The 114,907-nt window shown below is 28.0% G+C and overlaps 7 protein-coding genes across 9 annotated transcripts; 3 read left to right on the top strand and 4 right to left on the bottom strand.

Annotated features, from left to right (window-relative positions):
- The first annotated feature begins 15,404 nt into the window (after positions 1–15,404).
- LOC111035884 (fatty acyl-CoA reductase wat-like) lies at positions 15,405–22,555 on the top strand. The gene is made up of 8 exons (XM_022317701.1): positions 15,405–16,041; positions 17,909–18,157; positions 19,978–20,126; positions 20,205–20,314; positions 20,398–20,599; positions 21,016–21,258; positions 21,342–21,599; positions 22,181–22,555. The coding sequence occupies exons 1-8, from the start codon at positions 15,685–15,687 to the stop codon at positions 22,269–22,271; spliced, it is 1,659 nt and encodes a 552-aa protein (XP_022173393.1). The 5' UTR covers positions 15,405–15,684; the 3' UTR covers positions 22,272–22,555.
- A 6,516-nt stretch (positions 22,556–29,071) lies between these two features.
- Positions 29,072–30,939, bottom strand: LOC111035896. Its single transcript, XM_022317717.1, has 2 exons — positions 30,646–30,939; positions 29,072–29,321 (listed from the first exon to the last, which is right to left on the bottom strand). The coding sequence occupies exons 1-2, from the start codon at positions 30,920–30,922 to the stop codon at positions 29,176–29,178; spliced, it is 423 nt and encodes a 140-aa protein (XP_022173409.1). The 5' UTR covers positions 30,923–30,939; the 3' UTR covers positions 29,072–29,175.
- A 6,147-nt stretch (positions 30,940–37,086) lies between these two features.
- On the top strand, positions 37,087–42,327 carry LOC111035888. Its single transcript, XM_022317705.1, has 6 exons — positions 37,087–37,262; positions 37,334–37,416; positions 40,345–40,477; positions 41,227–41,413; positions 41,849–42,035; positions 42,114–42,327. The coding sequence occupies exons 1-6, from the start codon at positions 37,260–37,262 to the stop codon at positions 42,265–42,267; spliced, it is 747 nt and encodes a 248-aa protein (XP_022173397.1). The 5' UTR covers positions 37,087–37,259; the 3' UTR covers positions 42,268–42,327.
- A 14,464-nt stretch (positions 42,328–56,791) lies between these two features.
- Positions 56,792–58,773, top strand: LOC111035894. 3 transcript variants are annotated; one of them, XM_022317714.1, is made up of 5 exons: positions 56,792–57,265; positions 57,378–57,498; positions 57,591–57,671; positions 57,989–58,075; positions 58,131–58,773. In XM_022317714.1, the coding sequence occupies exons 2-5, from the start codon at positions 57,378–57,380 to the stop codon at positions 58,133–58,135; spliced, it is 294 nt and encodes a 97-aa protein (XP_022173406.1). In that variant the 5' UTR covers positions 56,792–57,265; the 3' UTR covers positions 58,136–58,773. The 3 variants fall into 3 exon arrangements, with proteins under 3 accessions (XP_022173406.1, XP_022173405.1, XP_022173404.1); XM_022317713.1 differs by having other exon boundaries at positions 58,149–58,773; XM_022317712.1 differs by having other exon boundaries at positions 57,989–58,773.
- A 24,030-nt stretch (positions 58,774–82,803) lies between these two features.
- LOC111035886 lies at positions 82,804–87,576 on the bottom strand. Its single transcript, XM_022317703.1, has 7 exons — positions 86,941–87,576; positions 86,185–86,557; positions 85,028–85,129; positions 84,173–84,310; positions 83,758–83,841; positions 83,545–83,701; positions 82,804–83,429 (listed from the first exon to the last, which is right to left on the bottom strand). The coding sequence occupies exons 1-7, from the start codon at positions 87,574–87,576 to the stop codon at positions 83,297–83,299; spliced, it is 1,623 nt and encodes a 540-aa protein (XP_022173395.1). The 3' UTR covers positions 82,804–83,296.
- Positions 87,577–94,474: 6,898 nt separating this feature from the next.
- Positions 94,475–104,068, bottom strand: LOC111035892 (synaptic vesicle glycoprotein 2B-like). The gene is made up of 11 exons (XM_022317711.1): positions 103,487–104,068; positions 103,319–103,387; positions 101,572–101,733; positions 101,352–101,514; positions 99,630–99,748; positions 97,672–97,907; positions 97,422–97,570; positions 97,063–97,328; positions 96,706–96,865; positions 96,515–96,642; positions 94,475–94,741 (listed from the first exon to the last, which is right to left on the bottom strand). Exons 1-11 carry the CDS (start codon positions 103,506–103,508, stop codon positions 94,686–94,688), a joined length of 1,530 nt encoding a protein of 509 aa, XP_022173403.1. The 5' UTR covers positions 103,509–104,068; the 3' UTR covers positions 94,475–94,685.
- A 1,054-nt stretch (positions 104,069–105,122) lies between these two features.
- Positions 105,123–114,861, bottom strand: LOC111035887 (synaptic vesicle glycoprotein 2B-like). Its single transcript, XM_022317704.1, has 12 exons — positions 114,500–114,861; positions 114,316–114,384; positions 112,020–112,085; positions 110,033–110,194; positions 109,805–109,967; positions 108,758–108,876; positions 108,321–108,556; positions 108,061–108,209; positions 107,691–107,956; positions 107,433–107,592; positions 107,237–107,364; positions 105,123–105,523 (listed from the first exon to the last, which is right to left on the bottom strand). The coding sequence occupies exons 1-12, from the start codon at positions 114,522–114,524 to the stop codon at positions 105,468–105,470; spliced, it is 1,599 nt and encodes a 532-aa protein (XP_022173396.1). The 5' UTR covers positions 114,525–114,861; the 3' UTR covers positions 105,123–105,467.
- Between the last annotated feature and the right edge of the window lie 46 nt (positions 114,862–114,907).

Below are 114,907 nucleotides of genomic sequence, written 5' to 3' on the forward strand. Positions count from 1 at the left end.
AATTTAATATCCCCGTTAGTTCTTCCCACTGTTGCTTGGCTATGGCTTGAGTGAAAGTCGAGGAATGTTTGCCTTTAGCCAACTCCTCGTGGCTTTTCAAAAAATCAACCATAGCCGATTTTTGGTCATTAGTGACAGATTTTGATTTATTTCTTTTTTCGACCGACATTTAAAAAAAGTTATTTCGAATCGATGACGAAAAAAAGAAAACGGTAAAACAGTTTTATTAAAACGCGGAAAATATGTAATAAAACAACGCAAATAGTTTTCTCTTCCATGATAAAAACAACAATTTGCGATGTTGCCGCTGTTCATCGTGTGAAAATCATTCCCATACGGATCGCGGATTCGTATACGAATATAAATATTTTGTGAATAGTATTTTTCGTTCGTATACGGAAACGAATCGTGTGAATCGTTCGTATACGGATCTTTTTCGTATGAGTTTCTGAATAGCCCCCCTGACCTTTTTGTATTAATACATTAATTATACAATACAATTACGGGAGTTTTTTTTACAATATTGAGTATAGTTTAATAAAATATATATTTTTTTAATAGTTTAATGGCACTCTCGAGGGAAAAAAAAAGTTATTTTTGGCACGTAGAGTTAAAATAATTTGCCACCCCTGTGGCATAGTGTGTACTGCGTAAAATCGTTGAAAACCGTCGTCAGCGCACCAATAATTTATTGTCATTTCTGTAAATACCACACTTGGAACATAACGTAAACAAGTTGACAAGAATCAGTCGTAAATAAAAACCAAATGCTTTTTATTTTTTTTCCCAATAATACATCTATATTGGTTAGAAAAAAACAAATCTTTGGCACGGGCAACAACGGGCAGGACTGCTAGTGTAATATATAACTGGCCGTTACGGCTTATAATAACAAAGTAGATGTAGATTATAGGCGTAAGGAAACAATGAAAAATTTGCGAAAAAATTGGAAAACAATTATAATAAGATATTTTTTCTTACTATTGGAGTAAATTTCCAAAAATGGGTTGATATCCTGAAGTAAATGTGTTAACTCTTTTGAGTTGTTTAAAATGTTATTGCTACGGTGCAGCAATTGTGATAATAATTTAACATTTTTACCATCAACTGCATTACCGTTAACCTGTATTTGTAATTTAAATATTTAAATATTTTATTACCGTTAATATATTTTTAGTTTTAATATTAAAAAAATGATATTGACTATAATGGCTCAAGTTTTCCAACTTTACCAACTGTGTGATACGAACAATGCCCCATGTTCCCCCAGCTTAATAGTACTGAAGTATTGTCGACCCGGGAGAGTTTGGGAGTGTTTACAATCGTCTTTGAAGAGTAGTCGCTGGTATGCCATGTGCGTTAAATTTGAATTCAATAATATGATAAATCATTTTATATAAAAACGATTGAAAAATTTATGTAATTTATTATTTACTGTCAGTAATATGATAAGTTGAATTATTTTTTGAGAATAACATTGCATTTTAAAATGTAATTGTGTGTACAATATTTAATAATATAGGTACGTTAGACGTTTCAAGGTACTCATGAATAGTATTTTTAAATTGCAACAAAATAACTTAAACGGATATTCTACGTTTAAATATCTAATTTTTTCAAAATTTGAAATTAAAACTATAACCAAATTTAAAACCAAGAATTATTACTGCTCTGTAAGTAAACGACAGAGAAAAAAAAACACAAATCGTAAAAATAATATATTCATCGCTTCGCTCCCCGGAATCTAAAGGGTACGAGACGTCCTTGGCAATATTGTTTTTTTTTTTTTAAATTTGTTACTGTATGCAATTTAGCGACCTATAGAAGACGCCTCATTAAAAAAAAAAATAATAATACCATTTGGTTTTTATTTACTACTGATTCTTGTCAACTTGTTTACGTTATGTTCCTGTGGTATATACTGATGCAACAAATCTTGGTGGGGTGATGTCGTATCAACGGTGCTACAGTATGCATTGCAAGTATAAATGTAAAAATATATTTATATATGCATACCTGTTGGTTGTTAATAGATTTAATTAGTCATTAGTCAGACTTCGCGTAGGGTGAATGACACGATGAATCGAAGGGACACAAATAATGAAGTATTGCAATTGAGAACTTAACTCGTCGTATGTCGTGTGGTGATGTATTTTCTCTCCGTGTTATAATTATTTTAATTATCACTAGGTTCTATAATAATACAAATGTGTTCAATTATTAAAATTTTTAAATTATAATACCACTGAGAAAAAATACAAACTAAGTAGGTATCTATGTGCGTAAAAAAGTAACTTAACACGTTTGTTCAACAGTACCTAGTGATTTTTTATATAATCCATTATTGATATGTTGTAATTAACTGAAACATTTTCATGGGCCCTAAATATTTGCAAGTTTTACGCATCTTCATTCCTCCGTAAGTTCGGCACTACCCTATAAATCAAATAATGAATAATATCATATCATATTAATATTAATTTAATTAATTTATATTTATTTTTTTGAAATCAAAAACAAAAACAGTAATAATATTATACTATATTACTATATATTACTATTTATCATAAAATGACATAGTAACATCAAATTTTTATTTTATATAAATTTACATTATTCGTAATTTTTCAATTAATGTAATCTTAACATTCAAATCCACAAAAAAAAAAGGTTAAGAAAACCGATACCAAGAACGTTTATTTACAATGCAGTCTTTAGTGTGATACACTTGGATCATTAGCTTTCTATAATTATTATTGTTATTGTGGAGTTGACAAGATAACACGTTCCACAATTTATGGCTAAAATAGAAGACGTAGGTTATAATTATCTATCGGTATCTACTTAAATAACAAATTATAAATGGATCAAGGAAATAATAGTTGGGATGAAACTAATAATGATGTTTGTGACAAATTACGATGTTGTACATTTCATGGCCATTTATTGTGGCGCAGTTATACCGAGATTTGGTCCTACCATAATATAACCTAACCGAATGCGAACCACGGAAACTCTGTCCCCACAACACCATATTGTCGTATTATATATCTACTATTAATACAGCAGTATAGGTATAATTGATAATAGTACTCCTGTCGACTTTATGGACGTTATCGATGTATCGTACACCACCGTCAATATGTGTGGGGCATGCAACATAACCTATCTGAAGCTAAAAGCTCTTATATTCTAAAATATAAAATAAACTGCAGGTATATTCTATCTGATACTTACCTGCCGACAAATTGCAATTGATAAAATGTTTTATTTTTGGAAAAATTTGGGTCGAAATAGTTTTGAAAAAAAACCCGCGGATTCATTTTTAAGAGGTTCAGATGATTGGGGGATCTCAGCCCCGATATTCTCCCTAATTATATCACACAGGCCTTTATAAATCAAGTAAACATTTACCTAACACATCGATTTGTGTACATTTACTTAATTTATACAAATTTTTCAATGTATATTATTCAATAAAATCTTTTTATAAAACCTCTGTAATAAAAAAAAAAAAAATATATAATTAAAAATTGATTGGTTATTACTTATTATGTACGGTCCTTAATGACATGAACTATCATATACAGTTAAAAATATTCTATAATAATTAATATTGGTAAAATATTTTGAATAAAAAGTATGAACTGATCATATAATATAGACTAAATCATATAGCATTTTGGGCAGTTATGTTACTTTTCACACCTTGGGGATCATGCTGGAGCAGTTGTACCATTATTTTGAAGATATGTATAAAAAACAATAGCTTACTAAATAGTTTTAGTTATTTTACAGGATATTAAATGGTCATAAAATTAATTTACTAGTAATGAACTTACAACGTTTTGTTTACCTACTAATTTTATTTTACTTATTGTAAGTAAGTAATAGTTGTTTTGTAGAATATTTGTGCTTTAAATTTCCTTAATCTTATACTTTTTATATACTATTTAGGTAGCACTAAGAAATTTAGTTTAAAGTAAGTAGTTAATACTTAATAAAATTGTATATAAAAATAAATGTAAGCATCCTACATGCTAATAACCTTGTTTTTATAGCGAATTGATCAATAATAAATAAAAATTGTACGGTGAAAGTTTAAACATTCTTAGTATAATATCGGTTGTTGGTATTAAGCATAGGACATTTATGATTTAATACTGTTTTTTTAGTAACACTATAACGTAGATACATACTATCTAACCAATTTTACTAAAATTCAACTGAAATAAATGTATGGTACCATTAAATTGTTTTTCCAATCCAAGTAATATCTAGTATTATTACATTGTATTAGCAGGTTGTAAAAAAAGTGAACATTAAAATGCTTAGTAAGTTATTTAAGATAATTAAGCCAAAACCATTCAACGTATATTATATTCGTTTTAATACGATAATAATAGTTTTATAATTAAGTATAAAGTATCATGATTTTTGTATAATAGAGCATTTAATTTATTTTTGTTAATATAACTTCATTATTTTACATAATTTTTCAAATTTTCGACAAAACATTTAAAAACAAACAAATGTCCACAAATGAATTAATACGGTGCGCGGTGTCAAAACATTAAAATATATTTATGCTTGGGAAAAAATTAAAACTCTTTGATATTGATGATGCTACTCTCTGTTTCCGATGCTAATTTCTTCATATACTACTTAAATATTTACCTAAGCATACATAGTTTTAATAAAGGTCAGAGATAGACCTCCATATAGCCCACGGCCTGGTAAACATTAACGGCAACACTAGATCAAGCCATTACAGTCCATGGTGTACACATTTATACAGTTATACAATACATACACTAATCCAAAAAAGTCAATTTAATATATTTTCTATTTGTATTACTTGTTTACTGACAATATAACAGAGCAAAGTAATATGTATTCCTGGTAAACAAAATATGTAGTTACAATATTATATTTGCGTTGGTTATGGAATCGTAAACACGTTTCAAAATCATATATTATTACTCAATATAATAACCCTCTGTGCCAACGGAGTACCTAGGTGAAATTATGAGATAGGTTTGTAGGTAGGTAAGTATAGGTTCTTATTTCTGAATGAGGCAATGGTATAATGATATTATGACTTTTGAATTCTTGGTTTAGGCCAAATTTGAAATTCCTAACCATACACTGTTTAAAACTATAGCATTTTATTACGGTTGATGATATAATCTTATAGTCAACGAGATACTTAAATGAATTAAATATACTTGAAAATACACATTCTTAGATTCTGAGCTGAGCGAGGAAAGTATTGGTTGAACAACGATAGTGAATGATGTTTCAAGGTTTCATACATATATTTATATTTTTTGTTTATATCTATATTGTCTCAATTTTGTACACACACATTGCTTGGATATTTTACATTGTTAGTGATTTCTTGATTATTAATTTAATGTAGTTAGGTTATTGGGAAAAATCAGTGGGAAATCGAGAATATTTGCTCATTTATTTTATAAAAAATTGAATCAAAGTCTACATTGTAGACCGATAACTACCCCAAAATATACTCAAAAATAATGGGGTGGGCAGACCTACTTTAAAGTTAAAAGAAAACTCGCTCTACAGAGGATCTAACAATAACATTTTTTAATCTAAATTTAAGATTTATAAATTTATTAAATATGTATCACCCAAACTGGACAGTTATAAACGTAATAGGTATCTACCTGACTATAACTATAATATACTACAAAGGTTGGGGACGTGGGGAAAATGTGGGGACGCTAAGGTTTGCATATTATAGCTACATTGTTTACTCTTTTGTGATATTTTTCTGTGACTAAAATATAAGATTGTAATAATGTATAGGTTATAATATTATCAAGAGCCAATTTCAGTAAAATTATTTTTGAACCCTTAAGGTATTAAACAGTAAAAGTCAATTTTACCACATTTTGACCCATATGTGAAGCGAAACGGTGTACAATTGAAAATTACAACAAATGATAAAAATAAAATCGAAAAATTCCTTTATTATGCGTATGTATAAAATAGGTATAGTAGGTATAACAAGTCTTAACATTATCTTGCATATAACATTATATTGTTACTTAAACGAAAAATGGTTGTACTAATATAAATTGAAAAAGTATAAATTATGAAAAAAATGTAAACAGAAAATCTCTATCTTCTTCGCCAATACCAGCACATAAACTATGAGCGCAGTTCAGTCAAGTCATGCATTGTGTCCACACATCAATCTATTTTGATTAAAATGCGTTGAAATATAAACAATTTTCGTCATCATCATTTTCAGTGTTTTGACTTTATTGGAAAAACTGTTTTGTCACCTAATCGCGTTGTTACTTAGGCACTTTTAGATGGATTTCAATATAGGTGTTCCAATATTAAAGCAAAAACTCATATAAATGCCTGAGAGATCTTTGTACTATATATCAACTTACACATTAAATGACATAAATGGGTAAGTACATCAATATTTAAGAATCAACCTCACCTATAAGCCGCCTTATATTATGATATAGTACATTGAAGTGAGCATTCACCACAGTCAATAAACTCAAATATATAGGTACTCAATACAACCGGCAATGCTATTGTGTATAAAAAATTAACATCCTGTATGTTCGAAGAGCCATTAACTACAATACTGAGTCAGTTAATAATTACAACTTTTTTGTTTCAACCGAAAATTCAATTTCGTTTTTTCGACGCCGCAAAGACAAGAAAAATAACCACGTTAGCTAGGATAACCTGCATAATATGTATTTACCCATCATTTTGTTTCCTGTAAATCGTGAAGATCCTGTATATCCTGCCATCTGCATTCATTTAAGTGTTAATGCATTAACTTTTTTGGATTTAAAATGTTTTGGGAAAGTTAAGTATTCAAATATATAACTATATTATGTACAAATAAGTTACTTATTAACATAATTAAGTGTTGCAGACGTTTTATATAACTTTTACATATTATGCAGACTGGTAGAATATTACGCATCAATACTTTTTGGCAGTTGGCCATTTCTAGCCCAAAAATCCCGAGGTTGTAGCTCCTACATTTTAAAAAACTGAGCGAGCGAAGAGTGTATTGATTTTACAATAATCTATTTTATGTTTTTGTCAGTCATCGCCTTCTGAAGAGGTAAAAATGTTGTAATATTCACTCAGATGGTATCTAGTAGCAAATTAGACCTGGTTGGTATTTATAATGGCTTTAAATTTAAAAAATCTCATTACTTTTCTAAAAAACCAAAAATCTAAAGTAAGAGATAAATGGGATTCCAAACCAACTTCAACAATATTTTATTTTTTTTTGTGATTGAAAAATTAATAATTGTAAAGAATTGAATATTTCACACGATATTATGTACTGAATTAGTTCCCACTCCTCCCCCCTTTTTCGGATCAAGAAGCTTATTTAAATTTTTGAATTGACTTACCTTGAAATTTCAATGTATACTTATTAGTTATTACTATTCTTTATATACTCCAAAGTATCTCTTTACCTGATATGTGCTCCTCGCGAGTTTGTAAATAATCTTATGTACTTTTAGAGTGAATTTGTCGACGAATATTGTAAGTATTTTTACGTATATCATTGCATGTTTATATATTATTTTGAATTCGACTAAATCAATTTTATTTATTGTAACTCTAAAACGAATAGCAGTAGGAACTTAAAATTTTCACCGATTGTTTATTTTATCATTTTTTATTCTCCATAATTTGATGTATGTATTTTAATTCTTTTTGAGCTATCTATAGGCTTAAGAATTCAATTTGTATTAGTTTTTTTTAAATTATTCTCGATGAAAAAAAGTTTTGGCTACGAGGTAACATCTATAATTTTATAAAATCATATTCATCGAGTAGGACACAATTAGTTAAAATGAACAATTCTTATAGTAATCTACTACTAAAAATTACACAGTATGGTGTTCTTTAGGAAATAGTTATTGTTGGACCTATATTATTTATTATACATAATATATTAGAGGTTTATTAAAATTTTCAGTAAATTCAAAAGTATTAGTTACGCCGATGACAATGCTGTATTATTATCCAATAAATTATAAAAGTATAGATCCTTTGTATGAAACCTTTAATATTATTATGAAAAGAATGGTTTGACAACAACTTATTTGGGTTAAATATTAATAAGTCAAAATATATTTATTTTAATATGACTCAACATTTTTTATTCACGTCACAAACTATGTTTTCATTCTTCACACTATATGGGTATTTTTGAAAATTGTATAATTTTTGAACTTAGTAAGCATTATTAAATATTTAAGCTTAACAATTGATAGTAATTAAGATGGAATGATCTAATTAATAATTTAACTAAGGCTGTGCAACATTTCTTTGTATGTATTTAATGAAATGAGATTTATTCGTATACTATATTTGTTTTATTAAATTGCTTATTTTCTATACAATTTGCATTTGGGGACAGGCATATGATTCACCTATCGATCGTCTTAAGGTTAGCTTAAATAGATTAATTACATTGTCATTCCTTAAGCCTGTGTATTAAAGCAATAACTTAGCATATTTTGAATTTACTGTATCGTCCATAAATAAATTATATTTTATTATCACTCTACTTAGTTTATTCAAATTTAGACATAACATCGCCAAGGTAAATCACTCACCTATACTACATGCTATAAAGAAAATGTTAATGTTATATTTATCTAACAATTTAAAAAGCAAATTGGATTCAAATTTTGTGTATCTATTGCAATTCAAATATGTAGACACTCAAAATTTATATCCATGATTATTTTAGTTTGAATATGTCTAAGTCATTTATAAAAAAAAGTTGACTTTTTTGAAATTCAAGTATTGCACATTTATTCACTTGATTAAAAAAAATATTTTTCTTGTATTTTATTTTTTAGTGTAAACTTTAAATTGATTTATGTACAGTTGGTTAAAACTTTGACTGTAATGAACTCAAACAAGCATTATGCTTAAAGAGGAGTTTGCATATTTTACTGTAATTTATTACATTTATTATCATTAATAATGAATAATGATGTATGTGTTTTGATTTCCTTTAATTTGTACTTTACTTTTATATAATAGTTGAGCTGTATTAGTTGTCACTTAAAGCTATCAATGAAAAAACAAAATAATAATTATGTATATTGACTGTTTTCGCAAAAAATAAAATATATTATTATTATTGCTTTTATTATTATTATTATTAATTAAAAATGTATAAAATGTTCATTTTTATAGGTTAGGATTAAAAATTTAAAACAATGTTTTCGAAAGTATTTCATACTGTAACCAACAAATATTAACAATCATAGGTTTTTTAGATATTTCAATTTCAAATTTAGACGAAATTAGATGTTTAAACGGAGAATAATGACTTCAAATATTTTTTTGTAATTTAAAAATATTATTATATTATTATAAGTTATAATAAATTTGACTATGAGTCCTATAGGACTAGCATATATGTTTATTATTTAGAATTGTTTTTCATATATAATGATTTTATATTTTATTTTTTTTTTTCGTTGGGGGACGCTGCGGCAACATAGACCATTGGGTGTGGGCTGGTACGGTAGGGATTTTTTTGCATATTTTTGGTAGGTTAGTATGTTGGTAGGGTTGAAACATGTGTTTGTGTATGTGTGGCAAGGATATTATGTTGCTAAGAATCCGGGCGGTCACCCATCCGGGAGCTAGCAACGCCGGTCTGTACGTACACTTAGAGCGTTTCCGAAGATTGAGCGTTGGGCCTCACCAAGCCACTCATTTAATTGATTTTATATTATTGAATTCAAATTTAACATATCCATTACAGTATCATCACATATCCACTTCATGGTGAGATAGTTGTGATTAGTGGACTAGTTAACTAGTCCACTAGTAGATCACGACACCGTTACGCTTTAAACGTCTGCCAGGGTCGCCCGAGATTGTTCAGGAGGAAAGGTTTTGGATGAGAGGGTTTCGGTGATTTGCAAGTTTGAAGTGGAAACGTTTGTATTGAGTCTTGGCGATGTTTTTTATTGATGGAATGAGGAGGTCCCTCCTCATGTGAGGATGTGCCTCACATGACACTCAATGTACACCAAAGCAGTGCCCACTGCCCGCCTTTTTTTAGTTATTTTTAATAAATAACAATAAATTATTTTTGCTGGATCAAAAAGCTTGAAAATTGAACATAAGGTTCCTCATAGTAGTTAAAAAATATTAAAGATACATATGTACAATTTTTTTATAAGCATTTAAAATTCGAATTTTGACAAAATTCATAAAAATTTGCAAATTTCACTCACGTAAAAAAAAATTAAAAATGTTTATTTTCAATAGCTACGGATCGAAAATTTAAAGGAAGGTTCATTGTAAGTAATTTAAAAAAAAAATCTAAAAATCTAAAAAATATAGGTATACTTAAACATTTTTTTATATCAACATTTTAATTTAAAATTTGGACGAAATTACATGATTACAACATAAAGAATAACGATTTTAGTTATTATGTGTTGTAGTTTAAAAATATTATTCGTGATTACTTGAAACTTTTAGTTTTAAGTATTATTATATTATTTTATACATTCAATGTCATTTTCAAATGAAATGTTATCCTAAAAAATTAATTCAACCTACTTTATTACAAATAGAATTGTGATTTAATTTCTTTGTTTTTGGACAATATACATTATTGTGACCCACGCAATTATAGATATTATACCATAATACTAAATACTGTTTAAAATGTAGTTTTTTGTTGTTATTATAATTATCAGCAATGTTCGAACTGTGAGAAGTGGGGGGGGGGGGGCTAGTGTGGAGTTCCTCTTCTTCTTAAAAAAAAAATGTACCTATGCGTATCAATTCTAATTGAAGGAGACTGTGCAAAAACAAGGCAAATCATTTTTCATCAAAAATCCTGTTTAGATAATAATTGATGAAGAAATTACGATTTTATCTTTGCAAGAACGACGCAGATCCAACAACCTGTATAGGGAATCTAACGTACTTGAAGCTGTCTGGTTTTTTTATTATCTAGTTTTTCACCAGATATCAAGATCCGAAATAATATTATAAAACACAAATAGGTCCAAAAATTAAAATTAAAATTGTTAATTTTTATTTTTTAAAAATTTTTGAAAAATGAAATTGTCTGGTTTTTGTCTGGCTCCTTCAAATATATATCGTAATTACCATTTAATAATACGTTTAAATATTCAGGTGAGCACTTTTTTCTTAACAATTTTTTAATCCAATTTTTTTCCCAACTCAAACACTAGTTATTCGTTATTTTATTTTGCATAACTAACGATAAAATAAAAATAAATTATTACTGCACCCGAACGGAATTTGTCGAGAACAGTGACAAGTGACAACTCAATAACAACAATAACTCATGGTTCATACAGCAATGTTAAAATGCCAAAATAATTTTAAAACAAGAATATATATATATTGATTAATACTTTTTATTTCCTGTAGGTGGAATAGAAATAAGTCATGAGAATGTCACTTTACAATATTCAATTTCATACATGGTATTTAAAAGTTTAGGTAGTTTATTTTTCTGAAAATGAAAAAATATATACGATGTATTATAATATATTTATAGTTATATTATCGTAATTGAAAACTGATCAGCTTAAAAAAAACCCGTTTTAAACATCCTGAATATAAAAAAAAAAATTATTTTCAGTCATTTCAACGTTTCAAGGAAACAATTTTTATTAGAAAAAATTATAAGCATAGAAATTTCAATTTACGTAAAAAAATGTGGCCATTAAATAAGTTCTTACATCGTGTTAGTATGGCGTTCAAAGCATTTTTTTTAAATTTAAGATTTGGATACAGAATATATAATATGTAATAAAATAGAAAAAAATAGAGAAGGTAAGGGGTTAGGGAGGTGTTAGGCTTGAAATATAAATAAAAGAAAGATTTATTTCCGGAACTACCTTAGTGCTGTATTAGGTATTAATAATAAAAGCTATTTGTGATTCATACGGTGATTTCTATTTTACTAATCCATAATATTTGATCATAATACATGGGTACTGGAAATATTCGTCTCGTCATTTATTAATATTATAAAGGATATTATTTATATATTACAAATAATACACGAATGACGAATACATTATACATTTATACATCTATAAAAAATTGTTAATATAAAACGCTTACAGAACTGTGTATATTTATATTTTAATAATATTTATTGACTGGTAATATGCACTCGTCTCGCTTCTTTCGTATTTTCGGCACAGGATAGTCCTGTGTATAATTTATTATTGTAAATTCAAAAACTGCAGAGGTAGGTAATTCATTGCGTTTTAAAATAAATTCTCGAAAGAGGTTCAGCGACGTTCACGTGAATACGTTTTGTGATGGTTGGGAGGGCGAGGAAAAAATGTAACCTGTATGTATGCGACATAGTAGTTTCAAGGTATTTATATTATTACCAAAGAAAGAAAAAGGGTCATTACAGTGAACGAAAAAGTAATTTTAAGTGAGGCTCAAGTCCACCAATTCCACTAGGTATCAAATATTATACAAGTTTAAAACCACTACAACTGAAGTGGTAGCTCTGTCATGACATTGTGGCAGCAACATGAGGACTATTATGTATAGTCTCATTACACTGTTTATTTGGTCTCAAAACACTATCGTTTTCAACTAACATCATGAACCCGGTTTAACAAGACGATATGGTGAGATCTGTGACTAGATTTAATGACCATAATATCTTGTGTGATATACAATAATTATTAAATAATATAGAGTAGGTAGGTATAGTTGTACTGTATACAAATATAAAAGTGCATATACTTCCGCTACGCGTGTGTTTACACTGCAAGGCTAGGATTTATATGCATATTGATATGTTTTTTTTTGCAACTTCTGAAATGCTTTTATCAGTAACTTCCAAGATTCAGCTCATATGTGGAGGCAAATGGCTGGTGATGTTTGTTTTTCCATCATATTTTTACATTATATCTATTGAATAAAGTGCATATTAATGCATATTATTGCAATATTTCAACTACAAAAACATGGACATTTCATGTTTTATGGTATATTATATTTTGTTACAAACATTTTATCGCTATACAAAAATATCCAACAAATCAAAAAAATGGGAAAGAAAAATATTTAGGACTATAATCTGTGTTTATAAATTAATATTTTAAATTGCAATAATCTGAAAATGTCCAAAATCTAACTCCTGGGGAAGTAACAACATTTAGTTGCCCGAAAATTACGTCGTATGTCAAATGATGATAATTGATTTATGTAATATGCATTAAATTATAGCGTTTACAATTTGTAAACAATATTTTTGTAGATTTTAGAACTTAAAAAAAAAATTTGTTTATATTACAAGTGTTTATTTAATTATATTTTTTTGGTATATATTGGCATATTTTTGCATATTTTTAATAAACGTAAATAATGCAGATTTCATCATTTTTTTTTCTATTTAAATCTTAATCCTAATTAAATACAATATCACCAGTATGTGAAATACGTTCTACCTATGATGAAATAACAAATCTTTTTTATGAATATGAACAGTAATATTACTGCTATTAATTTTTTTTAAATACATAACATTATTCCACGTGTAACTGAATCTCTTCCTTTTCGGAATTTAACATTTCCATATTTTTTTTGTATATATTTGAATTTGTTTGATAATTTGCAGTTCGTATTTTATTTGTGTCCGTAAAAGTTATTCAATTTTTTTGTATCACGAGGGGATGGGTGCAGAAATGTTTTCCGGGCACCACTGTTGTACATGTCCTTGAAAAGGTCGGTAAACTATGAGTGAATGTTTTCAAAAATGTATTGTAAATTGTATATTGTGTACTCAAACTTGTAGTTTGATGTCTTTGTCCTCGAGTACACATCTTAAGTTGATGTTGTTGATCACATACCTATTTGATTTTAATTCAAATTGTCATAGGTTTTTGTAACTTTCTTGCAAAACTATTGGAAAGTTCTTAAAATAGTTTAATTAAGGCACTGGTTCAAGTTTGGAGCATTCTGTGTTCAAAACTCATTTTTACTTAATTTTGTTTTCACACTCTAAATTAAATAATAAATTTAGCACCACATATCCACATAAATAGTTACAAAGAAATCTACTTTGCAATTTGGCACTCCTTTACAACAATTTGATTTGTAGTAGGTATATCTAATTAAATAAATTATATTTTTGAAATTTATAGGATTTAACAAAGAAAATTTAAAAAATTTAGAATCCGTATTTTTGTCGAAGTTCTTCCAATGAGAAGATTTATGCATTTTTTCTCTCTATTCTTATCACATTGGCTTAATGTTCATTCCACGAATAGATTGTGTATTAAAAGAAAATATTTGTATGCATAATATTCATTCACAGTTAAAACACTTTTATTTTTTAAATTATTCTTACAGCATCAACTGCGTAGTTATTAGCCGAGGTACATTGTTAACATTATAATTACATTGTATATTTATACACTGCACTGTAGATGCTGAGAATCGTATTCCGAAAACAACGATCTATAATTTGATTTTAATTTAACACATCTGTTACAGCAGAGTGATTTTTTTCATTTTGAACTTAATGATTTTTATAATTTGTTTGATATTCTTTTCTTAAAATTATATTGACAGCCAATCATTATAGGTACTTATTTAAATAAATTTGTTTTTTGTATGAGGTATTTTTCATCCAAAAACAAATTTGAAGTGTATTTAGGGACTAAAATTACGAATTAGGATTTTGTAATATAATTCAAAACAACACATAAGTAACATTTAAGTCTATTGTTTGCATAATTGTCTGCATAATTGTAGAGCTATCATAGAATTCCTACTAGCAACTAATAATAATAAAAAAGAAGTTCATCTTTTTCAGTATTTGTCTCAATTATACAAACTAGAAAATTATAATTATAAATATATAGGTTAATATTTCATTTTATTTATTTTATTATATTTTCCAAAAATAATTTTTATTTATTTATACAAATTATTAATATGTATATAAGTATATTATTTTTAAAATGAAGAAAGAAAGAAAAATATATTGTTTATTTTCCATAAATTAATCTAAGTAGGCACTTTTAACAATACTAATTATAATAGGTACTTAAGTTTTAATTTAGTAAATTGAGATATAAAAATAATTATGAAAAATTGATAAGCGATAATAAGACACCCGCCAACCACTGTGTATCATAATGGTCGGTTTTGCATTTGTGATCTCGAAAAAAAATCCAAATTCATACTTAACATTACCTTGACCGAGTAAGCCAGTTGTACAGAATGTGAGGATTAGGAAGTCGTTCCACGGCCAACGATCTCCAATAGGAACATTTGGCGCTGAACTCAAGGACAAAAATAAATAATATGAGGACGAGCACGACAGAATTGTTTTCAGACGTTACTCGTAGTCCAAAGTATGCACAAGTGCTCAGTCCTTTACGGCTGTGTAGTGTGATATCTTTTTTTTCAAATCATAAGTAAATCGTAGTTGAGTTTTTTTATATAATAATTTTTTACTCAAATTTCGTTTACTTAAAATTTTTAGTGAATCGTTTTAGAACCATTTATTAACATATTGTTAGAGTTGGATGAAAACGTGAAATCACTTAATTATCGTAATATTTAAAATAATCCCAAAGTTTTTTATACCCATACAGAAAAATGGCTTTAGATCTACATCGAAAAAATGAATTCAAGAAATCCAAAAAATCTTATGACGAAATTATAAAGGACATTGTGTCCGACGATTTTCCGTTGAATCCGTTGGAATTGGTAGGTGAACTGAGTTTTGATGATCCTGCTACCTTAAAAGAAACTGACAAGCTGCCAAGATCAGATGTGCAGGAGTTCTACAGAGATGCCTCTATTTTCATCACTGGTGGCACTGGATTTATGGGAAAGATGTTGATCGAAAAACTCAGTAGATCCTGCCCACATCTCAAGCATATCTACTTGTTGATTAGGAATAAGAAGGGCAAGGATGTTAATGAACGTATTGATGCCATATTTGAAGATAGGGTAAGACCATTTTGTTACTAACGTTTTTAATTAAAAATATCTTTTTGATCTAACTGAGCATTTATAGAAGTTTATTTTTCATTTTTTTAAATTATAAAACGCCAAATATTTAAACACAATAATATACGAATGTCAAAAGTCACTAAATAATTCTAATTATATCTATATTTAAAAATGTTTAAATGTCGTTGTCAACAATTAGATTAATTAATAATAATATTACTATTACAAATAATTATACTGGGTAGATGTTAAAAATAATTAATTCGAAATTGGATACCTTAAAAATATATTTTGCTTTTCTTCTAAATATTTTAAACAAATATAATTATATTATATTATATTATCTTAGTGTTCTAATTTATAATAATTTAACGAACTTTTTAAACTTAAAACTCATGCTTAATAATTTACCATGTATCACTTAAAATAAAACATTAAACGATCATCGGAAATAAATTGTCGAAACATCTATTGCATTTTAATCACCATGGGTACATATTAATTATTTTAGTAAGTGTTTTATTGAATAACTAGCATGTAGTGTTTGATATTAATAATCAGTCTAATTTGCATACGCAAATGTAGTTATGTCTACTTCATTAAGAGAAACGGTTAATGAATTTATAACAAATATTTTTTGACAAGTTACAAAAAAAAAAAATTAAATTAGCATTAATTTGTTATAGCATTGTTTTTAAATAAGAAATTGTATCTCATCAAATGGAATTAGGTACTTAATTATGTTAGACTGAATTAAAAAAATCATTTTTATTTTTTACAAATGCATTTTATACACATTCGTTTTCAAGTTTATTTTGTTGAAAAAGTGTATTTTCAACATGTGTACAGTTTAAGTGTTTAAATATAAGTTTAAGGGAATTAAAGATATTACTTTTAAATAGGTATAGTACTAATGTCATTTAAAAATCGAACAATTTACACTATTTAGGATATTAAACATTTATTCGAACTAGTTTTTGTTGAAACATAAAATTGTTCTTTCCGTCAATAACAGTGACAGACTTGTTTTATTTTACTACCTTCCTCAATAATTCTGATAATAAAGAACTTATGGAATCAAATTAAAATTAGGTGCTTTATTTCAAGGCTGACTTCTTAACGTCTTTGTGATGTCTTTGTTGGTTAGTAAAAACCAACTTTATTTGTGCTAAAACACACACATTTTTTGTTAGGTATCAAATGTTGTGCTATTTAGTGTCTATTGTGAAAAATAGCAATTATAGACAATTCATATCCTATATAAATTTTCGGAGAATTTTAAATTGTTATTTTGAAAAAATCAAACAACATTTCAAAATGGCTAAGAACTATTTAAACATTTCATTTTTTTTCGAAATACACAGACACACTCTATAATATTAACATACCATAATATTATTTATGGATACATCAGTTGTAATAAAATACGTGACTCAAAGAAGTGAGTACTTACAATGCATATAGATTTTTTTCTAAATGGGGTCACTGATACTTCGTTATTATTGGGCACACACATATATGTCACGGTGGTTTGCACTTTTAATTTTATCTTTTCATGTAGAAACAACAAAATTAATGATTAATAATTCATCGGATGACCCTTATTGTTTCGTTAATATATTATATTAAATATTATAAAATATATTATTGCACTTTAATGATTACAAGAAATGTCATCACAACATGTTACATACTATTATTATAAAGAATCACTTTGAGCAGTGCAAAGTGTATTCATATAATACTATTATTAATAGACACTTAATAAATTGTTTCGTTTTTTATTTTACATATGAAAACAAATTCTAGTAGCCCGTGTCGTGTGTTATATTTTAAAGCAGTATTATTTTTCATTATATTTTAGTTGTTTATGCGATTGAAGCACGAGAGGCCAAAGTTCTATCACAAGATTTCTGCGATCGCCGGCGATGCATCTTTGCCAGGATTAGGCATATCTCCTCGTGATAGACAAACATTGGCTGATAATGTGAATATTGTATTCCATGCGGCAGCCACAATCAGGTTCGACGAACACATACGCACCGCAATCAACATCAATGTCCTCGGTACAAGGGAAATCATCAACCTGGCTAAAGAAATGACTAATCTTAAGGTAACAATAATGTTTACACCCGTCACATAGTAATTAAAAACTTACTAGACTATTATTATTTATGCGCTCAAAGGGGTCAATATCATTAAAATACAATGGTATTATCAGTTTGAGTAACGTAATGATAAAATAAAAAAACTAAAGCAAAAAATATTTTACAATGACGCGGCCGTTACGTGTTATTGGAACGTGCAGGTGACGCACAGATCGGTTTTGGCTGTTGATATCCTCGGCACATGATTTATTCATTTTTTCGCCATGTATTTAGTTATTTTGTATGTTTTACTAATCTTACAATTTTGGATACCTTCAAATGCCAATTTTCATATCGTGCAATTTTACATCATATAATTAATATTAAATGTCAGTATAGATCGCTGCCGTGTTCAAACGATTGCGTTTAACGATAACTGCAAACGACGATAAGTGAACAAGTTGTTTATAATTAAATAGCTCATAAAAAATATGTACATTGTAGTGAGAACGTATATCCGAGTAGGTGTCAGCCGGGATACAATAATTTTTTATTTGGGAAAAAAATGTTATTATATAGGGGGGGGGGACTCCCAAAATACCCGTATCCGTGGATGAATTAGTATAAGACATAATATAATATTATAATTTACGAACAATTTATTTCGAGCCTCCAAGGTACTCAACCTCGTAAACGAGCTCAAGTCTTAAAAATACCCTCAATACACCCAAAACTACTTTCCTGCAACTACGTAGCTATGACGATTATATAACTAATTGAAAAACATTTCAGTAGACTCTATTTATATGTACCATAATACAATATAATATATATTGTACCATATTATATGAAATCTGCAGCACACCCAAAATAATTAAGTACATATTTTGATTGTATCTAATGTAACGAGTTTTTACCGTACTAGGGTATTTACGTTAAAATTAAGTATTAAATAATTAATCAGAAAATACATTATCGATTATGATATTCCTTTTTATACTTAAACTCACGTGCATGCAAAAAAATGTAACTTGTTCTTATGGTCAACTTCAAAATCTAGTTCTACAGTCGTGTTTTGCATCGAAGGCCGTGGTGTGGCACTGAATAGCAAGTTGTACTATATCGTAGGCAGTTTTTACCTCTCGGAAAAATATGATACATGAGTGAGACTGGTTTTAGTTCCTGCTCTATGAATTTACGATACTGGAATTTTATTTAAACTGGTAATGTTTATCAAGACCTGTACCAGGTACCTGTTGTGCAACCTAGCTATTGACTTCTGTGTATATTTATTGAAAAAAAAAGCAAATCGAGACAACGACACTTGTCAAAAATATTATATGGTTGTACGTGGGTATAAATATCATAACAACAAAGAGTGAAAAAGTGTGTATTAATATTTTAAAATTTAAATGTGCAAATACATTATTGTAGTTTGATAAATAACATGTTCATTGAATCTGATTATTGTTTTGTCTACATTTATTCTGTTCATGCTTCGAGATCTCAATTTAACCTAACCTTACTAGGTACCTATGCGGTTATTACCTATGCGTCTCTATTTTCTCGAATATTTATTTTGTACACATTAAAAAAAAATATATTTTCAAAATCCACTATTATTCCATACAGGTACCTATTTACCTGTAAACGATTTCAGAACATGAAGTATAGCAATATTCTAATATATATTTTAAAAACAAGGTATAATATTGTAATTTACTGATATATGTGTAATGTATTTATCCCAATAGTATAACGTTTTAACTGTTAAACTATTTATTTTAACGTATATTAAAATATACAATCAATCTAATTGTTGTGAATGTAATAAATGTGTTTGTAGGCTTGTATGTACGTGTCGACTGCATATGCTAATTGTGTACATAGTAAAATCGAAGAAAAGTTTTACGATGCGCCGTATAATTACAATGGAGTGATATCCTTGGTAACTTCGGCCAACGACGATAAAAAGTTAGAAGATATCACACCCAGGCAAGTGAAATATTATTTCTATACAATATTAAATCGTTCAACATGAATCCATTTTAACAAAAATGTCTACGCTTTTAGCTTAACCGCTGGTTGGCCAAACACGTACACGTTCACGAAAGCTTTGGCCGAGGATTTGGCCAAACACGAGGCTGTCGGGCTACCACTCGGCATTTTCAGGCCATCAGTCGGTTAGTAGTGTATAATTAGTACCAAGTTGATCTTTTTTTTTTTCACAATTTTGTACTTTAAACATTATTACTCATTATTGCAGTTATTTCGACATATAATGAACCTGTTCGTGGTTGGATCGATAACGTTTATGGTCCCATTGGTATGATTGTGGGAGTCGGTGCCGGAGTGCTTCACACACATCACTGTGATGTTACCAAGGTCGTCGACTTAGTTCCAGTAGACTTGGTTGTTAATGCATTGATATGCTCGGCTTATAAAGTCAGCAAAACTACACCAACAATGTAAGTTCCCAATAAATATCATACTCTGAAGGATGCTGTTAGAATTTAGCATTGACTGACAACCAAACCTTAACTAGTTATAATCTTTATTTACTTCTATAGTATTAAATATTTTATTTATTATACTTGTGAAAAAAATTGAAATCGTCTACAACCAAAACCCGTTAAAAAATTATTTTCCTAGTAGCCATAAAGCATTACATAAAAAAAGATTTTTCTGTTAGAGCTGTAGACATTTGCAATAAAATGCAATGAAAATAATAGGATTGTAAACCGATTGAGTTTCGAGCTTTTTGAAAATCTATGATTTTTTTATTTATGTGAGAAGGCCAAATAAATATTTATATTATTTTGTGAATTAAATCTGTTTGTTTATTAATATATTTGTTTCGATTTTATTTGTTTTTTTTTTTTAGTGAATCAAAACCACCTATTTTTAATTATGTCAGTTCTAAACAGAATCCAATTAGCTTAGAAAATTTCTTCGACGTCATCAAGAAATACGGACTTCCTAACTGGCCTACCATCAATGCTGTTTGGTACTACTCATTTGTGCCCACTAATAATCCATATCTTTACTCCTTATTGTTCTTATTATTTCACACGATACCCGGGTACTTTTTGGACTTTTTATGCCAGATAACCGGCAGGAAGCCAATGTAAGTATAAAGCCAAAATCGTTTATTTAAAATATTCATAATACCTATTTTATTGACTTTAATGTGTCTATTACTATCTGCAGGCTTTCTAACATCTATAGAAAAATGAAAAAAGCCAACACTGCTCTAGCGTTCTTTGCAAATAATCAATGGGAATTCAATGACAATAACACCAGTACACTGTGGAAGGACATGTCCGAATCTGATAAAAAGATATTCTTCTTCGACATAAAAGAAATGTCTTGGGATTACTACGCTCGAGCTTGTGCAATCGGTCTGCGGTTGTATTTGGTGAAAGATGACATACATACAATCAAAAATGCAAGAATCAAATGGGAAAAGTAAGTTGATTCATATAAGTATTGTGATTCTAATTATAAATTATTGCGTTAGTCAAATACTAAACCATATACCTATAATATTTTGTATAAGTACGTTTATTTTAAATGACGTGCCTAATGATTTTTACTAAAGTTAATTCCTAATTAAATCAAACCGTAAAAATAATTAAGCCTTTAATATGTCATATCTACCTACAATTTTGTTTTTGACCGATTGGCTATAAATACCGCGTGACTTATGAAAGAAATATCAATTCACTAGAACTTTAAGTGAGGTTATCAATTTTTGTTTATTCCTATTCTTATATTTAAGTACATATTGTCTTCGTACTAAATCGTTGGTCATTAGTAAAATATTATAATAGAAAAAACACTTATATTTTATCTACGACATTAGTATACCATAAAATAGGAAATATTTATCAGAACTTGCATTGAAATGCCAATAACTTAGTATAACCTTTCACACAGTTAATTTATATAAAATAATATATCCATCAACAAAATATGTTTACTAAAAATATATTTATTAGTTATATTTTTAATACAATACCAATAAATGTTTTGTATTTTGTTTTTAGATTACGTAAAGCACACTTATTATTAAAAACCATTTTGGCAATAGTATTGATACGGATCTGCTGGTTCATCGTCAACATGTGCTTTAACTAGATGTGTGTACTTTATTTAAGTTAACATGTGTTTTATATTAATTTCGTTTTTAAGAAATATTTAATTATTTATGATTTGTGATAGATTGTTGCACAAATCAAACGTACATAATATGGTAAAGCTTTGGGATTAATTTGTAAATCAATATTTTGTTTACGTTAATTTTAGTTGGTAGATGTACTATCCAAGACTGAACAAATTATGTATCAACATATTGTATATTCGTGCTAGTTCAATATGTTTATTTAAAGTATGAAATAAAAAAGAAGAAACTATTATGATAATTTTTACTTGATTTGATTTTTGTATTTAGAATATTAATAGTTGTACATCTATTCATAAACGTATACAAAAACGTAAACAACGGAAAAATGCAACAAGTAGGTAACTGTGAAATAATTTGTCCATACGAATCATAGTAACCTCGAACCACCTTGATCAGGGGTGTTGCAGAACACTATTTATGATGTACCTACACCAGTTGCAAAATTCTATTGGTGAACAAGTTCACCATGCTTAAAAAAACACTCCTAGACTATTAAGGTCGCAGACACTCGATTTTATAAAAAAAAGAATTGTGTTCAGAAGTTGCATTATATAATAAGTTGATGGTATTATATAATAGCCCAAATTCCATTATAACCTTTTAAAACAGTTTATATTCACTTTTGTAGCATTAAAATACAATTATTGAACACATAAAAATATTAGAAAAATCATTAGCAAACGTTAAGCACATAATTAAGTACCTAATTATGTTTGTAAAATTCGTGATTTAATCTAATACAGATTTGTTTTGAACAAAACAATTTCATTTATTTTTTATACCATTTATACAAAATCACTGCATAATATTGAAATAATATCACTACGAGGTATGAGGCAGGATACCTGAGAGTACATAATATGACATTTTTGAACAAGTCGTAATAGCATAACAATCAAAAAAGGTACAGACAGTTGATCGCTCGTAATTATCTTTAAAAATAAAAGTAAATCTTTCTTAAAAGTCATACAAAATGTGTCCATAATTATAAAGAGCTCCTTAATACTTCAATAGTAGTTACCTACTTATTGGTGACGGGTATTTGGGTAGAACACGTACCTATAAATACGAATGCCTTCGTCATTTTACATTCAAAAGTCCAAAGAGAATCAGAATCCTAAAATCCTAACCAAGAAATGGCATTCTCATAAAAACAAAAGTATTTACTTTGTTAAGAAAATTAAATATTTTAAATATACGTCATATACAAATAATAAAAAACACATACAGTGAAAACTCTTTATAACGAAATTCTTTACAACGAAAAACTCTATATAACGTAAACATTACATATTAATGGTTGGTTTGCTATATACGAGTAACCCATTAGACAATTCATTCTCTATAACGTATCAGTCACTCTCAATAACGAAACAATATTTTATGTTTCATAATACAATTTACGTGTTATCGTATCTATTACATATATAAACTATAAAAATAATCGGCAATAATGCTGACATTTCCAAGAACGATTACATTCTTTCATTATTTGTAAAAATAATGATGTGTTTGATATATAATATTACATACATACATACCTTTATACATAAATAATTAAAATTTTGTTTTTTTTTAACCCTCTCTATTACGAAAACTCTCTATAACGAAAGAAATCTCTTGGTCCCTTCAGATTCGTTATAAAGAGTTTTGACTGTAATTGGAAAGAACGCGTTAATTATGCGTTCATGGTTCTTGATTTTCAGTTCACCTTCGTAATATAATGGATGAATCGTAAATACCACTAGTTTTCATCAATCATAATGGACTTGAACAAAAATTATATTTTAAGTGAATTTTGAAATTTTTTACAGTGCAGCTTTTTTTTTTTTGTAGTTTGATATATTATAGCTGTAAACTTTCATGAAATCTTTAATTTTGGTGAAAAGTAAAAAAGTGTTATTATGATTTAAATTTAAATCCATGAACTAGGAAGTACAATAAACACCTATACTTAATCAAATGTTAAGTGAAGAAACAGTAATTTCTGAAAATTAAATAGAAAATATGTAAAGTATGTGATTCCTGTAACCGACATGTATCGTATGTAATTATAATTAAATAGTTAAACAACTAAGTTTTAAAGTTTTGTTAACGTCCCGAACACTGTTTATTGAACAGTAAAAATATACAAAATCTACAAACAGTTAGTAAACAGTGATTTTTAGCGATCATTATACATTTTACTCCCCAAATAGTATCGTTTTATAATAACTAGTGAATAACGATAAATTCCGAGCTCTAATAAAAGGTAAACGAGTATGTGATTACAGTTTGTGAAAAAATCGTTCTAAAAAATTAAAACATTTTGAGTAATTCTAAATTATGTTAAAAAATTGCATTCGATTTTATTAGTAAAACACACTACTCTATTTACATAGCTATACATTTTCAATGTTTTCATACTGCATACAAACAAAATGGAATTAAAATTAATTACGTAATTAAATTATTTTTGATGTGTGTGATTTACAAATTATATGCCTTCTTTTTGTTCATAACACCAGTCATGAGAATCCGATTTCAAAATACTATCAAGTTTAATAATATGCGTATTATTTAAAACGAGATGATAAATACGTGTACATACCTGCATAGTGCATTGTGATAAATCTCCGTTATATTATATCAAGATTTAATTTGTTTTCTCACAAGATGTAGAACAACAAAAACAATGGATAATTTTTTTTAATAATTAACTAAGCTATTATAATAGTACCTTTACAATCATATAATAATCTTTTAATGATCCAATGAATAAATTAATCTTTTTTTTCCTAAATAAATACATATTGCATGAAGGACACTTATTTTACATTGATGCGTCTAAAGTGATAACTCTTGAAATATTTTATTTTTAGAACATGAAATGGTAAATGACTCGAAGATATCTATATACTTATTTGGTTAGTTGTGATTTTATTCATAAAGTCACTTTTTTGAAAAGAAGGAATAATTTACAACACAATGCATTCCAACAGTTTTAAGTACTTAGACAAAATAATATATCCATCGATTGAGCAATTTCGTGATTTTTTTCAATATTCGATAGGTACTTATATAGATTTGTAAATCTTGGAAAAGAACAACGACAACCGCGTAAAAAAAGTTAAAAAGATTCATTTTTACAATCTTATTTTAAGAAAATGCCTCAAAAGTTATTCAAGTTTGAAATAATGATTTTTCAAACAATAAGAACTTTTCTTGTACTTGTGATGTAGAAAAAATAAAAACTTCGTGACACAGTAAATGTACTCTTATTTATAGTGCAAAAATTTGGTTGCTTAGCTTGGACTACAGATTGAGTGGTTCTATTTTGCGTAGTTTTTGCTATATCGTACGTTTGTAAGATGGAGACAATACACGCGGGTGTAGGGTCCTCTTAAGAATAATTATATTATGTTGTGGTAGATCCTATTTGTGATTATTTTGAAGTGTTTTTTTTTTGTGAATACATATTTCATTATTATTTTTATATTCCTGATTTAATAAAAATGCCTGGTTATGGAGTATTGGAAAATTGATATAGAACGTTACTCATAACCGTGATTTAATTACAGAGATAATTAAACCTGTTAAACGAGATGATTTTATCAACTTAATTCACAGATAATGTTGTTAGTCGAGTAAATAAAAAAAACTCGCTCTGCTGTTCAGTAGGGTTTGAGTGTACCTACTACCTTGTCATTGAGTAGGTCACTGCCATGATTCATGGATGTGTTAAAATGTAATTCAGTAATAAAGCATTGCATATTTATATGTAAAAAAAATTCCAAGCGAGGGAGTCGGGTGGTTCAATATCTATTTCTATAAGTATAGCTTATATACCTAAATTATCTTATCTTATACACCTATTCTGTATTCATTTTAATATATTATTATTGGTATTTTATCATTAGATTGAAAAAATCGTAGCCAAAAACGTAGCATAATATATCTTATAAGCCAATATCAACAAGCACAATTTTAACATAGCCTATCTAATCATTTCAGGTTTATGGTATAAATATGACTTAAAATCAGTCTCGATTTTTGGAAAATGTTTGTGTATAATATGTATATAAATAATTCAATTCATTCGTGGAATAAATCGTACCTGATAAAATGAAATATAAATAAAATACAGCGCTATTAAATGTTCGTTAAAATCAGTCGAGTAGCGATTTTGAGTAGGTATGTAATATGTAACTTTACAGTCTACAAACATACATTAATTTGTATATATACCTACCCAGATTCAAATTTAAAATGCTCATTTATTTTTGTAATTAATAGCAACCGCGCGCATATATAAATAAAAAAATATTCGATTTTCGTGAGCCAAAATTAAATTCATGTGATAGCTACCCTATGGCAACCTATGGGCATCGATAAACGAAGTTATCATTCACCGAGTCTCACCGATGTCTCCTAAATGGGCACAATTGGGTGCCAATTGGTTCAGTGGTCCCAAGCTTATATTTAGCCCTATACAAACGTACATGCATCCCTATACATATATTGAGATATTATTTGTATACCCATTATAGAACTTTTATCGATAAATAATAAATAATAATACATTTTTCCAGCGCCACCAGACTCATAAACCAACTGTAAATACCTACACATTTAAAATGTAAATATGTATAGGTATAGTAATTTTATATTCACAGTGATAAATGAGTAGCAAAATGGCGGAGTAGCATACCCATTATCCATAGTGGCTTACCTGTCATTATGTAAAACAATATGTAGAATTCAAACATATGTTAATCATGTAGGCTAAAGCCCTTAGCCTTTATTCCAAAAAAGAATATTTATTTATATATATATTATTAACATAATGTAAGTAAAATATTTTATGTATTAATGAAGCTGTCATAATCTACCAGTTTTTATGTTTCATGTTTATTTTATTTAAGGATGAGTAAAACGATTTCATAAGATAGGTAATATGTTCAATTTATCTCCAGAAAACTTACCCCCAATCGATATTTTAAGTAGATAAATCTTTAATTGATTTATTATGACCTTGAAATGTAAACATTTGTTTTACTATACATATTTTATTACATCAGAGCTATTATTTCCTTGATCCATTTGTAATTTATTATTTTATTTTTATATTATATTAGGTATTGAGTATTGACATAGTTATAACTAATAACCTACATTTTTTACTTGGGCCACACATTGTTATATCCACCATTAAAGCTTATAAGTTATAAGATAATAATAATCTAGAAAACACATACTCTAATTAAAGTGTCACTAAAAAAACAATTGTGTTAAAAAAATGGTCAGTTTCAATTTTCCGTAGGTATACGTGAAGAAGTTTCCATAATGGGTAATAAATGTCTGTAGCACAATCTCAAAAGAAAACAATCCGAAAACGGGCACATGGACTTTTTGGACATTGTTGGAATTGTTGAAACTTAGATTTTTTTACATATAACTTATTTTTAGGAATTGTTTTTTGATGTTTACGAGAAGATCACCTTTATTATACAAAAAATATGAAAAAGAGAAATTAATATAATAATAAAAACAATTGTTCTGCTGTATAGTAGGTTTATATATCGGGTATCGTTACCGGGTACCTATAGGTCATTGTAGTCTGTACATTTGCAAATGTATGTTTTTAAATTGAATTAAATGATAAATCATTGTGTTCGAAAAACGTTTCTGAACGGAAACCGCCCGTCAAGGCTAACCATGTTACCAATACATACCGAACCAAAAACAACTTATCTAAACAATTTCATGTACCACCACTCGTACTCATTAAGTCTAATAACTATGACTACACACATTTTTGTAATACGCGGTACAAAACGCAATTAGTTTTAATAAATTCAGTTTCAAAAACAATCTAGGCAAATTAAAACTACTAAGAATATATTCCTAGTCTGCCTCATTTAGAAAAGTTGTAAAATTCGTAAAGAATTCAATTTCTTCACCTATCAAATCCATCAAGGAAAAACATTTCGGGTAGTTGTCTAAGCGTAATCCACACTACACTACTAATAATGTTCACAAAGAGAAACATAAATTATTTAGTCTTTAAAATAGAACCTATACCCGAATAACCCCTAACCCCAAGAAGAAAACGTAATAAATACTTTAAGCAATAATATATTATTCTAAAATTCGACTTTATACTTTTGTATTAGCAAATTAATATCGTTAGTAAAATTAAATTAATTAGTATCCATAGTAGATGAAAATCAATACTATTGAGCTCTCTCTGTGCGGGCACCACGTTTTGGTACATCGTTTTAAATACTCAGGTAACATATGTATCGAAATATTTATTTACATACTATAGTTTTATTTTTAATCAATCCGTCATCCGAAAAATATCAAAAATGTATAGCTAGGTCAATAAGTACTTAGTAAATTTATAAAAAATCCACCACCATTGGGTGGTTGTGGTTTTTTATGTGAAAAAAATAGAATATTTTTCTTTTGATTATGCCATGTTTAATAATGCCTTTAATAAACCATCATTTCAATTTTTAATAATATTCTCTTTGCAAAATAATTTTGATGTTTAGCGCCTGCCAGGCGTTCCCCGAGCTCACTTTTTGTATGTATATTAATTAGTCATAACACATTATAAATGCACAAACGGTACCAACTTAGTAATGTCAAATTTTTTATTAAATAAAACGTTTTTACAATAATTAATAATGATTACATCACATATTGTATATTTGTATTACTATATTATATAACTATTAAATATTTCACTTTTTTACATGTCCGGAAAATGTATAATTATTAAAATGAAAAGATCTCAAGATTGTATTTATAAAAACTGACACTTATAAAGTAATGTCACAGGAACTAACAAAATACATATTGTTGTAATTTTTAATCACCTTGTTCCTTGCTATCTTTATACAGAACATCCGGTATGTTAAACACTGACTGATGAGTGTCCAAATTATTTTTACAGTTTCTTCCCATGGACCACATACCAATAACAACATCTCTCTTGTTTTGAGAGTTAACAAATCCTAAAAAATAAAAATTCGTTTTTTTATTTAAAATCATACGGTTCCCGTTTAATTACTCTTCTAAAATACACAAAATCTACTTTATTACCATATTAACCTAACCTTACCTAACCTTGCCATATTAATCTACTTAATGATATCTTCAAAACTATATTTTGTGTTTTAAAATGTATGGTTAGTGGTTACTGGTAAATAACAAATAAGAATAACAAAAATATAATAAACTCAATGTACAATAACAAAAATACAATTTTTTTTGATTTTTTTTTGATTTATAATTATATAATACAATTTAAGGAAAACGTGTGGTACTTGTTTTAAAATGAACATTTTCAATTTTGAATCCAACAGAATTGTTTATGGGATCAGGTTTTATTCTTGACCACATTTGTTACGTACCTACGCGACTCGCCTTTTTTTACATTGCTAAAAATTATAATTCCTATTATTTTGACTGTCCTTGTCTATAATACGGTTTCATCAAATCGCTATTTGTATACTATCTTCTTGGTTAACCGTAACCTGTTCACTGTCCTTGATTTTATTGTCTCGCTAGCCATCACCAAAATTAAAACTTTATTTTATACATCGGACTTAATTATCCAATTGTTATCTTGAGATTAGTATTTTATAGTGTATGCAGAGTGTCCCGTGACGATTTACCCACTGAGATATCTCCTGAGATAATACATTTATCATAAATCTGTTTTTTTTTTATTGGACTCTCAGAGACAAGAACTACATATATTTTATTTTTCAATTTAATTACATTTTTTTGGTAATTTTTGAAATAATTGAAGATATCCCTTTTGTAGAATTCATTTTTCTGACAATTTTGACCTTTCAACATTTCGTTTTCATTAATTACATGATTTTTAATAAATTTTTTAGTTTATAGGTACAACGGAGAAAAACTGGTTTTTATCCGGACAGCAAGTCCCCTCTACGGCTAATGGGTATATCCTCACGGGCCACCCTATATGCTATGTACCTACAATTCGTATATGTTTATGTAATATATGTAATACAATAAAGTTTTAAAATTTAATAAGTTCTAAAATATTTAGGATCGAAAAGTATATTAATATTAATATGGGGGTTATGGCCCCCAGAGTGTAAATCTCAAATTTAGTTGATAAATGTTATTTTGAGCTTGAAGAGGCGCCCACAGCCGACTGTTTGAAAACAATATTATCATATTAACGTACCTTTAATAGTATGTAGGTATTAACTATTAGGTAAAATTACTTTAGATTTGTCTTAAAAATAAATTAGGTCTTTATATTTATTTTGGACTGGAAAAAAACCCCTGAACGAGAGTTACCGATAAACACGGCGACGTTCTTATCCGCCCTGTTTATGACTGATAACGAGACCGGACCTAGGGGTCCGTACTGCGCGTTGGCCTTGGCCATCCAACCTTTGTTGAGGAAACCGTTTGATTTCGTGCCGACTCCCGTGTCTAATATCTTGACGGGTATACTGTTGTCTATGCCCACTGTACTATGCGAGTCTACGACGAACCGGACGCCTGCCAGTTCTGACGACCACGTGCCGCCAAAAACGGACTTCGCGGCCACCTGTTCTGCAGCTGTGAACATCGACGACACACGCCGAATTGAACGGTACAATAATAAATAACGCTGTTCGCAATGTAGATAATCGCATATCAATATATAAAGGATGAGCAATAGATATGCCAATAATGTATAGCCAGATATCATCCTTAAATAATATATTAAGGCTCTCATCCAGGATAGGTACCCGATTGGTCTTCCTGACCGTTACCGAGTCACTACATGCGTGGTGTAATATATTTTCTGTTTCGTAAAATAAAGTTATTGTATATCACTCAATATCAGAGTGATAAGTGGGAATTATTACATAATGGTTACCTACAAGCAATACTGATAACAGAAGGCGATTGGAAGCTCTCCCGATTGTAAACTCTCCCGGGTCTACTACAGTTTTACCTGACGAGAGTATGTAAACTCTCCCGGGTTTGCAATAGTTCAGTACTATTAAGCTATGGGACATTATTCGTATTACGCAGTTGGTAAGGTTGAAAAACTTGGTTCAGCCATTAGAGTCAATATCGTTTTAAATATTTAAATTAAAAATAGGTAGACGGTAACAAAATATTTAAATTGCAAATTCAGGTTAACGGTAATACAATTGATAATCAATATTTAAAATGATAATCACAATCTCTACAGTGAAACCAATTCATAGTGTAGCAATAACATTTAAAACAACTCAGGAGAGCTTACACTTTTCCTTTAGGTAAACATAATATTGACCCGGGAGAGTTTACCATTGGGACAGTTTACTAGTTTAAAAAATCGGGAGAGTTTACCATACAATCAGGAGAGTTTACCACAGCCCATAACAGAGGTATCGATGGGGCATTTACCAAAACTTCGGGAATGCTATGATGGTTATTTACTATATTTATTATAGAGATGGCCTGCCTGTTTCTACATTAACTATGGTTTAAAGCAATAATGATGCATTGTGGGAGTCATCGTTATTATTAATTATTATAATCGCCTATAGAGTAGTATATAAGTAAACGCATAGGTAATTATTATAATTATTAATACCAATTTACCAAAGTCTAAAATACAGTAGTTAGCTGCATAAACTTGACCCATATATAATTACTTATACATAATGGTTAGGTCAAGATTTGTTTAACTTTGATAGATACTACAAAATATACATGTGGTTCCACATATATATCGTATTATATTTTAAAATGTTAATTTTAAGTAAAATGTAGTAAATATACATATAAAATGATAAAATGCTAGAATTTACATATAACTACCATAATATAATAAATTAATCAAATGAATATTATGAATAGGTATATTATATGTTATAATAAATCTCTAGAAAACCTTCAATACTACTACGATATTTGGTACCTAAAAGTATCTAACTATCGTAAAGTATAATATGATTGAGTTATGTATGTTATGTTTTACAATATATTATATATTTTAAATTAAGATGATGTCACCTCAATATTTGTTTTCATGCTCAGGCTCACGCAGATTGTTGAAACGTAGTCAAGAAAAAGTATAATTGTAATATAACCTATTACAAAAATTATAGAGCTTAATATTTTTAAAGGTTTTATAATTTATTATTATTTGACTTTATATTCGACTTTAAAAATTAAAACATTATTTATAAATTTAAATGGATATCAAATTGTTTACAATTATACCTAGTAATTAATATTTTCGATAAACACGAGTGTAATTTAAATAATAATTTTATTAGGTATTGACAAAATGTTGAATGACATCAGTGAAGTGATGATCTCACCAAAATCAGGAAAATAAATAAATATGCAATAAATAATAAATTATATATGTGACACAAAAGAGGGTCATTTAATTTGAATAACTTTGCATTTAACCAAAAATTTCAAATCAATAATCCTTTTTTTATATTTATTATTTGATTATTTATAAATTAACGTGACTTGGATTTTATTAAAAGTAACGCGTTAATTATTAAGTTAATAACAATTTAATTTTAAAAAGTTGAACTCTTTTAAGTATTGACATCTGATACTCATGTATCCTTGTAATTATGTAATAAATTGATAAATAAAATAAATTAACATTTGTGTACTCATTTTATAAGACTTAAATTGCTTACTCAAAAAAACTTCAGCTTATGGTACAATTTTTATGAAGCTAACAGTTAGAATGGATGAAGAAAGAACTAATAGTAAGAAAAATAAATGAAAGATGAAATACTTACAATTTTATCTACCTTATCAGATAGTTATTTATTTTTTAAAGGAAATGCAAGCATGGAGCAGTTAAACTAATAATTATTGTTTTAATAAACATTAGTACACAACTATAACAGTATCAAACTGTCTATGTCGAACAGTACTTTAGGTATCAAATAACAGGTACGTATTTTTACTTATGCTGGAAATGATTTGAATGACCCAGTATCCAAAAATTTGTCTTTCGAATTTCCGAGATTCGGTTGCTCTAACGATGACTGACACTATAATTTGTATTGAATTTATCTTTTTACTTAAAATTGTTTCGTGATAACCATTCATCACTATTTAGTATTTACATATTTTAATAAATAAATAATTACAATGATAAGAAAGTTTTGAATTAAAAATTGCTACTTTGAATTATATTATATATACCTAATTCATGCATTATTATTTTTAAATATAAAGTAATATGATGCGCGCATTTTAAATGGATCATTAATCACCACCATTATTTATTCATTCATTCATTCATAACTTACTAAACTAGTAATATTATTACAGTAGCTACTGCCCACAAAGTAGGCACCTATAAAATATAGTGAACGTTGTAATCAGTAGCAATATATAAATACTATAAACACAATAAGCTAATATTATAAATGATAATTAATTAACAAGCCAAAACAAATCGAGGTGAGTTTGTCGAATATTTAATGTTTAACAACGAGTATACCGAATGTATATAATTATATCGACTAGCAAGCAGTAACCAGCATATAACTTTCATTATATTATACTGAATATCTAACGATGTAATATTCTAAGTCATAACTTATAATTAAATCATAATTATTGTAACATTCATTTTGTTATGTAATAGATGTTACAAGTCTTAATTTTTTTATTTTATTTAAAATCACAACACATTTTTTAAATTCTGTCAGGATATAGTTACTGGTTATTTTATTGTAATATTATGCTACGGGTTGTTGGATAATTAGTTATTGCTAGGTAATCACTTAAATGGAATATTTTTTGAATAAAACAGTTCATTTTTACTTTAATATTAAATCAATATTTAATCAAATTTGGTTATTCAGATTATTATTTTTAATCACAGCAAATTATACTATATATCACGTAACATTTAGAGCACTTTTAATCAAAAATGTGATCACAGTTCAATCGAAAAATAAAATCCTATACCATTGTCTGTTTATGTACAATTAATAGCTATGCTTTTCTACTCAATAACTAACATTTTTATGTTATATTCTCTTACTTTTAAAATATTCTGACTCTCGTTTTTTTACTTTGAATCCGTTTCTAATATGTTTAGATGATTTGAACTTATTTTTTGTACATAGCTCTGGCCTATTCGAAATATGATTTTTTTTTGATGCAATATGATTAACTATATTTGATTCTATATTTGTACTTTTTTGTTCATCATTAAAATGTGTTGAACTATTGTAATTGATTTCTTTATTTGGGATCTATAATAAAAAATAATTATTCAGTCGAAACATATTTACATATTCAATTACTTGAAAACACGATATTTATTACAACAAATGAAGAAGTGGTATCTTTAGTGATAATAGTTTTCAAGCACAACAATAATGTATACATAAAAACAAACAAATAACTACGACTTATGAAAGTATAACGTATCATGGTTTTGGAATTTCGTAAAAATTAATATTAAAAAAAAATATTATACACTATATTATATTATAGTGGAAAATAGCTACGACTTATGAAATTATAACATATTATCATAGTTTTGGAATATTGTGAAAATTATTTTTCATTATATATTATATAGTGAAAAATTCCTATGACAACCTATAGTTGAATAAAAAAATGAGTCTATTAATGCATAATGTATTTTATGTTACTACTACTCGTTAAGTACTCAACAAAATAAATATAAAAAGTGTGGTCAAGAGTCAATGATTTGGTTTTGAGCACTCATCTTGGTCTAATATGTTATACCTGCCTAAGTTCGATCGCCTTGATCACCCAAAAAAGTAAATAATTGAACCTAGTGATCGTGTTCTACATTTTCACGCACTTTGATAAATATCTTGGAAATTATAAAACTCTAGGTAGGTATTTACTTTTTATGTTTGTGTATATTGTTTTTAAACATTCAGCAATCGTAAAAAATAGCAAAAAATGGCCAAAGCCTATTGTGAAAAATGGTAATAATTAATAATAATGGTGAATCATTTTTAATAAGAAGTTTATTTAGTGCTAGGCTTTCGACATCATTTGATTAGATTTTATGGAAAAAAGTTAAAGCAGCCTGAAAACACAATATTAATGTATTAAAATATATTCCCTGAATTATGCTTTGTATTTATATGATTATTTATATTATGGAAAATATTTAAATAATTCAATTTTTCTACTTAAGATAAAATTATTCATTTTATTTTATGGGGTTTTTTATAAACATTTTTAGGACAAAATATGTTTGTAAACACAACTAGACGAATTTATATTGAGTTTAATCAATAATTTCGGAAAAATAAATAATTTATAAATGTACTTATATGCTTCCATATATACAACTAACATTGTAATAGTATATTATATTACATTAGGGTATACCTATTACTTACAAATAATAAGCTTTACAATTTTTAATACATTTAAATAAGGGTATTACTTAGAATAGTTCATCAATCGTATATTAATATATAATATCATACTGCCATTGGTATAATTTGTAATTTTTATTTCTGGTTATAATAAATACACTAAATCAAATTGTTGATGCGTCTCAACTAATATATACAAATAATAACAAATAAACAAGCTATGAAAGTAATATACAGAGTGTAGGTATAGCTTTAAGTGTATATAAAAAAAATTTATTTGTTATTAAATTTAGATGTATATCTAAGATATGTACCTACACATTTATCATAAATTCAAATTTAGTAAGATCAATCTAAAATAATTATTATTATCCATGACTGTAAGTATATGCCAAATCGTTGACCCAAACATATTCCAGCAGAAATTGTTATTTACAAACTTGTTCCGTAAGCAGGATTTTGTCAAGGTTCCTTGTAAAATGTAATGTTGTACAAAAAGTCGGCACCCTTGGGTTGGGTACTTGCTACAAATATTTTTAAATGCGGAATTATATTAGTGGGTTTAAATTATATTATATAATATTATAAGAATAATATCAAAACCTGCTTACCTGAAACCAGTGTTAAAAAATGTTAAAAGTCATAAATAAAATATTAAGCATAAACACCCACCTTTATGGATCAACATTCAATTTTGGTACAAACAACTCTTATACTGCACACTGTCATTATAGTAGGTTTAACCTCAAAATAAAACAAATAATATACATTTCATATTGAAGTCAAATATTTGATAGTTTTATCGAATTGGTATTTTTCTAAAAAGAGTAGTACTATATCAATTAACCAACGATTGAAAAGTATTGGAGCTAAACTCACTAAACCATTCTTACTGGAATTACTATTTACAATCCAAAGGTAATGGTTTTTTTTTCTTTCAGAACAAATAATATATACGTACAGATAGTATCTGATGCGACAAACGCTGCGATAGTCCATGAATGTATAGTGTTATGTATAATAATTATCAAAATATCAGCATATATTGTATTGTGGCACGACAAATGATAAACGAGAGTAAGACTTAACCACCGGAAAAACAGTCGACGTTTAATATACGTATGTCCTACATTTTTTAAAATAACGTTTTAATTGCAATGTAAACACAATACAACCACATACCTATTATGTATTGCGTGTCCAAAAAATACATAAGTAGATTACGTGAACATCACAACAAACGAAAAACATGTAACACAACAACTGCAGAAATGCAATGTGGTAATTCGTTAAGTAATAACTATTTACTATTCATTAAAAAAAAATATTCCCAGTGCAGAGTCACAAATGGTTGCTCATCAACAGCCTCCAACAATGGTTCTGGAAAAACTACTCTGTTCCTACGACAGATTATTACTAACATATACATTTTCACTTTTGTTTTCCTTCCAGTGTGTGACATCCGCATATTGTCTAGAGTGCCATATATATACCAATGTGTTTACTAATTTTCGAGACATTACGATTTTCGACAGACTCGCCGAATAATTTATCATTCACTGCTCTGCAATGGTAAACCAAAATAAACACTTGCTTTCGGCTCTTAAAATGTCCGCACGTTTATCTCGTCATTGTTTTTCCAGGTTTTCAAATCAATCGTCTACGTTTTGGTGTCTATTCAGCTGGTCGTTTGTGCGCTGCCCAACTCGTTTGAAGTGCCGTCCAAGTAAGTACCTAATACAAGATATGTATTGTTTTAAAAATGCTTGTACGATAAATGTTGAGCTTCATTTCTTTATTATCTTTATTCAACAATTTATGCGTCTATAAATTACCTATACTGGCTAATGAATATTCATCATTAAATAATCATACTTTTAGTTTCTACAAACAATGCGTTTAAATATTAATAACAATAACACATGTTACTTTTAAGTAACGAGGCTGATAATTGATGAATACTAAATTATTTAATATTATACAATCGACTATGTATCATTTTCATAGGCTAGGAATGTTGGCACCCAGGTGGGTTAAGCACACCTCACCTTTTTGAACTCGAATAGTTAAAATATTCGTACGTTTTTGGTTTTTATTGTTCTATATTTGATCATAAATTCATAACTAAAATATAATATAATGTAGGTACCCCCCTAATTTAAGAAAACCATATGGCGTACACAAATTCAATTTTTAATTGGCCGTTAACAATTTTAATTTTAAGACAATATATTCTAACTATAAATCTATCGCAAGTATTGTTTGAAAACATCGATATGCATTCATCATCGGCGTAACTATTATTCAAAATCTAAATAATGGAAGGGTTACTACGGTCCCAACCAAATTTGATTAATAAAACAATGTTCATAACGAATAATTGTTTGTTTTATGTGTTTAAAATAAAATATATTATTAATGCTAAGCTATAGGTGCCAGTTCATAAAAATCTTATTAAAATCAATGTAATTAATAAAAAGTCCACATCACTATGTATTTTTAAATGAACTCAAAACAAATACTACCCCAATTATTACTATAAATATTATGTTACATACATTTCTTTCAATATAAATTATTTTATACTCATTGCGGCAAAATATCTTCGCGGTCGAAATACTTAATATCGGCAATGTTGGCAAATTAAATGCAATTAATGATGTATGCAATACCGAGAAGTGTATAATAGTTGAAGAATGTACATTGATTCATACAATTATTATGGTATTAGATGTGAATCACATATATTGATACATTTAAGATTACCATTAAATGATCAGGTCATCAGATTATCTGATATTATATTGTATCATATTATTCAGTTGCTATAGTAAATACATTTTTTTCTACAAGTATTTCTGCAGTTTAACTATTTGCTTAAGTTATAAATAGATCTTAAAAATCGGGTAGGCGATAATTTAGAAACTGTGTGTCAAGACCACTCTTATGTCACCACTAAAATTTATTTGATAACATTTTACCTAGGTAGGTATTGCATAATAATTGTAAACGCAAATCAAAAATATTTAGCACTTTTAGCTCAAAATGATGTTATATATACGGATATGGAAAATCCTTTTGATAAAATTGATAACGACTTGCAAATTATAAAACTTTAATATTCTGGATTTGAATATCCCTTGTTAAGTTGGTTTAAATCATTTCTACCAAACCATAAACAAATAGTTAAATAAAAAAAATGTATGTTCTAACCAAATATGAATATCAGTTACATCAGGAGTTCTACAAGGTGATCATTCATCACCACTTCTTTTTTCTATTTTTATAAATGATCTACCTGAAGTCATTGAGCATTCAAATATATGTTATTATTCGCTGATGATGCAAACATTTTCAAGGGAATAAAAAATTTTGAAGTTACGAAAGATTTAAAAACTGACTTAATTACTATCCAGAATTAATATACCTTATTATTTAAGCTAAGTAAATGTTCAATTATTTCATTTTCGGTAAAAAAAATTCTATCGCAGTTATAATTATTATCTAAATTACCAATCAATAATTAGAGTTCATATGGTTAACCATATTCGTATTCATTTTGGCTCAAAATTATCGTTTTATTACCATATTGACTTTATAAGAAAAAAAGTATTTCAGAAACTGATCTTATTAAAACGGATATATAAGACTTGCAGGACGTGATTTATCTTAAATAATTCTACTGCTCATTGGTTGGCTCGAATATGGCTAGAATATGGATCCCTCATATGGTGATCAACAACTTTATGTCAATTGCATACATTGTATAAAATACAAAATCATTTTCTTGGATTTCTATAATTTAAATGATATGTTGAAAGAATCCGGCACTCAGGATATACAGGTGTCGAAGGATTTTTAATCTACCGATATTTAAAGTTGTATTAATAAAAATTAACTTAAATTATTATTATTATTATTATTAATGGATAGTATTTAAACTATTAAATAACATGATTGACTGTCTTGAGTTATTAGAACATATTCATTTTAAAATAAATACAATATCAAGTGATAAATCTCTGTTCTATCTGAAAAAAACATTACAAAAAATTACCTATTAAATTCGCCATGCAATATCATAATGTCTCTAGGTAACAATAGAAAAGATCTAGATTTTTTCAATTTATCACTTACCGATTTTTTTTTTACAATTATGACAGTTTATAACTTATATTAAAGTATTGTGCGTTGTAATTTCATTTAATCGTTTAATTTAATGTACTACATATTTCCCACATAGCCCCAATATTTACCGAGCTCGCTCTGACTATATAATATTATATAAGGGCACAGTGGTACACCCTTCATTTTGAACTATAATATGAATAAATATTGAAATGTATTTTTATAATATTTAAAATTATTAAAATAACGAACAGAGTGCAGCTCAATATTTCCACCTATACCTCCGTCCTTACATAGATATATAAGATAAAGGAAACATAATTCATATATTTTTCTAAAGCGTACAATATGTAACCAATTTAAATCTAACTGAGAGTATCCACCCAATACTTATTGTACATAGTATTAAGTTTTCTTTTATATCAATTAAATTATAAATATTATATAGTATTCGAGGTTAGGTTAAATTGAATCCCTTCAATTGTACATTTGTATAATATTTGACGTTTATTTTGTAACTTTATAGTGGGGTGCTACCGAGTCCGGTAACGTACTTCGAAGGAGTACAAAACCAAAACAAAACAAATTCTGGACGCTCCCCCGAGGCTAGATTTGGATACATACCGTCATCTTTTGGCGGAGCATCGACTGGAATGGGCGTGAGTATAAACTGATAGGTGCATTACAATGCGTGCTGCAGAATAATTAATATGCATTCATTAAATTTAAAACGTCTTCAGTTATAATAAACTGATCAACCCATTTAGAACTATAGCATATTTTTTTAAAATTATATTGTCTTCTGACTTTTTAAATATATTACAAAAGTTGTGTTTGTATTTAAAAGTAATATTGTTGTGAATTACGAAGAGTAAGCAAAGGAGTTTTTCGGATAAATATGAGGAGGAACAAAGAAGATACTGCACAAATGTTATATAATTTAATAATAATTTATATTAAAATAAAATTGTTTGTTTAAGGAATATCGAGGTAATTCGGTCAGTATTTAATGGTGCTTAAAAATGGCAATATTCGGTGAATATGTCGTGTACCTATATAAATTAATTTTTTTAAGAGTTAGGACAAATAATAAAATCAAATTTTTTCAAAAACTGTTTTTGGGTATAAATCTTAGTTTTATTTATTTTATTTTCTTGACGCTTTTGAAAATTGATGAACATTTTCACTTTAAAAACTAAAAAGTGCTCTTAAAGTTATTCAGTGAAATTTCTATGTATTCATTTTTTTCCTTCTGCTTTTTTACTTTTAAAATCCTCAAGTACTATGTTCCCTTTCCTATCGGAAAAGATAGTAGGTAGTTGAAGGAAATCTAGGTTTACAAATAATATACTGCACAAATGTTATATAATTTAATATTAAAATATTAAAATAAAATTGTTTGTTTAAGGGATATCAAGGTAATTCGGTCAGTGGCTATGGATCCAATAAAATTGATATAGGAGGTCTGGTTGTCGGCGCTGTGGTCGGGCTTGGTATTCTAATTTTCATCCCAAAAATTCTTTACTTATTATTTTCGACAACCAATCTTTTTGGTGCACATCCAGTAGGCAACGGTTACTCAGGATATGGAAGGAGTGAGTTACAACAATCATTATGAATTATTACAATTAATATTAAATAAATCGTATAGTTTTTATATTTATCTTCTGCGTCATCGCAATTTTGGTAGACGTTTACTACTTTTCAGTTTATTATAGGTACACATACGTTGTATTTTATTCATGAATAACTTTTCTCCGGCCTTGATTTATTTAAATTCGATTGTTTTACATTTTTTATTATCTTTCTTATGATTTTTTTTAACGTTTTTATTATTTTCTTAATGGTTAATACTTATAATTAACCTATTACAATGTCTCAAAAAATTACTTTAGCCTACTTAGTTGGAGGTTTATTGTAATAAACAAAGTAGATAAGTATAAAACAAGACTGATATGGTTCATTGCATTGTACATTGTTTTTTACATTTTGCTATGGTATAAAAGATAAAAATTTCTGTTAACACTTAGGTGAGGATTTAATGTCCGGTTTGAATGGTATAGTCACAAAGTTTGAGGAGTCCATGTCCAAGTATAATATAAATACAACAGAATGTATGCAAAAAGCACTATGCACTTATATACAGTCTACGGAACAAGTTAAAGAAAAATCAGGAGTCAATAATTTTGTTGACAGTTCAATAAATACTTTAACACAGTATGTAATGTTTATTTTGTTTATAAAGTCAGGATAAAAACTAGTTCTTTCAATAATTTATTGTAAAACCTGTCATAGGAACTCTGTAATGAATTTTATGATTGATGGTTCGAGATTCAAAGCAGCTCTTGAAGCCGGGAAGAATGGAGAGTGTACGACGGCCTACAGACAATGCCCATTTGACCAAAACAGCATTTATATGTTTTTAAGGCAAATTTCAACTAAAAAGTAAATCATAATTCCATTTTTGTATGCATATAGTTGCATATAATAATCGTATCCATATAATTTAAATTAAACCCGTATTTTTTTACTTTTTAAAGTATACTAAAAAATATATTATAGTTTATTATTAAATATTATTAATATTTCTCTTTATTTATTTTATTTTTATATACTTACCTATACATACTTATTATATAAGCTACAAATAATAAGCACAAAAACATTTGTACCTCAAGTTTGAAAGTTCAACGATAACTATTACAGAAAAAAACATCCATCAATATCCAACCTGTTGTTATTTTTGATTTTGTATAATTTAATATTATAATTATTAATTGATGTGGGTAATTTACTTTTACTATTTATGTATTCGTTCTATAATGCTTATAATAGTAGTATATTTTAATTTATACTCTGTATAAACAATATAGTAAATATGTATAAATATAATTAGGTAGGTAGTAAAATGCTCCGATTTTTGACATCAGCTCTATTTCTGATAAAAAATGAACCTATTGTTGGCACCGTTCAATACAATGGAAAATTCACAGTAGATTTTGAAAGGATAAAAAAATGAGAATTTTTAGGCAGAACCAATTTTTGATAAACCCTTTTTATTTGTTTGATGTAACTCAGTAACTAATAACTAATAACCACATACACTTGACATTTTCACTAAATATTTTTAAAAAAATATTGACTCTTTTTGAGTTATTTAGAGTTATGAGAAATTATTTTTTAATTATTGCCGATAAAACCTTTTTTACTTGGTGAAAAGGCTTGAAAATGTAATGCTAGGTTTCCTTATAAGCTGTTTTAATAGTTGTTTTAAAATATTAAAAGTTTATAGGCAAGATTATTTTTTATATGCATTCAAAGTTAAAATTTTAACAAAATTCATCAAAATCCCGAAAATGTGTAAAATTATTTTTCAGTTAGAAATTCATATTTTTTTTTATTTTGATAACTAACAATAGAAATTGTAATAAAAGATTCCCAACTAGTTTTTCTACCTTAAAAAAAAGTTTAATAAAATGTAAGGATTATTTTTATGAGTGTTTAAATTGAAAATCGTTACAATATTTAATATTCAGCGCTAAATTAACTAGTTAAAAATTAATCAATTTTTGATATTTCGGTGTAACTCAAAAACTAATAACCGTAGGCAATGAAAATGTTTACCAAATATGTATATTAGCATTTTATATGCATGATAAAATTTGCCAAAAATATTGTGACTCATTTTGAGCTATTTTGATGAAACAAATTTTACTTGGTAAGCTTGGCAATTTAGGTTTTGGTTTCTGGTAAGTTTTATTAATTTGTATGAGCTTTTGATTTTATTTTTTTTACGATATTTCATATTCAGCGGTTTTTATCTATTATATTTGATTATTTATACAAGTACCTACGCTAGATTACACCGTCTTCGCTCAGAATCGATTTTCGTATGTATGCAATGATTTATCGTTAAATTCAAATCTAACATATCTTACATATTATACATTACTATGGTCTATGATATACTCAACAACAACAGTACAACAGAGTGGTACCAATTTGTCCACATTTTTATATTTACATACGAATTAAGCCTATTTAACTTATTTATTTATTTTTAACAAAATCAATGGACCATAATTTATCAATTAACTATTCGCACTTATTACTACAGATAAATTGAACATTTAAGAATAAAAGTAATAAATATTTTATATTAATGAATCTTTAGAGGAAAACGATTAAAATAACCATAGTTAAATGTACATTTAAAGTATATATTTAATAATTGTGTAATGAATGATAATATAGATAAGTTAGATAAGTCATTTGATATAAGAATAAATGTTTTAACTGATATCAACGATTTTACCTCATATTTCGTAAATCAGAATGTTTTCACTGTGTTTCATTTAAATATTATATCAATTACTAACATTTTAACTACTTATTAGTTTTGTTAAACAGTAACTTTAATTTTATTGATTTCATAAAACTGACTGAATTTTGGCTAAAAATGGTGTCATTTTGAGATTGATGGTCTTACTTCTTGTATGACTTTGGAGAATAATTTTGACCAAATAAGTGGTATTGTAGTACTTACTACTTATTAATAATAAAGATAAAATAAATAATGTCACTGAAATCTTTATGGATGATTATAATTATTTTTAGTGTTAAGTTTAGGTAGTTATGAGGATGATATGTATAGGTCCGATATCCCGATGAATAATCGATATGTATAGAGTGCATAATAATAGTGTCACGATCTTCAAAATTCAGCTTCAACTTTCAAGTTTTAAGGAGTAATATTTAGGCAATTTGTATGACATGTGAGTAGGAAATGAACATTAGTGTGTGTAATTGTTGTCGTGTGATGCCCGCGGATGCAACTCTCACACACTTAAGAACATGTCAATATATATTTAAGCGAAAAATGAAATATATTTTTGTTTTTATTACTTTATAAAAACTACAAAAAGGCAGATGAAGCTGCTAGAAATGCAATCAATAGTCCAGACAATGAAATAATTCGTTTTTCCTTATTCGTAGATATAAAAAGAAATATAAACAAATACTGTATAGATCTGTAGAAGTCACATTGGCACACGACCATGAAAAATAAATTAAGAGAATTCGAGCACTTTGTTGAACTGTTACCGAAATACACTGATCTATAAACAGAAAAAATGAGGTAATTTTTAATCGCCTCAGAATTGGTCACATGAAACTCACAAACTGACATCTTATGGCAAAAACAGATCCATCCCTATGTCCAACACTCCAACATGTAATACAAGCTACTCCATCAAACATATCATCATTCACTTTCAACATTTCAGGCAACCTGTACGAAGCAATTGGTCCATTTTAAAACTTTCAAAACATAAATTTATACATATAAAAAATTAAATTGTATAATAGCATATAACCTTCAATGTTAAAACATAACACTTGTTAAGCTAATAACCTGTGTATAGTTGATACTTAACCAATAAAGAAAAAGTTTCTAAAGCAGTAGCAAATTAAAAATACTTCAGAAGTTCGATTGTAATTTTGAAAAAATGGTTGAATTTAGGACTTGCTTATTTTGATTTCAAACCAGACGTTATTAAAATAAGTACAAATTATGAAATACAATTATTACAAATGATTTTTATAAGTACACATTTGTAGGTAAATTAATATTACATTTTATCCACACAATAAATGTTTTAAATGAAAGCTTTTCGACAAACATGAATTTAACCTGATGTAGTACTAATGCCTCGCAGTAAAATAAATCACTTTAATCCCAATCATGTCATAAAATATACTTAATTATAGCAATATATAAACTGACAGACCGTCTTAGTTCAGAATCATTGTTTCGTATTCAACGATTTTATATTACATCCGAATTTAACACAAATATCACAGTGACTCTCTCGACACCTAATCTACAGCAGAGCGTCACCCACTTACCCGCTCACAATGGCCTCACGGCACTTTTGAAAACTACTGAAAATTTTTAATTCTGACTACCCGAATGCACCAACTAGATTCACTTTCCCAGTTTCCCCCCAAAAAAGATGCTGAAATTGAGAAACGAAACACAATTTCGACTACTTATCGTGTACACGATATCATGTTAATAAAATAATAAAATAAACGAAAAAAAATGCATTTAATAATAGCCTAAAAATATAACATAAAAATACTGTCGATATATCAAAATAATATTAACTTTTATATTACATATAACTACACTCTCAGTTTGATATCTATTGCTATCTTAGGAATATTTACTATTCTTATATCATGTGGATCTAAAAAATATTTATCATACAAATATGTACAATTAGACATTTCTAGGATATTAAATATGTCTAAAAAGGAAACATTTATTACATAAAAATAAAAATGATCACATTATCTTTTAAAATTAATATGTCTTTATTAATTTAAGCAACTGAATATAGTTCACAATATCAATGAGCCATTTTCCAATAATTTATATTAATTCATCGTCTGTAGATGCTTTAAATATTTTGTATATCCTCATAGCAAATTTAAATTATATAATAAAGTATCTATTAATATTATAAAAACCTACATGGTTATCATATGTTTAACGAAAATTGCTGTGTTTGTGAGCAATGAAGAAAAATTATGTTCGCTTATCAAGCCGAAGTAAGTAAATTGCTTTAAAAGTGAGTCTCCAAACATTTTTTTCATCATAATGACCAACATGTCCTTAACAAATTGTCCTTTTATTGATCCAAGGATTATAAAATATGATTGTTTTATGAAATTGCAAATATTTTATTTGTATCCGTAGGCTCGCCGACATTATTAAATCATTTTAATTTAATTTTGAGGAATTAATTAGCATCAATTAGACGTAAACGTTTAATTTACTAAGAAAAGATTAAACAAACTGATATGATGGGTTTCTCATCGGTAACTGCTATTATTAAAGTTTCAATTTCAATTATTAATTTTATGATTTATTATTATTTTCGCGATATAAATGAGTAATTACTTGTAATCTCTGTGATTATTTTATTTGTAGCCATTCATTAAATAAACCAAATTTACTAAAATACTTGAAATTTCATAAAAAATCATAAAATTCTAGTACGATTGTTGAAAAATTCAATAATTTTAATCGAAACTTTAACTTGTTATCATTTAGACAATTTTAATTTTAGAGCCATGGTGAAAAGGTCCAAATTGAATTAAAAAAATTCGGTCCATCTAAATTTGGTATTAAAAACTCCTGTTGCCATTTAAAAAAATGCAAGTTGTATTGTGCATGCACACACTGAAAGATCTAAAAATGTAAAAATCATCAAGTAATGTGTATTTATGTATTCCCTATCTCCTCTCGAAAACCGCATATCAATCTGAAGTCACTGGACAGAATTATTTAGTGTTACCTTTAAAAAGAAATTCACTTTATATATATATATATATGTTCTATAGATACATGAAAATAAATTTTAAATTGGTAAAAATGAAATTATTTTTATATTACACAAATGTATACATAATCAAAATGTTCCTGAACACTGTTATTGAAAAAGGCACAAGTAATAAAATAAAATATGTGTTGTTACAGGTGCGTTGTTTGGTTAGGTGTTTTAAATATTTTATTTTATTTTATAATGATGCCTCTTGAGTCTTGGTTAGAACTTAACAAACTCTTTTTCTGCAGAACTCAGCACCTTTTCTAAATAATTTATTAGGTGACAGGTGTACCAAACACTATTTGTTTTATCTAAACTTGGCTATGTGCATCGATCGAATTCGATTTGTCCATTCTTCGGAATATAATACTGTATTACGAAATTTTATAATAGGTATAAACATATATGTAGGTGATTTGAGTTGTAAATGTAAATTATAATTAGACAAATATTGCTGATGATTAAAAAAATATTTTTTAATCCTTGGATCAATAACAGGACAATTTGTTAAGGACATGTTGGTCATGATGATGAAAAAAATGTTTGTAGACTCACTTTTAAAACAATTTACTTACTTCGGCTTGATAAGCGAATATAATTTTTCTACATTGCTCACAAACACAGGAATTTTCGTTAAACATATGATAACTAGGGAACGGATTTTATTGTAATAAAAAAATCAAAATATGTACATAAATATGTACTTATTTTTATTGAAATATGTAAAAAAATAATCAAAATATGTAATAACCACTTAACAGAAAAAGTAAGTATAAACATCTTATCTCTTATCTAATTAATAATTATTAAAACAATGTGAAACTACATATTCTCTAAGATTTAAAAACGTAAAATGGTGGCGATTTGGTCGTAAAATGTTTTTGTATTGACTGAATGAACGTTCCACATCAACTGACGTAATGATAGCATACCGATTTTTCACAACACTTACAGTATAGAACTTTCACACCACTTTGAAATGTTTCATTCGGAAATTCTTTTAAATATGCGGCTACCTTATTATTGATTGAACTTACAACTTAAGGCATACTAAACAATTTTATAAAAAAAACAACATAATTTCGATGTAAATATGAAGAAAAAACGATGCAAATAATTACGCCCGCCAGAACAGTAACTAGACATACACTGAAGACCGTAACATTGAATAAACACGTTACATACCCACTTGTCCACAGTGTATAATACGATAGCAGTGTATAAAGTACGTAAGTCCATTTAGAGAACGTAGATAATGTTTATCGTCATTGAAAATTACAAATATTATTATTTTAGGCTTTCATCGACAGCGTATAATATTTAGACCATAGGGTATCTGATTGCCATTAAGATAAGGCAAATAATCTTTGACGTCGTTGTAAATTGACGAAAAAAACCAAAAATACCCAAATATTTACGAAATATTCAGTTATTTACAAAATACGCGAATATATGTATTTTTACCCAAATATATAAAAATATGTAAAATAAAATTGGGCTTATTTTAATAAGAATGATCTGAATCATGAACATTTTTTATCAGATTAAAAATATCTCATTCCAATAAAAATATGTATTTACAATAAAATCAGTTCCCTGATGATAACCATGTAGGTTTTTATAATATTAATAGATACTTTATTATATAATTTAAATTTACTATGATGATATTCAAATTTAAAACATCTGCAGACGATGAATCAATATTAATTATTGGAAAATAGCTCACTGATATTGTGAACTATATTCAGTTGCTTAAATTAATAAAGACATATTAATTTTAAAAGATAATGTGATCATTTTTATTTGTATGTAATAAATGTTTCCTTTTTAGACATATTTAATATCCTAGACATATCTAATTGTATATATTTGTATGATAATTATTTTTTAGATCCAAATGATATAAGAATAGTATCTATTCCTAAGATATCAATAGATATCAAACTGAGAGTGTAGTTATATGTAGTATAAAAGTTAATATTATTTTGATATATCGACAGTATTTTTATGCTATATTTTTGGGCTATTACTAAATAATTTTTTTCCTAGTAAACAGGACATTGAAATTATGTTTTACTTGGTATACCTGATCAGTGTAGGCACTTACTTATACTTGTTGTTAATGTTACATATTCTTAAATAAGATTTAAAACTACCCATGTAAAACGAAATATTTCTCAAACATTATTCGTATAATTTAAAAAGCTATTTTTTACCTCATAAAGAAGAAAATTAAATTATTTCAAAAGTTCTTTGTTAATTTGCAGAATAATAATTAATAATGTGTTATGTTGGAAAAAGAAAAATGAAATCGTTGTCATTTAGTCAACTTTGATTTTAGAGCTATGCTGAAAAGGACCAAATTGACTTGAAAAACTCGGTCCATCTGAATTTGATATTCAAAACACCTGTTGCCATTAAAAAAAATGCAAGTTGAATTGCGCATGCGCACACGGAAAGATCTAAAAATGTAGAAATCATCAAGTACCTAATATGTATTTATTTATTCCTTATCTTCTCCCGAAAACCGCATATAAATCTGATGTCACTGAACAGAATTATTCAGTGTTACCTTTTAAAAGAAATACATTGTGATAAATATAATACAGGGGATCCAACAAATATGCTCACCTCCCTTTTTTCTTTAATAATGAAGTTTTTCAAAATCTGATTTTTGGAATCTTTAAATATACTCAAAGACACCATATTTTCATATGCTTGAGATTTTTTGAGTCCCTTAAGGAGTGTCCTATGGCGATACGAACCTTTGTTTTTCAAATGAGAACCCCATTTTTTTACTGTAAATTATTTAGCGGATAATTTTTTTGAGAATTTTGATGTATCGAAATCAAAATTCAAACGAGTGGTTTCCTAGTTATTGGACAATTCGTACTAAGAATAATAGTCCATAATAGGGATATGCTTTTATAGTTCTACACGCGGAATAAGAAAAGTAACTAAATAAATCAAGAAGGATTTTACTTGCTATATTTACCTAAGTGTTTGACTAAATAAATATAAAATTACATGTAATAATAATATTTATTTATTTAAATTTTATTTCACAAATATACAAAGAAAATATAACACTAGGAAAGTTTGAAATGATGATGACTCCAAAAGCAAAGCTTGTGAAGGAGACACATATTATTTTATATTATGTGTACAGACTATAGATAATAACGTATACTGTGTAAGCATATCCTTCTTCCCTATTATAAATTATATTATCCTTAGTACAAAATATGTAATAACTAGAAAACTACTCGTTCGAATTTTGATTTCAATATATCAAAATTCTCAATAAAAATATTCGCTAAATAGTTTACAGTAAAAAAGTCAGCTTCCCATTTGAAAAACAAAAGTTTGTATCGCCACAAGACACTCCTTAAGTGGTACAAAAAATCTCAAGAATATGAAAATATGGTCTTTGAGTATATTTAAAGATTCCAAAAATCAGATTTTGAAAAACTTCATTATAAAAGAATACTATTATTGAAATAGGCACAAGTAATTTCATAATCATGACCAACATGTCCTTAACAAATCGTCCTGTTATTGATCCAAGGATTATAAAATATTTTTTTAATCATCAGCAATATTTGTCTAAGGATAATTTGCATTTACAACTCAAATCACCTACATATATGTTTATACCTATTATAAAATTTCGTAATACGTCAATATAATAACATAACAATAAAATGGCAGTGTTATTACAGTATTATATTCCGAAGAATGGAAAAATCGAATTCGATCGATGCACATGGCCAAGTTTAGATAAAACAAATAGTGTTTGGTACACCTGTCGCCTATAAATATTAATAAATTGTACAATATGTAGGTTGTAGGCATTTGGCATATTTTCTTATTGTAAGTTACATATGTCTATTATTTAGAAAAGGTGCTGAGTTCTGCAGAAAAAAAGTAACTAAGGCCAAGAGTCATCATTATAAAACAAAAGAAAATATTTAAAACACCTAATCAAACAACTCACTTTTAACAACCATATTTTATTTTATTACTTGTGCCTATTTCAATAACAGTGTTCAAAAACGTTTTGATTGTATATAAATTATACATTTGTGCAATATAAAAATATTTTCATTTTTACCAATTTAAAATTTATTTTCTTGTATCTATAGAACATACGAGATACATATAAATATATGTATATGCATATTGTAATCGGACACGTCCTGACTGAATAACTTATCAGCCTAAACCCCTAAACTATGTTAGATAAAGACTTGAAGTTTTCAATTTATATTTGTACGTCATGTAAGGGTGCTTAAGTAACGACTTTCCCAAATCTCCAAAAAGAAATTGTTTTTCTCAATCGATTATTTAATATAATTAATTTTGGTGATCAGTAATTATAAATGTTTACTCTGATGTTGTGCATGACTTTTTTGTGCTTTATATTGTTCGGGGCCACTTTGGAGTAAACCATATTGTCATGAGCCAGCTTTGGTCTATATTAATTGGTGTTGAACAATATTTATATACAAGTAATTTCCTAAGAATTTGAATTTTATAAATACAGTAGAACCTTGATTATCCAAAGATAATATTTTGGGACCGAAAAGAAATGAAAATATTTTGAAACTGTATGGTGCATACAAAATAGCAATATTAACGTTCTGTGAAACTGTGATGTATTTAAATTTATTTTATTTTAGAATTTGAACAAATAATAAAATCAAAGTTTTTCAAAAATTGTTCTTCTGTAAAAATGTACTGTTCTTGCTTCGATTCATTATGACAATTTCACTCTAACATTATAATCTCTCAGATTAATTAATAACAAATCTCTCTTCTTATACTCTCCCGGATAGTCCTCCCCGTTAATCTTAGGATAATCATCCTAAATAGGTATTATTAGACATACTCTACAGCCTACAGGCTGCAGCAGAGCGACCTTTTTTTTCCAGTCTTGAACCGACGGAGCCGCGGGGACTGCTTTCGCATTACAGCAGAGCGACCTACCAAATGTACTTAACACCTAAGCATGTTTAGTACAGTTTTGTTCAGAAACTAAAAACATAAATTTGAACATTATTGTAGTGTGCGTTTCTAAACATAATAAATATGGTATTTATTTAAGCAACACTGCTGAGGTTACTCAGCTGTTTTTTGAACTCATGTAGTTCAATAAGTTTTAGCTCAAGAAATCCTTAAAACACCATGTTATTCTCAATTTTCAATAGTTCATTCTAAGTACCTTCTAGTTCAACACCGTTCTTATTTTCATTTCAGTCCAAAGATGGTCAAATTTAATATGTTACAAATTTTTTCAGTACTTGGTTTTACTTTATGTTTATTTCAATCATGTAAGTATAACTGTTTTTCTTTATACTTACTTAAAATATAAAAATGTTTACTAAATGTACAATATTTACTATAGCTAGTAGAATCTATTACCATCCATGGTTCATTTTGTTGAAATTAAAAAAAATATATACATTAATTTGAAATGCTACAATAATAATTAACAACTAATAATAAACGTAACATACATGCTATTATTTGAATGTCTTAATATATAGGTACTATAATTTGCTTGGATAAATAATATACTATTATTAAATATAATTTTTACTAAGATACTTTAATATTGAAGATTATAATATATTTATTTAGTTACACAATAAGATCTTAATTTATAACTAATTGATTTTAGGTGGTTGTAATGATTGTAAGTGCCACTATATAACACACAAAAATATAGAATATAAGAACTTATATAGATTATCCTCTAAATATTTTGTCATGACAATAAAACATAAATTAAAAATGTATATTTTAGGTTCTGATTGGAACAATAAATATATATTAATATACAATTATGTGTTTTTTTAATTTCATCTCTTATCTGTCATCACTTTTTGGGGCAGTAAAAAAGCTTCTTTTTTCTTCAACATTACATTTTCTGGTAGCATGGGGAATCTATAGTTGGTACTTTGAGGGGTAAAAAGTAGAAAACTTCCAATAATTTTTAAAAAATGCCGGGAAATATAACAAAAAAAGTTAAGGAAAAATAGAAATTTTTACGCAAAACCGGTTTTTAATAAAATTCTCTATACACCATACTATCTTAAAAATATTTTGATTTGTTTTGAGCTATTTAAGGTCATTAAAATTTTAGTTTTATTATATTTTTTTTCTATAAAAGTATTTAAAACTAAAAAGCATAAAAATGTACGACAATGCACCTGATATATTATTTCAATAGCATTTGAAAATATTTAAAAAAAAGAGGCACAATTTTTTTTATAGGCATTTTAAGTTCTAATTTTGACAAAATTTATCTCATTAAAAATGTACAAATTATTTTATAGTTAAATATTTATAGCTAAGGATCAACAATTTAAAACAAAGTTGCACACGAAGAGTTTATTCTATAAATGAAATGATCTGAAAAATGTATTAACACAGATTTTTTAATAATTATTTAATGTTCAAATTCGGACGAAATTACATATTAAATAATAACCAAGAATATTCGAGTATATTGTTATATTATTATATTTTGAACACTCAATGTATTTTCAAATGTTTCTTGTTTGTCAAAAATGAGGTTAGTCTGCTATAGTACTATAATGCTTAGTAGTAAAATAAACTACTTTAATCACATTGAATTAATATTATTCTTCAGTTATCAGTGATGCTGAAAAAATGTTAAATATACCTATGTAAAATTGGGCTCTTTTGGAACCGAATTACAACAAAATTATTTCCGTTATTCTTTGTGTTAATATGCAATTTTGCTAAAATTTGAACTTAAAATGTCAGTAAAAAAGAACTGTATTTATATATTATTCAGATTTTTTAGTCATGAAAAAAAATGATTCAGGGGGACCTTGTTTTAAATTTTCAATCTTAAGCTTTAAGAGTTGAAAATTTTATAAATTTTTAACTACAAATTCATTTTCAATTTTCAATTTAATAAATATTTTCAATATCTGAACTATAAATATATATATTAAAAAAATCGTGTGTATGTATTTTCAATATTTTTCAACTGCTATTGTAACTATATATCAAGAGTCTTATTTTAAATATTGATGCTTTTTGACCCAACCAATAAAATTCTATTGACATTTATAGAAAAAAAAAATTGAAAATGTCCAACTTCATAACAACTTAAAACAAGTTAAAATATTTTGAAAAATGTATAAATTATAGGAATTGATGAAATAAACATACTTTGTAGTAAATTTCAAGTTTCTACAGTAATTTGTTTTTGAATTACAACAAAATAAGAAAAAATATTCAATAATATTATAATAATCAATCATCTCATGTTGTAACAATTTCAACTTCAAACACTCATAAAAATTGAATTTGGTTTTCTGGCATATAAGGAATCTTGTTTTAAATTTTTAAATCTTAAATATAATAAAAAGGACACTTTTTATGAATTTCTAACTAAATATAATTTGCTAATTTTTGTGATTTTCACGAACTTTGTCAAAATTCTAAGTTTAAACGCTTATAAAAAATTATTGTGGGTTTTCGATCAACTTTTTTTTTCACCAACAACAACTTATGAGGAACGTTGTTTTACATTTACAAGTTTTTTGACAAAACGACCTTTTTTTATTGACTTAAATTTAAAAAAAAAATCATCGAAAATTTCATATGCCTATAAATATAGTTCAATGTTGAAAACTATTGTTAATTACAAATTTTGACCTCCCGAATGCACCAACTAGATTCACTTTTCTACCAGAAAAGTTGTTGTGAAGACATTCGAAGCACTTTTACTGCAAGAAACCGTGATGACAGACATAACAAAATAAATAAATACATAAATATAATAACACTCATTATTGTAAAATCAATACATTCATCGCTCCACTAAGAATCTAAAATTACCACATTTGTATATGTTAAATAGGGGAAACATTAAATTCCTATAAATATCTCTTAAAGTGCTTTAATAATAATATTTTGAAATCTCTGAGCCCCTGCCCCCCAGTAAATTGTATTAATATTCTGTTTCACCACAAAAACCAAACATAATAAAATAGTTATATCGAGATCAATGTCGGTGATAATATCGTTGATATAAATATCTTTCTGTAACATTTGTTTCAAAATTAAACTGTTTTACCTTAATGGGGACGTAATATAATAATCGTTTCTATACTCTGTCCAGCGAGAGAACGAGCCGCGCACCGACCAAATCTAGTTCCCGCACGCCTCAGCCTACTATAAGTGAACAGGTTTTATGAGCGTGGTGACGTGAGAGATGCGCAAAACCGGCGCGTTCTCTCGCTGGACAGAGTATAGTACCTAATGCATAACACCTTATTAAAAAATATAATATATATCATTCTGATTAATAATGTATATTAACAGTAGATAATTTAGCAAAGTGTTTATGTGAGTATGCTAACTGCTGAATTGTAAAATAAATATATTTATATAGGATTAGATATGTGTGATGAACTGATAAATACTTGTTGTATGCCATAACTCTCTTTATTAATTGTAAAACACTGCATTTTACACTGCGTAACAAACAATAAAACAATTTTAAGTTCTTAATAAAAATATGAAGTATTTAGGAATGCTAGATTATGCTTCAGTAATATTCACATCGATCGAGTCAGATTTTATAGCAAAACAAATATTTATAAGCTGTAGTCACTTCTAACCAAGGCCGGATCAAGCCGGGGGGGTCTAGCCGGGGTGGAAGCCCCTGGGCCCTTTCAAGTACCAAAGTAAAAGGGGCCCAAACAATTTTAAGCTGATGCACATTTTTCAGTAATTTTAAAGAATAGTTTTTCTATATTTTCAAAATCATTTTATAGATCCAACTGACATTCCCAAATTATTTGACTAGTTTGGTAATCAATCACTTGAAGAAATATTTCCTTGTATATTAACTTCTTTAAAATATATCTGACAATTCTTGTACCTAATTGTTCTGCGGAGAGAGCTTTCTCGAAATTAACCAGAGTAAAAAATAAGTATAGAACCAGTCAAACCCAAGAAAACTTAGACATATTAATGATTTTATATTCTGAGAATGATTTGTTAAAATCATTAGACTTGAATGAAGTAGGTACCTACTAAGAGAGTTGGCGTCTATAGTAAAGCAAGGAAAAAAATTTATTTAATAAAATAGTTTTTGTTTGATATTTGTTTTAAATAAGTATTGTACACTGTTAATAAATTAAAAAGTTACTATGAAAATTTGAATTAAAATTAACGAAATATGAAGTATTAAGTTTTTACTTTTATTTTATTACAATTGGTAGTTTTATAGACATAAATTACAAATATTAATTTTATAATTCAATTGTGAGTTTGTAAAATAGTTATAAAAATGTAACCTCCTGCGAGCGAAGGGATCGGCTTTGCATAGAATGTTTTGTCAAAAGGGCCCAAATGAAATTTCACCCCCGGGGCCCAATATGTTCTTAACCCTTTAGTGGCTATAGGGAAATAATTTCCCATCACATTACAAAAATTCTGTAGCCCTGTGGTTAGTGGGAAATAATATCCCACAGATATATTTAGTTTAAATNAACTAGGTACTTGAATTATATTATTTTCCTATTTTAACCCTTTAGTGGCTATAGGGAAATAATTTCCCATCACATTACAAAAATTCTGTAGCCCTGTGGTTAGTGGGAAATAATATCCCACAGATATATTTAGTTTAAATGTGTGTTTTCCAACCTATTTTGACCATTATCATTGATAACTATTGTTAGAATGTAATTAGATAAATGTTCTAAAAAAAAACGGGAAATTATTATCCCAATGACCACTGCGGAACAATAATATTTTATAATTTTTTTTTTTTTTTTTTGATAATCGTTGGAAACATTTAAATCGAATGATATCTGTTTAGTGATTGGTTGTTAATATTTAAGTCGTCTTTGACTTTAATTCTGTGTTATCAGAACTTGTTTTGTATCATTTGTCGTTGAGTTATCATTTTATTTACATTCAAATTTGAATTCGACGATTTTTTCGGTCGTCGATCAAAGTATGTTTTTTATTTATTAGAATCAACATAATCTACTAAAAGTAAGTATATATTAGATCTTTATTACATTTAAAAGTATAATATATACAGTTTTGATGTGTTATACAATGTGCTAACTTGTCATTGAAGATAATATGAATATATTTATCATAGATGCTGAACGAGGAGGACATTTTGTTCGCGTTAGAAATCACCGATGCCATGGCTTTTGACTCAGATATAGGAGGAGACTCTGATGCAGAGGACACAATTCCTGCATTACATTCGTCCTCAAGTATGAATTAATTAGTAATTTTTAACGAATTAGTCATACTACCTATGACATTTTTTAAATTTTAAATCTAATAAATCTTGTATTTCTTTTAGATTTATCCTTAGAAGGCATAGAAGCTCTTCAACCAAATTCAGATACAGAAACAATATCAATTAATTCAAATACAGTTACAGGTAAAAAACATACATTTTTGTAACATTTATTTTTACTCAAAACATTTGAGTTAAATTTTTTTACAATAGAAAAAAACAAAATTATTTTATTTGTTAGGTACTCATGAATAATACAAATGATTAATACTATATTATATTGTAATATAATCATAAACTATCTACTGTACTTAAACAAATAATATTTATGATATTGTGTATCATATTTCATTGTGTTTTCATGTATAAATATTATTTTTTTTAATACATTTCATTATATATATTATATATTCATAGTTCTTATATAATTTTAAAATATATACAGTAAACTCTACTTATAGGTCAGACAAGATCATTAAGATCTCAAAAAAGGTCACTACATTTTGAAAATACAAAACTTGATTCTAAAAATGCTTCTACATCTGCAGGTAAATTAATTTTCTTAATTTTTTTAAATATATTATACAATTATTAATTTTGTAGTATAAATTTTATCCTAAGCATTTGATGAAAAAAGATTCACTGTATAAACCAGGAGAAATAGAATTTGCTCAAAGTGAAGATGTAAGTGTTTGTCGATGGAAAGATCGAGGTAAAAAACCAGTTACAGTAATAAGCAACATGCATGATGCTTCATCTACTGAGATAGTAAATAGAAAAAATAGTAAAGGCGAGAGGATACCCATAGTATGTCCCAAAAGCATATCAGATTATAATAAATTTATGGGTGGAGTAGACCGGTTTGACCAATACATGGCTACTTACAGTGTTGCCCAAAAATCTAGGCGGTGGTGGCTAAAATTATTTTATTATATGTTAGATACATCAATTGTAAATTCATATTTGTTATACAAGTCAAGTTGTGCGAATTATAGAAAAAAACCTATTTCTGCTCTAGAATTTAGATCAACTCTTACTGATCAACTTATTGCAAATTTTTCTTCCCGTTGTAGACATACAATTTCTCCTGGCGTTAAAAATCCTAAACGTGCTCTTTCAAGTCCGTCTAACTATATAATTCCTGGACAACATTTAGCAGTAAAAATAGATAAATATAGACGCTGTAAATTATGTAGTAAAAATAAAGAAAAAAGGTCCAACATTTTGTGTGAAACATGTAAAATATGTTTGTGTAAGGATTGTTTTGCACCATACCATAAGGCATAAATTACCAAATAACATTTAGTTACCAATTATGTTTTTATTATTATATAAAAAAAGGGTCCTAAAATGTAGTTTTTATTATTAACTTTCATATTTTTATTTATTTTTAATTGGAACAAAAGGCTGTATTCTTTTATTACTTATATCATATGTTATTTACTATATATTTTATTATTATATTTAAAAAAAAAGGTAGTTTTTTTTATTAATTTTTATATTATTTTGTTTTTACTATTTAATATTATTATACGTATGTTATTTATAAATACTGATTTGAAACAAAAGGCTGTACCTAATCATTTATTACTTATATAATATGTTATTTATTATGTTTTTTGTTATTATATTTGAAAAAGTATCCTAAAAGGCCCTAAAAATGTAGTTTTTTTTATACATTTTTATATTATTTACCATTTATTACTTATATAATATGTTATTTATTATGTTTTTTGTTATTATATTTGAAAAAGTATCCTAAAAGGCCCTAAAAATGTAGTTTTTTTATACATTTTTATATTATTTACTATTTAATATTATTATATATATATTATTTATAAATACTGGTTTGAAACAAAAGGCTGTATTCATTTATTACTTGTATACTATGTCATTTATTATGTTTTTTTATTTGTATATTAAATATGTTATTCAGTATAAAAAATAAATGGTATTATTTATTACTTTTACTAGTAAATATTTCAATAAAATACAAATGGGAAATTATTTCCCGTTAGCAAAATCCTATGTCTGTAATGATCATAGGGAAATTATTTCCCACTAATTTTTAAATACTTAGAGTAAAAAAAAAAATTTTTTAGTATTTTTCTCATCTTCCTAGACCAAATAAGAACAATCTCTGAAAATTTGGTACAAATAAATTTACTTTTTTTCCTGTGCCCACTAAAGGGTTAATCCCACCTTGCTTCTAACATATAATTGTCATTCAATTTCTGTAACAATAATAATAATTTTAATTTTAAACGCACTGCATTATTATTTAAGACCTAAAATGTTTTCAAACTTGATTAAAATAAGAACAAAAATGTTTAAATTATGTTTGCAGACCAACTACGAATGGATGGTTTCATTGTCTATGAAACGGACTTGATTGGTTTGTAGTTACTTTAATAAATTCTATAAATAATATTCAAATTATTAATGTCAACTTGTCTTTGACAGACCTTTAATTTACTCACTAGTGTTTTAAGTCGATAAATATTAAATGAATAATAATTGTACAAAATATGTATACAGTTATATCTAAAAATTTGATTGGGAGAAATACAAATAACATCAACTTTACAATTAACTCAGAATTTCAGCTAATTACACCAAAATATTATAATTATTAGTCCTGTGATAGAATTTTAGATTTCATTTTACTATAAATTACTTTGAATTGTATTACTGTATGAAAAGTTGCAAGTAAAAAATTTTTGAATACAAATATTATTTTGATTAATTGCAATAAAATAAATAATAATTATAAAACATTCATTGCTTTGCTAAGAATCTTAAGTGATCAAATATCAATACATTTTTATATGAGCTTAAGAGACCATTTGCATTATTAATGTAAAAAAACAATAGGAGTACCTTTCTACAATAGTTTTTTTTTTAATAATTAGTAACTATATACTATTTATTAAACATTTAACAGCGTATAATCTACAAATTAACAGCTTATTATGTTGTATTATGTTTGTGGCCTTACAATTCACTATCAAAAACAAATTTAAAATAAAAATTTTTAATGGTTTGCTTTGTTTTTAGATTTTTCTAATATCAAATTTGTTATAAATAAAGTGATTGGTAAGTGGTTTATAAAATATAAAGAATAAGATGTATTTCCAAAACACGTCTAGAAGTAACAGATTTCCTATGATTTAAAATATCTCAAAATTTATGGGGAATCTTCTTTTAACCTTTCTAATCTCTACTATTATATAAAATTGTAAGGGGTTTTCTAAACCGCGGTAACGGAGAAAAATTCTAAACGATTTGGCTGAAGTTTTTCAAAGTTATACTTGACAGTCTGCTGAAAGTTTTAGTACCACTTTTGTTATTAAAAAATAAGTCTAAAGTCAACAATATGTTACCAATCCATGAATACGGAGTCGAAAATCCAATACTCAAATCGCGACACCCGTTCTTAGAAAGAGTGAAATCAATAAAGGCAGAATTTCGCCTAAAACTCGCCATGTGGCAAGAAGAATAGAAATCCAATCTCATATTAACGGGAATTTAATCAAAGATGTCCATTCAGAACAACCAGGTTCGTCCCTTTCTAGCAGATTATGGACTAGACTGAACCGAATACGTACAGGCCAGGGCCGATGTAACTAACTAATGCATAGTGGCGCTTAAAAGAGAACCCAAGATGTGACTGCTGAGCAGAGGCTCAGATAATGCATCAAATAGTCGTACTACGGCTAGATAGACTGCACATGGACATTTAACATCAACGACGAATTAATTAAATAATTAAAATTATAATTAACTGATATATTGTTACCTACAATAAAACCTTTTTAAACTCTTCATCAAACTGATTTAAGAAAAACCCAAGTTTTAATATTTGTACTATATAATGCTATACTGTATTTGCATTCCCTATGGTCATACGAAAGTTAAAAATCAAAAAAATATTCACGACCGCTACGAATCAATTGTACGATCTAAATGGCCTTAATCAGGTTCCCAAGTATCAAATATTAAACTTAAACAATAGCCTACACACAGGTCTATGATATTATATAATATATTACATATGATATACTTGTTTACATTTTAGCATCTCTACAGGTGACCAACCCCTCTTTTTCTGGTAAGTTATTTTGTGTCAATATGTTTTGATAGTAAAATCATATAGTTTATTCAAACTGTTTTTAAATTTATAACTGTATTGGTGACTGCATATATAAATAAAACGTTGAAGTCGCCCAAAAAAGCCCAAAAGGTGAACCAAATTTTTTTGTGGTGTCTTAAAAAATATCATATAAATATCTCGTCAATATTTCAAATATCTTCAGTTATTGTTTTTTCAATTATAACAAAATAACTACGATCGGTAGAGGAAAATGTGTTTAAATATACAATTTCATCAACATTTGAACTTTGAATGCTCATCAAAAAATAAATCTGTCTATTTGTTATGATATTTAAAATCGCTTTAAGAGCAACAATTTTTATTGTTGAAAATTTCAGATTTCAGTAATTTGTTAAGAAATTAATGTCAATTTAACCTCTCTTATATGAAGTCCACCATCGGCTGATACATGTAGTATTTTCTTTGCAACAAGAACAACAACCACTTCACGGCCAAGGATTCCCCACTCGGTACCCCACGGGCACACCCTTAAGAAAGGAGATTGCTGTTCGCGATTCGGCGTATTCGACAGCCCGTCCACACTGGACATGAGTTGGGTATTTCTCTGCTTATTGCCTATGGATTCCGAGGAACCTGGTTTTTACATTTGCAAGCTATTTCTGTTAAAATTAAAATAATTGTTTATTAACCACCAAATAATATGTACGTTTTCATGATTTGAACTATTGTCTTCTATTATAATATAACTTCAAACGCTTTTTAAAGATAAAATGTGTTTTAATCATTTTTAACATGCCATTAGAACATATTATTAAGGTTCAAAGATTTTGATTGAGCTTCGAAATGTGTGATTCCACTATTTTGAAATCACATACATCATCGTAAAAACGAATAGATTCATTGCTTCTATGAAACATCTATGTACCTACAGTGTAAATTGTTTTTTTTTTTAATAGAAAATTCTTCAAAAATCTCAGTACTCCTCTTGAATCATGGGAATAAACACGAAAAATATTAGCGATACTGACAAAGTGACAAATTTAACGCTTTCAATATAATGAATTTATAGTACATACAATATACATTCTATATAATATATTAATATAATATATATGCGAGGGCACACAGGTAGCTCTTATACTGGCTTTCTTATCACTTCTGTTTATCGTCCCAAGGTAGTAATTTGTAGTTTTTAATGTTAAATTATTGTAACCTTGATAATTTATAAATTTTAATAGAGTTTGTTTTTCGGTTCTAGATTACGGAGAAAGATATTTGAGAAAAATGGATATTAGTAAGACGACAACAATATACATTTTATATTTATAACATTGCCTTGCAAGTTGTGTTGCAACTTATGGAAACACTAAATGTCAGTCATATTTTATCTCAAGCCTTTTGGCCTAAAATGATATCATAAGACTATTTTTTGGACCTAATGTTAATTTTAATAATTTATTAGAAGTATGGTGTAACAGTACTTATACCTATCACCTATGTATCATACAATATTATAAATTCTGTCGTAAATAATGTATTATGTATGCAATTTATTTTTTTTAAACAGATATTGATGTCATGTGTGGAGTGCTCGGTAAGTTATCTGTTGACTGTATTTTATATAAAACCTAAAAATAATTTATCAAAAACATCTTTGTGCTTAAGCTTCAAGTCAGTCCAGTCAATATGTACTGTACATATCTATTGAATCAGGACATTTAGTGTTCGAACATATATTATAATAAAATATTTTCAAATTGTATGTAAATAATCATATTTTATAGCCACACTCAATTATAATGAGTGGCCATGCGTTTTATTTCCCTTAATTTAACCGAACATTATAATAACGTTAATTAATTATGCTAAAAACGATTTAATCGTCTTACTTTTATTTGATATTTCCACATTTTATGACAACAAATCTTGAAATAATCTAAATTACAAGCTATTTAGTCTGTTACACTTTTTCATATTTGCATTAATCTGTAGCCGCTTCATACATATCATTTAGACAGTGGCATCATTTTAGTTTTCAATAGAAAGGCCAAAGGTTATGACCAGCCCAGATTTGTAACTTAATAAAAAACAGCTCATTTACTCTCTACCATATACTACTTACATTTTTATTAAATTACAATAACTCCCATCTCACTTATTTTATCATCTTTTTTTTTCTCTAACCGTTGAAGGTTTGAAACCATCGATATTAAATAATGGATAGGCCATGGCAGTATTAATAAAATAGGGGGAAGAGTGCTTTAAAATGGAGGAGAGAAATATACTGTACTTTATCATAGCCACTCATGATGACAATATAGAAGGTCTTATTATAAATTATATACAATAATTATATATATAACTATTTGTATTAAGACTTCTTGAAATCCATTTTTATATCATTTTGTTCTTCATAGTTCAAGATTATTATACCCGTGTTTGAAAATTGAAACACATACTAGAAAACACTGTATTGATATGCTTGTCTATGAAGAAAAAAAATATACCAAAAGATCCCTTCAATAAACATTTAATTGATTTAATAAATATAATTTCAAAAATATTAATGTTTATGGAAAAAACAATTTTTACATGGTTTCTAGTGGTTAAAAACATTAAAAAAATTAATATTTTTATCCTTATCATAATTTAAGTTTATAACTAACCACGTAAAAAAACATTCAAAAATAATTTTATAACTATAAAATAATGAGTGGCTTACATTAAATGAATTACCTATTAGACTTGTCAAGTTTGAATTACAATATATAAATATTAATTGTATGATATTTGAACAGGATTGGACCTTGCAGCGAGTACCTCAGCAGGTATATTTTTGCGTTAATATGTTTTCTTAGTTTTACTTGAATACCTATAGTTTTAGATTCTGAACGGAGCAATGAATGTATTGATTTCACAATAGGTGTTTTTATATTTATTATTTTTTTTTAATTATTTTTTTTTTTTTTGTGTGTAATGGTTCCCTCTCCGGAGATGTCGGGAGGGTTTGCGGTATGTGTGTCGTGATGATGATAACGTGAGCAAAGTCCTCAACCGGCATCATGCGCCCAACACTTGATATATTGTTACAATAGCAGTTGAAAAATATTAAAAATACATCTGCACGATTTTTTTTTATTAGCATTTAAAGTTAAAATGTTGACAATATTTATCAAAATTGAAAATTGAAAAAGGTTTAGGTAGTTATAAAAATGTATAACATTTTCAATTTTTATATCTCAGAATTGATAGTTTAAAATAAGGTTAAACTTAAGCAGTTTTTTCCGTAACTAAAAAACCTAAAAAATATATGCTTACAGTTATTTTTTACAGACATATTAAGTTCAAATTTGGATAAGATTGCATATTAACACAAAGGATAACCTTTATAATTTTATTTTAATTCGGTTCCAAAATAGCTCAATTTTACATAGTTATAATATTTAATACTTAATTAAAACCTGAAACTTATTTTAATACGAATTTATTCGATGTTTTCCCCACCCAGCGTTACCTGTGCAAATGTTGTTATATTTTTAAAAAATGTTACGTCATTCCTATGGCTGAATCAATGCATTTTTTGCCGTCACATATCTGACCATTTTTTGGTATCTAAAAAGTGTAATCTGGGTTTAAGTGTACATCAAGTGCAAACCAGTCACCACTCACATCAAGTGAAAATTTAAGTACAACTTGTATACAATATGTGACCTTTTAAAAAATAAGTGTCTTACATTAAATGACTCACCCATAATACTTGACAAGTTTGTATTACATTATATTAATATTTACTCTATAATATTTAAACAGGATTTGCTATTCCGGAAAACGTAACAGGTATAGTTTTGAATCAACTTTTTTTTGTTTGTTTAACATGAATACCTCCCGATAGTTTTTTTTTTTTTTTTTGATAATTATTTAAATACTAAATGTATTTAATAGTTACCCTGTCCAGCGTTACCCCTGCAAAGGTTCGTTAAAAAAAAAATGTATGGCATTCCTATGGCTGATTCGGTACTCCAGAGAGGTTTGTAAAATGTGTAAACCTGATTGAATGTGTAGCGAGTAGGAAATCTTTCACCTCAAGCGAAAGTTTAAGTGCAACTTATAGTCACTTATGTAGTCAACACTCAGACAAAATGCGTTTAGTATATAGTATATTAGATAGGTAGTCCACATGCGATTAATTGCGGACACGACGATAAAGTATACAGTTAGTGGTACTTAGGTAGATAGGTAATCTATGCCAACTGTGCTCATTAAATACTCGTAATCTTAACAACTATAAAGATTTTAAAGATCACCAGTGAAAAACTGTTTATGTATCACCCAATCAGTAATCATTGAGTTAAATACTCTTATTCCACTATCTCGATAATTTTCTTGATTGCAATATAATGCATACTATAATTATGAAGAAAGCTACGGAACTAAATAAGCAATTCCCGAGCACACATAGAGCATTTGAACAACCACAATTCCAAATTCCAAGTTTACATGTTTTGCCACTATTGGTGAAAAATTACTTTAAAAAACCTGTGTAATTTTATATTATTTAACTGAAAAGTTTTCCAGCTGTGTAAATTTTAAACACATTTTTAAATCAAACAAATATAAACATAATACAGCATTACAGCGTACCTAATACATATTTTTTAACTGTTTTCAACAGTTCAACAGTTTAGTGAATTTTCATGTGAGTTGTTTTGTAAAAATGTATTTGTTGTAATATCATATATACAATTGAATTTTAAACTAATTTAAAATAAAAATATTTTACAGCATACACAAAATCTCCAATATATTTTTGTGAAAACGATATCAGCGAACCTGCAGGAACGTCAGGAACGGTGTCAAACACACAATAGAAAATTAATATAACTTTAATATCAAAATAAATAAATAAATATTATATAAATTATATTATTTAAGTAAAAACCATTTTTTTCTTTCTTCATAGATCTTAATTAATGTTATAATATAAAAATATAATATTAACGGCCTCAGAAGTCGAAGTATAAATTTGAAATTTTAAGATCAATAAAATAAAATGATCTCTATTTTAAATCTAAATATTATGATTATATTACTTAAACATAAAACTTCTTTTGTTTGATATTTTTATATTGGATTCTGAGCAAAGTGGTTTTTTTTTCTGTCTGTCATTGACATTTGAGATGGTGAAGATTATTTTTAACTTATTAGTTAAAATTTTTATTGTTTGTAACTTGACTTTTTATAGTTAAATATCATAATCGTTCAGTTAAGTTGATATTCTTTTCGAATCATTCCGGAAGGTTATAGTGAAACAACTTTACTTGTCATAGTTGTAAAAACCAATTTTTTTTTTTATAGTTCAAAAACTAATAAGTAATGACTGTAGACATAAACAACTGCTATTCAAGACTGAGTTGATATTTAAATTAGCATTTTCCATACATGGTAACATTTTTAAAATATTTGGACTCTGAGGTATTTATAGACTTGAGAAATTTTTCGAGTTTCGGTATTGATTATTTGCTTTGCTTTACTTTACTTATTTTATTATATTCTGAGCTTTTTCTCCTATCATAAAACATGAATTTAAAGGGTGATGTTAGTTATCGTTGTTGTTTTTGAAAATTGGTGAGAAATCTCTGACAAGTCAATTCAATGAATCTTATGTGTACCAATGGCGAGTGTAATATTTTATGTTACGTGACAAGTGTCATCTTTGTAATTTCCACTTCTAGAGTAAGAACTTGTGATGATATACGTACGAGTATGGTATTATTGTTGACAAACCAATCGATTCCAGTGATTTTTCTCAGTTGTTACTTGTTCACCAGTTTACTTTGGGGAGATGTTTGGTTTCTGAAGTTGGTGAGTGAAATATTTGAAGTCCAGATATTGAAGGAAATGACAGGATTAACCAAATGTAATTTGTGTATATATACATTTTTGTTTTTATGGGAAGAGAATTTTTGTGGATTAAGTAGGGAAAATAGTAAGTACTTTGAAGCATTACATTTATTCGTGATTCCATATAAATATATTTTGAGAAGTTTATTTTTCTACCTGGTGAGGTGACAAACAAAAGCCGTGTAATATATAAACAAATTTTTTTATAGACATTTTAAGTTCACATTTGGACGAAATTATGAATTTTAAAACTAAGAACAACGACTTTATTTATTTTGTTGTAACTTAGAAAAGTTATTCGTGGATACTTGAGACTTTTAAAGTACATTATTATGTTGTATGTAGCATACACACAATTACATTTTCAAATGCAATTTTTTTGGCAAAAGTTAATTTTACTATTTGTAGTACCTCAGATTATGTAAAACCAGATGGTGCATTCCTTATTCGGATTATGTGATCCTCAGAAAAATACAAAAACCCCCACAAATCAATGTGACAACGAATAGTAAAAATAGGGTTTTAAGAAATATTTCTTGATTATTAAATACGTATCACCATCACTGATATTTATCCTCAGATCATATACTATGGATGGAGCCACAGCATATTTTTTTTGTTGCCGATATTATCGACGAGTCTCTTGATTAGGTGCTCAAAATCCGCATGAGGAAGGTTACTCCTCGCATATTTACCAGCTGGGGAATCAGATATCACTGTATCAGTCTAGGGATGTTAAAACTTAAAATAAGCTATTTTATTTTATTTTTCATATTATACCTTATACTATACGTGTAACGTTGTATTTAAGTAAAGTATAATAATTTTTTTGTACACCGTATTTTACACATTTTAAATGGTGTAAAAATTATATTATACTATAACACTTGGAAAAATAATTTAATTAATTATTATTGTTCAATGACTAAAATTATTCATTAAACATACAGGCATAATCAGTATTAAAACATTTCAATACAAATATCAGATATGTTAAATTGTCTAATAGAAAGTTAAATATGTTAGGTACCTATGTTAGAATAAACAATATTCTGATTACCTTTATTAATAAAATTGATAAATATAACCCATCTTATTCATGATTCTTCATTTATCCCTAAACCATGATTTATAAAACACAGTATAACAAACACACAATTCTATAGTATTATTATACAAATAAAATATTCATAAGTTATTAATTTTTTTTAATTATATATACTATATGGGTACCAAGTTTACTACTAAACCCTTCGATCATATACTAGTCTTCAGTTATCAGATTTTTTTTTAATGTTTGAATAGAGCATCTAAAGGAAGACATTTTTTTTCGAAGACGCCTTATGGTTTCATTCAACACTATAATTTTTTTTTTTTTATCATAACTTGGCGTTTGGCCATGTAAAAATGTTTTTTAGCTCTTCTCGGAGTAGTTAAATTTGGACTTTTAATATCCCCAATGAACGACTTTCTTTTATTTTTGAGCTTAAGTGTATCAAAAACTTTATTAAAATCTTGAGTTTCACTTGAAATTGAAACTTTAACTGGTGTTGTGGCTCAGACATAAATGTATACTCAGGAATTGGACTCAGGCTATGTTAAGTTAAAGACTTTCTAAAATTATAAATAAAGAAAAATAGATGCTTTCATGTGAGAAATTTAACTACAGACAGTACATCTCTTAGGGTAATACAGTACAAGAAACATTTAACATTAATTTTAAAAATAAAATTACTTTACTTTAATTTATCAGTATCTGTTAGTGATATGTTCATTGGGATATTATGGAGAGTTGAAGTTAAATCGAACAAGTTCCAGATGTAGAAGGATTTCCTGGTACATTACACTCACTAAAGATAACAATTTTGTTTAAAATAATATTTAATAATCACTATAAATACTTTTGCATATTATACAGAGTAGGAATTGCTCCACGTTAAATACATTTTTTTGTTGCCCAGTATAACTGTGATCTTCAAAATGAAATGAATACAGCTTTCGGTTACGTAAAATATCTGATTCATTAAATTTACAAGCTTCCAGCCATTTTAACCTTACTACTGGATATTTAGGGAATCTAAATATTTTCAAAAACATTTATTTCTTTAGGAATCTTCATTGTAATGGTTATGCCACTATAAATGAATAATTAATTAATTAACTTACACATGCAAAGTTAAACCGGGATTTGATGTTACAGATTTTAAACAAAACACACACGCGTTATAGTTAGCCATAGTTGTCAAAACTAAAAAGGAAAGTTATTTATTTTATTTAATAAGGTATCTACTATTATAACTTATAAGTGGTAGGCCGTAATAAGTTAGTTAATCCCTTAGATCATAGCATATATTTTACTAATATATAATCTAACATCGTACTAATTAGCAGTATTATTTATAAATAATAATTATTACTCTAAATTATAATATTTATTATTTAATATTATCTTAGATTATAATATCATCAATAATCCAGATGATAAACATGCGCAGATTAAGCACCTAATCAAGAGACTCGTCATTGTATTGGCAACAACTCTTTTTGTATGGACATAATACGCCGTGGCTCCATCCATAGTATACGATCTAAGTATTTATCACTTGTGGCAAATTCCTTACCATTGTCATATTATTTGGTACAAAAATCATTAGTTAAGCAAATATGTTGTACAATTATTTATTTCTCACATGTGATCCTACTGCATTGAGGTAGGCCCGCGTTTTGACTGGGGCGTGTTTTAGTGCCCCTACGTCCAAACGTCCACCGTTTATAAATTACAAATGTCATACAATTAACTTACCTAGTAATATTATAGGCTTTGTTCAGAGTTGTTTTTCATATAAAATGATTATTGAATTAAAATTTAACACATATATTACAGTGACGCTTTGACGCTTTCTTCATGATGCTATAAACAATTGTCAATTTCAAATTACATATTACAGAATATTTAAGATTTTTTTTAAACGTTAATAATACTGTTCAGTCTAATGTGGATTACAGTTTAAAAAATGTATTAAGAACACAAGTAGTTAAAAATTAATACAAAGTGATATGTTCATCAAAATGAAATTTTTATTTTCCAGTACCTACAGTGACTTTTCTGCATTTACTAATTACTGTAATAATATAACATAATATGTTTATATTTTATTAATTAAAATACCTACTCATAAATTACAATTAATTCTTATTGTTAATATTTTTTGTATGCATTAACTTGTGTATGGATAATTTATATTCATAATTTATTATATATTTAATAATTGATAGTACTTATATATATTTAGAACTATAAAAAATTCACGATTCCGACTTTACAATTTCAATAATGAATTTCAAACAATGGGAGATACCCAGAAATCCTTGATCAGGTAACTTATTCCTACAAAAACTGGGCGATTGTAAACTCTCCCGATTTTAATGACATGTAAACTCTCCCGATGGTAAACTCTCCCGGGTTTAGTCCAATACTACCTGACGGGAACATGTAAACTCTCCCGGGTCTACTTCAGTACTACTAAACTAGGGGAGCATGGGGTAACATTCGTTTTACACAGCAGTTTGTAACACTAAAATAATTCAGTCCGTCGCATGTTATCATAATACGTTGTTATCACTTAACACAAGATAAATACAGATTAAATATGGTAATACAATTCATAATAAAAATTATAATCACAATCTCTGCAGTGAAGCCAATTCATAGGGTAGCAATAACATTTAAAACAACTTGGGAAAGTTTACACATTCCTTTCAGGTAAACATAATATTTACCCTGGAGAGTTTACCATCGGGAGAGTTTACTAGTTTTAAAAATCGGGAGAGTTTACCATACAATCGGGAGAGTTTTCCACCGCCCCAAAAACTACATATCCTATAATATTCAAAATATCAGTTTTTACCCTAAAAAAATTTGAACGATCTAACTAAAAAATAAACTATATTTTGAAAGGGGTTGAAACTTTCCTCCACTCACTATATTCTGTACACCTATATAAAACAATGTCCATTATAAATCCATCAAATTAATATGAAATATATTATTACTATTTATTCAAATAGCTTAATAGCTAAATACGTTTAAAAATAAATATACTAGCATATTTGATATTTATTAAAAAAATTAGACATATTTTAAAATAGTTTCGAAACTGTTTTATTTACAAATTTAATATAAGAACACACAATAGCGCTGTTTAACAGTGTAATTAAGTATAAAATACAATATATTATAATAATGGTATATAACATAATATCTAATATTCAAAACAAAAATATTATTAATTATCACAAAGCTTATTATTATAAGTAGTTTGGAAAACAACATCCACAACAGCAAACGAAGTCCAGCAATTTTTTGACAGAGTCACAAAAACCTTTTGGTGGATTAGGTATCATTACTGTGATGGTCTCTTCTGAAAAATGTACGTGTTTTTTACCATCATTCTTTCGAATGGCGAAAGCTGAATCATCTTCGATGTCTACTACTGTTACGTCTTCGTTTTCTGCAATATCTGTAACAATAATAACACGATTAACAGAATATAGTAATATGACTTGAAGCCCTCACTTCCACATAAAACTCATCAAAACAAAAGACCGAAACGAATAACGTTCTCATTAGACATATGGACATTTTCCAATCGGTCTAGCTGTTACACCTATACCAACTGAGTAAAGAAAATATCAACAATCATATAGTTATCGAGTTCAATGTCAAATGGAAGTTCTTATAATCCGGTGAGTACATGTATACAACAAAAAGAAAACTACTATACATATTAACATAACTTTTAAATCCTCGTTAATATTATATGTCTTCAGCAACATACTTACTGAATTACATATATTTCCTAAATATATGTATTTAATAGGTTTTACAAATCAAAAAATTAGTTTTAAATATAGTATAATCCAGGTTTAACTAAAACAATGTCGAGGAGTAAACCAAAATTAACATCTACAGTAGGTACCTATTATAATTTATTTTTTCTTTTAGTAAACCATTATCTACAGTAACAAAATATCAACATGTCGAGAGCTGTATGTATGCATGCATGTTCTTCGTACAGTTATTATGCCCTTAGCCCTTAAGTACAGATTGTATATTTCTTGTGATAGCAAAAAAAACATGTTTAAACCAGGAATATTGATGTTTGTATACAACAGACATTGGTCTATCGAATGCTATTCCTGATTTTTTTTTTTTTTTATTCGTAGTTGTTCACAGTCCTAGGTTGTAGATCCCGTTTTAGATCCCGTTTTAAATCCCCAAACTTTAGATACACACCAATTACAATGCCCAATTTATTTTGAAAATCAAGGAAATGATAACATATAATCTTTCATCAAATAATCGATAAACCCCTTTCTCCCCTAAATTATAGATTGATATTTCTGTTTTACGATTACGGGCTTTCGAGTAAAGGAGTAATGATCTACGAGTTTTCAAATTTCCTGTCATAAACGTCGTGCATAAATGTACACACTATTTGACGAGTAGAGATACTTATCATCAATCAAAGAATAATATTTTGCACACATGACTAAATATTATCAGAATTATTGCAGAATTATGTAGATCGGAAATTTTGACATTCCTTGTTACAGTATTATTAAATCCATTTAAACTCAAAGGTTCAATTGAAAAATCACCAACGCCGATACGTAAAATCTGAATGGTGTGCGGTAGTTAAGTCAGTCGCCGGTGGATGCAAGTTTTATTACCCCGTAACAAATGTATATTTTTACAATACCTATACGATTTGTTGTAAACTTATGTAGATTGTAAGTTTTTAATTTGATTATTCGTTATACTCGTGGGTGCTTTGGACTGAGTCAACCATCAACCAGATAACTAACAAGATAAAGAAGCACTATAAACGATATTTAAATACGAACCATTCCCGCAACAGGTTTATAATATTGAATACGACGGTCTTCGCAAATCCAACACATCTATATAGGCTCTACAATAGTTCAAACAAATATTGTATGGGCTTATTGAATGCTTTGTCGGTGTAAGTACATTATGAAATTTACATGCAAACGATATTGTTATCAAATTAAACAAATATAATAATAGACACCTAACATTATAAGCAAAATACTACGATGTAATGTTTTATTAGTAAAATATAATAGGCACATGTTATTTTACTGAGATTAGAACTAATGTATGTCCGAATAGGTACCTCTGTTGGAAAAATAATGAATTTTGAATAGAAACTGTTCAACTCACTACTCTAAATAAAGTTATGACTTGCGATGATTTTCATATTCAAACGAACGTACAATTCTATTTTAAAAAGCATTATGTTGAATAAAATCATTAATTTACTAAATGTCTATAATATTATGTTTGAATAAATAAATAGTCTCAATGTCATAAATATTATTTTTAACATATTCTAATAGTTTATTGTGTATGTACCTACTTATAATATATTTTTGGCGTTTACACAAGCACTAGTAATACATTTTGCAACAGTTTTTTTTCTAAATATTATATTTTACAGTACGACAGTACGGGGTGTGTTCATATTATTATTTCCAAAAATACACTGCAAGACTAGTAAAAATATTTCTTAGTTCCAAACACATTTTGATTAGTCAAAATAAATTATATTTTTGTTTGTAAGGACATGCTTTATTTATTTTACTAAAGACTGTTCTTACAATGTCCGGTTAATGTTTACGAACACTTGACCGGTGGAATTTTTCAGGTAATAAAATCTGTTATAAGCCGTTTAGCGTTAACCAACACTTAACCGGGCATTGTAAGAACGGCCCTAAGAATGTTATGTGTTTTTTAAGAAATTTATAATTATGAGATTTTTTAATACATACATTTTTATTTTTTGAAGAATAAGACGAATACATATTATGTACATGCATATATTTAGAATAAAACAAGCCTCATTTTTTTTTTAAATACTATTATTATTTATTAATATATTAAAAACAATTGTACTTATATATTAAGTAAATTCGTATTCAATAAATGTATTTTTATACATATAGCATATTATGTTAGTCTTGTAATTGTTATAACCTGTTGGATATTAAATTGTTATTTGTTAATAAATATAATAGGTATGGTAGGTATATAGTATTTTATATTTTACAACTTCGTTAATCTAATATGATAATATAAATATATATTATAATCATATTTCATACCAAATTTTCAGCTAGTTATAGTTAAACGACCATAGAACGAGGAAGTTCGAGGTCTATATTTATTTTTGTTTTTACGTAGAAGTTAAGGAGTGACAGAAGATATAACATCAACAAAACAACGATGCTATGTAATATTTTTTAGTGAACATGGAATCGATGCCAATGATTAAATCTAGCACCATTATTATTGTTCCTATGTGTGACATAATATTATCTGTAGATTTGCGATAAGGATACTCTTTTGACCATGAAACTGGGCATACTATATTCAAAACGATTCGACACGCGACGTATTCGTATAGGTAGTAATTTGTTTTCTATAATCAGGCTCAAATACGATCTCCAATAATGCGTGTGTTGTATACAAAATATATAATTACATAGATAGGGCATTAGTATTCGTAACCTGCTGGATCGCGAGCTTGGTATTTTAACACGACATTGCACATTTTAATTTAAAAATGAATTTTAATTGCTTTTAAAGTTTTAAAACTTTGTTTCAAGCGATGGCACATACGTAGAGACATTTTTTCTTTTTTCGAAACTCTAAGTTCACCATTGCCATAGGGGTATATCATATATTATGTTTCGTTGTGAATAATCCATTTTTCAACTGTAATAACCAAACGATACCATCGTAATAATAGTTACCAGATTTACCTAAGAAAAAAATATTTAGCCCATTTAGTTAGGTACAAAATATTAGGCCATTTATTAAAAGTTGTATCAATCATTCAAATATCGAACAGTCACCCAGTTGCGTGACTATGAATGTATATAAAATAGACGAATATAGCTTAAAATTGATCAAAGCCGGAATATAGGTGTAGTATTTAGGTAAAGTAAATCGATAGAATTTTTAAAAAATGGTAAAAACACAAATTATAACATCAATACGGTTGCCACCACAATATACGCATATAAATTATTCTAGCAATTTTTGAATGTCGATATTCTATACACGCCTGACATTTTTATATCAATGGTCAATACAGTTTAAAAAATGTTAGAATCAACAAATCTGTGTTTATGAGACCTATTCAGATATTTTGTTCCAAAATCTCAAAGCATAAATATAAGAGTATATTATAAATAAATATTGAATGTATAATAAAAGTTCCTAACTATATTACCTACACTTTAATAAACAATATAATATTATCACGTTCGGTACCTACTTATATTATGTTTATGAAACAAAATAAAAGTCACAGGTTACCAACTAGTGTACTAAACCTTAAGTTTCGGTAGTGCTAAAATTGATAATGGCTCCCACTCATCGAAAAAAATCACCCTAATACTCCTCTTAAAATTGCTTCAATTAAAATGTAGAACCTATTAAATTGTATTTATTTTATTTCTTCTATAATGTTGTATATAAGTTCACAACATTATTTGTGCTTATTGTAAAAATATTTCTTTACAGATTGTACAATCACTAGATAAAATAAAAAATAAATAAAAATAAACTATTGTTCATTTTATAAAAGTATTTATTTACTATTTTAGTTTATTTTTTCGTAGACTACAATTACGCATATAACAATACAATACAATACAATATTAGGTATATAACTATATAAGTATATTAAATAACATTCTCGAAAAACATAATACAAACATTGAATATCTATGTAAAAATGCAACTATGATTTTTCATTTTGGTGTAGCTAATTCTAATTCTGGTAAGATACCCTCTATCACCCCCCTAATTTTCACCCATGATCATCTATCATTTAATACATTATAGATATGTTCCTTATAAGTTATAATATTTAATATTACATATGATGTAAAAATATAACTCTAAGCCAAATGTGTGTTCAATAACTAAGGCCCCCTCCTTATTTATCTTAATTTAAACGCTACATACAGATCTAAAATACACCTAGTTTTAAAAAGTGCTATTCAATCCTTTACTCATTAGTTACCACGACCCACTATTCCATCCAAATCAATGACCGAGAATACTCTAAAAGAATTAAAATGAAATGGTGTTGCGACTTGTTGGACACCCAACAATATAATCACACCTCAAAAGTGTCGCAAGTGGGTGACTTCTCTGATAAACACACAAATAAATCTAAAATAAGTATATCATACAACAATCGTGCTTAACAAACTAAAATACAGTCTCGGGAATTTAGAATCCGACCAATTATGGAGTGCTTTTTATGGAACCATATATACGATCTGTACCAACTGACATAGTATTCATTTTTATCGGAATAGTCTCAACAGTTTAAAAATCTCAAATTTTAACCACATTTTGAACATAGTATCATATATATTTTCCTGGCAACACATGAAATATTATTTTTACTTAAATTTTTTACGTTAACAAAATATAATAATTTAGTTCACAGCACACAGTTGTTCAGAACTGGTGTCAAAGAAAATTATTAACTCGTCATATTGAATAACTATCAGATACCGGGAGCAGCGAGTGTGATCGTATACGCGAGTATACGAAACAAAAAAAAATCAACTAATTAATTAAGATTGCAAAAAAATGTTTTACCTGTACTTTTCGTTTTGGGCGGCGTACCCGGCGGCGTCATCACGTCTATCCCCCGGGGTCACTCATGTTCCCCTATACACGTATATAGCTACGCCATTCCGCGGTGATGTCCGTCACGGTTAAACGTTTTTGCATGAATGAACGACAATCGCTTTTGGCATTAACAGCACACTATTATATTATATGCACGCACACGGACGACACGGGCAGACGCGCGCGCGTTCGCCCAAATGTATTAAAAATATAACCGTTGTATTTGTGGGGTTTCCTAGGAAAGGCTAAATCGATATAGTATGGAAAAAAAAAGCAAGCAGACAGCGGAAGAAGACGAGGAGAAAAGGGCCGCTGTGAATGTAAATTTTCACCGAATTCAATGCGTTACATCGGCAAAGTATATGCATATACGCACACACGTGCATACGTGACACACATTTACATATTATACGATAATAATAATAATAATAATAATAATAATAATATATATAGATACGCACACAAACGACCGCACACAGACACCTGACCCGACAATAGGCCGGGTGATCATTAATTTCACCGACGACGACGACAAACATTAATATCGACGACGACGATGCATTGCACACGTCCACCCCACCAAAAGTATAGCGGCTGCAGGTATTCCATTATGATTTATGCTTAGAAAAAATAAACCATTGTCTGTAGCGTAGTCGCAGTAGGTATACTAGCTGGTTTTGTGCGAACTCACCTCCATTACGACTGTGAGGCGGCGGTGGTAGATATAATATAGGGACGGTACAACGATACATTGTATAGGAGCAAAAGAAGTACGGCGGTGAGAAAGTGCGAATCGAGAAAAAAAATAAAAATTAATGCACCGAACGTTTATTATTATCATTATTGTCATTATTATCATTATTATTATTATTATTATTATTATTATTATTATTATTATTATTATTATTATTATTATTATACAAGTAGGTGTATCACGCGCGCACACGACGCGATGTGACGGGTATATAATAATATAGGGTTTTGGGGAAGTGCGGTATAGGTAGGTATAGGTTTGCAGGGAATACGACGACGTGACCTGAACAGAAATCAGGAAATTATGTTTGGATTACTTACACAATTTTGTGACTTCCACCAACCGAAGGCCAAGTTAAAACCAACGCTGCATAATGTATAATATTATAGGCATTAAAATATGCTTTGTGTATAATATATTATAGTGACCACTATTAAATAGGTATATAGGTATACTGTGCCACAACTAATGGGTGTATCGTGTATGCGCATCGGAGAGCTGAACAGTCGACAGGCGAATTATATCCTCCTCTGCGGTCGATATATATATATTTTTTTTTTTGTTTGCCAAAACTTTAAAAAGATTCTATTAGGTAATAACCAAAAAATAATCGTCACGCCAATACTAATAATACTTTATTATTACACTGCATAGTTGACATTTCTAACACATACTAATATTATTGTGGCGAGGGCCTGATATGTATTTTAAAAGTAAAAATTAATTGTAAAATAACTAAACTTTTATTATTTTCGTAAAACTTACGTTCCATTATATGAATAACCATGAAATATACCATAATTTACCTAAATTACATTTCACAAACAGCTATATATTATTACTTTTTTTCATCAAATACATAATGTAATAAATTATTATTATAAGATAAAAACTCATGTATCAATTGTATAGTATACACTAAAAATAATTATTTATATAAATGAAATATTGTTAAATAATTTATTTTTTTGATTAATTAAATTCATAACTCTAAAATGTATTATTGTTTATAATTAATTAATAATTATTAATGAATGCATATATTATTTAGATTACATGGTGAGCATATAAATAAAAACTATGAGGTTTTATTTAATTATACGCATGTAGATTCCATTTTCAAGGTTTTCGTATTTTTTTAAACAGCTAGGCTTTATTGATTCATCTAATAGTAGATACCTATATGTATATATGAATACATTCATTTGGCTAACATTTTTTATACGAAATATTATGATAATACCATACAAAAATAATTCCGTTGTCTATAAAAAATGATAATTATTTAAAACGCTCTTATAAATTGGTTAAAAATATTTATACATAAATAGTTCTATATTATTCAAAAATAATTTCTAATTTTAGAGATTCGAAGTCTCCTTTAATGATTTATGATAATCTTAGGTACCCAATCTATTTGGGTATACCCATCACCAATCAGAATGAAATAGTTCTATATCATATCACTAATTTTAAAGTGCAGGATAGTGATTTTAATATTCAACCTGCAACATATATTTTTTTAGTTTTATTTTGATTTTAATTCACAGAAGTTAAATTTTTTTTTAACAATATAACTACAGTGAATAACAAGTATTGAGAACGACTTATCATCTAGTTACATTAAATTAGATTTAAGCTGCCTAATTTTATTTTTGAAGAAAGTTAATTGTCGTATCAGTGGCGTAATTATGATAAGGGAGGGGAAGGGTTATCATTGTATTTATATTTATATATCAATTTTTCACATAGCCTTTTTTATGTTTTAATAATTTATTTAATAAATAGAAATGACGTACATTTTTTAAACCACGATTTTTTTATAGAACAAAGATGTTGCATTGGTTTTGTATCTTTTAAATATAATATATGTTTTTGGACTGGATATCTGGATACTACATTTTTTTTTACTTTAAAGTAGCCATGGCAACCATAATATTATAACTCAGTTAAAATTTATGTTATAAGGTTACAATTTAGCGTTATAGTAGGCACCTTTATATGTTATCTGAGCTACAGAGGAATAATATAATTTCGTTACCACAAAACCAACAAAAAATGAAAATTCTGGATAAAATTGTTTGTTTCATAATTGGATTTTGTCTAAGTAGTTATATTCAATGTTTTTCTATTGACCGGCGTAAATAAAATCAGATAACAAGATTTCTTTTTCAGATTTTTTCCAAATCAATAATTCCCATCGTGTTTTATCAACTAAAATTGTAACCATATCTATATATAGATACTTACTATGTTATCATTTACAAGTTTTTTAGTAGTTTTTTTTTTTAGTAATTTAAAATTTTAAAAATCCAATATACAAACACGCAGATAATGTTCTTAACTTAAAATTATATGATCACCTTTCGCATCTCACCACCCAGTGTGTTCGCGACACTAATCACAGCAACGTTAATTTATAACTACATAATATTAACTTCCTTATCTTAAGCTTTTTTGAGAGTTTAATTGTTCCAAAAAGTTACTTTTATTTAAACACAAAAACTAATTTATTTATTTTAAGTATGTTTTGTTTTGTTTTAGTAAAAAAAAGAAACAAAGACACTGCAGTGCCGTAGATGCTTCCAGGTAATTAATCAAACAATGCGCACGTTTAATAATTGTTGATGAAGATAATTATTGCATTATTTTGCGTATACGGTTTTGATTAAATAAAATTGTATCAAACGGTTTTATTCCGAATAAGTTATTCCAAACTAATGTATATTGCGATTATTTGTTATAAATAATTTTGAGACATTAAACTAATACCTACCGGGCTACCCACTACCTACTCATGTTTAATATCGTATTCGATTCAGTCAAAGTGAGTAAAAGTGATAGACCAATAATTAAATAGGTTATTTTGAAAACTTACACTATTTCATAAGAAAATGCCAAAGAAAAATATAAAAACATAATTGTATACAGACTACAAAATGTTACTATATATAATATAATGACCAAATGTTCGGGCTCTATTAACATTTCAAGCATATTTTCTTTCCCTCGTAGGTATATGGATTCCAAAATTAATAGTTCAAACGTCATAAAATCATGATATTATTAAATGTAATAATACAAACGATTTTTATTATTTTTATTAGTTTAGAAAAAAAATTAACATATTTTGTCATCTTCACTTCTGTCCCAATTATTTGTAAGTCTCGGAAGTATTAGCGATTAGGTACATACGTCAATATGTCATGTTAACCACTGTATTTTTTAATATAATGTTCCCATTATACTACTATAATGTAATATTTATTGTGTAAATATAAACTGCGAAATGAATGAAGCAATATAAATAGAATCATCGATACCTGCTGTTGTACATAAACATATTTCTACAAAATATTTTTAAATATATCTAAAATGTCACTCTATATGATTTTATAACTGGGTTATTATAGATTATCGAAAAAAAAACATTATAATATTAATTTATTATTCGTATTATTAATGATACCTACCTAAATAGTATTCACTTGATCCGATTTTTGCATGACTACAGTTCAAAGAAACCTTAAAAACATTGTATAAAGTCATTACCTTTACAAATTTCCAACTTCGCAGTCCATTATTCCTGACTTAGATACTCAACTTATTTACCATACCAAGATAAACGTAAATTTTTATGTTGTAAAATGTTAAAAAAAAAATACCTCTTTGGATTTTTAAAAGTCAAAAAGTATAATCAAAGTTTCCAAATATTAAGATAAAAAATAAAACATAATATTCATATGTGTACCGAGAAAATTGTGTATAATGTTTATGACTCTCAGAATATAACTTTTTATATATTTCCCTATGGTCAATTTGAACAAAGGGTGTTTGAAAACTCAACCATTTGAAAATACTCAAATATCTGTTATATTATGTCTCATTATTGAATTTACATTCAAAGTAGTTGTTTGGATTCAAGATCATCCATGAGGAATATTTTGTGTGGACTGCATGTATAGACTTGGAATACGGAGTTGGTATGAATGTTTACAACATCTAACTACCTATACATATATTATAACTATATGAATTATAGGTATGGATGCTATAGGTAGTATACTTACAACATAATTGTATAGCTTAAATGTTTAACTTTTAAGTTCTAACATGACAAAAATGGTGTGCCTTAACCAGACACGCACAGTCACGTTTTTTTTTTCAGAAGGGTAGGCATAGAGAATCTTCAATAACCAACAACATTTAGTAAAATATTTTTGTAATTTAATTTCACTCAATACCTTTTATAGCAGTAGCACATATTATTCAATTTCCATGTAATTTATTTGTATTTTGTAGAATTAATCGGACCGGTACTTAAAACAATTTACATTAAAACAATAATTTGCAAGTATACAACTATATCACAGATTTTTGTCCCAATATCCTCCGATTTCAGAAGTCATATAAATAATGTCCAATTTTACAGATACCGCTGTGTAATGAGTATTAAACTTTTAAGATTTAATTATAAGACTTAAATAATAATCAATCTCTATAGATTGTATAGACTATAGATACAAGTATCATCATGAACGCACGTGTGTACTATGTAAACTGTAGTTACGTACTTTAAAGCTTAAACCTCTCGAATGCCAATTAATTAATAAATCTGAAATTAATTATTATTGTTAATAGATATTATGTAATATATTGTCTATAGTTAAAAATATATTAATTCAGAACCAGGAAATCAATGCTGTTGGGCCAAAAGATTTTTTTCAACAATTTAATAAGATATTTACAGAAAAGAGGAAAATAATTTCGAAGTTATAAAATAACTTTTTTTTTTATTCGATCGTTCGTTTGTAATTTTACTCATCCATATTTTTTTTTATTTAATGATAAATTACATGAAATATGTTTTGTGTAAATTCTTGATTGCTGGTCTCTGCACCTGTATGTTTTTCATTTCCATTGATTTTATAATTGCAGGTAGGTAATTAAATTTAAAAATGTATTATATTATACGAATCACGAATGTATCATAATGTAAATGCATTTTTCATAAACTATTTAGCCATTAGTTTTCACAGACGCCTTAACTAATATAAAAATGATACAAAATATTAATATCTTAAAAACAATGTATAAATAGAAGTTTAAAAAAAAAACGCCTTATCGGTATTATATTTCGCTTAATTGCATCGCTCAATCCTTGCGCCATTTTAAATAGGTACTTTACGGTCCAAAATGCAACTCCAAAATAGTCTTGAAATCCTAACAGGCTGTGTTTGTCTGCTTATCGAGGTTATCTAATCAATATTTTGTGAGGATAACCTGATATCCAAACTATTCTCTTTTTGTGTTTCTTCCGAATTTTCTACTCCACTTCTGACCGTCGACTCTTTTACTCTCCGTTCCTTTAGATGTTCGTTGTACATCCAACTATTAAAATTAAATAAAAACGAAAATCGATGAATGATGTATATTACAACGAATTTATAATTTATCATATTATGCTTAATAATAATATAATCTAATTAATTTACTATGTACTTACAGGAATATAATAGCTGCTGGAGCCGTTAACAAGCCACCGAGTAAAAAAAACGCTCCAGGAAACGTCTTCAATGTGTGCTTGTACACATAACTGTACATCGGTCCATAAATCAACGGTACCAAAGCTTCACAAACGCCAAATATTGAATTCACCTTGCCTGAAATATTATCAGCACGATTAACACGATAATTTAGGATTTAAAACTGCCCATACCTAATTCATCTGATGGCACGAGCTTGGAAATAATTGATCTCATAGCAATAAATGATGTACCATTTATGATTTCCACAAGTGGTGCTGCAGACATACAATAATATTATAGTGTTGTATGTCACCACATTTGGTATATATTTTACAATGTTTTATCGATTTACACCAATAATTTAATTACAAACAAAATACCCGTGTACCTTGGTGACTCATAAATATTTAATTTTAACATAAATAAATGAAAAAACCTATTAAATATTACATATTATTAGATAACAGAGAATTTTATAAATTAAAAGAACTCCTTAGTCTTGTATATTATGTATAATAAATATTCTATAATTTCACGGAAAAAAATTAAAAATAAACACATTCATTTAAAATATATTCGAATACAAATTATTATAATATAACTCACCTAAGTAAAATATGAAAGCGGTAGGGGCAAACGCATAAACAAATCCTGCTAATATTTTGCTCATACACGACATTACTCCAATTAAGGCATCGTCGATTCCCAACTTATGACTGAACACACCAACTGAAAACATCGTACCTAAATGATAAAAATAAAAACATAGTTAAAATTATACAATTATTACCACAGAACCAATCGGTTAGTTAATTATAACTAACCTACAGTAAAAATATTCATAAAGTACGTATCGATTTATTTTGACTATTGGTATTCAAATACTTTTTAATCTATTAAATAGGTACTAGAAGAATCTAGAAGTATTTCACTGTATTTGAATTCTAAATACATTTTAATCTTATACCTACTAGTGCATCTGTGAAGAGAGAATATTTAGGTGTTGAAAGTTCAGATTTAATTTTTTTTATAAGACATCCAATATTATAAGATTATATTAGTTTTGAGCAAACCACATTTTTAAAATACAACCAACATTTATATGATTTCATGCATACAAAGTTATTTAAATAATTTCTCTTAAATAATAAAACTTTCATTAATAAAATGTGTTGACGTTGATAACTATTTAAAAATGTCGACTACCTACTATTTTGTAAACAACTGCAATTAAGTTGATAAAATCCTAATACAAAACTTATTTATATTTAGAATTAGATAGTAGAAGTATAAAAAAAGTCTGTATCTGTAACCGTGTCGTACCTAACTATTAACATAATATTACTATAGAAGTTGATAAAAATAAATAGTACCTATTTAAAATACTTTTTTAAAAGTTTTGAGTACCTGCCTGATACTTTAATACATTTCACAAATAGTATTTTTTATAACAGTTCAAACCTATAAGATTGGTAACCATAGCGTATGTGGAAAACAAACTGAAATCAATTTCGTTCCAATTGAATTTTAATCGTGTAAACATGTACATCATTGACATTTCCCCTAGAAATCAAAAATTGCATTAAATCCAGCTAAATACTGTTTACAATCACAATACCGCACACTTGTATGCAGTTTGATTATGAAGTAAAAAAATATTTGTTCTATATTTATTATTAATAAGTAATGGTCTTATAATAATTAGTAATTCCTACAATGATAATTATGTGAAATTTCGTATTAGTTTATACGAAAAATAAAGTTAGTAAGACAAATTCTTAAAACACACCAACACAAAAACACATAACTCACATGAGACCTTTATAATAAATCAGTTGTATAGGTACATATTAGAGGTTATGATAAATAATTGGGTCGGAACCTAAGGGGTAGATTTTACAGGCATACATATCGAAGTGTAATGATAGTGTTTTTCCAACAATTATCTTCATTTAGGTATAACATGCATACAACTATTTAACGCAGGTAAGTTGAAAAAAATCTCAAAGAATAGTATAATGACTATCATTTATTTTATTTTATTTGCAGTTTACACGCCCAACGGAAGTTACAAAGAGGCTACTAAGAGGTTACTTAAGTTCTTGAATAAATTCAACTGTAAAAACATAATGTACATATTTTCAAAAGATGGGAATCAGGGACTGTATGTCTGAGCATGCGATGGAGGGGGTGGTTATGGCCATACTAGATAGTGCGACTGGGGATAATGAAAAGGAGATAGTTGGGGATAGTCTACGATGGAACTCTAAAAGAGATTCTTTCGAGAAGATCTGGAGCATCCAAAGACGCAATAAAAGGAAATTAATGAACCATTAATCAGCTTCGACGTGTCGCAAGGATTTCATTGATAGGAGAGTAGTCGTGAAACTATATAATATAATGAATTAATGAATATTATAGTTTATTTTTGTATTAGTATATGAATATAGTGGGTATTATAAAACGTCGATGTATTCTAATTTCTAACAAATATATATAAATTATTTATTATTCGTTGAATTTTAATCAAAATAAATTATGCGAAATTTGATAATATTTAAACATAGTTTACAAAAGAAATGATAATATTAAATATATTCATATTTGAATTTACGAACCATATAAAGGACCCATGACGACAATGACGACAACTAACAAAGAAATGATTCTAAACCTTCTGTTGTGCTGTCCTTCCTTAAACGTCACTCCAATGGCTTCCTTGATGTTACTCAGGCTAAAAAAATCCTCGATCAAATAAAAACAAGACGTGGACTTTGGTGGTTCTTTGCTTTCTAAACATGTTTCTGGTTTTGGTTCTTTGATAAATATCCAGCCGTAAGAAATAGTAAATGCGTACATCACTATGGCTATGGTGTACACGCCATAAAATCCGAGTCCTCGGAACAATACACCCGACAAAGCGGTTCCGATGGGAACGGCTACTGAGTAAAAAACGTTGGCTATTCCAATTCTCAGTGTACGGTATTTTACCTGAAAAGTCAATGAAAATTGAAAACATATAGTTGGGGAAAATCTCTGAACTCAGCAAATCAAAAACGTATTTATTTCGATTTTGAACATAGGACGTTTATTATTTGTTTCACGCTTAAGATTTAATGTTTGACAAAATATGTTGAGACTTTTATCCAAAATTTAATTTGTTTTTCGCTCAACTCGGAATGAAAATATTTACCGATTCCCAGATATTATACAACTGCGCAGTAAAATTATTTTTAAAAAAAAATACCTACACCGAATTATCCGATACAATTATTAAGTTGACTATATAGTTAAATTAGGTATAGGTTTATATAATAATATTTACGCATCCAATTGACTAGTCGTGATGTCCACCATTTGTTTTATGAACTTACCGAAGATACGTCGCCTATATAGCTGAATATGGCCATGACCATTGTCATCCACCCGCCGGTCATGGCTGGAGGAAGGCACTCCACCAATCCGACCACTTCCACGGGCAGCTCGTAAAAATAATAAGTACAGACAAGTAGCCCCACGCTGGTGAGTAGCTCACCCACGATGGGTACCAACATGCACGGCTTGCGCTTGTGGTTCCGGTCGCTCCACGACCCGATGAATATTATCAACACCATCGGTATGCTGCTCTGCACGATCGTCTTCCATATGATCATGTCGGTCACCAGCTCCTGGACCATGACCTCCTCCTTGGCGTAGTCGTCCGAGTTCCGGTTGTCCAGCGCCGAACAAGTGCTGTTGGGCAACTTCAGGTTCACCCGGCACGCCTTCTGCAGGTTCAGGTTCTGCGTGCACAGCCCCGTCAGAACGCTGGTCATGATATAACACCCGAACATGGGCTCGATTGTGCAGTGGGAGAAGATGAACTTGAACTTCGACACGATGCTCATGGTTTGCCATGCCTCGGGAGTCTCGTCCGGCGGCGCCGCGGGTGACGATTGCGGCTCGCACTTTGTCTCGCCTGCTGCGGTCTCTTCGTGCGTGGTGGTCTTCGAGTGGTCTTCGTCGATCATGTTGCTGTTGTTATTATTATATTATTATGGCCGTTGACTAGTCAGGCACTACAACAGCAACCAGTTGAAAGCAACAACTTCAACTCGGCAACGTCCGATACTTTCTAAAACCATCATACAATTTTAAACCGTACATAATAAACGATCATATATTATAATCAAATGAAATAAAAATTTAAAAATATTTGTTTTTTATTTGGATCGCATTAATATTTAACGTATAAATAACAACGATAATGCAACACATTGTGCAGGAATGCACGACATTTATATTCTTAACAGGGCATTTAACCGTTCATTCTATCCATCGTATAAGCACATTGTAAATGTAAAGTTCATGCAACCAAAACTCTAGACGTTGAATAACATTATAGATGTTAAACTCTATGATTATAACATTATAGATGGTACAATTTTGTTTTTAATGGTATTTTTGATACTGGGACCTCAAAATAAAATTTGATTGAATTATTTATTTAAAATATTTGTATACTGATATCTCGGCTCACAATGTTAGTAAAAATAAATGGCTAGAAACCACATATAATGTGCACATCTTTAAATTTTATATGAGGTCAATCAACTTTAATAGCCTACAGAGGCCACAGTTTTGGTTCTATACTTCTACGGATATTAAATTTGTTGTGCTGCTACACTACATATAAAGGGGACATCCTTTCAATAATTATTATATCAAGCCAATTTTGAAATTTGAATACTCAAAACTTATTTGCATATATTTCTGTAGGGTTTTATATTTGTCAAGATAATAAACTTATTACTTACATTATAAGTTAGGAGTTTCTTCAAAACTGTTTGTAAATTTAGTTTAAATTCGTTTGTCTAGTTTTGATTTTCGAAAAAACATAAACAATAATTTAAACTCAAAAGTAGGTATTTCAAATTTGATCAGTGTAATTATGAAAGTTGTTATGTTTAAATACTAAAAAATTTAATTTGAAATAATTATACTAATGAAATAGTAATGGTGTAACCGAGTATTATTTGATATTATTGAAACCACCTACATATTGAAAATAATAAATGCATATTTTTTTTCATTGTACAATTCAAAACCAGCTCAGGTTTTAGCTAATATTTCTATCTGTCTCTCTCACTTACTCCTTCTCTTCATATAATTCTTATATAAATACCTACTGTAAAACCTAACATGACCTACGGTATAAGAGTATCGTTTAACCGGTTTAAAGACCGTTACAGAAATTGGGTGTGCCACTAGGCGCTTAGTGTTTTAAATTTGAAGGCAATAATAAATCATTACATTTAAAAAACATTTAAATACTAAATGTTCCATTGTTATATTTACCTTTTGCATTTATTGTTATGTTAAAAGGTAACTAACTATAATCGCAAGCTATTTACAATTCACTTTTTTTTCTTCGTTTTTTTCTTTAAACGGGTATAGTAAAAATTTTAAATTTTAAAAGTTTTTAAATTAACAATTACATTTCATTATTATATATAAAGATATTTATTCTTAAACATGTGTTTTCTGAAACATAATATTTCATTATTATCTAGTGCGCAATATCTCAGACTACAATAATTATGTGACTAGCATAGTAACATCTTACATAGGCATTTTATATTTATACTACCTATTTAACATTAAAATGAAGTGATTTTGCACAAAGTTTTTATCATTCTAACCTAAACCAATCCTAGTAGTCATATTAATATGTTCTACAAAATGTAAAACGCCAATACAAAGCATCAAACATTCGAAAAATCCCAGTCTTACAATCCATTACTCTTCGAATGACAACTGTGTTCCTTCAAAATACTTTTTTAATACGATTTTACGAACTGACACTGTAGATACCTTAAAATTAATCCTCATTGTGTGCATAACCCTATTATAACTTTAATTGCATATAAGACTTACAAGTATTCGCAATTATATTATTTGTTGTAAAACTAGATATTTTAACAATACGTTTGACTAAAAACTCAGTAATAAAAGTGTTATTTTTTTTTTTAATTTATTGTGTCCTAGTATTTTTAATTCAAACAAACCAAAATTAAACCATTTTTGTTTGATTTCAAATCAATAGTAGTAATGCAGTGTAGTATGGAACTTCCAGAATACCTTTAATACCCAAAAACGTGTTTTCCGATGAAAAAATAAGTATGGCTAAAAAACCAACAAATTACATTTTTATGAATAATTGTAAAACTAAAATCTTCCTCTCTGAGTTTAAAATATAAATTAATTAATACACTCACACCATAATTTATTTATAGAAACTATAAAGTATAGTTAGAACATTTTTAATAAAAAAACAAGTCGGTACTTAAAATAAACAATTGTATCATTGCTTTATCTTGATTAAATGTGATAAAATTATAATATTATATTATAACGCATTTTTAATCTATTAATGGCTTAAATAAAATAATGGTTATATACCTTATATATACGTCAAAGAGAACATTTAAATTTGAATAAATATATTATATATATTATACACTTCTTAATAATGTATAAAAGGCCCTCTCGTTGGTCCTTCTGTACTTAAACGAGCTCTAAATTGATTGAGGTCTTTATAATAAAAATAAGTTTAGTTCCAATGTTTAAATCATATACTAAAAATGTACAAGGTTAAAATAATTTATTATTCATACAACAATTATAATTTAAGCTTATAGGTAACAAACATGTTAATACTTTTGAATTAACTTTATACCTTTGAATAATTAGTAAAATTTCTAAACTCAATTGGAGCAAGGGCATATAGTATAAATAAGCTTTACACCTAAGATAGATGTGTCTAACATTAACCTAATCACGGACTAAATTATAAAATTCCAAAATATATTTCAATAAAAAAATATTTTATTGTTCATATTATGTTATATATTCCTTATAACCAAGAATATGAATCAAGATTTCTTAACTTTACCTACCAATTACCATAAATAAAATATACATAGGGAACTTTACTCCTGTATTTTTCTTTACTGTACAAAATAATGTTAATATTTTTTTTAGCATTTATAATATTCTACAAAAAAAAAATACAAACAAATCCGGCTATTACAGGGATAACAATTCAAATTAAGACGCATTTACAAAAAATAATGATGTATACGACCGAGATTTTAAGAGAACTCGAAAAAACTAAGTAAAAACTTTCAATTATTTTTAAAATAGCGACAGTACAAAAAAGAAACCGATTTAAAGGCCAAGGTAGTTTTGTATGACGTATAGACTAAAATGTGAAAAACATATTCTCTTTATATTCTCGTCTAAAAAATAGTGGTAGTGGGCTTTACTCGCGTTGCAAGAATCACTCCGACAAAAAATCTGTGCGGTGTAATGTGCCTTAACAGTGACTTTTGTGGGTCACTTCACATCATTGTAGGACATCGTCGGTGGGATTATCTCTTGCAAAACTATTTTTGCATGCATTTCGACAAAAAAAAAGTATAGTACAATAATACAATAACATTAAAAATATATAAATATATATGCGGTCGAACATCGGCGCCGCATTATTGCAGTAACGTATTCAATAGATGTTTATAAAAAAAGGAAAAAGTGCATTTCGCGCCCGTTTACCGGCTGTATATGGCGTTAAAAAAAAATTCAAATAATAAATGAACATACGGAGTTACGTATACGTGCAGTGCTTACCTCTTGTCCATTTAGACGGGTGCAAGTGCATATAATATAATAACAATATATTACATCCCTCAGCGACTGGCTGGATGTCGTGAATACTCGCGAAACAACAACAATATAATATTATTATATATAACTTAAGCGACGATCGCGGTTTACTTTGATAATATTATTGAAACGTTAAACTATAAAAAATGATTTTATTATTTTACAAAACGACGTATAAGAGTTTATCATCACGACCATCGTTATAATATTTCATACGTCTTACAACAGAAATAATTGTAGTGCTGTAATAAAGGTGCATACAATAAATATACCTAATAATAGTAATATATATATACATATATATATATATAATATATTACATTTTAAGAACTATCAAAATATACAGCATTCGTACATCGTAGTTATATTACTATTCACTGTATATTATAATATTATTGTACAAGCACGACGATGGTCGTTCGATAACACCAAACCGTACAGTGATAGTAACGATGATGATGATGATGATGATGATGATGATGATGACGGAATGTCTTAAAGCGAGTCTCGTACGAGCTTTATTATTATTATTATTATTATTTTATACCCGTGTGCGGCTGCGGTGAATTCGAGTGGACTTGGCGCGTCCGTGAAAAAAAATTTAAAACCTCGTAAATGTGGGTACACCCAACACCATACCTACCTCGTGAACGCGTATATACAATATATATGTTATAATGCGATATACATCGCGAATACTTGATAGCGATATAATATGATAATATAATAATATATGACGGTCGTCAGAGTCGTCTAACGTCCCGTTTAGAGCGCGTGCGTATTCCACCGGCGATTCCGCAATGATAAATGTTAATATCGTTTTATTTTTCGCCGCATGTACCTACCTAATATAATAACAATATAAGTGTGCGTGTAAAAAAGTACCTCGACCGAACCATCCGCCCGGGGTGGGGGGGGGGGGGACTCGGTGGCTGCTGCGAAACGGTTCTCCACGTCCTATACGCATATACCAGCACAGATGATGAGCTGCTGCGTTTGACTCTCTTATTCTTATATCAACAGATTATTACGTTATTACAACACAATACGCCACTATCTGTCACTCGCTCTGTGTATGTGTCAATCTCTCTCTCTCTCTCTCTCTGCGTTTCTCTCTGTCTCTATCGGTGTCTCTCTCTCTTTCTCTCTCCCTCTCTCACTCCCGCCACCTTAATCGTGCTTTTGTCGGTATTTTAGAACGTGCGCGTGTTAGTACCTGCGTGTTTCGGAGCTTGAGCGATAAACCTGTGCCGAGGCTATTCCGAAATCTCGCAAACGTCATAGTCGACCGGTCGAATCGGTGGTATATACCTACGATAATGTATTACCAATACTGGATTAGGCAGAGGTGTGTATAGTATATACACTATATCACTGTTTATATTTTTAAAACCAGCCAACAAACTCGAGTCGAAGTCTCTTTTGTTTTTGTAAGACTCGAATTTACGTTGTTATAACTAATGACTATTAATTTTTATATTATAGATAGAATAATAATCATGGATCACTACGATTTCGACTGTTAAATTAGCGTTTATTGATTGCGATTATATTTTTTTCTCTTTCATCACTGGGCGAGGAAATAACCATGTAATGTATAGAAGCTATAGGTACTGAGAAAAGGATATGTATAATGTTCACGTGAATTCACGCTATAGATAATGTCCAATTAAAATTAATTTGATATATTGTTACATAATAATATCATGCCAGAAAATATTAAATTTTGAGTTCAAAGTACAAGAAAAAATTCAAAAGATAACTTCAAGTTATCTCTAAGAGTTTAGACTATTCATTCACAAAAAAATAGCGTAGAACAATCTAGTAATCTATATACCTATTGTAACAACAATAGCTGATAGGTACAATTGTATCAAACTTTATCTTAACACAACGTTATGCACGTATAAAAAGCACAATTATTATAATAGAGTTAAAATATACATTAGAGTGGCTACTAACATAGTTTAAAATGAATTTTTTTAAAAAAAAAATACTAATTTTTGGAAGGGCATTGTTTTTGAAACTTGTATATTATCAGTTACATTATTTTTAGCTAATTACACGTGTTCACGTTTTAATAATACAATACGTATTATTATTTCGATTTTTCGTCTCGCTGGTTTTAAGGAAATGATAAATACTTTTGTTATGGACAAATAATATTAGATCAATAATTATCAGTATTATTTTTATTGGATCTAGGGTTGATTGAATCTTCTATAAGCTTTCAAACGATTTAAAAATACATTATTAATCAACTTACTTTAAGAATAATAAATTATGTAATAACCTTCTACAACTCATTATAACCTACCAACCCACACTACTACCTACCACAAATCCTATTCAATTTCATTGTGCTATAGAAATAAATTGAATTCTTTAACTGGTAGATACTCCGCCACCCCTATGATCTAAAATTAAACCACCCTTAAGAATATGGTATATCGGATTATAAGGCATATTATTGTATATTTTGAGACTACTTACCTTAACTACCTATATGAATAAACCTTTACGAACTTTGCTAAATGTTGTCAGTTTTTACTCAGTTTATCTAGGCCCAGTAAAATAAAACTAAGGTTAGAATCGATTTCGGCTGTCGTAAGAATTAGGTAGGTATCCAACTTCTCCTTAACTGGAATACAAGATAGGATCAAGTATAAATATCAACACTTACTTGGATCGGAAAAACGAGGGATGTGTGTAACAAGTTTTTAGAGAGACATGCGTTTCCCTAAAATCAAAGCTCCATTCGTTCATATGCATTTACAATAACAAAAATATACGAATATTATATTTATATAAATCAAGTTTAATCATGTGTTATGGAGTCTGGGTATCTTATTACTACTATAATATTATGTATCATAATATTAATTGAATATATTTATATAGTAATTGAAGAAATTGGGTAAACTCATGGTATCGAAGTTCTATTAAATAGGTAATAATAATAAATTTAAAAAAAAAGATTACAGCATAAAATAGCTTTTAGATCAGCCTAATGACCTAATTATTCCGTATTCGTATTTAAAATCAGCTTCAGAACCAAAAATTGCATTTAATTAATTACACATTCAATATTTAATGTTGGTAAAAAACAAAATCATAATTAATGAAGTAAAAACATCAAAAAAACTTAAAATAAAATGATCTTATATAATTTATTTAAATTTCAAATATTTTTCTTGACTTTCAATACAAATATAAGTAAAACAATTATTTAAATATTCGGGAAACAAAGTTAAAAAATAAATAATTACATATAAAATATAGTGATACAATAACCTCTCTACTTCTACAAATCATTACTCCTCATACAAACTAGTTTTTTATAAAACCGTGAAACGAGGCGATATTCTACTTTCCAATGATACATATTGAAAATGACATCATAAGATACTATAATTCATTGTATATTTGTTCTTCCAGTTTTCGGTAATGTTAGCACTAAAAATCCTGAAACTAAACAGTTGGTGTTAATAATAAACCTATTACTAAATTTAATACTATGCATTTTCAGAAAGCATTAAATTATCCAAACACCTATTCACAAGACTGTAGTCGTTTATTTCTTGATTTTATCCTTTGCTTTGCCACCCGTTCTTTATTTATCACCAAAAACTATTTTTGTTTTTTGTTACCCTTTTATCTGTTCCATCTTTCTGCAGGGTAACCTTCGTCAGCGGGTCGCTACTGTTAACTTATCTTCTTCGCTGATTTCCTCTTGGGCTTTTTCCATCAATAGACTTAGTCATTCATCACATCCTATCCCTCCGCTTTTTATCTCAAATACTTAAGACATATCGTTCATTAACTTGACCCGACAATATGTCTTAGAGTTGTAATGATATGCTAACTCAGTAACACATCGTAGTAATTATCATTTAATAAATAACAGAAAACTCTTTATTCACAACTCACAACCAAGGAATAATCATCTTCAATATAAAATATGTACAACAGTGAGACATAATACTGTCGTCTATCATGAAGGCATTATTAATAATAGCACACAACCTTCATCTATACTACCAAAGAGAACGTATTGCCAAAAAAGCGATCTGACATCGAAGACAGATAATCTTTGGAAACGCAGAGCTCTTTGTATCAGCCGACTACCACTCACTGACCAGAGTGATCGACCCTTGTGAACTTAGCAGTGCAATATTAACAGAGTGTAAGATAGCTCTTAGAACGCTAAAATAGATTTAGGTAATTATATGGTATTATAAAAAGGTGCAATTATTAAGACAGGAGTAATTTATCATTATTTGAAGTCTAAGGACTAAGAGATGCAAGGGAAGTGCTCTCAGTAAGTTCTCTATAAAATAGATCGATAGTTTCAATATGTTTTAACCACTCAATATTTTACTGCCTCAGTACACTGTCTCAATGACATTTCATATAACAGAATTAAGTTTAGTACCTTTGATAAAAAGTATTCTTATTAAGAATATTTAGATAAAACAGTTAGAGTAATGATATTTTTATAAGCAATATGCAGATAACAGTGTCAAGTCTTTTTAAAATAAATATCATCAATATATAGGTATCGCGGTACTAAATATAGGGATAAACATAGGGATAAATATAGGACGACGATGCCGGAAGAGTGAGAATTTACGAGATAAGGAATTGATTAAAAATAATCACCAATATTTGAAACTAAAAAAGCTCCAAAAATTAAATACAAAATACATGGTTATAGTAGGAAATAGAAGGTATATATTATATTACATTATATTATACATTATATTCATTTATACACGCTATGCGGTGTATACACGTGATATACGATAGTATACCTAATATAATAATTTGAGATAGCAGTACATAAATAAAAAATGTCTAACTCCGAAATAATGTCTAACAAACTTTGAAAGTTGTCTACCAATCTCTAACAAACCTAGGTGCATTGTTTGAGCGAAATAAAAAAGTTCTAACAAACTTTTGCACTACTGCCGTGAAGATAGCAGTGCAAAAAAAGAAAGTGGTCTAACTTCGAAATTAAAGTTTAACAAACTTTTAGAGTTGTCTAACAATCTCTCACAACTCACTAACAAATTTTTTAGACCGTTTTAAAAGTTGTCTATTATCATGACACTGCTAATTTCGCAAGGGGCTTATAATAGTACGTATATGAACAATATTTTATTCACTGCATAATATATAGGTAAGTATAACATATGTTATTAAACACATTAGCATGCATTCAAAAATGTTGTAGGTACTTACTTATCAAAAATGAACACGATACCAAAATTGGAATTGCACAAATCTCATCGATAAATACTCCAACAACAATATTACCCATTAGTGCGCCTACTTTTCCAAACGTAGAACCTATAGATACAGCCATACCCCTAAGAAAAAAATAAGATTTGATAATCATTATTTCAAAGTTTCAAACCAATTCCAAAGTTTACCTGTATTCTGTAGGAAACAACTCGACAGCGATACAATACATAAGACTAATACCCACGCTGGAAAGAGCTTCAAACACTGAAGATAACACGAGATTCTCAAGTGAAGACGTAATGAAGTATAAGCACGCAGCTGACAGACCTGATCCTAAAAAGCTTACCACTAGATGAAACAGAAATAAAATTAAACTCAGTTAAAATAAAACACAACGTTTAATACCTTTTAGCTAAATTATAGTTTTTAATGTTTATCTGATTATGTTAAGATAATCAAAATTCAAAATTATATTATATACTGATTACTATTTTTAAATATAATATATAAAAAATATGGTTAGCTTAAAAATAAAATGTCTGTACCCAAAAAAAATCTGAGTCCTAGTCTGTTCACGAACAGTGGCACGATAAGACTTGTTGGTATGCATGCGATTCCAATAATGACAATGTTCAAGTACACCGATTTGTCGATATTATCATTGCACACTTGATCTGTCTCTTCGGGTTCGACACGAAACATGGACACAATTTCACACATATTCGTCATGTTTTTGGGGCCTGAATATGACGTTTCATACCATCGAAATCTATTCATCAGCTCTGGAAACCACAGCATAAGCATATAATAACTGTGAACAAACAATTAATGGAAGTGTTACTATAAATTATGTCTCACTTTGGTATTGACAATTCTTGACATTCGCTAAACGAATAGGTGTTACCTGGTAGTGGCACCATATTGTATAATGCATGTAATTATGGCTATAAATTTGTACTTAGACGTAAACAACCCTACAGTACTTTCGTAGAGTCCAGTAAAGAAACCATTACTATGTTCATTCATGCAATCAGGTAAAATTAATGAAGTCACCTAAAACGTTCAGATAAAAATAAAATTAGTATTATCGTAAATATTTATTGAAAGTGGTCCTGCAAAGCACTCTTGACTAAATATGTAATAATTAAACTTGCCGGAAATTTATCGTCAGTCTTGTGGTTCCATCTATAAACGAATTTCAAGCAATCGATGGTCTCGTCGTGCTTACCCTTGGCGAGTAAAAACTTTGGACTTTCCGGTAATCTCACCAATAGCCACGCCAATAGTAAGCTCAGAAGAGAACATATAATGACAAACAAATTCCATGACCTGAATAAAAAGAATCCATATTCGATTCTGAATGTTTGTGGTATAATTAACCACGCCACGCCTAAAAAATACTAAAATGTTATTTTTTGAATATTTTTATTAAGTTCATCAATTATTGAAATTAATTATATTCTATTATGTTGTAGGTATTAATTTTATTTGATTTACCTATAGTAAAAATGAATACAAGACATATATTATCGGCTATAAACTAAAACAGTTTTCGGTTACCTAATTAATAATATAGAACAAGGCAATGGACATCGAAATAGATAGATGATTTTAAAAGTGTTAAGATTATTTTTATTTATTTAATCAACCACCATATAGATATTAAAGACGTGGGTAGCACATAACGTCTTTTCAATGATGAATTAAATTATACCAATTGAGGCCAAGTAAGTACATCTATATCGAGTATCTAACTAAATTTAATAATAACTAATATAAATATATAATCATAAATACAAAAATGTAAACAAACGGCCTCAATTGCTTATCTATGTTGGACCTCAAAACTATAATAACACAATACAAACAAATCAACAAGCGCAATTCGTATATTAGTATATTGATTTAAATACAAATTTTGTTTTGCGCGCAACTGATCAATGAATTGCTATGCAACACCATTTCAAGTTAAGTCACAGGTTAACCGCTATGTTACCACTCTTATCGTTTTCTCATATCTCTCACAAGCACCCGTATCTAGACCCAGTGTAGACAATTTGCATCAATATATTGTTATTATAATCATATATAGTATGATTATACAATTTAATCTACCTATAGTCCAGCATGGGATTCTAAAGAATTTAAGAAACTAAAAGTTGTGTCTTGGAATTTTATGAACAATTGATCCCCTTACTTATTTTGTTATTTAATTATATTCCCAATTCCCAAAGAACGTTACAGAAAATTATTGACAATATTGCAGTCTTAATTTAACCGTGATATATTATAAAACAAAATATAAAAGTCGTATTATAGGATATATATATTATATTAATTATAAAATACATATTGTGTTTTAGCTTTTAACGCAAGTAGTAAATTCTAAAAATATATTTTTTTGAATATGAATTAATATAAACATTGAATATGCGTGTTACATTAAATTTGGTTTATTTTTGTAATTTGTAAGTTGTAAGTTATCAAAATATAATATAATAAGTTAAAAATGTATACTTCATATATTATTTATTACTCGTCTGATTTTAGTACCATATTTATTGATTTTTATTTTATTTTATCATCTTTAAGTTTCCTTCTACTGCGGTGTAGATATACGCCATAGGCAAATCATAAGTTGATGGTGATTTTTAGGTAGATACGGGTTTAATATAACAATTTAATTTAATTTTAACGTTTTAAAGCACTAAAATAAATCACGTATAAAAAATGCATAGCTATAATGTTACAATGACTCGGGTTTTGCAGCCATGAAATTACTATAAGCGAAATAACATTTTAGAAAATATGTATATTCTTGCATGCCGATGTGCCTACACTAATAATGTTACCTATAGAGTAATTAAATTAATTTTAAACTATAAGTATGTATTGTAGAATATTATTGTCAATATAGGTACATATCAATACGACTGTCTACCAACACTTAACATTGCTGACAGAACCACTTTCGAGGACACTCTACGAAGTGTAGGTACTAGGTACCTAAGCCAGTTAGCCGTCGACCCGGAGAGCTTACTGCTAGGGTCAAGGTCAAGCGCCTTACCAGGAAAGGTGACAATAGATATTATTCAAATATTATAATGCTCACATGGAAGTATTATTATACCGGCCGTCCAAAACATTTCCATCCAACATAGAAATTTTTCACGATATTTGGTGTTTACGAACTCTCCCAGATAAGAATATAGCACTGTGGCACCGGACACTCTATATACGAACAAAAAATACATTTTTTAGAATATGTAATGACTTGTTAGTTGTTAATAAATACATTATACATAGGTCAATGGGGTGCTCAGCTTTTTTGAAAAGAGAGGGATGGATATGAAATTTTGAATATTCTCAGACCACGTTACATTATATACATCTATTGCTTTGCCATATTTTTTATATGACAAAAATAAGCCCAAGGGGTAGGGAGAAATTACACCTTCATCCCCTCCCCTGATACAAGTACCACAATAAGGGCAGATATATCGGTATGAGAGTGGTTTATCTTGAGATAAAACCGTCTTCTAACGCACTTGTCTATAAATTTCTTCAAAATTGTTCGCAGTTATTATGGAAAACTTCAAAAGTTTCTAATATATTGAGTAGTACATATAAAAAATATATCTAGTGGTGAAATGTACCAACGTGATGAAGGTTCTTGGATGTTTCATATCAGGTACTTGAAAAAGTCTTTACACAGCCTCACAGGAAACAACTAAAACAATTATAAATAAGAGGATTACCAGTTCGAATATGGTCTGTCCGAAAATCATAACGTGTTCGAACGTAAACTGATCGAATAGTCGAGTGTTCGAAATAAAACATAAAAAAAGTTTGAATTTTTGTCATTCTTAAAAGTTATACATCAGGTTATTCAGGTTATATAAATATAAATTATACTACAAATTTAAATTGTGAACGATTGCCCGTAAATATTCAAATTACTAGCACGTAATGCTAGCTAAGAAGGATACGTGAATTAATTGGTTTCAAACTAAAATTTAATTCTATGTTAATTTTTTTTTGATTTTTTGTTTGTATATTTTTCTGAAATACAATATGTATTGACAAAAATTTAAAAAAATATGTTTAATGATGGAAGAAACTCGTATATAACATATATATATATATCATCGCAATTGTGTGGTAAAATAAAGGCTTGTAAAAAATACTATTATTTTGTCTTCAAATAAATGAGTATATTAGAATATATTTTTCCCCCGCTAATATTTGTGTCAGTTTTGAAATGGTTCGCAATGAACGTGGGTGAATCATATTTTATTCGAAAAGAAAAACTATTATTTACAACTTATAATGTGCCCGATTTTTAATAGAAAAATTTGTTTTGTCACGAATAAAAACTTTTTTCGAGTTCAATAAAAGTATTTTAAATAAATAAAAAAATACAAAATACTCTATTTTTTGTACACCAAACATTTTTAACATATTATCAAATGATCATTCGGCCAATTAATATCCAAACTTATGACCTTCGGATAGACTTTATTCGAACTGGTAACCCTCGACCTAATTAGTAACACTCATCTCAATTATAAACATGATATTATTAACTAGATTCCTCATTTATACGACACAACCTAACCCAGATATGTGACACAATCAATTGCCAAAATTAAATCTCAAGAAATTGAAATATATCAATTATTTAGTAATTATAGCGCCCACGGTCTAAGAACAAATGACATTGCAGTGTAGCATTAAATTTAATGCACACCATCTACAGCGCCCATCATGCGTTTGCCGGCTGTGCAATAGGTTCAGTAATGTTTTTAGATATATTATATTATGTTTGATTTACCCAAATCCACTCATCAGTCGGCAGAATATTAACACTGGGTAGATCTGAGATACACTGGATATGATACTAAAAACGCCGTCCATCGTCATACTCAATATCAAGGCATATCTTCTGCCCCTGGAATCAGCAACGTAACCCCAAATAAAAGATCCAGTGAACATTCCTAAAATAAACCAAACGTGGAATGAATAACTTTCACCACTGCGTCCATGATACATACCAATCATCGAAGCTCCGTTGAGAATGCCTTTGTGGACAGAAGTCATTTGAAAATCACATTGTGCAGAAGGTACAACAAAAGACACTGACGTCACGCTAATGGCGACCGCCGAGAAAAGTGACCCACAAATAAATAATATGTAATAATGAAAATTTCCAAATCCTGTAAAATAGGTTATGTGTTAATTGTATTAGTTATATTATTATTAAAAAGAAATTATGAAATGTAGATTCTTAGTGGAACGATAAAATACTTCAATCTTAAACTTTGATAGTGGTCGCTGGTAGCGAACTAGATCTAGTGGATACTTTGGAGGGTCAAAAGTAAAAATGATTTGTACTTATAACAAACGAAAAATATTTGAAAAATATTAGAAAACTAGAATTTACGCAAACGGTTTCAACAAAACTGATCTTTTCTATGATTTTTAATAGGTATAATAAAACTTTTGTTTGTGAGTAAAAAAAGCTCAAAAACTATTATCAACACAAGTTCCTCATAAGTCGTTTGCACTGAAATGTATAAAAAAAATATTGAAAATACATAGGCACAATTTTTTTTATAAACTTTTCAAGTTCAAATTATGCCGATGTTTGTTGTTCACATATACAATAACAATTTATCCTGAATTGATTTTTGTTATTTTATTATTATTCTAAAAAAAATATACCCTATAGAATTAAAAACTTTTCAGTATTACTATCAAAATATTATAATTTCTATGCTCAATAACGTGTAAAAAAATATTTATACTACCTAATTTTAAGCTACTAATATGCATTCGAAATGTTCGAATTTTTTGATGAATATTGGTTTTAAAATTGCTAAGCTTGGTCAAAAGCTTGGAAATTTAAAAAATGATTCCTCATATGCTGTATTTATAGTTGTTTACAAATATTGAAAACAACAAGGGATAATTTTTTATAGATATTATATGAAGGTTAAATTTTGACAAAATTCGATAATAAACAAAACAAGAATGAGTTTAGTTGTTACATTTGTTGTAATTCAAAACACATTATTCTCAGGAACTTGAAACTTTTAGCTACTACATGTTTGCATATATTCATTTTTATCATATACTGAGCACAATAAAATTTTAAAAGTATTTAGATTAATTTTAAGATAATTATTCCACGAACCTATTCACACGCAATTCAACTACGGAACTGCGGTACGTCGGGACTGTTGACTAATTTTTTAATAACAAATAGTAATGCCATGTCTAATGAAATGTATGCAGTTTGTTTTTTGGCAAAAATTATTTCTACTTACCGCTGCAAAAATAAATTACTAATAGAAGTAAAAATGTATAATATAATATCTCTTAAAATAGAAATATAGGAGGCTGATAGGCCTTCACTCCCTGTTTAAAAATATTATAAACAATAGTATTGAAAAATAATAATATATAATAAATAATAATAATATGAAATAATAATAATATAACAATATTAGTATTAAACATTTTAAATAATAATATAAATTATATTATATTCCACAATATATATTGTCATTCCACCAATCGTTTTAAATTTAATATTTATTTATTTCCTTTAGTATAAAATAGTTTTTCATGCTAGGTGTCGGACTTAACATTATATTTTAAACACAATTTCGTTAAGATGCCGATAAATTTAAAAATGTAATCGCACTTACCTAAACTATATGTATGATAAATATATAGACAGAGTTTGAATAATTTAAAATGTTAATAATAAATAGGTACTAGTTTCAATTCACTTACCAACCATTTCGATTGCATCGTCCAAGTGTACAGGTGGTTGAGCAACAAGGAGAGCGGTATCTTCGACGTCTAAAATAAACATAATATCATTTCCACGTATTTTCTTTCAAATACAAATCCACTAAAATTTAATTTTCCTAAAGCTATAAAAAAAAGAATCGTATTTACCCTTTGACTTGTTTTTATTCATTTTAAAACCGAATAACCGACAACACTGTATAAACAATAAAAATAAATAAATAAACACCACTTTGACGGTTAGGTGGTGGCTGTATCGACGACAGTGTTTGTTGTTGATGTTATTTCTTTGAATGTTCGGATAATAATTATTTCGGACTTCCAATTAAACGATCGAGACTAATTAATTACCATACTGTCCATATATACATATTGTCGGCCAACATCCATCAGTGTATGGTACTAACACAATCATTAGTATTAATAACAATCAATTGTCATAACTCCGGATTGCAAACTGTTGACGCGCTTTTAAATTAGTCACGGGAGTCTGTATTGTATAAAAATATTTTCAACTTTGCGATCTATATAATCGAGGTTATAAGTAGGTACGTCGCAAATCTAGGTGGGATAGCAATACCCCGTCTAAAGATATTTTAATAATTCCACGTGAATACCTGACCAAGAAATAGCATTTCATTACAATATCGTACATTCGTACCCAATATAATCTATAGTACGAAATATGTTATCACCGTATACCTATTATGTGTATTAATTATTAATTGCAATGTCAATATCACTAGAAATCTGAATGGGACGACAGTATTAAATAAAATTCGTCTGTAATTTTTTATTTAATACAACCATATAAGTATCTCTCCGTATTTTATTACGAAATGCTTTTAGATAATATACAATGTAATTATTGTTCTCACACCACATTTTAGCAGGTTTAGAGCAATATTTAAAACAGACGCTTACTTAAATAATATTATGCACTTGACAAATGCAGTGTCGAGTGGTATGTCATAAATGATGAGCTTATTCTATGCCTACTGAGAGAAGGATTAAGGATAATATATTAAAATTTTCACTAATACGAGTTAAAGTACCTAAGTTTTTCAATTTTCATATACAATTAAATAACCTATATACCATAACCATATAATATTTACCTATGTGGCTAATCTATAATAGGTATGTTAATTGTTAATAATTACTTATCAGTAATTACAAATGTTATAACCTATCAAAGAGGGTATTATATTATAAATACCTCAGCCAACTATTCATACCCATAACCATAAGTTTATCGTTAAAATATACTTATTGCTATATTAATAGTTATTTTATTAAATATTTATGAAATATTATACTGTACAAATGGTAATGTACACTATAATTAGAGCTGCACATTATGATTATCAATATTTTACTAACTATAAAAAAGTTATACACCATAATTTGATTAATACTTAATAGTTCATACCGATTATATTATATTATTATAACAAAAAATATAAAATAAACACGGATGAGAGGGCTGACCAGATGGGTGCTTCGACACTTCAAACGGCCACTCTCATACTCGGCTGGTATAATACTCAGTGCTTGAATTGAGGGGGAGAGTGGAGGTTGACGGAATATACCTCTTATTTAAACAGCTCTTATATTTGTCATAATCGATATGGTATTCAAATAAGGTAGGTACGCACATTTTTTTTTACATCTTCGCATTATCCCTTTCTAATTTTTCTTAATTCATGCACTGATTATATTTATATTGCACTATTCATACAATATACAATATAGATCTGTAAAACGTAACTAAACACAGTCTAAATATGCGTAAAAGAAAATACTGATATATTTAACATCAAAAAGGAAAAAAAAACAGCAAACATTCACAAATAATATTACAATATATAGTTTTGAATGCATTTTCAGAAAGTACCTCGACATAGTACCAACGTATTAAAGTGTATGTATTTTTCTTTCAAAATCCCTGTTTATCAAGTTTAATAAATATTCATTTACTTACATAATCTGTTATGTAAATATTCATTTTTGTACAAACTAAAATAAAATAATAAATTTATGTTAGATTTACATTTATATAATTATAAAAAAAACAGGATATAAAATTGATTAAAACAAGTTCAAAGTTCTCTCCTCCGATAGTTTATTTTCATTTTATGGCGGTCCTTCCAGTTTTTGGTAATGTTAATACTAATAACCCTGAAACTAAACAAATAATTTATGTTTACGATTACGACCATAATTAAATTGGTTCATAGGAAAAAACTTAATATTTTTACTTTAAAGCATCTACTATTGACAATTGACTTCTATTGCAGAGACGTATTTAGTCATTCGTCTAGGGGTGGGGGGACTCAATTTTGTTTCACTACCACTTGCCTAAAGATAATTACAATTCAACATTTTCGGGGTATATATGAATGATTTATATAAGATTTTCGATTCATTTAAATCGCCAAGTTATGATAACAAATGTAATAATTATACTTTCACGATATCAAATAATATACAATAATTTAATAGTGTACCCATGACGTACTACATAATATTAATTTTTTTTTTCAATTTTAATAAAATCACATAGTAACAAAATATTACCTACGTATAATAATATAATGGTATAAAAATTGATTCAAATTATGTTTACACGACTAAAATAAAAAATACAATACAGTCTATGAACCTGTGAGATTAAAATAAATATGTTTTTGGGCTACATTTATGGTTTTTGTTTCTGACCGATTTTTCGTAAAGTTTTCGTTGTCGTGGTTATTTGTTAACAAAAACATATTTACTATTCATAGATTTTCCTTGGAGAGGAAAAATATCGTGAATACTTCATGGTTTTGAAAAATCATTTTGTGTATTATCAATTATTTGTAGAGGTTATTAGTTATTACGGTTACGGTTACAAGATAAAGTAAATAGCAACCTAGTATATAAGGTAATTATAACAATAATAACGTATCCATAGGAAATTCGAATTTACTTGGTTTAGCCCCCCTCCCGTCATTGAAAAATCTTGGGTATGCCACTGACTGCATTACGAATAATAATTATAGCATATTATAGATACTGAGTGCAGGTTTTGAATTTATTGGTTTCAAAATGATATGTATTTTTTATCAACTTTGGCACTTTTGGGCACCGTAGAAATGCTTTGATTTTAAACTTTAAGGGTAGAGTATTGAAAACAATCTAATCCACTAAGTACTTTAAAATGTTGAGAAAACTCGAGAAAGCTTGAAATTTTCACCAAATATTCATATAGTTAGCATTTACTAAAGATGAGATATTTTTTTCACTTCTTTTTTAAAGTTCAAATGTTTATATAATTCGTCAAAATCCCCAGGATATTCAAATAAAACATTTTTAAATTGTATTATTTAAGACTAGTAAGAACTTGAACATTATGCAATAAGTACATGGTTTCTTGTACATTTTTCTTACAATGAACTAAAAGTCCCAATTATTTTCTTATATTTTCAAAAATGTATTCGTAGGAACTCGAAACCTTTTGCCACTAAGTGAATAATAATCTATATATAATATATCTTAAATAATGTTATATAATAATTACTGTATTACGGTGTATGACATTAAATGCAATTCGTTTTTTGACAAAATTAGTTCAACCAACAGTTATATAAATCTACTGGGTGTTAATAGTTTATAGGGGTAATAGAATTATAAATCACTAATGATTCTATGAATAAAAGAAAAATAGAAAAATATTTTTAAAAATATAGACATAAACCGTCTCCGCTCAGAATCATTTTTCGTACTAATATAACGATTTATCGTTGAATTTAAATTCAACACATTTTTATTACAATGGTGAAGAGATAATGACGAAGTATAAACACTCACTATAGCTGAGCGAATTTCTAGATTTTTTCAAACATTTAGTATACTTACTTATCAAAAAAGAGCACGATACTAAAATAGGAACCATACAATGTGCATCAATAAATACACCAACTATGATGTTGCCAATAACTGCACCTATTTTGCCAAACATGGAACCAATAGATACGGCAACGCCCCTAAAAATAACAAAATATTAAGAATATTAATACTAGGAATTTTGATATTTCTAACTTTCTAAATTTACCTATATTCTGTTGGAAATAGTTCAACACTTATACAAAATACTAAACCGATACCCAAGCTAGAAAGAGCTTCAAATACTGAAGATAACACGATATTCTCGAATGAAGACGAAATGAAGTACAAGCAAGCGGCGGACAGACCTGACCCGAAAAAACTTAACACTAAATAAAAACATTAAATTAGATTAAAAATTACTAAAATAAAAATACATATGCATATTTATCGACATTTATAACATTTATTAAAAATATATTCAAACCTAAGAAAAATTTAATTCCAAATCTGTTGACTAATAGCGGCACAATAATACTTGTAGGTATACAAGCAATGCCGATGATGAGAATGTTCTCGTACACAGATTGATCGATCTCATCATTGCATTTCAGATCTATCTCTTCGGGTTCAATTTTAAAAAGAGATACAATTTCACACATATTTGTCATATTTTTGGGACCTGAGTATAATGTTTCATACCATCGAAACCTATTCATCAGCTCTGGGAACCACAACACCATCATGTAAAAGCTGCACATTTGAAAATATAGAACCAACGGGTTTGTGTAAAATTACTTTGTCGTTATTATTGGTCAACATTTTTTTTTATTATTATTAGCTTAATTGATTGTTACCTGGCAGTGCAACAAAATTGTATCACACATGTAATCATAGCTACAACTTTGAATTTAGACGTAAACAGCTCCAGAATGCTCTTGTAGAGTCCACTAACGAAGCTATTATTCTGTTCATTAATACAATCGGGTAACACTAGTGAAGTCACCTAGAACATCCATGTATAAATAAAGTAGGTTAAACACTTAGGTACATTATTAACATTTGTTGAAAGTGGTCCAGCGGGAGCACTGTTGGCTAAAAAAATAATTAAACTTGCCGGAAATTCATCGCCGGTCTTATTATTCCATCTATAAACGAATTTCAAGCAATCGATGGTCTCGTCGTGTTTACCTTTAGTGAGTAAGAACTTTGGACTTTCCGGCAATTTAATCAGCAAACATGAAAAAATTATACTCGGGAGCGAACAAATAATTGCAAATAAATTCCACGACCTGAACAAAAAGAAACCGTATTCGATTCTAAATGTTTGTGGTATAACTAACCATGCTACACCTAAAAAACACTAAAATGTTATTAATTGAATAGATATTTTACTAAATTTATAATTTATTGATATAGCTAGGTTGGTTCTTAATTACATTATATGAATTTTACTTAACTTACAAATACACGCAATCTTAGTACTTTCTGTGTATGTAAGGGGGATTTTGGCCTAGATGTAATACGTAATATAGATATTATTAAAATGCTCACATGGAAGTAATATTACACCAAATGTCCAGAACATTTCCATCCAACACAGAAATTTTTCACGATTTTTGTTGTTCACGAACTCTCCGAGGTAAGAATAGAATACAGTGACACCAGACACCCTAAAAATGATTTATCAACATGTTAATTTGTAGTCATCTATTTTACCGTTACAATACTTAGGTAATAAATAAGGATAAATGTGTACACTGCTTAGTGCAGGTTGGTGTTTCGAGTATTGAAACGTCCCCCCCCCCCCCGGCTGTATTTATGCAAAAAATGTGTACTTACTTACTAAATATGTTGTCATATTTTAATACTTCTATCAGTTCTATTGAGTATTTGATATTATTAATAATACGAAGGTCGATGAATTTAATTGAGAGTGTGTAAATCCCCCACAAGTTGCATTTATATACAAATTAAATAACTCCATCTTGAGGGGAGCTCAACAAATTCTGGCTGAGTTTTTATACTCGTATAGTCCGTAAAGAGTATTCCACTATAAGATCAATTGATTTAAACTGACGAGATAATAGAGTTTGTAGCCAATTTAGCCATTGCATAAACAGTAAATAGCAGTTACTCCGTTAAATATAAGCTACCTAGTAATTTTTACAACTCTAAATGTCGGAATGGATAAAATTATTAAGTTAGAAAAACTCAATCTGCGAGGGAGCTAAATTCTCGGTTTCTAAACACTTATTTTAATACAACGCAATAAACAATAATTCCATATTATGTGATTTGAAAATAATTGTTTGCATGATGTATACATGACCTTTATATTTTGGTGAGTACCTGTTTTTTAAATATTAGCTTCTCTGAATCTATATTAAATAATCATATTTTGATATTTTTAAATACTGATTAGTATGATTTTATTTTGAATAGAATCGTGGTCATAAAATGGGCTGGTAACTAACGGGCGGGAAGATAGAAGCTACGGTGATATATCATATATGCCGTTATGTTTAGAAATACCTAAAACTAGCTGAATTAGGATATGCACCATCCGGTTAAATAATTATATTGATAATATTTTCTCACCCAAATCCACTCATTAACTTGCAGAATATTAACACTGGATAAATCTGAGACACGCTTGATATGAGATTGAAAATACCATCGATCATCATACAGACAACTAATGTATACTTTCTGCCTTTGGAATCCGCCATGTAACCCGTGATAAAACATCCGAAGAACATTCCTGAGAGAAACCAAATATTGAAAAAATCACATATTATAAATATGAGGAATGAAATTCGTAAGTACCTATCATCGAAGCTCCATTGAGAATGCCTTTGTGGACAGAAGTCATTTGAAAATCACATTGTGCTGACGGTATAATAAAAGACACTGACGTCACGCTAATGGAGATTGCTGAGAAAAGTGATCCGCAAATGAATAATATGTAGTAATGAAAACTCCCAAATCCTGCATATAATAGAAACATATTATTGACATTTCTTGTTTGAAATGTTAGGAACAGTTTTAATTAATCTCAAGATTTCACTACTATCAACATTTTAATGTCGTTAACATTTCTTTTTACCTGTACGTTTTAATACTGAAAATGTTCCCAAATTTATCGAAATGATATAATTTTATTAAAAAATAAATAAAGATGATAATTATAATGTAATAATTAACTATCTAAATGTATAAAGTGTACTTGTTTCTGTGTGACTATGCCCATCAATTATTGTAGTCTAAACGTCATAACACCTCATTTAATTTAATTTAAACACCATTTAAAACAAAATTAAAACTTACTTTATTAAAACTGAATCAAAATTAACCTCAGTATATTATAAAATTTAATAAATATTTTCTTATAGATAATCATACATTTCCAACCCTTACCAGCCCAAAGGTCTCCTTTTAGATTTGGAAAGTACGATTGAATAATATAATATAACGCCAATAAAAAGTATTTAATGACTCCAATTATTATAGCTACTACCAATGGCGTATACAAGTGTAATGTGACAATGCGAAATTATAACTTCGCAGCCTTTTTATTTTTTTTTTAAATTGTATGAAATATTATTATTTGGAGAAAGAGTAAGGAGTAAAATAGCGTGGAAACGTAAGTGCCTACCTAGTTACTTCATAATGATACATATTTCACATATCATTATAATATTCAGAACCAAGCAACAATGTTTACATTTGATACAGATTAAAATATCTTCTTACTATGAATGTTTTCGTAAATGGTATATTTTCTATAGCTGTAGATATGCCATTTAGTATTGTACAAACACTTTTAGAAAGCGAAATGCACAATAAATATATATAATATTTATAATTTAGTGCGCACTCTAGTGATGTTTTTGCAGATATACTTAAGTCACCACCGACATCACAAGGCGCTCTGTAGTTGAGTTACTTTATTAAAATAAGCTTATAAAATACGATGTATAATTTTGATTTTAATACATTTTTATTTCATTTTAATCTTGAACATCATATAGGTATTACCTTTCAAAAAAATCTCCATTATAATAATTGTATTCTTAATATTTTAAGATTAAAAAAAGGACCTTTAAAAACTGTTTCATTGAACTAAATATTTTATAATTATAAATTATGTACTCTCATATTCATAATAAAAATCTATTTTGTGGCTTGGTGTGGCGCAGTGTTTGACCTCAGTCACTAACATGTTTTGAAGTCAGCCACCAGTCGATGTAACTAGTTCCCGGATGGGTGACCACCTGGATTTCAGTGACAATAATCCGCACTATACATATACACGTGTTCTAACCGAAAGTACCCTCCCTCACAGTTCAAAACCTATATAGTAACCTTCGGGCTAATGACCATATTTTTTGAAGCCTTAACTTAATAATTTAAAAAAATCTATTTAAAAATCATATGTACCTATTTATTATTTATTAATGTATGTTTAAATTTGATTTGCTTTTGCTAGTTTGCTACAATGCATATAAATACAGTTTTAACTTTACAGTAAATGGTTAATTTGATATGAGTTCAGTGACGAATAGGCTTACCAAGAAATTGGGAAGTTCTGGAACCTTAAGATACCTAAAAAAAACTTGAGATAAAAGTAAATGCACTTATTCACCATTGCACGCATGAATTAATTTCAGTAAAAATTATAATATTAATGGAGTTAATAATACAAAACAGTGTGTTCCTTATACAACTTGATTATATTCAAATCAAATTTATAAAAAAGTAGTGCAGTTGTGTAATATTTACCTATTTAAATGTAGTAAAAATCATAACTTACCGACAATTTCGATAGCTTGGTCCAAATTTACTGGTTTGGTTATCAAATATTTAGAACTTGCTATTTCTAAAAAAAAAATTATCAAAAATAGTAGTCTTGAGTACATGATAATATTATTTAGGTAAGTACTGCATGATACTTTATAGCGTATTATTATCTTTGATTGAGGATCTAAGGCTGAAAGCTCTAATAGAGCTGCTCTATACCGTTATAAGTATTCAAAAAACAAAATAAGTTTCTGAAATGTAATAAAAAAATAATATGGATATAGCTCACGGCTTTATTATTATTAATATTTAAAATTCAACAATATTACAACTCGGTTACAAATTATAATTGTATTATTTATTTGCTCAGTGTATTCATAGTTTATAATTTAAAAATCAAATCAAATTTTTTTCAAAAACTGATAAGTAAATTATAACATCACAATAATGAATTTATTAAGACTTATAATAAATAATTACAGTACGAATATATATTATTACGTCATGGACTGCAATAGATACCAACCATTAATACTTGTGGAACGTCTATAAGCATGCAATACAATTTAATTTTTACTTTATCGCCACTAATTGCAAAAATATGCCAAAAAAAATCATCAGAAATCAGAAAATGTTGGCACCTAATATAAGTTCAACATCTTGTAAACGAATAAGTGGAGAGTGAGAAAAACAGTAGGATAGTGTGAAATAATTAGAATAATTTAGCAAGAAACTATTAATAAAGTAAACCAAGTAAACGTCAAAAGTCCTCATTACACAACACATCACTCAACAACCCTATCTAAACGAAACCAAAGTACAATCCTAGTCATATCATTATATTAAACAATTTAGAATTATGAAATTTATATTTTCAATACATTTTGGAAATTATCCCGTATCTTTTTTTTTGGTCGATTATAAATTATATTATATGCTCTAAATATTATTGGCCTACTAATCATTAATCTTAATAACATTTTACATTTAAAAGTCTATTATTAACTTATTCATTTAACTTATTAATATTACATTTTGTTCTTTAGAAAAAAAAATGAAATTATCAACATGTTAAATGGACCCAAATAGTATTTATGTGTATATATTATATATATTGCAATTAACATCAACATATATTAATCACATATTATATTCAAATGTTTCATTTACAATTTAACATTGCTTAATTTTAGAATACCATCTGGCATCTTGTTACTTATTAATTACTTCAATTATTATAACTATCCTTTTGATTATCGATATTAATAATCATATTCTTTATTACAGTTATGACATCTTAATATTCTTTATTGTATGCTGTTCATATACGAACAAATACATATTGTATTTTATTTTTCACGAGTTCATCCATATTAGCACAAAAACGGAGAACATGATGGAAAAATTGGGTATAATGTAGGTTTGAATGGTCAGTTTTTTTAATCTGAATGCCTTTAAAACTCCAATAATTTAAAAGTACATTGTTTAGAATAGGCAAAGTTTCACTAGATTGTTTAGTTGCGTCTACTCTAAGTTTAGGTAGAAATTAATATTTATCGTAAATTATTTACAGTGATGCCCCCGTGACCACTCGCTCACTGCGCTGTGCTCGGACAAAAAAACGATAATATGATCCTGGACTAACTTATGTGTTTTCCAATTAATGTTGGTTCCAATTTTTTCGATTAAAAAATTTAATATTTCAAATATTTGTTTTTCAAAGAATTTCAAACACTCCCAAACATGCACTTTTTATGTAAAAAGAACAATAATTGATTAATAACTGGTAGGTTTGGACCACAGCATTTTCACGTGAAAGTATTGTCATTTTTTTAATATTTTAGTTACAATAAATATAATATAAGACAACAACTTCAAACCAGATAGTATTAAACTGTAACAATTTGTTTATAGGATAGAAATTTTATTTTATTTAGAAATAGGTAAAACCATACATTTGAAAATCAATAGTATAAATATTATTATGGCTGTATAAATTTTAATTTTAGTAACAGTTGGTTGTCACAACCGAAATTTTGTTGTATTATGAATATATGCATACATGATGCAGGTATATTATAACGAAGCATCGGTAATTACAATTTACAATATATATAGAATAAAATAACCACTTTCAAACTCTCCTTATATGTTATTTTGATGTCTGTCACATAAAAAACGTCTACTGCCTAACTAAAGTTCCGTGTACATTTTAAAAACTAAAAAAGTCTTAAGTGATTCGTTGTTCGCATTGTAATAATTGTAAATATTATTAATTTATAGTTCAGTACTTTCAGATTTAAACTCACCGAAACTTTTGATATCCTTATCCAAATGTAGCGGTTGAGTGATTATGGGACACGTGGACTTTGAGTCTTCTATATAAAATAAAAACAAATTATTTCCATATTTCCTTATAACATTTGATTGTTTTAAAAATTTAAGCTCACTATACACTATTGTCATCAACCATTTAACTAAAATTATATTTACCTTTTGAATTATTTTTTTCCATCATGATCAACAAGCACTAATCAAAATCATGCATAAAATAACGACCCTCTGTCCAGCATCCCTAACTAAATAGTTATTACCTACTTCAACGTCCGTGAGTGCAATAAAACGATTGCCATTTCAATTCGATATTACTGATCGAATTTACTATCGGCAAATGTCATAATTATACACAGTAATTATATCGCCTTAACACAGTCACGGATAAATGGTATTATTAATTAATAATTAGGTACTTATCAATTTTCATAACTCAAAAACGCAAACTATCGTATTAATAACGTTCAAATTGGTTAAGTGTGTTGTGTACTTGTGTGTGTGTGTGTGTGTGTGTGTGTGTGTGTGTGTGTGTGTGTGTGTGTGTGTGTGTGTGTGTGTGTGTGTGTG

The sequence above is a fragment of the Myzus persicae genome, unplaced genomic scaffold, assembly GCF_001856785.1.
Source record: "Myzus persicae strain clone G006 unplaced genomic scaffold, MPER_G0061.0, whole genome shotgun sequence".
NCBI lineage: Eukaryota > Metazoa > Arthropoda > Insecta > Hemiptera > Aphididae > Myzus > Myzus persicae.

What these genes read in the sequence shown, in the direction of transcription:
- LOC111035884 (XM_022317701.1), top strand. Translation starts at nt 15,685, where the DNA reads ATGGCTTTAGATCTACATCGAAAAAATGAATTCAAGAAATCCAAAAAA. An exon ending in ATGCCATATTTGAAGATAGG is followed by an intron (nt 16,042 to 17,908) that starts GTAAGACCATTT and finishes ATTATATTTTAG; the next exon opens with TTGTTTATGCGATTGAAGCA. An exon ending in AAGAAATGACTAATCTTAAG is followed by an intron (nt 18,158 to 19,977) that starts GTAACAATAATG and finishes ATGTGTTTGTAG; the next exon opens with GCTTGTATGTACGTGTCGAC.
- LOC111035896 (XM_022317717.1), bottom strand. Translation starts at nt 30,922, where the DNA reads ATGTTCACAGCTGCAGAACAGGTGGCCGCGAAGTCCGTTTTTGGCGGC. An exon ending in GAACGTCGCCGTGTTTATCG is followed by an intron (nt 29,322 to 30,645) that starts GTAACTCTCGTT and finishes TTTATTTTTTAG; the next exon opens with GATTTGTTAACTCTCAAAAC.
- LOC111035888 (XM_022317705.1), top strand. An exon ending in TCGTTTGAAGTGCCGTCCAA is followed by an intron (nt 37,417 to 40,344) that starts GTAAGTACCTAA and finishes GTAACTTTATAG; the next exon opens with TGGGGTGCTACCGAGTCCGG. An exon ending in TTACTCAGGATATGGAAGGA is followed by an intron (nt 41,414 to 41,848) that starts GTGAGTTACAAC and finishes GTTAACACTTAG; the next exon opens with GTGAGGATTTAATGTCCGGT.
- LOC111035894 (XM_022317712.1), top strand. Translation starts at nt 57,378, where the DNA reads ATGCTGAACGAGGAGGACATTTTGTTCGCGTTAGAAATCACCGATGCC. An exon ending in TGCATTACATTCGTCCTCAA is followed by an intron (nt 57,499 to 57,590) that starts GTATGAATTAAT and finishes TATTTCTTTTAG; the next exon opens with ATTTATCCTTAGAAGGCATA. An exon ending in TAATTCAAATACAGTTACAG is followed by an intron (nt 57,672 to 57,988) that starts GTAAAAAACATA and finishes CTCTACTTATAG; the next exon opens with GTCAGACAAGATCATTAAGA.
- LOC111035886 (XM_022317703.1), bottom strand. Translation starts at nt 87,576, where the DNA reads ATGATCGACGAAGACCACTCGAAGACCACCACGCACGAAGAGACCGCA. An exon ending in ATATAGGCGACGTATCTTCG is followed by an intron (nt 86,558 to 86,940) that starts GTAAGTTCATAA and finishes TTGACTTTTCAG; the next exon opens with GTAAAATACCGTACACTGAG. An exon ending in CGTGCCATCAGATGAATTAG is followed by an intron (nt 83,702 to 83,757) that starts GTATGGGCAGTT and finishes ATAATATTTCAG; the next exon opens with GCAAGGTGAATTCAATATTT.
- LOC111035892 (XM_022317711.1), bottom strand. Translation starts at nt 103,508, where the DNA reads ATGAATAAAAACAAGTCAAAGG. An exon ending in CGGTATAATAATACTTCCAT is followed by an intron (nt 97,908 to 99,629) that starts GTGAGCATTATA and finishes AGTATTTTTTAG; the next exon opens with GCGTGGCGTGGTTAATTATA. An exon ending in AGGACTCAGATTTTTTTTGG is followed by an intron (nt 96,866 to 97,062) that starts GTACAGACATTT and finishes TGTTTCATCTAG; the next exon opens with TGGTAAGCTTTTTAGGATCA.
- LOC111035887 (XM_022317704.1), bottom strand. Translation starts at nt 114,524, where the DNA reads ATGATGGAAAAAAATAATTCAAAAG. An exon ending in CCAAGCTATCGAAATTGTCG is followed by an intron (nt 110,195 to 112,019) that starts GTAAGTTATGAT and finishes TATTATATGCAG; the next exon opens with GATTTGGGAGTTTTCATTAC. An exon ending in TGGAATTAAATTTTTCTTAG is followed by an intron (nt 107,593 to 107,690) that starts GTTTGAATATAT and finishes GTTTTTATTTAG; the next exon opens with TGTTAAGTTTTTTCGGGTCA.